The sequence below is a fragment of the Euleptes europaea genome, chromosome 1 (assembly GCF_029931775.1).
Source record: "Euleptes europaea isolate rEulEur1 chromosome 1, rEulEur1.hap1, whole genome shotgun sequence".
Lineage (NCBI taxonomy): Eukaryota > Metazoa > Chordata > Lepidosauria > Squamata > Sphaerodactylidae > Euleptes > Euleptes europaea.
In genome coordinates, this window is record NC_079312.1 from 177,959,968 (window position 1) to 178,104,146 (window position 144,179).

The window sequence follows — 144,179 nt, forward strand, 5'->3', positions numbered from 1 at the left end:
GACCTACCGTGAGGCCCTCTGGGGAGGGAGACGAATGTCACGGCTCCGTTGCTCATTCAGAGGGGATGCAGGGAGACTAAGGATGCTTTCACACATGCTGAATCATGCACTTTCAATCCACTTTCAGGGCACTTTAACGATTGCTCACAAGTGGATTTTGCTGTTTCACACAGTAAAATCCAGCTGCAAAGCGCATTGAAAGTGGATTGGAAGTTTATTATTCAACATGTGTGAAAGCGCCTGTGGGGATCCAATCTGGGGCTGTTAATTACTCCTGTTACGTCACAGACGGTTGTCCATATGCAAGGAGCTGACTTGCCAACCGGCAGACCCCGGAGGCTTCCCTTAGGCCTCCCAGAACCCCCGCCGGAGCCCAGGGTGGGATCAGCCATTCTCACGCTCACAGGAGGCTGACTGTCATCATGTCAGCCTGTGCTCTTTCTTCTTCAGCCAGCATGGTGTAGTGGTTAAGAGCGGTGGTTTGGAGTGGCGGACGCTGATCTGGAGAACCTGGTTTGATTCCCCGCTCCTCCACATGAGTGACGGAGGCTAATCTGATGAATCGGGTTGGTTTCCCCACTCCTCCACATGAAACCAGCTAGGTGGGCTAGTCACAGTTCTCTCAGCCCCACCTACCTCACAGGGTGTCTGTTGTGGGGAAGGAAAGGGAAGGCGATTGTAAGCCAGTTGGATTCTTCTTTAAGAGGTAGAGAAATTTAGCATATCAAAACCAACTCATCTTCCTCCCCCCTCTGAGCTCTAGCCTTGGGGCTGAGCAGCTCTTGGTGAGACGCGGCGGCTGTGTCACCCCCCTTCTGGCTCTTGGCACTGCCCCCATTTGCCGACTTCCTCCCTCTTTTATAGCCTCCCTCACTGCCCTCTTCCAACCAGCTCTTCTCCATCCAGTCATGCTGCTGTCCGACTCTGCCTGGGCACCCCAGCCTCTCGGGCCGAAGCCTGGCTGCCGTTCCTCAGCTGTCAGTCCAGGCGGAGCTTAGTTCTCTGCGGTGGCAGTCTCGAAGGTGCTGCTGGACTGGAATCTGGCTGTTCTGTGGCAACCAACGCGGATACCCTCCTGAAACTGTTGGGATTCAGAAATTGTTTGCAGAGAGCAGCCCTTTTCCTGAAATAACAGCATCTCCGCCAAAACCACTGGTGGTTTCTACATGCCGAGTAGAAACCACTGCTATTCTTGGTACCCGTAAGGGATAAGAATTTGTTCTTTCCCTAGATATTCACAGTTTCATGGCGGTTACCCCGGCTGGAGTAAAATTATTTTATTTTATTTGTGTGCATTGATAAGTTGAACTGCTCAGGACGGGGTGGGCTTTTCAAGGGCAGTTTTGGGATGTTGTGTTTGGTTTTCTTGTTGCAGGGTCTAGGATTGAGACTAGGAAAGGAGATTTTGAGAATCCTGGAACTATGGGATGAAGTATGCCTGGATAGGTTAGGGGGAACTGGGAACACAAGGGAGCAGAGGAGGCGGGGGTGAGGTCACTGCCTCAATCAGTTAAAAACCTCGCTAAGACTTAATATGATTTCCTGGGACCTCTTCACACATTACTTTATTAAGGCTGAGACCTAAAATTATAGTGAATGAATGCGAGAACTTAAGGAAAGCCCTGCTGGATCAGACCGAGGCCCATCAAGGCCAGCACTCTGTTCACACAGTGGCCAACCAGGTGCCTCTAGGAAGCCCACAAACTAGACGACTGCAGCAGCACCATCCTGCCTGTGTTCCACAGCAATCTAATTTAATAGGCATGCTCCTCTGATACTGGAGAGAATAGCTATGCATCATGACTAGTAGCCATTATGACTAGTAGCCATGGATAGCCCCATACTCCATAAGAAAAGCCCTGCTGGATCCGACCAAGGCCCATCAAGTCCAGCAGTTTGTTCACATAGTAGCCAACCAGGTGTCTCCAGGAAGCCCACAAGACAACTGCAGCAGCATTATTATGGAGAGAATAGGTATGCATCATGACCTGTATTCATTTGCAGTAGTAGCCGCGGCTAGCCCTCCGTGAGCACGTCCACTCCCCTCCTCAAGCCTTCCAAGTTGGCAGCCATCACCACATCCTGGGGCAGGGAGTTCCACAAGTTAACCATGCATCGTGTGAAGAAACTCTTCCTTTTATCTGTTTTGAATCTCTTGCCCTCCATCTTCAGCAGGTGACCCCCACTCTCTATACCATGCATAATTTTAAAGACCTGTATCAAATAGGCATGTATCATATAATGAGAGAGATCCAGGCTTGGCTGCTGCATTTATTTGGGGCAAACCCCTCCATGGTGGGCTGAACGGACTCATACTCTAGCCTGCTTTCCCCTGCTCTTGTGTACACGCGGCTCTAATTCTTTCCCACCCTTTCCTAGATCTTCTGTCAACTGGTAACAACAAAAAAGCTTGAGCTGCTATCCAAATTTAGTATCACAATTCACAGCCACTATGACCAAAAACATACACACGTTTACCATAACATATATCACAAACTATAGGCTCCAAAACACAAATACTTCCATGTATTAGCACGGCATACACCAATGATATCACACGTAGTCAGTTTCACAATTCCAATTAAAGAATCTTGCTCATACAGAGTCAATAGATATTGACTGTATGAGCTGGATTCTTTAATTTGAATTGTGAAACTGACTACGTGTGCTATTATTACAGTGTATGCCGGGCTAATACATGGAAATATTTATGTTTTGGAGCCTGTAGTTTGTGATATATGTTATGGTAGACGTGTGTATGTTTTTGGTCATAGTGGCTGTGAATTGTGATACTAAACTAATAACTACGGGCAATGACAGCTGATTGAGTTCCTAGTCACAATGCCAAAGGCAGAGGGTAGGGGCATCTTGACCACCCTGGCAAGGGATCTGGGCTCATCTCCCCCCTTCCCCTGGCTTGCATCCAGAACGTACTGTTGGGCTGGGGTCTTCAACCTTGTTGAGCCAGCTGCCGATTTTGGGAAAAGGTAGTGTTTGTTGCAACATAAGAAAGGCCCTGCTGGGTCAGACCAAGGTCCATCAAGTTCACCGGTCTGTTCACACAGGGGCCAACCAGGTGCCTCTAGGAAGCCCACAAACAAGACGACTGCAGCAGCATTGTCCTGCCTGCGCTCCACAGCACCTAATATTATAGGCATGCTCCTCTGATCCTGGAGAGAATAGGTATGCATCATGACTAGTATCCATTTGGACTAGTAGCCATGGATACCCCTCTCCTCCATGAACATGTCCACTCCCCTCTTCAAGCCTTCCAAGTTGGCAGCCATCACCACATCCTGGGGTAGGGAGTTCCACAATTTAACTATGCATTGTGGGAAGAAATGCTTCCTTTTATCAGTTTTGAATCTCTCACCCGCAGGCTTCAGCAGATTACCCTGCGTTCTGGTATTATGAGGGAGGGAGAAAAGCTTCTTCCTGTCCACTCTCTCCATACCATGCATAATTTCATAGACCTCTGTCTCCCCTTAACCGCCTTCTTTCTAAGCTAAACAGCCCTAAGCGTTTTAATCGCTCCTCGAAGGGTAGTTGCTCTAGCCCCCCTGATCATTTTGGTTGCTTTTTTCTGCACCTTCTCAAGCTCTGCAATATCCTTTTTTAGGAGGTGTGGTGGTGACCAGAACTGTGCACAGTATTCCAAGCGTGGTCTCGCCGTAGATTTGTACAAGGGAAGTATGATAGCAGCAGTTTTATTTTCTATTCCTTGTCTAATTGCGGTCAGCATGGAATTTGCCTTTTTCACAGCAGCTGCACGCAGCGTCGTCTTCATCGCAACAAAAATGGCTGCCATCAAGACCAGACACTGGGTCCAGTCGCCAAACTTTGGGGGGTTCCACAAAGTATTAGGCTCTTCAAAGCCAGGTTGGAGGCATCTGCTTCCGAATTAGCTCTTCTTGCAGGCACAAAGGTGTCGGACTTTTGTGATCCACCTCCTATTCCAAGGACCAGGCTGAAAGTTACGATCGGCTTCTCACTTTGGGGAAGAATCAAGCGGACATCAGGAAACACTTTGGCTGGTGCCCGCAGAAACCATGTTGGGGATCACTGCTGCAGGGTGTCCACAAAGGGCCACCAAAACCATTGGGCCATTGGAGCACGTTCCCGGTGACGAAAACGGGAGATGCTGGTGCTGTTTCAGTGTAGCGAAAAAGAACATGAGGAATGTCATGAATATAGCGTGTGAGTATCTGAAGAAGTGAGCTGTGGCTCACGAAAGCTCATACCCTACCAGAAATTTTGTTAGTCTTTAAGGTGCCACTGGACTCTTGAGCACATGGAGCTGCCTTTGACTGAATCAGACCCTTGGTCCATCAGAGTCAGTATTGTCTACTTGGACTGGCAGCTGCTCTCCAGGGCCTCAGGCATGTGTCTTTCACATCACCTACTTGCCTGGTCCCTTTAACTCAGGGGTGGGGAACGTCAGGCCCGGGGGCCGTTTAAGGCCCGCGAAATCATTTGGTCCGGCCCTTCATGGGTCCTGGCAGATCTCTCGCTCAGAAGGATCTAAGACTGGCGATCGACCCCCCTCCCGCGGACAGGAATAGCCTCTATTCAAGTTTGTTTTGCCGAGAAAAGGAACCCTTTCCCCCCTTGCAGAAGAGTCATTAGCTATGGAGCTGCTAGGACTGCCCAAGAAACTGTGTTAACCCTTTCCCACCTGGGCCATGGAGAAACATATTCCCTCTGTACTACAAGAGGGCTGGGGGTGGAAGTGGCGACAATAGAGGGGCTATAGGGTGCAGGGCCAGAATGCATGGCGGGAGGGGAGGGGCGAGTTCTTAGCCAGCGTGTCCTCATTTCATCTCTGCAGGCGGAGGTAGCAGGAGCCGGCTGAAGAATCCGGCCCCGACCATTCAGAGCAGGAACAACTCCAGCGTGTGGATGGACGGCTACGCCCAGCTGGTGCAACAGACCGTCCTGTGTCACCAGGTGGGCGAGTGCACCCCCGGTTGGATGCCTGCTTGCTTGCCTGTGCCGGGGGGGGGCAGTCATCTGGGCAGCTGCCCGCTTGGGGCTTGGTCAGCTAATTTTTAAGTTGATAATTTCGTATGGCCCACGAATGATGTTATAAATATCCAAATGGCCCTTGGCGGAAAAAAGGTTCCCCACCCCTGTTATAGATGGTCCCTAACATAAACTGACTGTAGGCATTTTTCATCTGCCACCAAATATGATTTTGATGGTAGCCAGCATTTAAAAAGTAATAATAATAATCTAGTCCCACTTAAAGCCAGTTAACAGGTCAGGATCCATGTGTGATCTTGGGGTGGTTTCCTTCCATTTGGACAAATGTACAATCACGTTTCAAACTTATTTATTTTTTTAAAAAAACCTTCATCCTCTACTCTTTTTTTTATTTTAAATATGGTTTAGAAAAAAATATCCCCGACAAGAAGATAATCTCCCCCACCCTTCGCGGGAATGCCTTCTCCCTCCCCCAATCGGTGTGAAATAGCAGAACTCACTGGTAAACGGCTGGCAAATTTGTACAGCAGCAAAGTGACCTCTTTCTCTCTCTTTCTTTCTTTTTTTTTGAATGTTTTTTAAAATATATATATATATATATAATATTTTGCTTCTATCAATAATATCTACAATATTGAATGAAAATAAGCCCAAGGCGGAGACTCGAGGTTTTCCTTTGCCCCCGTTCCCTTTCCTCGAAAATTAAACACTTAAGATTTTGGATTTTATTTTCTTCTTTCAACACTCAGATGAGGAAAAAGAATTTTTTTTCCGTCCCCCCCCGCTTTTGTTGTTGTTGTTTTTTCTCGGAAAGAAAAGATGGCGACAAAGAGATTTACAAGATGGGTTTTGGCATTTGCCCTTCCAAGGAAGGGATGGCTTCTCTGACGGTGCTGCAGCTGGTATTCTCAATCAGGTTTGCCCACGGAAAATGCAGAGTATGCCCCCACCCCTGCCTGCTAATACACCCGCCTGCTAATAAGCCCTTCAGCCTTGGTTTTATTTAGATGGGGGGGGGGGGAGCCAAGGCTGCAGGGAGTCCTGGGTGATTTGGCTCCACAGCCCGGGACTAATGTCCTGGCTTGGGATGCCCCCCCGGCTGTCTTGCCCCCGTTCGGTTTTAACCACTAGGCCCTGCTCCCTTCTGAGTACAAGCGCCAGATGCGGGAAGAGTTCTTTTGTGGCCTCTATTCTTGCAGGCCTCAGCGCCGGGACTTTGCACAGCGTCCCAGGGCTTTGGCTTTGCCGAAGCTTATTCTTGACCGGGATGAAGCCTCCATTTTAATAGAATCATAGAGTTGGAAGGGACCACCAAGGTCATCTAGTCCAACCCCCTGCACAATGCAGGACATTCACAACTACCTCCCCCCCACACCCCCAGTGACCCCTACTTTATGCCCAGAAGATGCCCAAGATGCCCTCCCTCTCCTCATCTGCTTAAGGTTATAGAATCAGCATTGCTGACAGATGGCCATCTTGCCTCTGCTTCACAACCTCCAGGAAAGGAGAGCTCACCACCTCCCGAGGAAGCCTGTTTCACTGAGGAACCGCTCCAACAGTTAGAAAGTTCTTTCTACTCCGTTTTCCTCTCAGCTCCCTGTGAGAGCCAGAGGTACACAGGAATGCGGGTTCTTTCTGACTGGCACCTCTTGCTAGGTTGTGTTGATTTAGCGATGGGAAAAGAACAGGGATAATTCGTGGAAGGCAGGGGCGGGATGCATTTTCATTAGGCACAAAATTCAACTGTTTTCTTTCTCTCTCTTCTACGCCGTCGAGGGATAATTCTTAAAATAGTAGGGCTTTAAAGGAGAGCTGTTGTGATGTGGGGAACCGTGGACAGGGAAGACCTGAGTGCAAATTTTTGCTCAGTCTTGCTGGCAGCTGTTTCCTTCAGGGGAACGGATCTCTGTGGCCTGGAGATCCAACTGTAATTCTGGGAGATCTCTAGTCCGCCTGAAGGATGACAACCCTAAAATACCACCGCTGCCACCAAGTTACATTTTGGATTTTCCCTGATGATGGGCGTTTCTGAGGCTGAGCTGCTTAGATTTTCAGCTCATATATTATAGGTAGGGTTGCCAACCTCCAGTTGGTGGTGGGTGGCAGTCTCCTGGGATTTAGGGTTGCCAGCTCAGGGTTGGGAAATATCTGGAGGCTTATGGGGCACAGCCTGAGGAAGGCGGGGTTTGAGGAGGGGAGGGACTTCAATGCTACAGAGTCCAATTCCCAAAGCAGCCATTGTCTCTAGGTGGGATGATCTTGCTTGGCTGGAAATCAGTTGTAATAGCAGGAGATCTCCAGCTACTACCTGGTAGTTGGCAACCCTAAGCTTGGAGCAGAGGCTGGAAAATGTTCTGTTGGACATCACCACCTCCTAGGGTTGCCAGGTCTCCCCTCTCCTCTGGCGGGAGGTTTTTGGGGTAGAGGTGAGGGAAAGATCACCTCTGGGATTACAATGGACCGCCAGGAGAGAGAGATCAGCTCACCTGGAGAAAATGGCCACTTTGGAAGATGGACCCTATGGCATTATACCCCATTGAAGTGCTCTCCCCACCCTCTTCAGGCTCCACCCCCAAAATCTCCAGGTAGTCCCCAGCCTGGAGCAGGCAAACCAAATTATGGGGCGATGGAGGGAGGGAGTGGGGAGAAAATTGAGCAGGAGGTGGTGAGTGATGAAGAGACCCTGGGATGAATCTTCCTAAAAAAGTGATGGCCCCTTTCTGAGCCACTGAGCCCAGCCTGGAGTAACTGATCTCCCCAACAGCGCAAAAGAAAGGCATGGTGGGGGGAATAAATGAACTCCAGAATGGGGCTGAATATAAATCTACCTTATCAAATTGAGTTGATGACACCAAAGAAGTATTCTTAACTACTGGATTTCAGCCACTGGAAAACATAGTCTTCTGCAGTAGCCACCTTCACGTTCTCCTGTGTTTTCCCGTGTTCCCCAGTTGTCCTCTGGGCTAGAAACCGACTTCTTGGCTTCGGAAATGAAAGGCGAGAAATCCAGCTCATTTGCCGGATGCCAGATTCTGTGCAGAACTGTACAAACTGGACAGCTTCTCAGTGATAATTTAGGAACCTAACCGATTCTCTGGTAATTTAAGAAAGGTGTTGTTCCCCCCACCCCAGCCATAAACAAAAAGTGCCATTTTTATTTCCCCCATCCCCCGGCCCCAACATCCTCTCTTGCTCAGTGATATCTAGGAAGCTGGTTAAAATGACCAAGTACAGGAAGCATTTGGATTGTGAGCTCTTCAGGGGGCTTGGTGGATTGGGCCCTGCTCAGCCAGGAGCCCATTTTGGGTCCCTATTTCCGGACAACTGCCTGAAAAAGCCAAATTTTGTCACTGAGACCAGACCCTAATTCCAGTCCTTTGGTATCTGCGGGGCTCTGCGGGGCTTTAATCGCTCAGTCGCTCGGCAATGAACTCAGTCCGTTCTCTCTCCTGATAGGAAATCCTCCTTTCCCTGGCAAACCTTGGTATAAAATACAAGCTACAGCAAGCAATGATTTTTTTTTAAAAAACAAACAAATTTGCCCCAGACCGAAATTCCATCGGGGAGGGGGGTAAGGGGAAAAGAGGGTTTTTGATAACAGGCATGCGTATGGTCAGAAGGTCCGTTAATACATCTGTCAGTTGGTATCATATATATATTTTTAGGATAATAGATGTCTAGATTATTCCTCTTTTTTTTCTTTTCTTTTTTCTTTTTTCCCCCCGGTGCAAATATAGTTCCTTTTTTTAAACTTTGGAAGAAAAGAAAACAAACAAACAAACAAACGAAAAGAGGTCCCCAGAAACAAATCAAAGCAACCCCCAAATGGGGGATCCTTGTGGGTTCGGTGGCTGTGTTTTGTGTCCCAAGAGAAACAAAGAACAGACTAGAGAAATGGGTGGTTTTTCCTGTACACCCTCCAGGACTCAGCCCCATCCCCGTCACGGGTGACTCTGAAGAAAACTGTTATCTTGCCCTCCCCCTCCGTGGTATGCTCTATTGCTTTCGTGGCATTGTCTTGGTTCGCCCGAGCCAACCTGGTCCGTTTCCACCCCCTGCGAGAGGGGGAATTAAAAAATACTCCGGAGGCAAGAGGAGAAAGCTCCCGTCTCCTGCTTGCTTTTCCTTCCTGACTCATCACTCAGCTAGTCCTCAGCTCCAAGGAGAACCTTGGACACCCCAGGTGTGCACAAAGTCATTTTCGACCGCTCGTCGCACGGCGGAGTTGTGTTAAAGGGACGTTTCCATGCTGTGGAGTGGGCTAACCGGACTGGACGAGGAGGTAGGTGTCTTGCTGACATCGGTGCTCAGGTAGATGCCACTGTCGATGGCATTGTTGTTCTTGTTGGGGGACTGCGGGGGGCTGGCTCGGAAGCACCGTCTCGGGGGGGCCTCGCTCTCCTCCACGTCCGTGTCGTCGATGAGGGGGATGTTGTGGATGTAGTCGTTGATCAGGAACTCGGGCGTCGTCATGAAGTTATGGATGGAGGTCTTCGTGTCTGGCTTCTCCAGCCCTTCGTAAAGGGAGCTACGGAACGCTTTCACTACGCGGATCTGCAGGGGAGGCCGAGAGGAAGAAGAGAGGGAATGAGAGCTGATTCAGGGTTGCGGGGTCGTTGCCGAGCCAGGGTTGGGGGGCTGCTAGCTGTTCCTCCTCTGCCATCCTGGTTCACTCAAGACTGGGGAGTTGGGAGAGGACTCCGGTGGTCCTACCACCCAACTTTCCCTCACTGTAGCCCGCTAGATATAAGGCACTGCAGGCCAGATGTTGCAAGTGGCTCTCAAGGGATCAAATATCTCCCATCCGTTAGCTCCCAGCCCCGATAATTAAAGGAGCATCTATATTATCTTCATAACTGGGTTTATACTACTTTAACTGTCATGGCTTCCCCTAAAGCAGTGGTTCCCAACCTTTTTTTGACCAGGGACCACTAGGACTTTTTTGTTCGGTGCAGGGACCCCAAGGTTCAAAATAAAAATTCTGAGAATTTGAAAATAAACTTTAATCATAACTTTTAGTTAAACATTAAACTTAGAATAATACTTGAATATATATTTTTATAATAGAGAACTTTTAATTGAAAATATTAATTTATTATGGGTTTATAACTTTGTTTCATGGACCTTAATTTAGTTCTCGCGGACCCCTGGGGGTCCATGGACCCCCAGTTGGGAACCAGTGCCCTAAAGGATCCTGGGAAACATAGCATGGTGGGGTTGCTCGGTATTCTCTCAGAGGTGTAGTTCCCCCCTTAAAGTACCACAGTTCCCAAAACCCCCTGGGCGGAATGAGTATTAAATCAGTATAAATCTACAGTGTCCCCCTAAAGAGCTTTTAATGGGGCTGATAGGGGTTGTTCCATACAGATCTTTCACGCTACCCCTAAATTATGTTCCTATAAACTCCCCAAGGCGAACATATGCCATTTATGTATGGGAGATTTCGCCTTGGATTTGCCGCTCTCTAGATGCGCGTTTTTCCCATCCGAATTCTCGGAATTCAAGAATAAGCCCCCAAGGCAGCATTTTGAGCATTCAGATGGGGAAAATGCACATTTAGAGAAGGGCAAATCCAAGACAAAACCTCCCATGCATAAATGGCCTATATAGAACCTTTCAAACTCAGGCCAGCGAAACGGCTAAATGTGTTCTTCGTATTTCCCCTGTCCTGATCAGAGTTTCCTGTGCAGTCAGCACATCGCCGTTCCCTGTTGGGTACGGCATTCTAAACCCAAAGATTCTCCCAAACTTTGGGAATAGGGTAGCCAACTCCAGCTTGGGAAATTCCTGGAGATTTAGGGGTGGACCTCAGTAGGCGTCCACTCTTCAAAGCAACCCTTTTCTCCAGGGGAACTGGAGATCACTTGTAATTCTGGGGGATCTCCAGGCCCCAGCTCGAGACAGGCAACCCCTACTTGGGAAGCAACTCTGCGCTGAGAGTCGGCCCTCCTTATCTATTCTTTTAACCACTGTGCTTGGTGAGAGGAACAGTTTATCCTTTCTTTTCCGTGGCCTGACTTGGGATGCTCTGAAGGATTCCTGGTGGGCTCTGATGGTGGGAGGGGAGGGGGGCTGAAGCAGCCCTCCCCCGCTACAAAGAAGAAAAAACAAGAAAGAGGAATAAAGAAGAGGAATCAATGGGCAGGAAGAAAGGGGTGAACGGGTCGAAGGAGGATGAGGGCTGGCGTGGATGGTGGGGAAAGTCTGGTGTTTCTGCAGAGGCTGTGGGGAGTGGAAATGAGTTTAATTGAAAGAAAAGGAGAGAATGGCAGAGAGGTGTTCCCCCCGCCCCCAGTTTGAAGGCTTATTTCCTCTGTAAGAAAGACCCTGAGCTTTGGATTGTTTTTTTTTTTTTTTAAAACCTGGACTCCTTTTTTTTGCATTCCCGTCGTGCTTTTCGACTGTTTTCTCTCCCACCCATCTTGCTGAGCTCTGGGGCTGATTAATAGGAATTTACGCCGGCATTTTAAATTCAGTTGGGTTTCTCCGAATCGACTCACTGCTTCGAGTGGGATAGGAGCTCACTCCCTGCATGGTGTCTAAGGAGCAGCCGCCATTTCCCTGGCTTCAAGACAAAGTTCAAAATCTTTGCAGCCTGCTGCTTTATTCAATTAAGATTTGGGGGAGATTAGCTCAGAAGAAACAAGCTGTGTTTTAGCTGCCACTCTAGTCTCAATCCGTTCCTGCAATGCTTTGTGGGTACAAATCCCAGGACACCTTGCTCCTAGCCTTTGTGGCTAACCATTTCTGGTGGATTTTGACGTGGAAGAAGGAGTGGTTAAAATCACACTTCTTCTTTTAGAGTAGGGCCTTTTATGCAGGGCCGTTTCCCCGCGGTCACCGCCGCCAACTGCTTCGGGGCTTCCTTTTGATTATGCATGCCTTTTCCGCCAGTCAGAGGGCACCTCGCTTTCCCGCACATTTTACCTATGTTTTCCCGATGCTGTTTTAGCAAGAATCTGAAAAATGCGGGGAAAACACGCGGGGAGAGCGAGGTGGCCCCTGACGGGCGGAAAAGGCGTGCATAATCAAAAGGAAGCCCCGAAGCAGTCGGCGGGGGAGACCGCGGGGAAACGGCCCTGCATAAAAGGCCTAGTTCAACTTGGCCAGTGCCCAGAAAGTTGGTGATGGACAGGAGAGATAATGTGGACCAGACAGCATGCTCAGTGCACAAAAGAGGGATCGAGGAGCAAGTTCCCCCAAGCAGTTGCATGCATTCGAAGCACTTATGCCTTATCATGCTTTGGAAGGGGGGGCACAGAGATCAGAGTTCAGCTTCTTTATCAAAGAAGGAGGGTGCGAAAAAGATCACCTTGAGAGGAAGGCTTAAGAAAGAGAGTGAACACAGAAAACTCAGACCTGGGGATCCCCTGGGAGTTACAGCTTATCTCCAGACTACAGAGATCAGTTCCCCTGGAGTTGGCAACCCTACCGCTACTGATCTCTATTAGCAGGGTTGCCAACCTCCAGGTAATAGCTGGAGATCTCCTGCTATTACAACTGATCTCCAGCTGATAGAGATCAGATCACCTGAAGAAAATGGCCGCTTTGGCAATTGGACTCTATGGCACTGAAGTCCCTCCCCTCTCCAAACCACGCCCTCCTCAGGCTCCGCCCCAAAAACCTCCTGCCGGTGGTGAAGAGGGACCTGGCAACCCTATCTATCGGCTGGAGATCAGTTGTAATAGCAGGAGATCCCCAGCTAGTACCTGGAGGTTGGCAACCTTACCTACCGCTGGGGCTCCTTCTGTCTGAGGTTCAGGCAGCCAGCTGCTGGCAATGGCTACCAATCACCACACATGGGGTGTGGGCTGTCCCTTGCTTGGCCATTTAAAGCGGCGGGAAAGTTTCCCCGGCTCCTCCATTGAAAACAGTAGTGATGTTCACAATAGAGATTCTGAATACAGCCACATCACTATTGCTTTTCTAAGGAGGAGAATCGGATGGAGGCGACCTCTTTGGGACCCCATAAAATCGGACCCCCCTGACCCAATCTTCACCAAACTTGGGGGTTCTTGCAAGGAGAGTCCCTTGCAGCCACACTGCAAATGTGGGGGCTCTAGCTGCCAAAATGCCCCCCTAGAAGCAGCGGAAAGCCGTTCCCGAAAAAGCCAGATTTTTATCCGGCTTTTTCGGGAACAGCAAATTTGGCTTTCCCATCCTGCCCAGCTTGAGGGACTTGGCAACCAAACCCGAAATTTACCAAAAAAAAAATTCCCCTGGTATTTTTTCCGTTCGGGTTTCCTGAATGCACAGCCTTAATGGAAACCAGTCAATAATAAATACCTAAAAACTGTTCTTTCTCCTGTCCTCTCATAGGGTTGCCATCTCCAGGTTGGAAAATTCCTGGAGATTTGGGGGTGGAGCCTGGTGAAGGGGGAGTTTGGGGGGCTCAGCAGGGTATAATGCTGCAGAGTCTGCCCTCCAAAGCAGCCATTTTCTCACCCCCCCCCCCCGGTTTTTGTAGTCCAGAGATCAGTTGTAATTCCAGGTGATCAGTAGTCCTCATTGGGAGGTTGGTGACCCCAATTATAAGGGGGGGGACATACCTTTATTAGCCAAGCAGCCAGTGGAGGGGGGGGGAACAGTCATGTTAATGAGAATCCTATGAGTTGGGCAAGCCTGAATTAAATGGGCGTTTTTACATTACAAAAATGCTGGAAACGTTAGAGCAGCATTTCTCAACTTTTTTAGAAGAAGAGTTGGTTTTTATATGCCGACTTTCTCTACCACTTAAGGCAGAATCAAACCGGCTTACAATCACCTTTCCTTCCCCTCCCACAACAGACACCCTGTGAGATAGGTGGGGCTGGGAGAGCTCTTAATAGAACTGTGACTTGCCCAAGGTCACCCAGCTGGCTTCATGTGTAGGAGTGGGGAAACAAATCCAGTTCACCAGATTAGCCTCCGCCGCTCATGTGGAGGAGTGGGGAATCAAACCCTGTTCTCCAGATAAGAATCCATTGCTCCAAACCACCGCTCTTAACCACTACACCATGCTGGCTCCCTTGCGGAACCCTTGAAATAATATTAATGTCTCAGGGAACCCCTACATATTATTTACATCTGATTTACATATGGTTAGCCTATTCACCATTATTTCTCGTGGAACCCCTAGTGATTTTTCGTGGAACCCCCGGGTTCTTGGGTACCCTGGTTGAGAAACGCTGCGTTTGAGGATTTTGACCCAATTTTGAATGGGGAAGTCAATGAAAACAAACCCCATATTTTAAAAGCACATGCGTATCCGTATCCACTTCTATATTATATTTACTTGATTCTCAACCACCCGCCCACCCCTAAAGGAAGCTGTCGGTACTCCCGACTTAATTCTCAACCAAGCTGTGGCCCCAATATGAAGAGCTGGGCTCGGGACAGGGAGAAGCGTGCGATGCAGCGCATACGGGAAAGCAAGCTGATGGAGTGCGTTGCAGCCGCTGGCACAAATAGCCAAAAGCCCCACAGAGAGTATGCAAGATGCAGGTGGTGGAAGCAGAGATGCGGGGAGCACGGGGGGGGGGAGGGTGCAGAGAGGTTGCTTTTCATGCTGCAAGAAAGTTGAATCGGGAAGCCCTGAACTGTGACTTCGGAAAAGCCAGAACGCCACAAACAGCGAGGGGAAGACGCCTCTGGTCACAGCCTCAGGGAAGGAAGAGAGAGAGAGAGAGAGAGAGAGAGAGAGACCCATGCATTTGTTGCAACAGTACAGTAAACTTTCGAGTATTGCGGCCCATCCTTGCAATTTCGGGGAGGAGACGAGGGAAGAGGAGGGGAATGATTTCATGCCGGGCCAATGATGCCTCCGTCCATGCCTGGCACGCCTTGCCTCCTGACCAAAAGCAGGTGATAAGACACAGAAAAGAAAGAAGATGAGCCAGCAGGTGGGAAAGCCTTAATTCTTGGGGAGGGAACCTCGTGGCACATTGGTGGTGGTTCTCAGATCCCTGTTCCTACAGTGGAAATGCATTATCCGATGGCTAAGAGCACATGCTTCTGAGATGTCCATATTACAAAATATCTCCAGCCAGTGTTAGTTGGATTTCTTGATGAATCTGATGCGGCTAAAGTGGAATATCTGTTGTCTGATAGAAACCCCTGGGTATCCGGACAAGTTGCTAAATTCTGTCTTGGGACATGTGAGACACGGGGAAACGATACTAAAGCTGATGCAGAGTTTTAAACCCATTTGACTAGCCCAAATGTTCATGTGGGTAATTTTTGTTGTTGTTGTTGCATTGAACTCTTGTTGTTTTGATGATGTTTTGACTTTGTAATACTGATCAAGGGCCGCAATAAATTATACTACAGTTATCTGGTGGCTATGTGTACTGACAGCTTAGGAAAGGTTGCAGATCCGGGAATGGAACTGCTGGTTTGCCTCCTACACTACAGACTTAAACCAGTTGAATCACCATTCACTCTCTGCAGAGAATGGTACAATTCTCTGCACCCTCACCGACTCCAGTTCTCAGAAGAAGAAGAGTTGGTTTTTATACACCGACTTTCTCTACCACTTAAGGGAGAATCAAACCGGCTTGCAATCTCCTTCCCTTCCCCTCCCCACAACAGACACCCGGTGAGGTAGGTGGGGCTGAGAGAGTTCGGAGAGAACCCTAACTACCCCTGATGTATGCTTTTTCGTTCTCTGTTTGGCTTAAGTTCCTCCGCATGAAGCCAGCTGGGTGACCTTGGGCTAGTCACAGCTCTCTTAGCGCTCTCTCAGCCCCACCTACCTCACAGCTGCCTCCTAGGAACGGCATGTGATGTCCAAAGTCTCCATGAGTAAGTGGAAAGCAGCCATGATGGGGTGAAGGGTGGAGGGTGAATAGGAGTTAAGGAAGGAAGATGGGGGGAGGGAGGGGAGCACTTGGACTCGATTATTATTCTGTGTTTTTTTTTTTAATTAAAGGAAACGCTCTATGAAATTCCCGGCTGGCAATGAGGTGCTTCCGTCCATGATATCTTGGCAACTGCAAAGGGAAGAGAATAGGGAGGGAAAGTTTGTAGAGAAGAGATGTGTGGGCAAAGGGCTAAGGCAGGGGTCATTTCAGGCTGCAGCGGGAAAAACAATTTTCAAACAAGTCTGGTGAACTGGGGGGGGGGGGCAGCAGCTGTACCGATGAGAGTTTGTGAACTGTGTCTTTTATAAATCTTGCTCAGTGTTTGTGTATATGGGAAGGTCTTGTGTATGAGAACCTCCCTGGGGACCTGGGAGCTCCCCCCCCCACAGCACCTACAACAGACCATACCCAGATATGCCTTGTGATCTGGGTGAGGCCAGGGTTGCCAGGCCGTGCCTAGCATCCTGCAGAAGCTTTGGGAATTGGCACGCGGGAGGCATGCGATCGCCCCTGTGATGCCGCTTCTGAGAAAACCTGGACGTGACACAGCAGGGAGCTCTAGGAATCGGCGGAAACGGGATGGTTTCGCCATCAAGTTTCCAGCTGTTCCTAGAGCTACTTGCTGTCACTTCTGGGTTTTCAACGGCCGTGTTGTGGCAGCGCGGACACACTGACGTAGCTACTGTGTGGGAGGGCTCTTGACATAGCTGGGGGTCTTGGCAACCCTAGTGAAGACCTATGTTCTCATCCAAGGCTCCATCCACACATCACCGGATGTGTGCTATCACGGCACTATCAAAATAATTTGCAACTAGATTGGGTCGACCACAATGGAAAATCTAGTTCCACATGCCCGCTATAGTGCAACAGTAGTGCGATATTCAAGTACATGTGGACGTTGCCCAGGTCTCCTAGTCTTGGCACCATTACTAGGGCTGCCAAGTCCTACCTGGCTACCAGTGGGAGCTTCTTCGTCTTGGTTTGGGAGAGCTATTCGTGCATGCGCTCATGTGCGCGTGTGCTGCGATATCATCACTCCCGGTTTTACCCCGTAAGTGCCAGCATCGCGTGGGAGCCTCTAGCAATTTCCTCCAAAAACTCTATGGAAACCATTGCCACCCGCCCTCGGCTGGCCCATTTCTGGCCGCCGGCCAGCTGAGGGGCGGCAGGCAGCCGCCATCATCTGGCAGTTGGGAACCCTAATTACATTCGAACGAGCCCATCGTGTTTTGCCAGCAATCGGCGTTCTGCGTCCAAGCACTGCCCCCTCCCATTTTCTACATATTCTGCACATTGACTCCCCAATTGATCTCTGCTGGCCCATATGGAGCAGAACTAATCAGCAGGGACAACACCAAAGCCATAGCTCTAACCCAGCAAAAGGAAGTACTGCTTGTTTGAGGCACTTCCTATCACAGAATCATAGAGTCGGAAGGGGCCATAGAGGCCATCTAGTCCAACCCCCTGTTCAACGCAGGATCAGCCTAGAGCATCCCTGACGAGTGCTCGTCCTGCCTCCGCTTAAAGACTGCCAGAGAGCGGGAGCTCACCTCCCTAGGCAGCCCATTCCACTGTCCTACCCTGTGCTGCCAACAAGAACTGCTCCCTGCCCTCCTCTAAGTGACAGCCCTTCAAATACTTAAGGCCCATAAGACTTAAGACTAAGAGGGGATATGATAACTATCTTCAAGTACTTGAAGGGCTGTCATATGGAGGATGGTGCCGAGTTGTTTTCTGTTGCCCCAGAAGGTCGGACCAGAACCAACGGGTTGAAATTAAATCAGAAGAGTTTCTGTCTAGACATTAGGAAGAACTTTCTCACAGTTCGAGCGGTTCCTCAGTGGAACAGGCTTCCTCGGGAGGTGGTGAGCTCTCCTTCCCTGGAGGTTTCAAAGCAGAGGCTAGATGGCCATCTGTCAGCAATGCCGATTCTATGAACTTGGGCAGTTCATGGGAGGGAGGGCATCTTGGACATCCTCTGGGCAGTGGGGGTGTGGGGGGAGGTAGTTGTGAGTTTCCTGCCTAGTGCAGGGGGTTGGACTAGATGACCCTGGTGGTCCCTTCCAACTCTATGAGTCTATGATTCTCTATTAATGGGGGTAGGGGTGTTATTTGCATTTTCTGCCTTGCACCCCAACAATGTTTCGGGTTGTTCCTGTTTTCATTCTGCGAGCCTGAAATGACAAGCCTCCCGGCTGGGAAAATTTTAGGGTGAAGAAAACCCATTTGACATCCACAATATGGTTCCTAAAAACCAAAAACCAAAAAAACCCAAAAAAGGAAATATAATCGTCATAGAAACAAAAAGGAAACGGAACAAAAGACACGGTGTGTCCGAGATGCAAGAGGTGGGGGAAAAGATAAAAAGCTATTAATGGATTTCAGTATCTCAAGGAGCGACAGCAGCTGACTGGAAGGGAGGAAGAGAGTTTAATATAAAGGCGGCATTTAAAAAGAAAGAGAGAGAGAGAGAGAGAGAAACAACTGCTAAAATTGTAGCAAAGATTACAAGGCCATACTCGAAGGTTTACATTGTAGGGTATGCGCCCCCCCCCCCGCATTGAAAAGCAAGACTAGAGCACGTCATACCCAAAGGCACCATGAGTATACCACACCACGTCAAGACGCCGGCATGACCACCAGCACGGCTTTGATTGATGGGCAACAAACCCCCCCCCCAAAATCCAGGTGGTCCAGAATACCCGGGACTTGGTGGCCGGAGAGGAGGGAACGGGCAGCTTGCAGACAGCTTACCTCTTCGGACCTTTCGCTGTCGGGTGGAAAATGAGAAATAAAGACGAGTTGGGGTGGGTTTTTTTTAAATTGGTTTCCAAGAGAGATTGTGGGGGGGGGGAGCTGACATGGTTTCTGAGGAGGGTAAGTGGGTCAGGAACCGGAGGGGGCCGAGGAGGATAAAAGTCGCCGGGGGGGAACCGCTTCCTTTTCAGCGAATAATGGAGGGGCTGGTCCCTGGCGTCCCCGTGGGCACTTTTCACGAGGCATTTCCTTTGCCTCTCTTTCTTCCCTGCTATGCCCTTCTCCACGGAAGTCCCTTCCTCCTCTGGGCCCCTCCATCCCAGTCCTTTCCCACACACATCCTTTTAACACTTGAGCAGGATCTCTTCTGCTGTCTCCTTCCCCTTCCCCATCGGCTGCCTTCATTAAACATTTAAACCAGTTTCAGTCCTGATTCACTACCACCTGTGCCAACTGAGGAAAGACGACAGGCTATTTCTCTGCGCTGCAAGCTAAGATTTGCTTTATGCACTAGGCATTGCTTCTCCCAGAGAATTCTTGGGACTAGAGTTTGGGGTAGGGTTGCCAGGACCCTCTTCGCCACCGGTGGGAGGTTTTGGGGGTAGAGCCTGAGGAGGGCAGGGTTTGGGGAAGGGAGGGGCTTCAATGCCATAGAGTCCGAGTGCCAAAGCAGCCATTTTCTCCAGGTGAATTGACCTCTATCAGCTGGAGATGAGTTGTAATAGCAGATCTCCAGCTACTACCTGGAGGTTGGAAACCCTAAGCTTGGAGCAGAGGCTGGAAAATGTTCTGTTGGACATCACCACCTCCTAGGGGTTGCCAGGTTCCCCCTCTCCTCCGGCGGGAGGTTTTTGGGGCAGAGGTGAGGGAAAGATCACAGGCGCGGCCGCGCCGACGAGATCGCGTCACTTCCGGTTTACACCCCAAAGTGCCGCATCTCAAGGGGCCTTTACCACTCAAACTGGGAGTCTGAATGGTAAAAGGCCCATTGCGACGTGGTGCTTCTGAGTGTAAATGGGAATTGGCGTGGCAGGCAGGCATGCAGCTGGTCGGCAGGCAGCCAGGTGGATTGGCGGGGGTTTGCCCGCCACCACCTGGCACTGGGCAACCCTACCACCTCCCCCCACCACCACTCATATGGTACTGCAATTCCCAGGGCTCTGCAAGAAAAAGGGCCTTAAACCAGTCTCAGTTTGTATTATAGATATGTTCCGAGTCGTCGTTTTATGCCAGCTGCCTTACAGAAGCCCTTCGCAGAACTTCAGCCTGGGTTCTTCCAGGACATTCAAGGAGTCCGTAAAATTGTTTCCACGCTGGTTTAAATGGGAAATGTAGGCAGCAGAGGACACCAGGACAGGCATGACGTTCTGCCGGCAGAAAGCCCACCAACGGCTACTGCTAAGCAACTTCCATTCATTTCAATCATTATTATTTATTTAGATTTTTAACCCGCCCTCAGTCCCCGGCCGATTGGGGGTGGTGCGGATGCTACGTCTGCTGGCCCGAGTCAGTCTTAACCAGGTATTGGAGATCCTGGGAATGAATCTGTCCAGCATGAAGTCGAGCTTAAAAAAAGAAAGGTAAAGGTCCCCTGTGCAAGCACCGGGTCATTCCTGACCCATGGGGTGACGTCACATCCCAACGTTTACTAGGCAGACTTTTGTTTACGGGGTGGTTTGCCAGTGCCTCCCCCAGTCGTCTTCCCTTTACCCCCAGAAAGCTGGGTCCTCATGTTACCGACCTCGGAAGGATGGAAGGCTGAGTCGACATTTGAAGCGGCTACCTGAAACCAACTTCCGTTGGGATCAAACTCAGGTTGTGAGCAGAGCTTGGACTGCAATTCTGCAGCTTACCACTCTGCGCCACGGGGCTCTTAACGCTTAGCAACTTTGAATTCCCATGTTGTGGACTGACTGATCATAAAAATAGCTGTCCCCTCATTCCTGGATTTCTATAAATTTAACCCAGGCCAGCCATGCGTTGACCCTTATCACGGCCAGCAGCGGACGACTCTGGATTTAGCTCAAAAATATTGGATTTGGTCCTGTCAGACAACTTTTCTGGCCTGTCCTGGAAACTCAAGGCTTCCTCTGTACCCTTCCCCCTACCACCCATCGCCGACATGCAACACGGAGTGACACACGCCAAACACCACAATAAACACCAACCACCACCGAGATGTGCGGCTACGCCGTAGAAACAAGCCTGGATTCCCAGCTGGTTCTGGCGCCCCGTCGCTTCAGCGCCTGGGACTGAAAGGTGCGCGCCCATGGTTCCCACCCCACCCCACCAGCTGGGGATCAGACTCTAGTCCATTCAAAACCAGCAGCCATTGACAGAGAAGGTGAAAGAGGAGAGCAAACCAAGAAGAGGTGCCGGTGGCTAAAGAAGGAGGGGGGGGCGAAGCGCGGAAACTATGGCTTTATAGAAGTCGCACATCCGGCGTGACTGAGACCGGACAGAGAGAGAGGGGGGAAAAAACTGAAATAAATCATATTGCAACGGTGATTGCGGCAACGAGGGACCAAGGGAGGGGGGTGAAGTTGGGGTGGACAGAAGAGAAGGGAGGGGATACTGGAGGAGGGCAAAAATAGGATGGGGGTATTTCTTTTCTTTTCTTTTGTTATTTTTTTTTTTTAAATCACAAGCAGTAAGAGGAAATCAAGACTCACTCCCGGCACCAGCGCTGGCATTTGCGGCGGAGAGAATTACGTGAGTGGGGGTAGAAATATTGGTTACATCGTGCAGTTGGCTGAGGACGGAAGAGCGGCGTCGGACAGCCCCCTGAAAGGAGCCGCTTCTCTTGAAGGTGCTAACTACCTCCATCTGCAGGAGAGAAAATGAGATAGAAAATTTGGATGGCAGCGGCTGCGGCGGCTGCGGCGGAACAGCGTGTGCCAGCCGGAATGGGCCATGCTGGGGGTTCCCGCCTCCTGCCACAGGCTATGAAGCATTAGGTGCCAAAGGCCAGCTGGTGGGCGCGGGCACCGCACGGGCGTTCTTTTATGGAAAGAGCAAATTGCACCAGCAGAAGATCGAGGCGACCGGTCACGCCCAAAGGCTCCGTTTCGAAAGGGCTTACGGGATTCAAACCGGTGGCACACCGTACCCAAAATTGCCAGGGACAAATCCAGTGAGACCAAAGGAGTGACCGTGAACCAGCCTGGTCAGAGTACTATGTGAGGCATGACTGCCATTGCTACCACATGTCACAAAGACCAGAATTATGACTCCGGGGGGTAGGGGAATGATAAAAATGAAATTTCATGGACCATAGCTTGTCAACTGCTGTTACCTGGCGCAAGCAGCAAGGCCTAAGACAAGAGGATGTCTGAAAACATTTTTACATTCAAATCACTATATCTACTTGACAGCAATTTTTACATTCAAATCACTATAGCTAGTTGACAGCGATACAAATCTGTGTAAAAGCCAGTTTCTTCCCAGGTTTCTGACACAATGGTCCAGCGTGGCCCAAATCAGAATCCAAGCTAGACGAGGAAATGGGGCTTGTGCGGAGGGCGATTCTGGGATTCAAGAGCCGCCGGGAGCAGATTTAGCCCGCTGTGAGGGTATCCCCAAGCGTACCCTTATCCTTGGTCTTTTATAAGTCATGACCGTTCATGTAATCCCATGGAGAAAAGCAAAACAATGCTCTTGAGGACACTCTTGTGGGGAGGGCAAAAACCTCCTCTCCAACCCTGACCCTGGATGTCTTGGCCCTCTTTGACAGGGGCACTGCAGGAGATACACACTGTCTGAACACACAAACACAGGGTTACCGTTTGCCTGGTGTGTGTGTTAAGTGCTGTCAAGCCGCTTCCGACTCACGGCGACCCTACGAATCGGTGTCCTCCAAAACATCCTATCTTTAACAGCCTTGCTCAGGTCTTGCAAACGGAGGGCCGTGGCTTCCTTTATAGACTCGATCCATCTCTTGTTGGGTCTTCGTCTTTTCCTGCTGCCTTCCACTTTTCCTAGCATGACTGCCTTTTCCAGTGATTCTTGTCTTCTCATAACGTGATCAAAATACGACAACCTCAGTTTAGTCATTTTAGCTTCTAGGGTCAGTTCAGGCTTGATTTGATCTACAACCCACTGTTTTGTTTTGTTTTGCCTGGTGGCAGCAAGCATCTCCCTCCAATGCTCTTAGTCCCTGACTCTGATAATTTGAGGAGTGGGAGGGGAAAAAGGGGTTTTTTCATAGAAATTGGGAGAATTCCTTAAGTGTCACCGAGAAGCGAAGTCCCGACAGTCTTTGGAACTTTCCTAGAGCAAAGCCAGGAAGTGACATCGAATTCCCCCCAAACTCCACCCTCCCTATGGACCACCCTCAATATCTCCCAGCATTTGCTGGACTGGGACTGGAAAGCCTACACACATGCAGGCACGCACGTGAATGTGAACATGTGCACACATGAACAGAGTCTTTGCATTTAACTGTTCCTCCATTCATGGCCTACATTTAAGACAACGACGGACATTTTTCTTTGCCCGTTTTGGACAAGGGTAGCCCAGGCTAGTCTGATCTCATCAGATCTCAGAAGCCAAGCAGGGTCGACCCTGGCTAGTATTTGGGTGGGGGACCCCCAAGGAATATGCAGAGGCAGGCAATGGCAAACCACCTCTGTTGGCCTCTGCCCTGACTTGGATGGCCCAGGCTAGCCTGATCTTGTCAGATCTCAGAAGCTAAGCAGGATCGGCCTTGGTTTGCACATGGATGGGAGACCACCAAGGAAGTTCAGGGTCGCTGCGCAGAGGCAGGCAATGGCAAACCACCTCTGAAACATCCCTTGCCTTGAAAATGCTACGAGGTTGCCAGAAGTCGGCTGCGACCTGACAGCACTTTCCACTGCTACCAACAACCATCCCCGTGCTTTAAATCTTACACCTGTGGAGTATTTCACTCACAACCCAGGCTCACTATTTCCAAATTGCAGTTTCACATGCACATGGCTGCCACTAGCACTGACCAGTGAGGACCCTAGGGTTGCCAGGTCCCTCTTTGCCATCGGTGAGAGGTTTTTGGGGCAGAGCCTAAGGAGGGCGGGGTTCAGGAAGGGGAGGGGCATCAATGCCATGGAGCCCAATTGCCAAAGCGGCCATTTTTTCTCCAGGTGAACTGATCTCTATCAGCTGGAGGTCAGTTGTAATAGCAGGAGATCTCCTGCTATGACCTGGAGGTTGGCAACTCTAGAGGACACCCAGGAAACAGAGGCTCGAGATGCAAATGTCCCAACTCAGATGCAGACTCACTGAAATGGCCTTTGCCAAGGCAATCATAGAGTTGGAAGGGGCCATCTAGTCCAACCCCCTGCTCAATGCAGGATCAGCCCACAGCATCCCTGACAAGTGTATAGAATCACAGAGTTGGAAGGGGCCATAGAGGCCATCTAGTCCAACCCCCTGCTTAATGCAGGATCAGCCCAGAGCATCCCTGACGAGTGTATAGAATCATAGAGTTGGAATGGGCCATAGAGGCCATCTAGTCCAACCCCCTGCTCATTGCAGGACATCTTTCTCTGTAATGGAGAATTTAACCTCGCTGATATTAAGGGTTGATGGGATCGGGGCTGGGGGGGATTATAGATTATAGATGCAGATGAAATGGAGGGAATAAGGTGATATTTGCTAGGCCACGGTCCAGTTTGAAGCTCTTGATCTCCTGCTGGTGCAAATGGGATGAGCAGCCGGAAGCAGGAGATTCTCCGTTTTGATGCCAGCAGGCTCCTTGGACCAGGCGCTCCAAACCTCGGGAAGCCCCCTGCTCCCCCTCCACCCCGCTATTAAAGGTTTTTTTTTGGAAGATGCTTCTGTTATGCAAGGTGTTACAAAGTGCTGGTTATCAGAGGGCGGTGGCCTTCTGCCCATCTCGAAGGAGCACAAATTGGTGTCGTGGGCAGGCAACGAAGGGGCGTTGCTTAAAATGTAAACAGCTACGGATTAAAGCCCGCAAGGAAGCCATGCTCCCATCCTGGAGTCCCTTTCCTCCTCATATGTGGGAGGAGGGAGGGAAAGTCAGCTAGACATTTGCTAATATGGAGGGGAGCCAGGATTCCTGGGTTCTGCCTGCATCTCTGACCCAGGAATGATGTTCACTGAACCAAAAAAGGGGGAAGAAACCCATCCTTAAAAAAAGAAAGCTGGGTACCCAAGGTTGGGTGGAGAAGGTAAAATGACACAATAAATATTTTTATTTTAAGGTGCTTATATCAGGGTTAAAAACATTAAAAATGATAAAACAAGGCACAATGGCAACTCATAAGGTTGGCAGACTTAAACCACACAGACCATACACGTTTCGGCCTTCAGGCCTTTATCAGTGGTCAAATAAAAACCCGTATAATGCATACACAAGCAATATACAAATGAATGACCATAAATAGATAACTTTATACAAGCCCAGGCATGTGTATAATGAATTAAAAATTAAAAATCCTGCTGGGTAGAATACCTGTAAGTTGTGGGGCTGTGCAAAAAAACAAAAACAAAACACAAATTGTTAAATTTCGGGTTTACTGGGCCTGATTTTTTTCAGGAAACCTGTAATAAGCCGAATATCCATACCGGTAAATATGGGTATTTGTCTTATTTCCGGGTTACCTGAAAAAATTCGGCCTGGCGGCGGGGTGTGTGTGTCATTTTTGGAGGCAGAGGCCCCAAATTCACAGCGTAGCTTGAAGGAACTCTTCTTGCATGACCCCCGAAGTTTGGTTAAGATTGGGTCAGGGGGTCCTATTTTCTGGGGTCCGGAAGGGGCTGCCCCCTCCATAGACAACGATTGCAAACTTCGCAATGGTTGTCTATGGAGGAGGGGGGTGACCCCTTCCAAAACTCATAAAATAGGACCCCCTGACCCAATCTTAACCAAACTTTAGGGTTCGTGCAAGGACAGTCCAGGCTACACTGTGAATTTGGGGCGTCTGCCTCCAAAAATGACCCCCCCCCCGCCAGGCCGAATTTTTTCAAGTAACTCCAAAAATGACCCCCACAGGACCCAGAATTGTCTATTTAGCTTCAGCTTTCTCCCCAGGTTTGTGCATTTGTTAAACCTGAACTGGAAGTTTACAGAAATGGCTAATTTTGGGTTTATTTTTTGTTCGGGTTTATCGATATGCACACACCTAGTAAGTTGTTCTACACTGGGCTGTATTGGTCTCTCAAACAGAGTGTGCATGCTAGTATCAACCTGGTAAAGCAGTGTTATAAAGTTATCTATCTATTTATGGTCATACATTTGTATATTGCTTGTGTTTGCATTATATGGGTTTTTATTTGACCACTGATGAAGGCCTGTAGGCCAAAATGCATCTGGTCAGTGTGGTTTATCAATCTTACGAGTTGCCATTGGGCCTGGTTTTATCATTTTTTAATGTCTTTAACCCTGACATAAGCGCCTTAAAATAAAAATACTTGTCTATTATATAATTTTACCTTCTCCACACAGCCTTGGGTACCCAGAGACAGGAATGGTGTTGTTATTAAGTTGGAAAAAGGAAAGTGGAGGGTGGCGGGGGGGGGGGGCATCTGGACCATTGATCTTCTTTTACTGTGGGTAGATCAGAATCTTTCAATAGGAGGGAGCAGAGGCGGATCTACTGTGAAACTAATGAAGCTTCAGCTTCAGGGCCCCTAATCCCGGAGGGGCCCCCAAAGCAACTTTTTTTTAAATGAGTGAATTTCTCAACAAAATCGATGGAGCTTTTTAGCGATAGAATCATAAGCCAATGGGTTGAAGTGCTTAATATTGACCTTAGAATATGCTCTAAAACCCATTTCATACAGCCTCAAAATGTCCCTGTAATTGCCAGAAGCTACTCATAGCCTACATTTTGGCAGCTGGATCCTCAAATCCTTCGTTGGTTATGGCTTAATAGTTAGATAGTTTTATTTCATCACTGTATGGCCCATTTTCAAGGACTCCACCACACCACCCTGTTTGCTGCCATTAGGGCCTCAAGGTCTTTGCAACGGCAGCAAGGCTCTTTGGACCTTGTTGGACGTTGCCCTACTGTTGCTGGTTGCAAAGAGGCCCCCATAACAGTTCAAGCTTCAGGGCCCCAGAAATGTAGGTCCGCCAATGGGAGGGAGGGCTGGACACTGGCGTGGGAGAGGGATCGGGAGGTGGGACTTTTGGGTCGCCTTCCCAGCTGCGCCCGGGCAGCCAGAAGAGCTTTTTTCCCCCATCCACGAAGCCAGCCACTTTGACACGCAACATGCCCGTCGGTCATCTCCCGTCATGCTCCAGGCCTGGGTACATCTGAGATCAAAGAAAATTAACTCTTAAGGCAAGAACCTCCCCACCCACCCACCCTGGTCCAACATTGACTGGCTAAAGGAAAAGAAAAATTGCAAGGCATACATCCCTCCCTCCCCCTCTGTAAGGTGGTTTGAGAAAGTGGGAAAGAAGGGGTCGGGGAAGGAAAGGGCTGCGATCCGAAAGCATGTTAGAAAAACACAGAAGCCGGACGTGGGCGTCTCAGAACCGTGTCTCTGACACATGCCCAGTTCAGGGTGCTTTGCACGGAAACGCTGTCATGGCTGGAGGTGGAACAACCTGCCCAGGGGAGAGCTCCTCTCGCTTATTGTATCCCCACCACAATCAGGGACCTTCGCCTTATTTCATGGGTGTCGTTTTGCCTGCAGCACCAATGTGATACAGAGAGGACCATCTGCATCGCCTACCGCGACTTCCCAGCAGGCAAAGAGCCGGAATGGGACAACGAGAATGATATTGTGATAGATTTGACCTGCATTGCCGTGGTGGGGATCGAGGACCCAGTGCGGCCAGAGGTAACTAGATGTTGCATTTTTAAAAAAAATTGTATTCTTCTTCCAGAGCCAGCGTGGTGGAGCGGTTAAGAGCGGTGGACTCTAATCTGGAGAACCCTCCTTAGAGAAGCGTTGCAAACATCACAATATTTCTCTATGGAGGAGGAGGGCGACCCCTCCCGAACCCCATAACATCGGACCCCCTGACCCAATCTTAACCAAACTTTGGGGGTCATGCAAGGAGAGTCCCTTCAAGCTGTGCTGCATATTTGGGGGCTTTACTTCAAAAAATGACCCCGGGGCCAAATGTTTTTGGGAAATCCAAAAATAAGCCGAATGCCTATATTTACCGGTATGGCTTATTTCAGGATAAAAAGGTAAAGGTCCCCTGTGCAAGCACCGGGTCATTCCTGACCCATGGGGTGATGTCACATCCCGACATTTACTAGGCAGACTTTTGTTTACGGGGTGGTTTGCCAGTGCCTTCCCCAAAAATCTTCCCTTTACCCCCAGCAAGCTGGGTACTCATTTTACCGACCTCGGACGGATGGAAGGCTGAGTCAACCTTTAGCCGGCGACCTGAAACCGACTTCCGTCGGGATCGAACTCAGGTCATGAGCAGAGCTTTGGACTGCAGTACTGCAGCTTACTGCTCTGCACCATGGGGCTCTTTACCTGGAAAAAAAATCAGGCCCAATAAACCCGAAAATCACCAAATTTTATTTTTGCACACCCCTGCGACAGACACATTAAGTGGCTGGGGACAAATCACCCCTGTTCCCCATCTGCCACATAGGAATCAGAATGACCCCATGTGATGAATAAGGATTCCTGCTATAGAAATACTGGCTACTGCTACTGCCATTCCAGCCACAGATCTACAGTCCCTTCTCTCGGCATTCCCGAGACGTCCCCATCCCTTTTCTGCTTCTAGAGGCTCGTGCGTTTGAGCACTACACGCATTTGCTCTTTCTCCCGCAAGATTTCCATGGAGGAGTGACACGTCTAGGTTGGCATTAGGGCTGTGGCTCAGTGGTAGAGCACCTGCTTGGCAGGCAGAAGGTCCCAGGTTCAATCCCCGGCATCTTCAGTTAAAGGGACTAGGCAAGTAACTGACGTGAAATTTGCTGAGACCCTGGAGAGCCGCTGCCAGACAGTCTACTCAGACAATACTGACTTTGATGGACCAAGGGTCTGATTCAGTAGAAGGCAGCTTCATGTGTTCAAATACACTGACCACTATCAAAGCTCTTGTGAGGAACCATTCACCAACCTTCCTTTTATCTGCCTCCCATCTTCAGCTATATTTACAAGGGAGGGGCTGTGGCTCAGTGGTAGAGCTTCTGCTCGGCATGCAGAAGGTCCCAGGTTCAATCCTTGGCATTTCCAGTTAAAGGGACTAGGCAAGCAGGTAATGTAAAAGACCTCTGCCTGAGACCCTGGAGAGCTGCTACCAGTCTGAGTAGACAATACTGACTTTGATGGACCAAGGGTCTGATTCAGTGTAAGGCAACTTCATGGGTTTGTGTGTTCAGGGGTCTCTCTCTCTCTCTCTTTCTCTCTCTCCCCCAGGCATGAACACTGGGGTGAAACCACCATGTGCTGGGACAAGGTAAGAGATAGATGAGGCATCTACTCCTCGAGTTGCTGCTAAAGCAAAGGAAAGGTTGGGTGGGAAGGGGATGGGAGCATTCTTGGGAGGAATCAGATGCTAACAGTCTCTTCCCCTTTGGGCTCGTACCTGGGTCTGGATGCGATTCAGGCCCCGGAACCACAGGATCTGGCCACGGCGCAACTCCCGCTCAGCATGGTCAATTTCCTCCTCGTCCTCCGCCATCTCCTCATCAGTGATTTCGTCCTTGCCAGGACCGTGGCCCGCCTCCTTCAAGCACTTGAGATGGCTAGTAGGGATGCTGGCGATGACCTGTCGGAAGGAGCACATTTCCGTTCCGCATCCCCAAATCACCTTATGTGGCTTCTTCCCCACAGGGTCCCAAATGTTTAAATTCCTCTCTTCCTAAGTGGCTTTTCACTGTAAGAAACAGCACCAGGGTTCAAATACATGTGTGTGTGTGTGTTAAGTACCATCAAGTCACTTCCAACTCATGGTGACCCTATGGATTAATGTCCTCCAAAATATCCTATCTTTAACAGCCTTGCTCAGGTCTTGCAAACTGAGGGCCCTGGCTTCCTTTATAGAGTCGATCCATCTCTTATTGGGCCTTCCTCTTTTCCTGCTGCCTTCCACTTTTCCTAGCATGAGTCTCTTTTCCAGTGACTCTTGACTTCTCATAATGTGACCAAAATACGACAGCCTCAGTTTAGTCATTTTAGCTTCTAGGGTCAGTTCAGGCTTGATTTGATCTAGAACCCACTGATTTGTTTTTTTGGCGGTACACGGTATCCGTAACACCCTCCTCCAACACTGCATTTCAAAGGAATCTACTTTCTTCCTATCAGCTTTCTTCATTGTCCAGCTTTCACACCCATACATAATAATAGGGAATACGATGACATGAATTAACTTGATCTTGGTGGCCAGGGACACATCCTTACACTTAAAGAATCTTTTCTAGTTCCTTCATGGCTGCCCTTCCCAGCCTCAACCTCCTTCTGATTTCTTGGCTGCAGTCTCCCTTTTGGTTGATGATGGAGCCAAGGAACAGAAAGCCTCGAACGATTTCAGGGTCCTCATTGTTAGATACATGGGCAACAATAATGTGCTGGCTCAATCTAGCTTGCCACCTGAGGACAGCCATTGCTCCCATGTCCCCCTTACCCCCCCTCCACATCATGTCCACTTCTGCCCCAAAATTGGAGCAGGTAAATCCTCCTGGCTAATCTAGGCACATATCTAGGTCTCCCCCCGCAGCATATCTTTCCCAATTAGAACTTATCAATCATAGGAAAGCTTTCACCCTGGCTAGGTGCCCGGTCTTACCATCGGCGATGTAGGAGGGAAGATATAAGAAGGTCCCTATAGCAGAAAGACTTTGCCCTTGGGGGTCAGGGGATATAGAAACTTCAGTACATGTCTCGATCCGCTGTTCGTTCTACCGACAAGTCTGCACAAGGGCTCTTTCCCCTTTGCTTAACACTTTCCCTGATCAACCGGACGAGTTTCTGGCTAAGAAGCCCCTAACTGATGAAAAATCACAGTTTACACTCTTGACTGCTAAATGTTGCACTGCAGCTATTAAAATATGTCGTCCCCAGTCAGGATAAGAGTAGCAGAAATACTTTATTACTAAAAATATTAAGGGGGTCACACCAGGTTATACGATGTCTATATAAATTTTATTCATACATGTAATATGTAATTTTTAGGCGTAGATTATTTGTAGTAGTAGCAGTAGTAGCTGTTGTGGTTTTCTTACTATTTGTTGTGGCTGTTGTTGTTTTATCTGCTGGTCAGTGATCGTATTCATAAATTATAATCCTCCTTGCTCTCTCCCCCAGCTGCCTTTGAAAACAGGACCACTTCCAAAACTCTCAATGCTATCCTCTTAGTCAAAACTGCTACAACTTTGCTTTGATTTTTTTAAGTAAGGAAGCTGAGACTCTCAGAAGCTGTATTTTGTATGCAATTTTTTATTTTGCACAGAGCAAACATAGCCCTGGGTATCACCTGCTTCATAGTATCAAAGAGTTGGAAGGAACTGTCAGGGTCATCTAGTCCAACCCCCTGCACAAGGCAGGAAATTCACAACTACCTCCCACCACACCCCCAGTGACCCCTACTCCATGCCCAGAAGATGCCCAAGATGCCCCCACTCTCATGATCTGCTTAAGGTCATAGAATCAGCATTGCTGACAAATGGCCATCTAGCCTCTGCTTTAAAATCTCCAGGGAAGGAGGGCTCACCACCTCCCGAGGAAGCCTGATCCACTGAGGAACCGCTCTGTTAGAAAATTCTTCCTAATGTCTAGATGGAAACTTTTTTGATTTAATTTCAACCCGTCTGACCTTCTGGGGCAACAGAAAACAACTCGGCACCATCCTCTTTATGACAGCCCTTCAAGTACTTGAAGATGGTTATCATATCACCTCTCAGTCTTCAGGCTAAACATACCCAGCTCCTTCAACCTTTCCTCATCGGACTTGTAGTCTCCAGACCCCTCACCATCTTCGTTGCCCTCCTCTGGACACGTTCCAGCTTGTCTACATCTTTCTTAAATTGCGGTGCCCAAAACTAAACGCAGTACTCTAGGTGAGGTCTAACCAGAGCAGAGCAATGCGATACCATCACTTTGCGTGATCTTGAAGCTATATTTCAGAGGGCAGAGGATTAGTACTGGAAAATAAATCCCTGGGTTGAATTCTGGAGAGCTTTTTCCCCAATTAAGTCCCGGGTCGGAGCAGACAAAAAAGTCAGAAGGAGGGTTTTCTTACCTGTCCCCAGACGAGTTCCCCAACGCCCACAAAGAGACACCAGAGCCATTGTTGGGCATTCAGCGGGGAACAGCTGAACGGCTTCCCCCCAAACTGCACAATGACTATCTGCGAGGAAAGGGAAATAGAGAGGGTGAGAAAAACACAATGGAGTTAATGTGCCTGTGAGCTGGCCGCCAAACCTTTACCAGAGGAGGCTTAGCGATAACCAAGTTCAGGATGGGGAAAAATCAGGAACAGGCACAGAGCAAGAGGCAGAGACACCGACAAGGAAGGCAAGAGAAATTAAGGACCTTCAGCAAATTCAAGGAAAGAGTGACAGATGTTGCAGGGCAAGTAGAACCACAGCTACACCAGCAGATCTTCTCTGCAAGGGCCAATGGAAACGGGACCAGAGGAATCACAACGTGTCCAAACTGTGCCTCGTCCCTGCCCCACAACTGAAACAAAGCTTAAGCACCTGCAACTGAATGTCTTATGTCTTATGTCTGACACCTCTGCCTTAGACTGTAATCTTCTTGGGGCACGGGCCTATCTTTTTTGCTCCCGTTTCTGTGCACTGCAGGAATGAGCCCGCATACACCCTAGCACCTCGTTTTATGCCAAAAGGGACCTTTTTCGCCATTCACCCAGATTCAGATGTATTAATACGGCAAAGCCATTGAAATATTCGTATCAATTACAAGACAGTATTAAAAGATTCAGTATCTAAAACTATGGGATATATAAATTGAACAAATTACTGTTAGCTAAAAACCTCAGATTAATATAACATTTTCCGTTTTAGGCTAGATTGCCAAGCCCCCGCTTTTGTCTGATGGGCCTTGTATATTGCAGCACAGAATTTAGCTACTTGTTTCATCGTCTGGGCAGACCCTTCCCATAGGAGATTCCTCAAAGCTGTCCTTTGTGAGATTAAGGAGAGGGGAGATTAAGATTAAATCTTGGTTCCTCGTAGAAAGAGCATCTGAAGAAAACGTGCGCAATAGACTCGACTTCACCCGACTTACAGGGGCATCCCCATTCTGATTGTGATAACCTCTTGAATCTGGCTTCTAGAATCGCCGAAGGAAGGGCAGAACTTCTGGCTAACAAAAAAGCCCTTCGTTGTTTCTTTCTTTCCAGGAATGACAGGTATTCTGCTGACGCTAACACATATCTATTGCTGATTGGGGCCATTCACCCAGATACCCATCCTTTAGTGTCCACGCATTCACCCTTCCAACTCCACCCAGGTTTGCACACCTGTATGCTCTAGCCCGTACCTGTATTCCAAAGGTGCCCAGCACGATGGTGCAAAAGATGGGGTTGCCGAAAATGCCGTCGAAGACATTGCGCTCGCCGTGGATTTTGCGGGCGTTGATCTCGTTGAAGAGCTGCATCATGACAAAGGTGTTGAAGATGATGGTGTAGTGCTCCGAGGACGGGGAGTGAAGGGGGGCGTTGCGGCCGCTGTCGATGTCGAAGAAAACCTCGCCTGCGAACGGGGGAAGGCAGCACATCATGCGACAGATACCAGACTCACCTAGAGTATTGTGTACAGTTTTGGGCACTACAATTTAAGGAGGATGTAGACAAGCTGGAACGTGTCCAGAGGAGGGCAACAAAGATGGTGAAGGGTCTGGAGACAAAGTCCTATGAGGAAAGGTTGAAGGAGCTGGGTATGTTTTAGCCTGAATAGGAGAAGACTGAGAGGGGATATGATAACCATCTTCAAGTACTTGAAGGGCTGTCATAGAGAGGAGGGTGCCAAGTTGTTTTCTGTTGCCCCAGAAGGTCGGACCAGAACCCACAGGTTGAAATTAAATCAAAAGAGTTTCCGCTAGCCATTAGAAGGAATCTTCTAACAGTTGGCTTCTCAGTGGAACAGGCTTCCTCGGGAGGTGGTGAGCTCTCCTTCCCTGAAGGTTTTTAAGCAGAGGCTAGATGGCCATCTGTCAGCAATGCTGATTCTATGACTGTAGGCAGATCATAAGAGGGAGGGCACCTTGGCCATCTTTTGGGCATGGAGTAGGGGTTACTGGGTGTGTGTGTGGGGGAGGTAGTTGTGAGTTTCCTGCATTGTGCAGAGGAGTTGGACTAGATGACCCTGGTGGTCCCTTCCAACTCTATGATTCTATGATGGGCCCAGCCCACCCTCCAATCCCAGACCAGCACCATAAGAACCCACCCACAAAGAGAAGGGTGAAGATGATGGTGAGCTGGTACACGGCGTGGCCCAAAATGTTCTTCATCATGGTGCGGGAGATGAGGGGCTTGTTGCGTCCGTACGGCTTGCGTAGGAGAAGGGCCTCCGTAGGGGGCTCTGTGGCGAGGGCCAGGGAAGCAAAGGTATCCATGATCAGGTTCACCCACAGCATTTGCACTGCCTTGAGCGGGGAATCCTGGAAGAGAAGGTTCAGATGAAGAGGCATCGTTACAAGACGTCTGGGCTGTCAAGTCGCAATCATACAACAGACTCGTACAAATCTATGGTGAGCCCACATTTGGAATCCTGTGTACAGTTGTGGTCACCACACCTAAAAAAGGATACTGCAGAGCTTGAGAAGATGCAGAAAAGAGCAACCACAATGATCAGTGGGGCTAGAGCAACTTGCCCTATGAGGAGCGGTTAAAACGCTTAGGGCTGTTTAGCTTGGAAAGAAGGTGGTTAAGGGGAGACATGATAGAAGTCTATAAATGTACAAAGTTAATCACTATAGATACACAAAGCTGATCACTACCAACTTGGAACTAATTTACCCTTTAAAAAAAAATAGATGTTGACTTTCCCATTGGGGTTTGAGGCATGCTGAATGGGCCTTGTGCATGATCTGATATGCTTCAAGGATCAAAGTCACATTAATACATGAAGCTGCCAGACCCTCGGTCCACCAAAGTCAGTATTGTCTACTCAGACTGGCAGCGGCTCTCCAGGGTCTCAGGCAGGGGTCTTTCCCATCACCTACTTGCCCGGTCCCTTTAACTGGAGATGCCAGCGATTGAACCTGGGATCTCCTGCATGCCAATCAGATGCTCTACCGCTGAGCCACAGCAGATGTCCTGCATTTATTCTACAGCACTGCGATTCTCAAATGTGAAAAGACTTGTTCATCCACGCCTGTAAAAACTGAATGAGAGGGGCCCAGGAATCATGAAAGTGAATGTACAGTGGCTTTCACGCTTGCCTTTACAGACAAACCTGGAACTTGCTTTATTCCAGACAAATTCCGTAAATATAAGCTTTCCATGCTTAAGATTCTAGTCGGAGTAAAAGTGATATGGGGTTAGACACTGGTTCCCAACCGGGGGTCCGTGGACACCCAGGGGTCCGCGAGAACTAAATTAAGGTCCACGAAACAAAGTTATAAACCCATAATAAATTAATATTTTCAATTAAAAGTTCTCTATTATAAAATATATATTCAAATATTATTCTAAGTTTAATGTTTAACTAACAGTTATGATTAAAGTTTATTTTCAAATTCTCGGAATTTTTATTTTGAACCTTGGTGTCCCTGCACCGAACAAAAAAGTCCTAGTGGTCCCTGGTCAAAAAAGGGTTGGGAACCACTGGGCTAGACAGACGAATGGTCTGAGTCTGTAGAAGGCAGCCTTTCCGTTCAATTTATTTTTCAAAGGCTCTTCGGGATACATCAACTTGATGTTCACGCATTGTGTTCTCTCCCCACTCCCTGCTACTCAGTCCAAAGAGTGTACTTCCAAAGTGGTTTGCAGCCATTAAAATACAATAGAAATGTCTATCAAAATTTTTTTAACTTTAAAAGGAAACGCCAGGGAGAAGGTTCTCTTGATCCAGGCGCACAGGGAAGGTCATGATCTGACCACTCCTGTTGACTTCAACGAGTATGTCAGCCTCACCCACTCCCTTCCCCGCGCAAGGATAGAATTAGGACACGAGGATAGAATTAGGACGCAGGGGCCAAGTTTTTAACAAGCGGCAGGTCATCTAAACGGTGAGGCAAACTGTCTAACAAAAGGAGTCCTAGGAATCTTATTTTCAGGGAGAGTTCAAGGTTTTTTGTGTTGCCCCAAACAAATGGCTGCCAGCTCCGGGTTGGGAAATTCCTGAGAATTTGGGGGTAGAGCCTGGGGAGGGCAGAATTTGGGACGGAAGAGGAAGAAGAGTTGGTTTTAAAATGCCGACTCTCTCTACCACTCAAGGCAGAATCAAACTGGCTTACAACCGCCTGTTATGGTTTTCAATGTATTTCTTCACCTGCTTCACCTTGCCTTCCTCTCCTCACAAGACACCGTGTGAGATAGGTGGGGCTGAGAGAGCTCTTAATAGAACTGTGTCTAGCCCAAGGTCACCCAGAGGGCTTCCTGCATAAGAGTGGAGAGAAACCAACCCCGTTCACCGGATTAGAGTTTGCTGCTCCTAACCGCTACACCATGCTGTCTGTCTGGGAGGGGAAGGACTTCTGTGGGGTATAATGCAAAGCATCCATTTTCTTCAGGGGAACTGATCTCTGTAGTATGGAGAACAGTTGTAATTATGGGAGATCTTCAGATCCTACTGGGAGGTTGGCAACGCTAATGTACCCCCAACTCCACCTGGGCCCAGGACAGGAGGAGTTAGCGGTAGCCTCTTGTGGTTAGGGTTGTCGACCTCCAGGTGGTACCTGGATATCATGAGAGGGAGGGCATCTTGGCCATCTTCTGGGCATGGAGTAGGGGGTCACTAGGGGTGTGGGAGGGAGGTAGTTGTGAATTTCCTGCATTGTGCAGAGGGTTGGACTAGATGACCCTGGTGGTCCCTTCCAATTCTATGATTCTATGATCTCTCGCTTTTATAGTTGATCTGGAGACCAAGATCAGTTCGCTTGGAGAAAATGGCTGCTTTGGAGGGTGGACTCTATGGCATTATACCCTGCTGAACTCCCTCGCCTCCCCAAATTCCACCATCCCCAGGCTCGACCCACAAAATCTCCAGGTATTTCCGAAATGAGAGGTGGCAAGCATACCTGTTGGACATGAGCAGCCGCCCCAATTATTTATTTTACAAAATGTATATCTCACCTTCCTGCCCTCACAAGGGCCACCAAGGTAGCTAGCCAATTAAAACATGCACAATAAAATCACATTTGAAAATCATGAAAATCACCCCCACAAAAAAAACATTCATTAAAACAATTTATCCCAGAGCTAATACAAAACTAAACAACAACTGAAAATATTTGGAGAGCACTGCCAGGTTTTTGTTTTAAAGAAAGAATGGGTCTGCTCTAGGTTATTGTTTCTATCCCACATATTGTGTTTCTAGGCTTGCAAACCCCAAGGCGAGGCCTGGAGATCTCCCAGAATTACAACTGCTCTCCAGACTACAGAGATCGATTCTAGGGTTGCCAGCTCCGGGTTGGGAAATACATGGAGATTTTGGGGGTGGAAACTGAGGAAGGTATGGTTTGCGGGGAGAGGATAATGCCATAGAGTCCACCTTCCAAAGCAGCCGTTCTCTCCAGGTGAACTTATCTTTGTCACCTGGAGATCAGTTGTAATCCAAGGAGATCTCCAGCCACTGTCTGGAGGTTGGCAACCCTAATCAGTTCCCCTGGAGGAAATGGCAGCTTTGTAGGGTGGACTATATGGAATCACATCCCTGCTGAGATCCTTCCCTTCTAGAAACTCTGCCCTTTCCAGGTTCCACCCCCAGTTCTCCAGGGATTTCCCAAACCAGAGCTGGCAACCCTTCGTGCAGCAGGCATTCTGCCCCATCCTTCTCTCATGCAGCAAAGGTTAAAATGTCCAGCTGTGCCACTCAGATTCAGGGCGAGATTTGCAGCTTTCTGTACTCCTATCCACAACAGGACTAAGTTGGGAGGGGGTGTGGCTCCGTGGTAGAGCATCTGCTTGGCATGCAGAAGGTCCCAGGTTCAATCCCCGGCATCTCCAGTTAAAAGGACCAGGCAGTAGGTGATGGGAAAGACCTCTGCCTGAGACCCTGGAGAGCCGCTGCCAGTCTGAGTAGGAAATACTGACTCTGATGGACCCAAGAGTCTGATTCAGTATAAGGCAGCTTCATATGTTCATATAAGTAGTAGGACGAAGCAGGACTAAGTAGTAGGAAACCATTAATCAGTCCCTGGAGCTCTGTTTTCTTGCACTACTGGGACGGGATCCCCAGTTGTTCCCCCCCTAGTGATTCCTCACAGGCACCCAGCTTGTTACACCCATTTAAACTACATTAAGTGCAGTCGAATGAATGCAGTTTCCTAATCAAATATTTCAGACCAACTGCATTCGGCTACTGGAAATACTTTTAGAGCTATTTATGAAGCCCATAAAATTAAGCCAATTTGCTTTTTAAAAAAGTATAATCTAAGGCAAATAAACAAGCGAAATCAGACCCAAATAAATTTGGAGCAGTGGGAAAAAAATTCCAGACCGTTGCACTAACATTTTCCAATTCAAAATCTCCTGGAAAACCCTCATTACCATCTGCCCCCAAACTGGCTCTGAGGCACGTCCTGTTGAAAATAACTAAAAAAAAAAAAAAATCTTCACTCTTTTCACAGTCTCCCAGGGAATATGCATAAAATAATGGTAGCTGTCTACCTGTGTTAGGCTTGCCAACCTCCAGGTGGGGCCTGCAGATCTCCTGGAATTACTACTGATCTCCAAATGACCACAATCAGTTCCCCCAGTGGAAATGGCTACTATGGAGGTTGGACTCTATGTCATTATACCATGTGGAAGCCCTTCCCCTTTAGAAACCCGCCCCCCCGCCCCCAAATCTCCAGGAATTTCTCAATCTGGAGTTGGCAACCCTAACCTATGTATACCCATTTAGTCCCTCTGCTCCACACACATGCCCATTTTCCTGTCATATATTTATGCTTCTTTCCTAGGGTTGCCAACCTCCAGGTGGTGGCTGGAGATCTCCTGCTATTACAATTGATCTCCAGCCGATAGAGATCAGTTCACCTGGAGAAAATGGCCTCTTTGGAAGGTGGATTCTATGGCATTAAACCCCACTGAAGACCTTCCCCTCCTCAAAACTGGTCTTCCCCAGACTCTAGCCCCCAAATCTCCAGGTATTTCCCAACAGGGAGCTGGCATCCCTATTCTTTCCACATGTCCAGGTCTTGAGACACATTGCCAGGTCCCCTCTGGCCACCGGCAGATAGGGTTGCCAAGATCTCCTGCTATTATAACTGCTACTATGGTGGCTGGAGATCTCCTGCTATTACAATTGATCTGATAGAGATCAGTTCACCTGGAGAAACATGGCCGCTTTGGCAACTGGGCTCTATGGCATTGAAGTCCCTCCCCTCCCTAAATCCCACCCACCTGAGGGTCCGCCCCGAAACCTCCTGCCGGTGGAGAAGAGGGACCTGGCAACTAGGGCTGCCAACCTCCAGGTGGTATATAAAAAAGAATATTTGTGCTGAAAGGATTATAGCAAAAAGGAACAGCACGGTGGCCAAAGAATAGAATATCAATGAGCATGCAACAAAACCATGAATATATAATACCAACATGTATTGAATGAGCACAACCCTACATATCTTCATCCAATAATGAATAAGCAAACTTTGATAGTGCGAAGAAACAAAGGAACAATGTCCAAGAAGGGACACAAAGGTCACTCAGCTGGCTTCATGCGTAGGAGTGGGGAATCACACCCAGTTCTCCAGATCAGACTCCACCGCTCCAACCCACCGCTCTTCACTAGGGTTGCCAACCTCCAGGCACTAGCTGGAGATCTCCCACTATTACAACTGCTCTCCAGCTGATAGGGGTCACCTCACCTGGAGAAAATGGCCACTTTGGCCATTGGACTCTATGGCACTGAAGTCCCTCCCCTCCCCAAACCCCGCCCACCTGAGGCTCCGCCCCAAAACCTCCCGCTGGTGGCGAAGAGGGACCCGGCAACCCTACCTGTGACGAAGCCCCTTACCTGTGTGATGCAGGCACCGGTGAAGGCAACTATGACTGCCACCACGTTGACCGTGAGCTGGAATTGCAGGAATTTGGAGATGCTGTCATACACGTTGCGGCCCCACATCACCGCCTTGACGATGCTGGAGAAATTGTCGTCTGTCAGGATGATGTCAGAGGCTTCCTTCGCCACGTCAGTGCCTGCTAGGCCCTGGTGGGACGGGGGGAGGTAATAGCAGAAAAACATAGTGGGCGCTTTTTGGACAAAGAACCCGCATCCTTCTCTTTTCCCTAATTGCTGGGGCAGCCATGTCTCTCGGGAATCAGCACCTTCAACAGCCATTCAGCCCCATTTATAGGTCCTTTATGCATGGGTATTTTCACTCATGTTCACCCCACCCCGGTCTGAATCGGTTGTTCCTTGGAGTTAGAATCATAGAATCATAGAGTTGGAAGGGACCACCAGGGTCATCTAGTACAACCCCCTGCACAATGCAGGAAATTGACAACTACCTCCCCTCACATGCCCAGTGACCCCAACCCTCCCCCCGCCATGCAGGATACCACAATCAAAGCACTCCCGATTGATGGCCATCTAGTCTTTGCTTAAAGACCTCCAAAGGCGGGGATGCCACCACCCTCCGAGGCAGAAGTTCATTCCACCGTTGAACAGCCCTCACCATCAGAAAGTTCTTCCTAATGTTTAGGTGGAATCGCTTTTCTATTAGTTTAAATCCATTACTCCGCGTCCTAGTCTCTGGAGCAACAGAGCACAAGCTAGTTCCCTCATCAACATGACAACCCTTCAAATATTTAAACATGGCTATCATGTCTCCCCTCAACCTCCTCTTCTCCAAACTAAACAAACCCAACTCCCTAAGTCTCTCCTCATAGGGCATGGATTCCAGACCTTTGACCATTCTGGTCACCCTCCTCTGGACACGCTCCAACTTGTCAACATCCTTCTTAAATTGTGGAGCCCAAAACCGGACACAGTATTCCAAAATACTGTTATGCACAAGTTTTCCATCCATTAGAAATGACCTCATGCCCAGTCCTCGCAAATCACGGGTCTTCCTGTTATAACCCGATTTTTCAGAGATCAGCCTGGGTGAAATCACAATGCATAAGCTAAAGCATGGGACAGTGTATGTGTGTGTGTGTGTGTTTGTGTGTGAGAGACGTTTTTCTCACAGTAAGCAGTACAGCCAATTACAAAGCTGCATTTCAAGGGGCGGGGACTCAAATGCTTCCTGATTTGAGCTTGGTCAACTTTGCTGGTGCCTAGCAATTTTTAGATTCGCAAAAGAAAAGTGTGGGTCGAGAGAGCGTCGAACCCCAGGTAAAATTCCCATACATAAACAACCACAGTCTTCGGCCCCACTCAGCTGTTAAGATCAGTGGGGAGAACCTGTGGGGATGCAGCCTAAACTGAAAGATTAAAAGTTTAGTTCTACTGGCCATCTGATCCTAAATGTTATGTCCTTCCCCTCCACTTACAGTTGCCAGCCAGTGACTGGCAACTTACGGGAGCCTGGGGGGAGGGGACACGTTGAGGTGCTTTCAACATGACGACATTACGTCACTTTTGGGAAAAACCCAAGGAATTGCTGTAATGGCGTCATGTCACTTCTGGGTTCTCTCTGGAAGTGACATAACCCCATTGCGCTGACAATGGCCATTTGTGCATGGGAGTTTTACCTGAGGTTCGTTGCTGGCTGGACCCACGCTTTCCAGTTGGGAATCTCTACACCAGCAGCCTCCAAGCTCAAATCAAGCCCCACCCCTTTAAATGCTGCTTTGTAATTGGCTTACTTCACAGTGCTCACTGTGAGAGAAGATCCCCCCAAACCAATTGCCGCATAAAAAGCATTTTAAGAACAACAACCCCCAAAACACGGAGCAATCTGAAAGGAGCGGGGTGGGAGAAACCCAAGCCTCAGTTTTAAAAAGCCTTTCTTCTGCTCGGAAAGAGCTCCCAGGAAGCAGGAAGCAGGAAGTATTTCAATCCCTGCCTCTGGACATGCTGCTTTGTAACTGGCTGTGAGAGAAACCAAGCTTGTGTGCCCAGCTCTTTTCCTTATGCATGGGGATTTCACCCGGGCTTTGCTCAGGGAAGATGGGAGAGTTAGGGTAACAGAGGAATGGGAAGACCCGGACATTGTGAGGGCTGGTAGTGAGGTCATCTCTAAGGGACAGAACTCATGCATAACTCCAAGGAACAACAGAGACAGACCGGGGGCGAACGTGAGTGAAAGTACCCATGCATAAATGATCAATGATTTAATTTTCTCTCTCTCCTGCCTGCTGCACGAGTGGCAGTGGGCAATGGGAGCTGGGGGTGGAAAATCTCCCACCTCCACTGGGAAAATGGTAAGCCTATTGGGGATGTAAAATACATGCAACTCTGGTTATGAGTTCTCTCTCACAGGTCATCATGGCCACAGGAATTACAGAAAGGGAGTCCATGAGCCGCAAACTGCACTGTAGACAATTGGCTGAGCTAGGCAGTAGACAGATATCATAAATACAGAAAGATGGGGTCAATCTGAAAGTGAGCACTCACTGCATTCAGTTCAAATGTACCTATTCTTCTCCAACAGAAGCTGGCTGAGGACAGTGCTGATTGGCTAGCAACCATGCTGTCTCAGCTCCCAAATTCTCTTAACCCTCAAAAAAGTTTCTGTTTTTCTTTAATTAATAAGACAACAAATATAGATACAGATTGATCCACACAGTACTTCTTTTTTTAAAAACAAAAAGCAGAACAGCCATCCTGATTCATGGTAAATTGGAGGCAAGACTGACAGGTGACCCTCTGTTCAGTTTGCTGGTATATACACCTGTCAATTCAAGTGCAAAGCAAATTAGGAGGAAATCAGAATATGCACTCTCCTGGATTGAATAGAGATCTGGGATTCCTGTCTCATTACCAACATAGATTTCTCCATGCTTACTACCCCTCTGCATATCACATCTAACCCAATCATATCTGCTAATGTCATTTACGTGCTTTTGACATTTACATGCTATTGCCATTGGGTGTCTGAATTCACTCTTCTCTAGTTAAGGACAGATGGACTCACATTCTAGCTGTATCTGAAGAAGTTGAGCTGTGACTCACGAAAGCTCATACCTTGCCGGAAATTTTGTTAGTCTTTAAGATGCTACTGGACTTGCTCTTTTCTACTGCTAGGAGGAAATCACAAGGGCTACCTTGTGACATTTCTTGTTTATATTATATCTGTCTTCACCTAAATTCCTGGGAAGTGGATTTCCAGATCTAGCTCATGCATTGTTATCATGCCCTTCTGCCAAGGGCTCTGAGTGGGGTACATGGACACGCATGACACATGAAGCTGCTTTATACTGAATCAGACCATTGGTCCATCAAGGTCAGTATGGTCTACTCAGACTGGCAGTGACTCTCCAGGGTCTCAGGCAGAGGTCTTTCACATCACCTGCTTGCCTAGTCCCTTTAACTGGAGATGCCGGGGATTGAACCTGGGACCTTCTGCATTCCAAGCAGATGCTCTAACACTGAGCCACAGCCCCTCTCCAAACGATTCTACCTTCCCCATTTTATCCTCACAACACCCTGTGAGGTAGGTAAGACAGAGAGAGGCTAGCCCAAGTTTATCCAGCAAGCTTCACAGCAGAGCAAAGATTTAAACCTGGGTCTTCCAGACCCAGTTCCACAACACCACAGGGCTTGGCTGTGGAAATTAAGGTAGGGATTTGATTCCCATCCCTTACCATGGCAAAGCCCACATCAGCTTTCTTGAGGGCCGGTCCATCATTCGTCCCATCACCAGTGACCGCAACCACCTGACGCTGTTCTCCAATAGTGCTGTCAATAATACCTTTAAAGACAAGAATGCAGGTGAGCCAATACATTTAAGGAAATGATTACAGGTTCACTGTCTCCTTCTATGACCCCATGGAGATAGATTCCCTCCTCCTTTCCCAATGGTTCACTCAAACGTAGTTTGCCATGACATCTGAATCAGGGAAGCCTTTATGAATGTTTTCCATTTCCAATGATGATTTGGTGGGTTTACAAACCAGGGTTGGTGGCGGATTTGGTTAGCGCAAAGCTCAGCATGTAGAGAAATTAAAAATAAAAATAAATTTGGGAGAGGAATTTGTCATTATGTATAGATAAGCAGGGGATGGGGAATAGTACAGTAAAATAGGATCTTGTTGGATCTTGGAAGCTAAGCAGGGTCGATACTTGGAAGGGAAGACCACCAAGGAAGACTTTGCAGAGGAAGACAATGGCAAAATACCTCTGCTTAATTACTTGCCTAGAAAACCCTACGGGGTTGCCATAAGTCGGCTGTGACTTGATATCACTTTATACACACATAGGGGCCGTTTCCTCACTAAGTTTTGGCAACATCTAAGGAAACTTTTTTTCCCCTCGTGTCTGCACTATTTCCCCTTTGTTCGGTATTGGAAACGTTTTGCAATCGTTTAATGTCTGTGTTATCAGCAAACACTTATACGGCTATGCTCCCTTTTTTGCAGATTCTAGGACGACTTCCTCCAAGGAGCAGACATGTTTAAGACAGTTTTCATTTCTCCGCCCCCTCCATTGAACAAACCCACTGAGTTGCCTCCCGTCCCCCCATCCCAATTCCCCTCCCCATCATTCGCAGGAGGAAGGAAAGAGGCAGCATGTGGACAAAAACTTTGCTGCCAAACCTAGTAGATTGACAATGAGGAACTTCTGTGGTAAGTTATTGGTGCAGAAAGGTCCATAGATAAGCCGCCCTTCCTATCTAGCAATCCTTTTCTGGGAATGAACTCCAGAGAACCCAGGAATCCTGGCTCTCTCCCTGCCCCAAACTTCTGCTTTCCTCTGCATTTCCTGTGGGCAACGCCCCCCAGCCATCTCTTACCTTTCACCAAGGTGTGTTTGTCAGTGGGAGAAGAGCGAGCCAGAACCCGCAGTTTGGGCCAAATTTTATCAAGGCGTTCTTGTTCAATCTGCAGTGTAGGAAGACAGAGAGAAGGGGAAAAATTACAGGGTGGGAAAAGGTCATGGGCTTCCCCTATGTGGCATCTCTCCAAGCTGTGAGAGGGAAGGGGCTGCAGTGATTAAAGCACGAATTCTTTGATAACTGCATGGCTTTATCATCCCTCTTGGAGCTCCAATATCAGCTCCAATACGATGCTTCCCGCTGGAAGCAGCTCACATGTTGAGCCGCCAAGTGGCAAGAAATCAAGAGATGCCACTCTGACCTGATGTCCCAGGCTGGCCAGATCTCATCAGATCTCGGAAACTAAGCAGGGATGGTACTTGGATGGGAGACCACCGAGGAAGACCAGAGTTGCGACACAGAGGCCGGCACTTGCGGTCTGCGATACGAGGGCCTTTGGACAAGCTGCTGGATCAGGAAAGCCACTCTTTGGAACCCCCCAACCCCAGAACCCTGGGTGAGTGAAAAACAAAGAGAAGTCCAGCAAGCAACAATGATTTCCCGATGTAAATTAAGCCTCCAAGCCTCACTTCGATACTTGAAGAGTGGTGACTTATGAACTGAGGATATCACTCGATACTTGAAGAGTGGTGACTTGTATGTATGAACTGAGGATATCACTTGATACTTGAAGAGTGGTGACTTGTATGTATGAACCGAGGATATCACTCGATATTTAGAGTGGTGACTTGTATGTATGAACTGAAGATATCACTCGATATTTGAAGAGTGGTGACTTGTATGTATGAACTGAGGATATCACTTGATACTTGAAGAGTGGTGACTTGTATGTATGAACCGAGGATATCACTTGATACTTGAAGAATGGTGACTTGTATGTATGAACCGAGGATATCACTTGATACTTGAAGAGTGGTGACTTGTATGTATGAACCGAGGATATCACTCGATATTTAGAGTGGTGACTTGTATGTATGAACTGAGGATATCACTTGATACTTGAAGAGTGGTGACTTGTATGTATGAACCGAGGATATCACTCGATACTTAAAGAGTGGTGACTTGTATGTATGAACTGAAGATATCACTCGATATTTGAAGAGTGGTGACTTGTATGTATGAACTGAGGATATCACTTGATACTTGAAGAGTGCTGACTTGTATGTATGAACTGAGGATATCACTTGATACTTGAAGAGTGGTGACTTGTATGTATGAACTGAGGATATCACTTGATACTTGAAGAGTGGTGACTTGTATGTATGAACCGAGGATATCACTCGATATTTAGAGTGGTGACTTGTATGTATGAACTGAAGATATCACTCGATATTTGAAGAGTGGTGACTTGTATGTATGAACCGAGGATATCACTTGATACTTGAAGAATGGTGACTTGTATGTATGAACCGAGGATATCACTTGATACTTGAAGAGTGGTGACTTGTATGTATGAACCGAGGATATCACTCGATATTTAGAGTGGTGACTTGTATGTATGAACTGAGGATATCACTTGATACTTGAAGAGTGGTGACTTGTATGTATGAACCGAGGATATCACTCGATACTTAAAGAGTGGTGACTTGTATGTATGAACTGAAGATATCACTCGATATTTGAAGAGTGGTGACTTGTATGTATGAACTGAGGATATCACTTGATACTTGAAGAGTGCTGACTTGTATGTATGAACTGAGGATATCACTTGATACTTGAAGAGTGGTGACTTGTATGTATGAACTGAGGATATCACTTGATACTTGAAGAGTGGTGACTTGTATGTTTGAACCGAGGATATCACTTGATACTTGAAGAGTGGTGACTTGTATGTATGAACTGAGGATCTCGATCTGTGGTATCTGATCTGGGTGTGGCTCATTCACACATGCAAGCCGCCGTTTGATGACTGGGCCACTTTGTGCCTGTCCGAACGAGTCTTGAGACTTTCACTGCTCTGGGTTCTGCATGCGAGTGATGGAGAAAAAGAACCAAAGCTATCAACAAGAGCAGAGCTCCAGGTCTGCGAAATGGGGACATTTGGACAAACTGTTGGAGCAGGAAAGCCGCTCTTCGGAACCCCCCACCCCCAGAATCCTGGGCGAAGCCCCATCCAGAGAGTTCAAACGCTCAATCGAGTACCTCTCCCTTTTCATTGCGGATCCGCCGGTTGAACTCCTTCCCCTCCAGGCACAAGAAATCTTCTCCAGGCTGGATGATGCCACATTTGGCAGCAATGGCCCGGGCGGTGTTGATATTGTCCCCTGTCACCATGCGGACAGTGATGCCAGCACGCTGGCATTTGCGGATGGCTTCTGGCACCTGCGAGAAGGAGACAGAAGGCTCATTGAACGGGCGTCGTTCTATGGCGCTGCGTGCTTGGCACAATCTCCACCCCCAAAGGACAATTCTGCAACCTGGTGCTGAATTAGATTGGAATTCTCAGGAACTGGGCTGGCGTCAGCATACCCTCAGTTGGGGCAGCTGCCAAGGACTTCCGGCAGGGCCTGCTGCCGCCCACCTCTGTGACATTCCCTTTCCCGGCCAGCCCCCTCACGAGTGCTTTGCCCACCCATGTGTCCAGCCGCACACACTGCCCGGTGCCATCAGGGCGAGGACTGTGGACAGTGCAGATGGCTGTGGGCATCGACAGAAGGAGGGCTTGTGATAGGGTTGCTAACCTCCAGGCACTAGCTGGAGATCTCCTGCTATTACAACTGGTCTCCAGCTGATAGAGATCAGTTCCTCTGGAGGAAATGGCCTCTTTGGCAATTGGACTCTATGGCATTGAAGTCCCTCCCCTTCCCAAACCCCGCCCTCCTCAGGCTCTGCCCCAAAAACCTCCCACCAGTGGTGAAGAGGAACCTGGCAACCCTAGCTTGTGAGCAGGGCAGGGGAAGGATGCTCAGGCAGGAAATGAGACACTAGGGTGAGTGATAGGTAGGGTTCCCAGCTCCGGGTTGGGAAATACCTAGAGATTTTGGGGGCTGAGCCTGAAGAGGGTGGGATTTGGGGAGGGGAGGGACTTCAATGCCATAGAGTCCAATGGCCAAAGTGGCCATTTTCTCCAGATGAATGGATCTCTATCAGCTGGAGATCAGTTGTAATAGCAGGAGATCTCCAGCTAATACCTGGAGGTTAAGCAACCCAAAAAAACACCTCTGGACCAATACCTGAGGTAAGGAAGAAAGTACAGAAGAAAGCCTACTAATACAGTTGAAAACAACATTTAGTGTAAACAGCAGCTACAAGCAAATAATTATACAGTACAGCAACAATCACTCCAAGGTGGAATTCTTCAGAAGGCTGAATAAACCGGGAGATGATCGTTTCAATGTCTTGAATTCTTCCTCAGTCCCGTTTAATCATTTCTGTCAGTAGTTTTCAATGTTAGCTTACATAGCTTCAATGTTTCTTATTTTCATATATAATTCCTTCATGGAAAATATAGCAACCATACATTCAAGAAGTTAATGATTCCTCATGGGATATCCAATTCTTATAGTTGCTAAAGACAAATTCACAGTTTCAACGTTCCAGCTCGGGATACAAGCTGTGGGATACAAACCCAACCTAGTAGGGTTGCCAGCACCAGGTTGGGAAATACCAGGACATTTTGGGGGTGGAGCCTGAGGAGGGCGGGTTTTGGAAAGGGGAGGGACTTCAATGCCATAGAGTCCAATTGCCAAAGTGGCCATGATCTCCAGATGAAATGATCTCTGTCGCCTGGAGATCAATTGTAATAGCAGGAGATCTCCAGCCACCACCTCGAGGTTGGCAACCCTAGTGAGTGGTAGGAAGGGGGCCCATGCGAACCCTCTGCCAGTCCCTCCCCCAAATCTGGAACCTGCCCTGCTCAGGGGTTTTCTGTTTCCAACACACACTTCCCCTCATTTGTAGTCATCATGCTTTCGAAAATGTCATCCAGTGTACAGAGTTGGAGCCAGTGACAACTCAAGAAGTTTAAATATTTAAGAGCAGTCATAGCTGGCCTTTCCGCTGTACAAAACGAGCCTTCAAGGTGACTAACAACCTAAATCGGTAAAACAAGACAATCTTTAATAAAACAAAAAGACACCGAACAGGGTAAAATGTAATTGCAGCGAGCAAATTGACCCGGGAGCAGGCACCAAAAACAATTTGCAGCAGCAAAATACGTCCATAAAGCATGGCCCCGCTGAGAAAACAGACAATACGCTCCTGAAAACCAAGAAAGAAGCCAATAAAAAAGACGAAATAAGATTAAGGGATAAAACCGTTAAAGGCCTTCTGGAACAAGATACCATAGATATCAGCTGATTCTGGGAGGCCTGAAGCAAGGGGGCGCGATGCTCTTGCTGGGGCAGGCAGTGCCATAAAACTGGGAACAGTAATGGAAAAGACCTTGTTCCATATGCCAGCCAACCTAGCCATTGGAAGAATAATCAAACTTGCTAGCAAGCTTAGGGAGGATGGGGCTATCCATAGCTAGTAGTTGAAATGAATACCAGTCATGGTGCAGACCTATTCTCTCCAGGATCAGAGGAGCATGCCTATTATGTTAGATGTGTGAAACACAGGAAGGACAATGCTGCTGCAGTCATCTTGCTTGTGCGCTTCCTAGAGGCACCTGGTTGGCCACTGTGAGAACAGACGGCTGGACTTGATGGGTCCTGGTCTGATCCAGCAGGGCTTTCCTTGTGTTCTTATGGAGGATGGGACTATCCATGGCTACTAGTCATGGCTACTAGTCATGGCTACTAGTCATGATGCATGGCTGTTCTCTCCAGGATCAGAGGAGCAGGCCTATTATATTAGGTGTTGTGGAACGCAGGCAGGATAATACTGCTGCAGTTGTCTTGTTTGTGGGCTTCCTAGAGGCACCTGGTTAGCCACTGTGGGAACAGACTGCTGGACTTGATGGGCCTTGGTCTGATCCATCATGGCTTTTCTTATGTTCTTATCTTCATGCCTACTCTTATGTTCTTATGCCTACTCTTATGTTCTTATCGTCATGCCTACTCTCTCCAGGATCAGAGGAGCATGCCTATTATCTTAGGTGCAATGGAACACAGGCAGGGTAATGCTGCTGCAGTTGTCTTGATTGTGGGCTTTTTTTGGGGGGGGGAGTGGAGCCTGAGGAGGGTGGGGTTTGGGGACGGGAGGGACTTCAATGCCATAGACTCCAATGGCCAAAGTGGCCATTTTCACCGGGGGAACTGATCTCTATCGGTTGTTGTAATAGCAGATCTCTAGCTAGTACCTGGAGGTTATTGCTGTATTCCGTATGGAAAAATACTGAAATAATAAACAAAATTACAAATAAACCTTATTTCCTTTTACTGTATGTTGTATATACTTCATACAAACTCACAATCATATGACTTCTCACATACATAGTGGAAGAAAAAAAGGAGGGGAATAAAACCCAACCTAAAAAACCCAACTTACTGCTTTACTAGGTTGATACCTGCACACATAGTATTTGAGAGACTTATACTAACCAGTATTACAACAAGAACCTATTATAGCCATACTATCTCAGGTTCATATTCCTGCTCATCTTCTAATGTGATTTATGCCATCACATGCCAGCAATGCCCTTCCACAATCTACATTGGACAAACAGGTCAGTCTCTTAGACAAAGATTAAATGGACATAAGTCTGACATCAGAAACCACAATATTCAAAAACCAGTGGGTGAACATTTCAACCTTCCAGGACATTCTGTTGCAGATTTAAGAGTAGCAGTTCTCTTACAAAGGAATTTTAAAGGGAGATTGGAAAGAGAAACTGCTGAATTACAGTTGATATTCAAACTAAAGTCAATGCATTTACCTGGGCTGAATAAAGACCTTGCATTCATGGCCCATTACCAATGCTGATTTCTCCACACCCATCTCTTCCCTGGACATCACAGACTCTTTTGCATATCACACCTAATCCAATCAAGCCTGCTATTCACATTTACATACTGTTCCTCTACTTAAAGACCGATGTGATTCACATTCTAGCTGTATCTGAAGAAGTGAGCTGTGGCTCACGAAAGCTCATACCCTACCAGAAAATATTTTTGTTAGTCTTTAAGGTGCTACTGGACTCTTGCCCTTTTTGACTACTATTATACCAGATGTTTGAGTAATTGGGTATAGAATTTACAACATGTACACATGCCTGGTTGGGTTTGAACTATTTGTATTTGTATCCATTAATGTATTTCTATAAATGTGTGCAGGTTTAACAAAGGGTTTTAATTAACCACTGATGAAGGCCCCATAGGCTGAAACGCGTTTGGTATGTGGTTACAGTTATCAACCTCAGGAAATGCCATTGTGCTATTTTAATGCTTTTAAATAATTTTAACTTTTATATAGCGCTTCTAATAAATTATACTTTCAGTATTTATACAAAGACTTATATATATTTTCTTTTCACCCAACCTTGGGTACCCAGCTTCTCACATACATACAGATTTACAATTTTGAATACATAGGCATAATTAGCCCTTGCAGTTTTTTCAAGTCTGGCATCATTGCCAATTTTTCTATGAGCATTACTTGCCCTCACAATCTATACTGTGCCATGTGCCATGCCAACTTTATTTCCCGGGATTGGGTAAAGTTTCAATGATCTTTATCAAGGCATCAACTGAAATTGAGGCAACAGCCTTCCCTTGCCGGTCACGATTGAAAAGTGCCGGGATTTATTTTATTTATTTGTAAATTTTGTTTATTATTTCGGTATTTTTCCATACGGAATACAGCAGTACCTGGAAGTTGGCAACCCTACCCAGCGGGCTTCAGGTTTACCAGATCAGAGTCCGTCACTCCTGTGTAGGAGTGGGGAAACCAACCCGGTTCTCCAGATTAGAGTCCACCACTCTTAACCACTTCACCACGCTGGCTCTGGAAGAAGGATACAATTTTTTTTTTTAATGCAACATCTAGTTACCTCTGGCCGCACTGGGTCCTCGATCCCCACCACGGCAATGCAGGTCAAATCTATCACAATATCATTCTCGTTGTCCCATTCCGGCTCTTTGCCTGCTGGGAAGTCGCGGTAGGCGATGCAGATGGTCCTCAGCCCGTCACACGCCATGGGCTCGATCACTTTCTTCACCATCTCGTCTCGGTCCCGAGGCCGGAAGCTACGCAGCTCCCCATTGCTATTTAAAATGTTTGTGCACCTGGAACGGCAGAGAGGCACATGTTAGTACATGAACACATGAAGCGGCCTTCTACCGAATCAGTCCCTCGGTCCATCAAAGTCAGTATTGTCTGCTCAGACCGGCAGCGGCTCTCCAGGGACTCAGGCGGAGGTCTTTCACATCACCTACTTGCCTGGTCCCTTTAACTGGAGATGCTGGGAATTGAACCTGGGACCTTCTGCATGCCAAGCAGATGCTCTATAAACTGAGCCGCCGGTAAATGAAAATGGCCCAGAAGCAAGTCAAGGGGAGCGGCGGCTGCAGAGCTACGAGTCGGCGCTACAAGGTCAGCTATGTGTATAAAGTGTCTTGGTTTTGAACTAATTTTTGAGCTCATTTACTTGTGGGCTGTGTCTGTACTATTGTCTTGATCTTGGTTGAATACTACATAGCAGTTGTTTTCACATGGACTGGATGTTTATAATTACTTTCGTGATATTTGTTAGTAATCAGTTTTCTGGACTCAGACCATAAAACCAATTTGAAGTTCTGAAAGTTAGAAACACTACAGAACAATCAATTTGAAGGGTGGAGGAAGGAGACCAGAATATAATGTAAAGCAGATGAGGAAAGGTTGAAGGAGCTGGGCGTGTTTAGCCTGAAGGGAAGACTGAGAGGTCATATGAGAACCATCTTCAAGTACTTGAAGGGCTGTCATAGAGAGGAGGGTGCCGAGTTGTTTTCTGTGTTTCCAGAAGGTTGGACCAGAACCAGTGAGTTGAAATTAGATCAAAAGAGTTTCCATCTAGACATTAGGAAGAATTTTCTAACAGAGCGGTTCCTCAGTGGAACGGGCTTCCTCGGGAGGTGGTGGGCTCTCCTTCCCTGGAGGTTTTTAAAAAGAGGCTAGATGGCCATCTGTCATCAATGCTGATTCTCTGACCATAGGCAGATCATGAGAGGGAGGGCATCTTGGCCATCTTCTGGGCATGGAGTAGGGGTCACTGGGGGTGTGGGGGGGAGGTAGTTATGAATTTCCTGCACTGTGCAGGGGGTTGGACTAGATGACCCTGGTGGTACCTTCCAACCCTATGATTCTATTCTATTTCTATGAAAACAGTTGTGAATGAAATGGCACAAAAATCCGCTAGCAACCGGCAGCAAAAACAGTTTACAGAGGCTGTGTGAAAGGGCCCATAAAGAAGAAAAAGAAGAAGAGTTGGCTTTTGTATGCCAACTTTCTCTACCACTTAAGGAAGAACCAAACCATGTTACAATCACCTTCCCCTCCCCACAACAGACACCCTATGAGGTAGGTGGGGCTGAGAGAGCTCTAAGAGAGCTGTGACTAGCCCAAGGTCACCCAGCTGGCTTCATGTGTAGGAGTGGGGAAACAAATCCGGTTCACCAGATCAGCATCCGCCGCTGATCCAAACCACCGTTCTTGACCACTACACCATGCAGTTTTGCAAGTTAGGTCTCGCTTGCAAGTTTTGCGAGCGAGACCTGCCTAATTCCGGGGCTGGGGGAGCCCGTCACCCCCATTTCACGAGGAGGAAGGCAGACTCACTTTTTAAGGACGATTTCGGAGGCACCTTTGCTGAAGAGGCGGTAGCCGCCGTCAGGCATGCAAGTGACGGTGCTCATGGACTTGCGGACCGAATTGAAGGTGTAGACCTTGTAGAGCTTCTCCTCGGGGATCTGCTCCCGCACCGCCTGGTAGTCCCGCCGCAGGTTGACCACAAAGCCCAGCAGTGCGCACTCCGTCTTGTTGCCGACCTGGCGTGGCAGGCCCCCTTCCTTCTCTGGAGGCTGAAGGAAACGAAAGCAGAATCAAGGTAGACCCCTTTCTCTGAGTCTCCCAACTCCATCCATGTCTGTAGCTAGAATGAGAACGGTAAAGTCACACATGAACACACGAAGCTGCCTTATTATGAATCAGACCCTTGGTCCATCAAGTATAGTATTTGCTACTTAGCCTGGCGGCGGCTCTCCAGGGTCTCAGTCTGAGGTCTTTCACATCACCTGCTAACTGATCCTTTTAACTGGAGATGTCGAGGATTCAACCTCTGCATGCCAAGCAGGTGCTCTACCACTGAGCTGGAGTCTCAGGTCAAGGTCTTTCCTATCACCTACTACCTGGTCCTTTTTACTGGAGATGCTGGGGACTAAACCTGGGACCTTCTGCATGTCAAGTAAATGCTCTACTACTGAGCAAGGGTCTCAGGTCAAGGTATTTTGTATCACCTGGTCCTTTTAACTGGAGATGCTGGGGACTGAACCTGGGACCTTCTGCATGCCAAGCAGATGCTCTACCACTGAGCTGGAGTCTCAAGTCAAGGTCTTTCCTATCTCCTACTGCCTGGTCCTTTAAACAGGAGATGCCGAGGATTGAACCTAGGACCTTCTGCATGCCAAGCAGATGGTCTACTACTAAGCCGGGGTCTCAGGTCAAGGTCTTTCCTATCACCTACTACCTGGTTCTTTTATGTGAAGGAGCGGAGAATCAGACCTGGTTTGCCAGATTAGAGTCCGCTGCTCTTAACCACTACACCATGCTGCCTCTGGCCAACAGACTGCTGGGAAAGTAAGCTGCAGGAAGAGGCAGGAAAGGGGTTTAGCACCTCCCACCTGCCCTTACTGCTCTTCAAATCAGACTCCCCACCCTTCTTTATATTGTGTAGGGGGCAGACCTACGCTTAAAGAGATGGCTGACATCATGTCTAGTTGGCTCCCTACCCCAAAGACAGAAATAGCACGAATACACCCCTAACAGTGAGATCATAAGCAGAGTTTCAGCTTTCTAAATGCTCTGAAGCAAATGGGCTTAGGAAGGTATGACTTTGCTTAGCACTGTAGCGCAAATGGGCTGCAAACTGTCCCCCAAATCATGACCTGGATAACAAACCCTTGCACAAATTGATGGCGAGACCACGCTTGAGTCTTCCGGTCCACACCCCTTCCTGTGACTTCTCTGTCTATACAACATGCTGCTTACAGGTGTGTTGTGTACAAATTCTGCTCACCAGTCTTGCCTTTACCTGTCCCTACTTCTCCTCTTGGGCCTACAGGTCTCCTCTTAGTAGGGTTGCCAGCTCTGGGTTGGGAAATACCTGGAGATTTTGGGGGTGGAGCCTAAGGAGGGAGGGGTTTGGGGAGGGACTTCAATGCCGTAGAGTCCAATTGCCAAAGCATCAATTTTCTCCAGGGGAACCGATCGCTATCAGCTGGAGATCCACTGCAATAGCAGGAGATCTCCAGCTAATACCTGGAGGTTGGTAATCAAAAAGTGGCTACTAGTGCTTAAATAGGAAGTGTGGATTCAAAAAGCAAAGCACAAGTAAAAGCACACCAATATGAGGCAATTAAATATCACAACTGGATTATGCTGATAGAAAATATTCTGAGGAAACATCCTCAAAAGGACAACCACAGTCGACTGCGGTTGTCCTTTTGAGGTTGTTTCCTCAGAATATTTTCTATCAATATATTTTCTATCAGCATAATCCAGTTGTAATACCTGGAGGTTGGCAACCCAACCTCTTAGTTCCATCTGCCATGATTCTTTCCTAACCCACCTGATCTTCCTTGATTGCTTGACTTCACTTATCTCTAGTTTCCATTTGCCTCTCGGCCCACAGTCCTTGTTTTACCAGACACCTTGGCTCGCCATCCCTTGCATGAAGAAGAGGCCTCAGCCGGTCACCCAACTGTATAACACAAGAGTCCTTTCAATACCCCCTCCCTACCTGACTCTGAGACCCTTATCCATGTGAACGGCTTCCATACTGGCCATAACTAGACAAGGAATAGAGAATAAAATTGCTACTATCATACTGCCCTTGTACAAATCTATGGTGATACCAGACTTGGAATACTGTGTACCATGTACAGTTCTGGTCACCACATCTAAAAAAGGATATTGCAGAGCTTGAGAAGGTGCAGAAAAAAGCAACCAAAATGATCAGGGGGGCTAGAGTAACTACCCTTCGAGGAGTGATTAAAACACTTAGGGCTGTTTAGCTTAGAAAGAAGGTGGTTAAGGGGAGACAGAGGTCTATGAAATTATGCATGGTATGGAGAGAGTGGACAGGGAGAAGCTTTTCTCCCTCTCTCATAATACCAGGATGCGGGGTCATCTGCTGAAGCTGGAGGGTGAGAGATTCAAAACAGAGAAAAGGAATTATTTCTTCACATAACGCATAGTTAAACTGTGGAACTCCCTGCCCCAGGATGTGGTGATGGCCGCCAACTTTGGAAGGCTTTACGAGGGGAGTGGACATGTTCATGGAGGAGAGGGCTATCTATGACTACTAGTCAAAATGGATACTAGTCATGATGCATACCTATTCTCTCCAGGATCAGAGGAGCATGCCTATTATATGAGGTGCTGTGGAACACAGGCAGGATAATGGTGCTGCAGTTGTCATGTTTGCCGACTTCCTAGAGACACCTGGTTGGCCACTGTATGAACAGACTGCTGGACTTGATGGGCCGTGGTCTAAGCCAGCAGGGCCATTCTTATGGAGGATGGGGCTATCCATGGCTATTAGTAAAAATGGATACTAGTCATGATGCATACCTATTCTCTCCAGGATCAGAGGACCATGCCTATTATATTAGTTGCCGCGGAACACAGGTAGGACAATGCTGCTGCACGCAGTTGTCTTGTTTGTGGGCTTCCTAGAGGCACCTGGTTGGCCACCATGTGAACAGACTGCTGGACTTGATGGACCTTGGTCTGATCCAGCAGGGCCTTTCTTATGTTCTTATGTTCTAACTAGAGTGGATTGACACCTATGGCCACTCCTCCACAAGCTTTCCGGGTCCCATTCTTTTAAGCCCCTTCCTACTCCAGTTGCTGTTCAAGCTCATGTCCCCTCTAGCCTGAGGACTCAATGGCATGGAGGACCAATCGCTACCCTGAGCGCCAACACTTACTAGTATCTTGGTGGTATAGGCACTGTTGATGGCGATGGCATGCACCAGCATGTCTAGCGTCTTGGGGGTCAGGTTGCTGGGGTCGGGGGTCTCCTTGTAATGAGTATCGCCCATGTAGCACTGCACGACGGTCATGCGGTTGGTGGTGAGGGTGCCGGTCTTGTCGGAGCAGATGGCTGTGGCGTTGCCCATGGTCTCGCAGGCATCCAGGTGGCGAACCAGGTTGTTATCCTTCATCATTTTCTGCAGTCAAAGAATGAGGTTTAAGAGGTGTTTTTTTAAAAAAGTAAATGTTTATTAAAAAATTTCAATAACATACATACAAACAAGCATCTTCCATTCACATACATGCAATGTAAAAACATCTTTCAGGGTGTTCATTTTAAGTTAATCGCTCAGGTCTTACTGGTCCATTTATCTGATCAAAATTCTACTTAAACCCTTTATCAATATTCCCACTATTTTCTAGTCTATCTATCAAAACCATACTAATACTTAATGCTTAATACCTTCCAAACTGTCTATCAAAGCAATAGTAATACTAAATATTTGATACAGTTCTTACCCTACTATACTTCACTTTTATACCTCCTTTACTGGTGCAGAGTGGGAAGCTGCAGTACTGCAGTCAAAAGCTCTGCTCATGACCTGAGTTCGATCCCGACGGAAGTCGGTTTCAGGTAGCCGGCTCAAGGTTGACTCAGCCTTCCATCCTTCCGAGGTCGGTAAAACGAGCACCCAGCTTGCTGGGGGTAAAGGGAAGACGACTAGGGAAGGCACTGGCAAACCACCCCATAAAACCCAGTCTGCCTAGTAAACGTCGGGATGTGACGTCACCCCATGGGTCAGGAATGACCCGGTGCACAGGGGATCTTTACCTTTTTGCTGCTTTAGATTAGACTAGCACATGAATACAATATTTCTACTACTTTAATCTTATTATTATTTTTATGTTTGTTATAATGCTTCCCCCTTTTTCACTAAACTCTTCTTTTTTGCTTTATATACTAGAAATAAACTGCCCATTTCTTCTGAAATTCTTCCATTGTTCTGCCTTTCACCAGGTTGGATAATTTAGCCATCGCCACATATTCTGCCAGTTTGTCTTGCCATTTCTGAAGGAGGTTTAAGAGTTTGTGGGTAAATCACCAGATATCTCCCTTTGGCTGCAGCCAGCGGATACTGTGCTAAGGACAGAATGGACGTTGGACACAGCTTGAAAGGGCCCTGTTGGCCTTTTATAGGTAAAGGTAAAGGTCCCCTGTGCAAGCACCGGGTCATTCCTGACCCATGGGGTGACGTCACATCCTGACGTTTACTAGGCAGACTTTGTTTACGGGGTGGTTTGCCAGTGCCTTCCCCAGTCATCTTCCCTTTACCCCCAGCAAGCTGGGGACTCATTTTACCGACCTCGGAAGGACGGAAGGCTGAGCCGACCTTGAGCCGGCTACTTGAAACCGACTTCCATCGGGATCGAACTCAGGTCGTGAGCAGAGCTTGGACTGCAGTACTGCAGCTTACCACACTGCGCCATGGGGCTCCTTGGCCTTTTATGTGTGTGTGTGTGAAGTGCCGTCAAGTCGCAGCCGCCTTATGGCAACCCCTTTTGGGGTTTTCATGGCAAGAGACTAACACAGGTGGTTTGCCAGTGCCTTCCTCTGCACAGAAACCCTGGTATTCCATGGTGGTCTCCCATCCAAATACTAACCAGGTCTGACCCTGCTTAGCTTCTGAGATCTGACGAGATCAGGCTAGCCTGGGCCATCCAGGTCAGGGCTGGCCTTTTATACACACTACAAAATATACCACTTACGCTACAATACAAAAAAGTAATAAAAACAAGTAGCATATCATATCAAGATAAGGCGTTAGCAAAGGAGACCTTATTGACAAGTATCTAAATATATCATTGAATTATAATAAACTTATTATTCACACTACAGACTGCACTTCATCAGGTGAAGTAAGGAAGACATATATACCGCATCAGCCTAAGGAACGAAGAATTAAAAGAAAGGAGGAGGCCACATTATGAGAAAAGAGTCACTGGAAAAGACAATCATGCTAAGAAAAGTCAAAGGCAGTAGGGAAAGAGGAAGACCCAACATGAGATGGATTGACTCTATAAAGGAAGCTACGGCCCTCCGTTTGCAGGACCAGAGCAAGGCTGTGACGTTAGGACATTTTGGAGGGCATTGATTCATAGGGTTGCCAAGTCAGAAGTGACTTGATGACAAGAAGAGGAGAAGAAGAGTTGTTTTTTATATGCCAACTTTCTCTACCTTTTAAGGAGACTCAAACCGACTTATAATCGCCTTCCCTTCCCCACAAAAGACACCTTGTGAGGTAGGTGGGGCTGAGAGAATTCAGAGAGAACTGTGACTAGCCCAAGGTCACCCAGCTGGTTTCATGTGTAGGAGTGGGGAAACCAACCCGGTTCTCCCGATTATAGTCTGCCACTCATGTGTAGGAGTGGGGAAACCAACCCGGTTCTCCAGATTTGTGTCCACCGCTTATGTGTAGGAGTGGGGAAACCAACCCGGTTCTCCAGATTAGAGTCCACCACGCATGTGGAGAAGTGAGGGATCCAACCCAGTTCTCCAGATTAGAGTCCGCCGCTCATGTGGAGGAGTGGGAGATCCAACCTAGTTCTCCAGATTAGAGTCCGCCGCTCATGTGGAGGAGTGGGAGATCCAACCTAGTTCTCCAGATTAGAGTCTGCCGCTCATGTGGAGGAGTGGGGGATCCAACCCGGTTCTCCCAATTAGAGTCCACCGCTCTTAACCATTACACCACATTGGCTCTCAAACACAGGAGGTGAATAAGGAAGACAAGTAGATATTGGGTCAAGGTGAATCCTCAAAACTCCAGTCTTGCCAGCTGCTGCAGGATCTTGTTATTTTACTATTTTATTGTGACCCCTTGCCTGGGAGAGAAAAAACAACCCAGCCCAACCCAACTGAGTCTGGTTGTCGGCTTCTTACCAACCTGTGATCTTCTTACCTATCCTGTCTTACTAACCATCGTATTCCATCGTATTCCCTGATACTATGTATGGGTGTAAAAGCTGGACATTGAAGAAAGTAGACTCCTTTGAAATGTGGTGTTGGAGGAGAGGATTATGGATACCGTGGACGGCCAAAGAACAAATCGGTGGGTTATAGATCAAATCAAGCCTGAACTGACCCGAGAAGCTGAAATGACTAAACTGAGGCTATCGTATTTTGGTCACATTATGAGAAGACAAGAGTCACTGGAAAAGACCATCATGCTAGGAAAAGTTGAGGGCAGCAGGAAAAGAGGAAGACCCAGCAAGAGATGGATTAATTCTATAGAGGAAGCCACGGCCCTCAGTTTGCAAAATCTGAGCAAGGCCATCAAAGACAGGACATTCTGGAGGACTTTGATTCATAAGGTCGCCATGAGTCGGAAGCAACTTGACTGCACTTAACACACACTTACTAACCTGAGCATCAAAAGAGGAAAGAGATCGAAGGAGAGAATTTACGAAGAGCCCTTAGAGAAGACAGCAGTACTTTTTCTGCCAACCTGCTTGTTTCAGAATGTCGTCTCTATTGGGAAGGGTATCAATCTGTCAGCCGTGTCGGGCAAAGAAAGTTTCATCCTCACCTTCACGGAGTAGGCTAAGGAGATGGTGACAGCCAACGGCAGTCCTTCGGGTACTGCCACCACCAGGACGGTGACGCCGATGATGAAGAACTTGACAAAATATTGCACGTAGACGGGTGTACACTCCGTTGCCCACGTCTTTCCATCGATAACAAAAGTCTGGATGACGAAGTACAGGACCAGGATGATAACGGTGATGGCCGACATCACCAGGCCTGGGAGAAGCGGGAAGAGGAGAAGAAGAAGAAAAAGAAGCAGGAGGAGAAGAATAATAGAATCATAGAGTTGGAAGGGACCACCAGGGTCATCTAGTCCAACCCCCTGCACAGAGGAAAGGGGAGGGGCGGTGGCTCAGTGGTAGAGCATCTGCTTGGCAAGCAGAAGGTCCCAAGTTCAGTCCCCGGCATCTCCAGTTAAAGGGACCAGGCAAGTAAGTGATGTGAAAGACTCTGCCTGAGACCCTGGAGAGCCGCTGCCAGTCTGAGTAGACAATACTGAATTTGATGGACCAGGGGTCTGATTCAGTATAAGGCAGCTTCATGTGTTCATGTGTGTGAAATTCACAACTAACTCCCCCCCCACACCCCTAGCAACACAATGGCCAGAAGATGGCAAAAACAAAACCCTCCAGGATCCCTGGCCAATCTGGCCCGGAGGAAAATCCCTTCCTGACCCCAAAGTGGCAATCGGCACTACCCTGGTCATGTGAGAAAGGGCCACGAGAGCCAAACACTGACGCAACCCTTCCTGCCCTCCCTCTCATGATCCGCCTAAGTTCACGTGATTGAGCCTTGCTGACAGATGGCCATCTAGCATTCAATCCTGGCTGTGCTCTGTGCCCTTCTCTTCCTGGATCTGGGTCAACCCTCTGTTCCCCCTTCCAGAGTCCCACCCCCCTCCCACCCCACTCCGATCCCGTTGTGCTCTCACACATACCTGCTTTCCCGATTTGCACGGCCAGCTTGGTGAGCTTCCCCTGCAGAACAGATTTCTCTTTTTTGGGCACGCTGGCTTTCTTCTTCTCCCGCTCTTCCATCTCGCCGCCCTCGGCACTTTTCAGGGGTTGCATCTCCATGGCGACTGCCCCGTCCTGTTTTTTGGCTGCACAGACAAGGAGCAGAGAAGGGGGTCACCCAGAGTGGAACGTTCCTGTCTCACTGGTACCCAGATCACTGGCCCTCCTCTTGTGTCTTCAAACAGCAGCACCCCAAACACACACACCGAGAAATTAAGCAGACAAAGTTTCCCCCCCTTGGCTTATCATCACCCTCTTAATTTGTCCACAACAGACTGGTATTAAAAGCACACAGGAAGCAGGTCTTGAGAAAGTCTAGATTCGATTCCAGGAGTCCAACAAAATTTTCGGGGTATGAGCTTTTGAGAGTGAAAGCCCCCTTTCGTCAGATACATTATGGTATGTATGCAGCGGGAAGCTGCATCTCTTAACAAAGAAGAAGAAGAAGAAGAAGAAGAAGAAGAAAAAGAAGAAGAAAAAGAAAAAGAAAAAGAAGAAGAGGAGGAGTTGGTTTTTATATGCCAACTTTCTCTGCCACTTAAGGGAGAATCAAACCGGCTTACAATTACCTTCCCTTCCCCTCCCCACAACAGACACTATGTGAAATAGATGGGGCTGAGAGAGATGTGACTAGCCCAAGGTCACCCAGCTGGCTTCATGTGGAGGAGTGGGGAAACAAATCCAGTTCACCAGATTAACCTCCGCTGCTCATGTGGAGGAGTGGGGAATCGAACCCGGTTCTCCAGATCAGACTCCACCACTCCAAACCGCCGTTCTTAACCACTACACCATGCTGGCTTTCTTCTTAAGGAAGAATCAAACCAGCTTACAGTCACCTTCCCTTCCCCTCCCCACAACGGACACCCTGGGAGGTAGGTGGGGCTGAGAGAGCTCTAAGAGAGCTGTGACTAGCCCAAGGTCATCCAGCTGGCTTCCTGCGGAGGACAGGGGAATCAAACCCCGGTTCTCCGCATCAGAGTCCACCGCTCCAAACCACCGTCCTTAACCACTACACCAAGCTGGTTCCTTAGGAACTTTGACTTTCGAAGGATCATACCCCAAAAATCTTGTTGATCTCTAAGGTACTACTGGACTCAAATCTAGCTGTTCACTTGCAGACCGACATGGCTACCCTCTGAAATGATCTTCAGAGAAAAGGTGGCATTCTGCCCCGGTGGCTCTCTTTGCCCTTTCTGTAACAATCTCATGCCATCTTGTAACTGCTTCTTTGGGATATTTCCTGGCTCGAAATTGGTTTGTGGGGCTGTTTTCCTAGTCTTTAATGTGTCCGGTGGAGAGAAGCTGATGGATAACAAGCATTTAGGCACACTGGCCTTTTATGCATGGCTGTGTCCCTCGTGGTCACCCCTCTGACGACTTCGGGTCTTTGGATTATGCGTTTCTGACTGCCAGAGGTCGCCTCGCTCTCCCCCTGCGTTTCCCCCGCATTTCCCCGTGTTTTCAGGGACCTGTTTTATCTCGAATTTGAAAACGCGGGCAAAACGCGGGGGAGACGCAGGGGGAGAGCGAGGCGACCTCTGGCAGTCAGAACGGCATGCATAATCCAAAAAAGGAGCCGAACTCGTCGGAGGGGTGACTGTGAGGGAAACAGCCATGCATAAAGGGCCACTGAGTGTCCCCCAACTTTCTCTTATGGAAATTCACACACACACCAATATCCAACAACACACTTTTTTCTCACATGGAAATATCTCCTAGGTACAGATAACAGGAGGGAGGGAAGGTGGCATGATAGAGCCTGACGTCATCAGATTTCGAAAGCTCAGCAGGGTTGGTACTTGGATGGGGGACCACCAAGGAAGACTCTGCAGAGGAAGGCAATGGGAGACACCCCCCTCTGCTTCTCACTTGCCTTGAAAGCCCCTTGCTGGGGTCGCCATAAGTTGGAAGCTAAGCAGGATCACTACTTGGAAGGGAGACCACCAAAGAAGGCTCTGCAGAGGAAAGCAATGGGAAACCACCTCTGCTTCTCACTTGCCACGAGAGCCCTTTGATCGGGTAGCCATAAGTCAGCTGCCACTTGATGGCACTTTGCACACACATAGACAGGAGAACACGTCTGTACTACAGACTTGACTCAAATTCGAACCTGGGTCTTCCAGATCCTAGTCCGACACTCTAACCACTACACCACACTGGATAGGATACAAACAACGGGAACAGACACGTCCAGAATCGACAGTAACCCCAACTGAAGATGGTTTTAAAGAGAAGGCACATGATATATGGGTTGTTGTTGTTTTTTGAGGGGAGGTATCCTGGAATTTTACCTTTGTTCTGATTATTCTCCACCGCCCCATCCTGCTGCTTCCCTACAACAGAAGAAGGGAACGACAAACACAGGACGCTTGAGAACAGACGACACAGCACCAGCACGGCACACGCACGATGGAAAACATGGGTCTTGAGAAGCAGGGGCAATCCTGGCCAGAAAGCTTCAGATGGACTCATCTGCACCCCGAGACTCTCTGGGGCTGAGGAAAGACATTGCCGGGGGCTCTTTGGTCTGCCCCGGCCAACGGTCTCATGTTCCGGTCTGCAACCACGCTCTGCAGGTAGCCAGCTGAGACCGACGGGGGAAGACAGTATAGGATGCCAAATGTCTTGTTATTCCAACATTGGAGGAGGAGGAAGAGGAAGAAGAAGAGGAAGGAAAGGAAGGAGAGGAAGAAGAGGAAGAAGAAGAAGAGGAAGAAGAAGAGGAAGAAGAAGAGTTGGTTTTTACATGCCAACTTTCTCTACCACTTAAGGGGGACTCAACCCGGCTTACAATCACCTTCCCTTCCCCTCCCCACAACAGACACCGTGTGAGGTACAGGTGGGGCTGAGAGAGCTGTAACTTGCCCAAGGTCACCCAGCTGGCTTCGCGTGCAGGAGTGGGGAAACAAATCCAGTTCACCAGATTAGCCTCCACAGCTCATGTGGAGGAGCGGGGAATGAAACCTGGTTCTCCAGATCAGCGTCTACCGCACAACTAATGATACAGAAATAGCCAAACAGTCCAAGAAGTTCAATAATAAACTACCAACCCTTGCAATATAATTCTTCAAGTGAACTTGTTGTAGAGACAAGGTGGTGGCCAGCTTCACAAAACCATCCAACAGCACACAATAAATAATTCACGTTTTGTTTGTGTTAATGTGAATTGTTGCGTATGTGCTAATGTGAATTATTGTGTGCTGTTGGATGGTTTTGTGCAGCTGACCACCACTTTGTGTCTACAACAGCTTCACTTGAAGAATTATATTGCAAGAGTTGGTAGTTTATTACTGAACTTCTTGGACTGTTTGGCTATTCTTGTATCATTAGTTGTGTATGTTACTAATCTAATGTTGGAATAACGAGACATTTGGCATCCAATACTGTCTTTATCACACGTACATTTAGTATAGAGGTGTTTCTTTACATTTACCGATGGGGGAAGGGCATCACGTCAATTATGGCGAGAAAGACTGTTCTAGATGCCTTCCAGATCGGCACAGGCGAGGCGGAGGCAGAGTGCAGATGTGCACAGCTGGGGTGAAATGAAGCATGCGCACAGAGATGAAGGTTGCATGTTGGGTTCACAGGATGACGGCATGAACCAAAAGTAGGTCCTTTCCTGCACAAGAGTGGTCTTCCATCCATGGGTTAGCACCTCCAGATAGGGTTGCCAGGTCCCTCTTCGCCACTGGCGGGAGGTTTTTGGGGTGGAGCCTGAGGTGGGCGGGGTTTGGGGAGGGACTTCAATGCCATAGAGTCCAATTGCCAAAGCAGCCATTTTCTCCAGGTGAACGGATCTCTATCGGCTGGAGATCAGTTATAATAGCGGGAGATCTCCAGCTAGTACCTGGAGGTTGGCAGCTCCTATCCCTTGCTCCCTTAGAGTTGCCACCTCCAGTGTGGGAAATACCTGAAGATTTGGGGGCACTACTAAAGAGGGCAGAGTTTAAGGAAGAGAGGGGATATATGGTTGCCAACCTCCAGCTGGGGCCTGGAGATGTCCTGAAATGATGGCTGATCTCCAGATTCTCCCCTGGAGAAAAACAGCAGCTTCAGCGGGTGGACTGTATTGAATCATATCCCCACTGATCTCCCTCCCCAAACCCCGCACTCCCGCACTCCCCAGGATCCACCCCCCAAATCTCTACGAGTTCCTCAACCTGGAGTTCGGCTGGAGATCAGTTGTAATAGCAGGAGATCTCCAGCTAGTACCTGGAGGTTGGCAACCCTAGCTGTTCCCCAACCTGGAGTTGGGGAACCCCTGATGTAGGGGCTGTAGGTGGGGTTGCCAGGTCCCTCTTCGCCACTGGTGGGAGGTTTTTCGGAAAGAGCCTGAGGAGGGCGGATTTTGGGGAGGGGAGGCACTTAAATGCCATAGAGTCCAATTGCCAAAGCGGCTCTTTTCTCCAGGGGAACCAATCTCTGTTGGCTGAAGATCAGTTGTAATAGTAGGAGATCTCCAGCTAGTACCTGGAGGTTGGCAACCCTAGCTGTAGGGCACATTCTGGGCACCCTGGCAAGACACACTGCAGAGCCAGTGTTGGCATAGGAAGGTTTAGGAAGGTAAAGGGAGTCCATGCACGGCGACTTTTAAGTCCGCTCTAAATGGTCCAAACAGTATGTTTAGCACAAGAAAATAAATAGTGCTGATTAATAAATGGCGATTATTATTCCCAGCCCCTAAATGATGTGAGTTAATCACTAATTGGCCTGTGAGCTCAGCTCACTATTGACTGTCAAGAGCGTCACAAGGGAAGATTTACTGAACGACAGACGGCTGATGGAACGGAGTCAAGGTGTATTGACCAGAGTCAATTTGTCAGCCTGTCATGCCCTCAGACAGTGAATGAGCGAGCATTCCTTCTTCTGCCTGATGCTGGTTACCGGCTATGATGTAAAGGCCATATCCATTAACAGTAAGCAAACTGGGGCATGTCCAACATAACCATGCCAGGAAGAAGAGGAAAGTGCCGTCCATCTAGGGTTGCCAACCTCCAGGTACTAGCTGGAGATCGCCTGCTATTACAACTGATCGCCAGCCAATAGGGATCAGCACCTCTGAGACTGGAGAGAGTAGGTATGCATCATGACTAGAATCCATTTGGACCAGTAGCCATGGATAGTCCCACCCTCCATAATAACATAAGGAAAGCCCTGCTGGATCAGACCAAGGCCCATCGAGTCCAGCAGCCTGTTCACACAGTGGCCAACCAGGTGCCTCTAGGAAGTCCACAAGCAAGATGACTGCAGCAGCATTATCCTGCCTGTCTTCCACAGCACCTAATATAATAGGCATGCTCCTCTGATCCTGGAGAGAATAAGCATGAACATCAGCAAAGCCCTGCTGGATCAGACCAAGGCCCATCGAGTCCAGCAGCCTGTTCACACAGTGGCCAACCAGGTGCCTCTAGGAAGTCCACAAGCAAGATGACTGCAGCAGCATTGTCCTGCCTGTGTCCCACATCACCTAACATAATAGACCTGCTCTTCTGATCCTGGAGAGAATAGGTATGCATCATGACTAGTATTCCACGCTCAGAACTCAATTCCCAGGCAAATGGGGACTGATTCAGATAGAAGGATAACGGACACAAAGATAATGTAATTTACAGCAAGGTCCTCTGTCTGCTGGCAAAGACTCGTAGTTGGCCACAGAGAGAAATTCTGTTCAGCCTCCCTTGAAATTATCTGTTAATTCGGATGTTTATGGATGGATGAAAGAAAACTTATAAAAGTGAACTGTGTCTGCAGATAATTTCCGTTGTGGTGTTGAGTCAGTATCAATTTGTCACTAGTGGGTTAGTTATGCTACTGGGCGAAAGTCCATTGCCGATTACTGCATTCTGATGTCCATTGACAATCAGTCAGATATAGGATGTGATCGATGCCCACGGATAATGAGGGAATAGGTTCTGCCGTAGGCCTAAAGTTCATTGAAACTATCTGAGTTCAATATAGAGCCAAGTCCATAGTTATGGCCATTTTTGCATGGTAATTAGCAGCGCATTCCAGGCTTAATTACCCCGCATATTTTTTTTTAATTTTGCACGCTGAACCGTCATTCCGGAAGTGACTGTGAAGCCGGCACATACCTGCTTCACATTACTAAAGAGCCCATTTAACGCGACCTTTGGTGTTTGCTGCAAAGAATCCCCCTCAAGGAACAATGCAAAACAACAGAGGCGCGTTAGCTATGCATACGCTAATGGCTATGCAAAAAGGAACAAAGGAGCAGGCGAGTGGGGGTGTGTGGGACTTCTCCTTTTGCGTCGGGACCATGAAAAGGCATTTTTAAAGTCACATTTTTAAAAAGAGCTTTGAGCGAGCATCAAAATTGACCATGCAAAAATGGCCAAAGAGTTAGTTATGATGCTGGGTCAAAAATAATCTGCATTAAGCCAGTCAGAAATGGCTTACTTTTAATTACAATAAGTGAGGATGCTGGGTCCGTGTGAAGTTAATTTGGTACCAGAAATACTATGGCATGAATGGATAAACAGTGAATGGATAAACAAATTAAATGAGTAAGCAATTATGGCAGAACTAACATCATTCATACACAATAGGTCAACTTCTGAATTTAATGAAAAATGGAATATGTTTTTTAATTACATAGATAAGAAGAAGAAGAGTTGGTTTTTATATACTGACTTTCTCTACCGCTTAAGGGAGACTCAAACCGGCTTACAATCACCTTCCCTTCCCCTCCCCACAACAGACACCCTGTAAGGTAGGTGGGGCTGAGAGAGCTCTAAGAGGGCTGTGACTAGCCCAAGGTGACCCAGCTGGCTTCATGTGGAGGAGCGGGGAAACCAACTTGGTTCACCAGATTAGGGTGCATTGCTCATGTAGAGGAGCGGGGAATCAAACCTGGCTCTCCAGATCAGACTCCACTGCTCCAAACCACCGCTCTTAACCACTACACCATGCTGGCTCTTCTTCAATTCAAGAAATAGAAGACAAAATGACAAATGTTTACGAATAGCAAATGTACAAGATATGAAAATATAATGATGATATAATTAAATGATAAGGAGAAGTCAAAGAATAGAAGAAGAAGAAGAAGAAAGAAGAAAGAAGAAGAAGAAGAGTTGGTTTTTATATGCCGACTTTCTCTTCCACTTAAGGCAGAATCAAACCGGCTTACAATCACCTTCCCTTCCCCTCCCCACAACAGACCCCCTGTGAGGCAGGTGGGGCTCAGAGAGCTCTAAGAGAGCTGTGACTAGCCCAAGGTCACCCAGCTGGCTTCATGTGGAGGAGCGGGGAATCAAACCTGGTTCTCCAAATTAGTGTCCTCCACTCCAAAGCGAAGTATAATTTTAAGTAAGATCCAATACAATGTGATGATCTCGTTGAACGTGTTTTTATGTTCAACAAGAGTATTTGTAATCTTGGGGAAAAAATAAAATAATAATTTTTTAAAAAAGAAATACTGTGGCATTGAACATTTTTCATTGGCAGTGTTAAATGACTGAAAAAGTTGGGCCATTGTGGGATCAGCGTGAACCACCTTTGACAGCAATTCAATTTGGAATGACTGTGATGAACAATACAGATTCAGCTGTTGACAGCATAACTGAAAGAGCCAACGGAAGATGTTCCAGGTCAATATTATACAGGGTTGCCAACTCTGGGTCAATATTCCAGGTCAACATTATATAGGGTTGCCAACTCTAGGGAAATACCTAGAGATTTTGAGGGCGGAGCCTGGGGTGGGTGGGGCTTGGTTAGGGTACGGGACCTCAACTGGGTACAATTAGGGTTTGCCAACCTCCAGGTACTGCAAAGTTAGGAAATTAGCACAGGAGCGAAACTGTGTATAACAAAATGCAAAAATATCAAGCTGGTTTCTTCAAGGAGTAAAGTCTACTTTAATGTCACCTCCCCTTTCTACTTTGACTTCACTCCTTGAAGAAACCAGCTTGATATTGCTTTGTGCATATTTTTGGAAGAAATGTACTAGGACATGCTATGAACTATGGATATTGATGGATTGATTATAGATTTTTGCAATGAATGATGTCATGTTGGTAGCTCACAAATAGATATTTTTGTACTTTGTTATACACAGTTTCGCTCCTGTGCTAATTTCCTAACTTTGCAGTATCAGTACAGCGGTGTCTATTTTTTCCACAACCTCCAGGTACTAGCTGGAGATCTGCTATTACAACTGATCTCCAGCCGGCAGAGATCAGTTCACCTGGAGAAAAGGGCCGCTTTGGCCATTGGACGCTATGGCATTGAAGTCCCTCCCCTCGCCAAACCCTGCCCTCCTCAGACTCCGCCCCCAAAGCCTCCCGCTAGTGGCAAAGAGGGACCTGGCAACCCTAGGTATAATACCGCGAAGTCTGCTTTCTAAAGCAGCCACTTTCTCCAGGGGAACCGATTTCCGTGGTCTGGAGATCAGTTGTAACTCCGGGAGATCTCCAGGCCTCACCTGGAGACTGGCAACCCTAATATTACATACCATAGTTCCAGTTAATTTTAATGCTAAAGATGACGTAGATTCACTGTGGTTAGAGGGCAAAATGGCTATTGAGTTTGATTGGATGAATTCATGGTTGTTGTTTTTTGTCAACACAGATTGGTTGATATTTCAGGTTTCGGTCAGCACTTCGAAAGTGAGTCATCTCTCGACAGGGTCAGACTGTCACAGACATCTTGTCAGTAAACAATGGTACCAGAGCAACCATCGCTGACAGTTAATGTTAGTGACATTTTTGGTTCAATGTCCATTGGGAATGATGGATTTAGGTAAATGCCCCTTGACCACTTAGCAGAGATGCTAATAATATCCATCGATCAGGGGTCAATTAGTGGTAAACTGAGGGCTTTTATGCAGGGACGTTTACCCTGCGGTCACCCCCGCCGACCGCTTCGGAGCTTCCTTTTGATTATGCATGCCTTTTCCCCTTGTCACAAGAAGAAGAAGAAGAAGAAGAAGAAGGAGGAGGAGGAGGAGGAGGAGGAGGAGGAGGAGGAGGAGGAGGAGGAGGAGGAGGAGTTGGTTTTTATATGCCAAATTTCTCTACCACTTAAGGAAGACTCAAACCGGCTTACAATCACCTTCCCTTCCCCTCCCCACAACAGGCACCCTGTGAGGTAGGTGGGGCTGAGAGAGTGTAACTAGCCCAAGGTCACCCAGTTGGCTTCATGTGGAGGAGTGGGGAATCAAACCCGGTTCTCCAGATCAGAATCCACCGCTCCAAACCACCACTCTTAACCACTACACCATGCTGGCTCATGAACACATGCTGGTTTATGAACATGCACTGGCTCATGAACACATGCGGGCTCATGAATACATGCTGGCTCATGAACACATGAAGCTGCCTTATACTGAATCAGATCCTTGGTTCATCAAAGTCAGTATTGTCTACTCAGACCGGCAGCGGCTCTCCAGGGTCTCAGGCAGGGGTTTTTCACATCACCTACTTGCCTAGTCCCTTTAACTGGAGATGGCCAAGGATTGAACCTAGAACCTTCTGTATGCCAAGCAGATGCTCTACCACTGAGCCACGGCTCTCCCCGTGCATTTTGCCCACATTTTCCAGATTCTGGCTAAAACCGCATCTGGAAAACACGGGCAGAATGCATGGCGAGAGCGAGGTGACCTCTGACGGATGGAAAAGGCATGCATTATCAAAAGGAAGCCCCAAAGCAGTTGGAAGGGGGTGATCACAGGGAAACGTCCCTGCATAAAAGGCCATAATTGTCAGTCAAGACCATTTTGGGCACAGCCATTCTGAGTGATGTAGAATTGAGCTAATTATTGGGAGGCAACAGAAAAAGGAAATTTGGAGGCCTTGTGATGTTTTTTTTCTTTGAAAAACTCTTTTATTTGCTGTGAGTGAGTGGGGATTCAGTACTTGTGTGTCTCTATGTGTGTTTTACAGCTTAAGCTTGAAGTGGGGTGAGGGTGGTTTATTGCTTGAAATCCCATTGTACCAAAGACCCGACCATGAGCAATCAAACGCCACCGGCCCGGTGAGTCATCCCCTGATCCCTTTTTTCAAAAGTGATGAGCTGTGATTCTCCACGTCGAGTCAAACCTCAGCCATGCTGAGTCAAGAGAGTCGGTGGAAATCAATTATGCTGGGGTGCCCTTTAGATGCGCTCCCAGCTGCATGTGAGAGTCGCTGATCTATGAACAGCTCTTGTGCAGCTGGGAGGACGCTCAACCGTGAGGACAGGGGTCTTTCCGACATAAGGGCACCCCCGCTTTAGGAGCAGTGCGGATTCCATGGGAATGATCCCTGTAATGGACCACGTTTGGTTGCTTTGCTGAAATGTTTTTCATAAGAACATCAAGAAAGCCCTACTGGATCAGACCAAGGCCCATCAAGTCCAGCAAGGCCCATCAAGTCCAGTTGTCCACACGGTGGCCAACCAGGTGCCTTTAGGAAGCCTACAAGCAAGATGACTGCAGCAGCATTGTCCTGCCTGTGTTCCAATACAATAGGCATGCTCCTCTGATCCTGGAGAAAATAGGTGTGCATCATGACTAGTATCCATTTGGACTAGTAGCCGTGGATAGCCTCGTCCTCCATAAGAACACAAGGAAAGCCATGTTGGATCAGACCAAGGCCCATCAAGTCCAGCAGTCCATTCAGTGGCCAACCAGGTGCCTCTGGGAAGCCCACAAGCAAGACGACTGAGTTCCACAGCACCTAGGATAATAGGCATGCTCCTCAGATACTGGAGAGAATAGGTCTGCATCATGACTAGTATCCATTTTGATGAGTAGAGATGGACAGCCCTCTCCTCCATGAACATGCCCTCTCCCCTCTTAAAGCCTTCCAAGTTGGCAGCCATCACTCCATCCTGGGGCAGGGAGTTCAACAATTTAACTATGTGTTGTGTGAAGAAATAATTCCTTTTCTCTGTTTTGAATCTCTCACCCTCCAGCTTCAGCAGATGACCCCATGATCTAGTATTATGAGAGAGGGAGAGAAGCTTCTCCCTGTCCACTCTCTCCGTACCATGCATAATTTATAGACCTCTATCACGTCTACCCTTAACCGCCTTCTTTCTAAGCTAAGCAGCCCTAAGCGTTTCAACTGCTCCTCATAGAGCAGTTGCTCTAGCCCTCTGATCATTTCGGTTGCTCTTCTCTGCACCTTCTCAAGTTCTGCAATATGCTTTTTTAGGTGTGGTGACCAGAACTGTGCACAGTATTTCAAGTGTGGTCTCACCATAGATTTGTACAAAGGCAGTATGATAGCAGCAGTTTTATTCTCTATTCCTTGTCTAGTTATGGCCAGTATGGAAGCCGTTCACATGGATAAGGGTCTCAGAGTCAGCTAGGGAGGGGGTATTGAAAGGACCCTCGTGTTATACAGTTGGGTGACCGGCTGAGGCCTCTTCCTCCTACAAGGGATGGCGAGCCAAGGTGTCTGGTAAAACAAGGACTGTGGGCTGAGAGGCAAATGGAAACCAGAGATAAGTGAAGTCAAGCAATCAAGGAAGGTCAGGTGGGTTAGGAAAGAATCATGGCAGATTGAACGAAGAGGTTGGGTTGCCAACCTCCAGGTATTAGCTGGAGATCTCCTGCTGTTACAGTGGCTCTCCAGCTGATAGCGATTGGTTCCCCTGGAGAAAATGGACGCATTGGCAATTGGACTCTACGGCATTGAAATCCCTCCCCTCCCCAAACACCGCCCTCCTCAGGCTCCACCCCCAAAATCTCCAGGCATTTCCCAACCCGGAGCTGGCAACCCTACTAAGAGGAGACTTGTAGGCCCAAGAGGAGAAGTAGGGACAGGTAAAGGCAAGACTGGCGAGCAGAATTTGTACGCAACACACCTGTAAGCAGCATGTTGTATAAACAGAGAAGTCTATACAGGAAGACTCAAGATCTAGTTACCGTAAGATGTATTGGGGTGAGGTGAAGGGCTAATTTATCTACTTGTGCCCGGGAGATTCAGAGGAGCTGTGCTTCCAGGGATAAATACCAGTTCATCTCCTAGAAGGTTCAAGGTTTCCATTTGACTTACACTGCTGGTTCTGGTGCACTATGAGTCCCCCAACCCCAAACAACTACTCAAAGGTCATTTATGCATGGGTACTTTCACTCACGTTGACCCCCAGTCTGTGTCGGTTGTTCCTTGGAGTTACGCATGACTTTTCCATCCATTAGAGATGACCTCGCTGCCGGCCCTCACAAATCCCGGGAGTTCCCTTCCCTCTGTTAACCCGATTCTTCCCTCTCCCCTGAGCGCATCCCAGGTGAAATCCCTGTGCATAAGGCAAAGTGCGGGACACGCAAGCATGGTTTCTATCACAGAAAGCATGCACCCAAATACAAAGCAGTGTGTAAAGAGGCAGGGATTCAAATGCTTCCTCCTTCCTCGGAGCTCATTCTGAGCAGAAGAAAGGCTTTTTAAAACCAAAGCTTGGATTTCTCCCCCCCCATTTCAGATTACTCCATTTTTTTCCTTAAAATGCTTTTTTATGCAGCAATTGGTTTTTTTGGGGGGGGATTTTCTGTCACAGTAAGCTTTACAAAGCAAGCCAATTACAAAGCAGCATTTAAAGGGGCAGGGACTTGATTTAAGCTTGGAGACTGCTGGTGCAGAGATTCCCAACATGAAAGGGTGGGTCCAGCAGGAAGACTGACAGACAAATTTCAAAAGAAATGGAAGCTTAATTATGATTATGCAAACCTGAATGTGTAATGTAGAAATATAGACTCAAAGTAGAGGATAGAAGATGTTAGATGAACTGAAAATAAAAGGGGGAAATAGGCAGTATCATAGCTAAGCTAAAGTAGAAATGTAAAGCATAATTAAGTATAGTAATGCTTGATATCGTTCATAATTTTATAATTATAAAGAATTGGTTAATTAGAAGATTGGAAGAATTACTTTAAAAAAAACCCAGGATGTTTATATAATATAAGTAATTTAGAGTAGCTGACCAGGCAGTTAAACTTATTGTACGGTTCAAATGAGCCTGTTAGAAAAGGCAAGTAATGACTGACTTCCCTGAAGGAAGGTTAAGACTGCATGTAAGTGTATGTGTTTGTGAATGTAACTGTTAAAAATCTCCAATTATAGGTAGGTAGGTAGCTAGATAGCTAGACAGACAGACAGACGGACAGACAGATGGACAGACGGATATAAAGGAAAGTGTGGGTCCAGCAATCAACCAACCTAGCAATATGGTAACACAGAGTCCAGACATACTAGTCTCAGCACCAATGTCAATGAGTTGTTAAAGTGTGAGGCTATATTTTAAGACTGGGAAGGGCATCCATGAAGGAGCTAGAAAAGATTTTGAAGTGTAAGGATGTGTCACTGGCCACCAAGACTAGATTAATTCATGCCATCGTATTCCCTATTACTATGTATGGGTGTGAAAGCTGGACAGTGAAGAAAGCTGATAGGAAGAAAATAGATTCCTTTGAAATGTGGTGTTGGAGGAGAGTGTGACGGATACCGTGGACTGCCAAAAAAACAAATCAGTGGGTTATAGATCAAATCACGCCTGAACTGACCCTAGAAGCTAAAATGACTAAACTGAGGCTATCGTATTTTGGTCATGAGACGACAAGAGTCCCTGGAAAAGACAGTCACGCTAGGAAAAGTTGAGGGCAGAAGGAAAAGAGGAAGACCCAACAAGAGATGGACTGACTCAATAAAGGAAGCCACAGCCCGCAATTTGCAAGTTCTGAGCAAGGCTGTCAAAGATAGGACATTTTGGAGGACTTTCATTCATAGGGTCGCCATGAGTCGGAAGCGACTTGACGGCACTTAACACACACACACATATTTTAAGAATCGAATTAGGGTACAGATGGGGCTGGTTTACATCTTGCTATGGGAGTGAAGCAGGAAGGGTCAACTGTTTGGAGCCACAGCTGCTGAACATGGTGGTACATCGAATGTATTTCACGACCATGGGGACAATAATCGGCGGTGAACCACTGTCAGCCTGATTTTGGGTTGACCTAATGTGATTGCGAAGACCACAGGCGAAAGCTGGCCGGTTTTGAAAACACCGTTATGGGGGAGACAGGCCTGAGGCTGACCATGGCCCCCTGCATGGGCAAACAAAATGGCCGACGTAAGCATGAAGACTGAGAAGCGTTACGAAGGATACTGGCGTGAGCTAAGCAGCTGCTTACCTAGGCCAGAAGGAAACCCTTACCTTTCTTATCTTTCTTCTCTTCCTCTTCCCCTCCAGCACCCAGCAAAGTGAAGATAATCCCAGTCTGCGAGTTGACGCCAACAGCTGAGACGACCATCCGCCCAGACCCTTCCATGACATGGGTGCCTGAGAAACAAAGAGAGATCCAATAAGGCATCAGGTGCAATCATCATCATCTTCTTCTTCTTCTTCTTCCTCCTCCTCCTCCCCCCTCCCCGAGGCTAGATGTTTTGAAAGCCTTCAGAACCAACCGTGACCTGGGTGACCCAGGCTAGCCCCATCTCATCAGACCCTCCAGAAGCTATTCAGGGCCAGTCCTGGTTACTATTTGGATGGGAGACACCTAAGGAAGTCCAGGGCTGCTATGCAGAGGCAGGTCAACCAGCTTTGTTTGTCTCTGCCCTGACCTGGATGGCCCAGGCTTGCCCTATCTTGTCAGATCCTGGAAGCAAAGAAGGGTCGGCCCTGGTTAGTACTTGGATGGGAGACCACCAAGGAAGTCCAGGGCTGCTACGTAGAGGCAGGCCACGGCAAACCACCTCAGTTTGTCTCTTGCCTTAACCGGGATGGTCCAAGCTCGCCCTATCTTGTCAGATCCTGGAAGCTAAGTAGGGTTGGCCCTGGTTAGTATTTGGATGGGAGACCACCAAGGAAGTCCAGGTCGCACTTCGCAGAGGCAGGGAATGGCAGTCCATCCCTGTTTGTCTCTTGCCTCGGAAACCCTCCAGGGTCACCATAAGTTGGCTGCGACTTGACAGCACGTTCCACCATTGCCACAGGGCCAAGCATGCAGTAACTTAACCGGCTCAAGGATCCTTCCAGCTTTTTTTTTTTTTTCCTGCAGTGGCCCGATTTCCCGTGCGCCTCTCACCTGACAGAAGCATGGGATCCTTGTCTACAGACTTGCGCACGTGATCCGATTCCCCCGTCAAGGAGCTCTCGTCGATCTTGAGGTCGTTCCCCTGGATGAGCACCCCATCCGCCGGAAGCAGGTCACCTGGGGAAAGAAACACGCCAATGGACTCACCGCGAGACCAGACCGAACCTGCTAGATCAGGGGTCCCCAACCTTTTTGAGCCTGTGGGCCACTTTGGAATTCTGACACAGTGTGGTCACTGACACAGAGGAGAAGACTGAGAGGGGATAGGATAACCATGTTCAAGTACTTGAAGGGCTGTCATATAGAAGAGGGTGCCGAGTTGTTTTCTGTTGCTCAAGAAGGTCGGACCAGAACCAACGGGTTGGAATTACATCAAAAGAGTTTCCGACTAGTCATTAGGAAGAACTTTCTAACAGTTAGAGCGGTTCCTCAGTGAAACAGGCTTCCTCGGGAGGTGGTGAGCTCTCCTTCCCTGGAGGTTTTTAAGAAGAGGTTAGATGGCCATCTGTCAGCAATGCTGATTCTGTGACCTTAGGCAGATGATGAGAGGGAGGGCATCTTGGCCATCTTCTGGTCACTAGGGGTGTGGAGGGGGGGAGGTAGTTGTGAATTTCATGCATTGTGCAGGGGGGTTGGACTTGATGGCCCTGGTGGTCCCTTCCAACTCTATGATTCTATGTGGTGGGCACAGCCACCAAATGGCTGCCGCAGGAGGCAGTAGGGTTGCCAGGTCCCTCTTCATCACTGGTGGGAGGTCTTTGGGGCGGAGCCTGAGGAGGGCGGGGTTTGGGGAGGGACTTCAGTGCCACAGAGTCCAATTGCCAAAGCGGCTCTTTTTCTCCAGGGGAACTGATCTCTATCAGCTGGAGATCGGTTGTAATAGCAGGAGGTCTCCAGCTAGTACCTGGAGGCTGGCAACCCTAGGAGGCGGGGCCACCACAAAACGGCTGCCGCAGCTTGCCTTCAGACACAAAGCGAGCCCAGTTCTCCAGATCTGAATCCACCACTCCAAACCACTGCTCTAAACCACTACACCACGCTGGCTCTCTGGAATGGAGGTCTCTGAGTCCTTTTATCTCAGGTCAGAAGGTGGGAGGAGCAGGGTACCGTTGCATCCTTTACAGGCATTCTTTACACCCTCCCACCTTCCGACTGAGATAAAAGGACTCTGAGATCTCCATTCCTGCTCGTGTATGACGAAGGGAGCTTTGACTTGCGAAAGCCTACGCTCTGAAAATCATGTCACTTGGATCTAGCTGTTTTACTGAAGGCCAACATGGCTACGCTCTGAGACTACGGTTATGCATGGGTACTTTCACACACGTTCGCCCCTGGTCTGTCTCGGTTCTTCCTTGGAGTTATGCATGAGTTTTCCCTCCATTAGAGATGACCTCGCTGCCAGCCCTCACAAATCCCGGGACCTTCCTGTTCCTCTGTTAACCCGAATCTTCCCTCTCCTTTGATCTCATCCCGGGTGAAATCCTCATGTATAAGGCATAGCGCAGGACACAGAAGATTGGTTTCTCTCACAGCCAGTTACAAAGCAGCACGTCCAGAGGCGGGGATTCAAATGCTTCCTGCTTCCTGGGGGCTCTTTCTGAGCAGAAGAAAAGTTTTTAAAACCGAGACTTGGACCCCCCCTTCTTTTCAGATTGCTCCATTTTTCTTTTATGTTCTTAAAATGCTTTTTTATGCGGCAATTGGGGGTTTTTTTGGGGGGGGAAGGAACTTTTCTCTCACTACAGCCAATTACAAAGCAGCATTTCAAGGGGCGAGGATTCCAATACTTCCTGATTTGAGCTTGGAGACTGCTGGTGCATAGACTCCCAACAGGAAAATGTGGGTCCAGAGAGCAACGAACCTCAGGTAAAACTCCCATGCGTAAACGACCTAAGATCTCCATCCCCACTTGTGTAGATCTTCATTCCTACTCGCGTCTAGCAAAGGGAGCTTTGGCTCGAGAAAGCTTATGCTCCGACAATCTTGTGGGTCTCTGAGATGCTCCTGGACTCGAATCTAGCTGTTCTATTGAAGGCCAGCATGGCTACCCTCTGAGGCTATCTTCGACAGGGGGACGCTAATAAACCCACCCGGCCTAAGCGATCGCCCTTTCCCCTCGCCCTCTTACCATATTTGACTTGGGCGATATCCCCCACAACCAGTTCAGCCACAGGGATCTGGACTTGCTGCCCATTGCGGATCACGGCGAACTTCTGCTCCTGCTCGATGCGGCTCTGCAGACCCCGGAACTGCTTCTCTTTGCTCCAGTCGTTGAAAGCCGTGACCAACACCACGCAGATCACCGAGAGCAGGATGGCCGCGCCCTCGATCCATCCGGCTTCTGACTCACCCTCATCTTCTGCTCCGGATGATACATTTCCACAGGCTAGGGAATGGGAGGGAAAGAAGGTGAGGGGGATCTCCTACCCTGGTGGCTGCATCTTCCTTTTAAAATTTTATTTTATTTTATAAAATTGGGGATACAGAAGAAAGAAAGGGAGGGAAGGGGGAAAGTAAAATAAAACATACTTCATCCTACGAGCCTTAACAAAGTTTATGCTTAAAAGGAAAAATAAAAGTACTATTAGGCCATTTTGCATGGTCAGGTTTGCTGCTTGCTCAGAGCTCTTTTTAAAAATGCGACTTTAAAAATGTCTTTTTACAGTCCCGACGCAAAAGGAGAAGTTCCACTCCCTCCACTCGCCTGCTCCTTTGTTCCTGTTTGCATAGCCATTAGCGTATGCATAGCTAACTCGCCTCTGTTGTTTTGTATTGTTCCTTGAGGGGGATTCTTTGCAGCAAACACCAAAGGTCGTGTTAAATGGGCTCTTTAGTAATGTGAAGCAGGTATGTGCCGGCTTCGCAGTCACTTCCAGAATGATGGTTCAGTGTGCAAAATTCAAAAAAATATGCGGGGCAATTAAGCCTGGAATGTGCTGCTAATTACCATGCAAAAATGGCCTTAGAGGTTTTGTCCTTGACCCTACAACATCTTAAAGCTCTATCAAATATCTAAACATAGCAAAACATAGCTACTCTTTATGTATCCCTACAAATTCTCTGCTAAATTACTTTCTAGTTTTTTTAGATGGTTTATAAGCTGTCTGAATAATAATCATAAAAAGGCTGCCATTGCGATTTCCGACTGTCAGAAGTCGCCTCGCTCCCCCCTGCATTTCCCTGCGTTTTCTTCGCATTTTCAGAGACCTGTTTTAACTCGAATTTGAAAACGCGGGCAAAATGCGGGGAAAGACAGGAGGAGAGCGAGGCAACCTCTGAGGGTCGGAAATCGCGTGCATAATCCAAAACAAAGACCAGAAGTCAATGGAGGGGTGACCGCGAGGGAAACAGCCATGCATAAAATGCCTATGACTTCCACAAGCAGAAACAGGTATTTCGATACAGTGGGATTGTATCTTACTGGGAGACCCCACTTCCGCAACGGCCTTTACCCAGGGCAACTGCCAATGTCCGCGCGGCAGCTCACCTTCGCTCTCCTCGCCTGGCGGGGCATAAAAAGACAGGCCCAGGGAGATGATGGCGGCAATTTCGAGAATGATCAGCGTCACGTCCTGGAGCGCCTCCCAGACTAACTGCAGGAAGGTCTTGGGCTTCTTGGGGGGGATGAAGTTCTGTCCGTAGATCTGCCTTCTCTTTTCCAGGTCGGTTAGATTGTCTGAGAGCCCTGGGTGGTAGAAAAGGGTGGGGGGCAGAAGAGAGACCGGATGACAATGAGCATTGCAGCAACATAAGAAACCAGCTGGCTTAAAATGGGAAACTGTGGTCATTTATGCATGGGAGTTTTACAAGAGCCCCATGGCGCGGAGTGGTAAGCTGCAGTCAAAAGCTCTGCTCAAGACCTGAGTTCGATCTCGACGGGAGTCAGGTTCAGGTAGCCGGCTCAAGGTCGACTCAGCCTTCCATCTTTCCGAGGACGGTAAAACGAGTACCCAGCTTTCTGGGGGTAAAGGGAAGATGACTGGGGAAGGCACTGGCAAACCACCCTGTAAACATAGTCTGCCTAGTAAATGTTGGGATGTGATGTCACCCCATGGGTCAGGAATGACCCGGTGCTTGCACAGGGGACTACCTTTACCAATGCTCACTTGTCCCATACTTTTCTGTTGTGAATGCTAATAATGCTATGCGCCAGCACAATCACCAGCTCGAGTCCCGAAGCGTCAGTTTCAGACCCTTGAAAACGCTGCTTAGTAATTGGCTGTAGTGCTTACTGTGAGAACATCGTCCAGTTCCCCTCTCCCCCCTCCATGGAAACCCAAGTGCTGTGTTAAAAAGCATTTCACAAAAAGGAGCTCTTTTAAAGGAACAGAATGAGGGGGGGGGGCCCAAACATCGGTTTAAAACCCATTTTTTGGAGACAAGTCTACTCAGAAAGAACTCCGGCTGGGAGACAAACAAATCAAGAAGCATTTAAGTCCCAGGGGGATTATACTGTTAGCAAAAATTTTTAATTATGAACAAAAGAGAGTGAAGGGGAAGTCAATTATGCTTTGTTATTTCTTAGATTAGAAATTTTTATAGATTCAATTTTATATTGTTAAGTATTAATGGAAAATGATTTATGATGTATAAAATGAGAAAACAATAAAAATTTTATTAAAAAAAGAAGCATTTAAGTCCCCACCCACTTGAAATGTTGCTTTGTAATTGGCTGTAGTGCTTACAGTATTAAAAAGTAAAAAAAAAAAAAACCCAACTCCCCGGTCCTGTGCTTTGGCTTATGCATGGATAGCCCCATCCTCCATAATAACATAAGAAAGGCCCTGCTGGATCAGACCAGGGCCCATCAATTCCAGCAGTCTGTTCACACAGGGGCCGACCAGGGGCCTCTAGGAAGCCCCCAAACAAGACGACTGCAGCAGCACCATCCTCCCTGTGTTCCACAGCACCTAAAATAATAGGCATGCTCCTCGTATCCTGGAGAGAATAGGCATGCACGATGACTAGTTGGCAGATATTCCGCCATAGGTATTCCCTGGAAACTTGATAGCAGTACCTGAACTATTGTTATGCAAGAAATTTAGTCTCTGAACTAGCTTGCCTCTGTATTCCAGACACATTTCAAAGGCTTGGTCCCTGGGGAGAGGGAGGATGCTCCCGCACCAGGCCCGGATCCCTCCGCTCCTTTGAGATGAAAGGACCCCAGGGTAGCGCTGCCGACATCCTCTCTTCCTTCGCTTGCCTCGGACTACGGGAGAGTAGGCAGGGGGGCTTTGTTCAATATTGAAAATGTCAGGCGTCAGCTGGCATCACACAACGCAGGGAGCGTTGTCAAATCCCCCACTGCCGATCACAGCCAAGGCCAGCACGGCACAGCCAGGGGTTCAAACCCCCAGATTGCCAGGGAAGCTTGCTGGATAACCATGGCCCCGTGGCTAACCTACCTCACAGGGTTGTTGTGAGGGTACAATGGGGAAGAGAAAGCTCCTGGACACTGTCCTGAGCTTTTTGGAGTAAGGGCGGGATAAGGAGGAATGAGACAGACTGATAACAGTCATCCCTTACAGTTGTTCTCCAGCATTTTGAGCTGTAGTGATTAAGAGCAGTGGATTCTAATCCGGAGAACCGGGTTTGATTCCCCGGTCCTCCACATGAGCGGTGGACTCTGATCTGGAGAAGCGGGTTCGATTCCCTGCTTCTCCATATGAGTGGTGGACTCTGATCTGGAGAAGCGGGTTCGATTCCCACTACTCCACATGAGTGGCGGACTCTAATCTGGAGAACCAGGTTTGATTCCCCGCTCCTTCACGAGTGGTGGACTAATCTGGAGAACTGGGTCAGTTTCCCCACTCCTCCACATGAAGCCAGCTGGGTGACCTCGGGCTAGTCACAGCTCTCTTACTCTCTCTGCTCCATCAACCTCACAGGGTGTCTGCTGTGGGGGGAGGAAGGGAAGATTGTAAACCGATTTGATTCTCCTTAAAGGCAGAGAAAATTGGGTTATAAAAACCTCCTCCTTCTTCTTCCTGCCTTCCTGACAAACTTTTGAAATTAATATTGATTGAAAAGACAGTGTAAAATAACCTCAAGAGAGGACACAGATTGGTCAGAATATCAAATGTGATAAATAATCCTTACTCTGGATTATTTTGTGGTAGCCCCATTTTTCGTTCACTCTCCAAAGCAGCCATTTCCTCCGTGGAAACTGATCTCTTGTGATTGTAGGTGATCCCCAGGCCCCACCTGGAGGTTGGCAACTCTACACGTGGGGAACTGGTCTCTTGTGACTGCAGTAGATCCCCAGGCCTAGGGTTGCCAGGTCCCTCAACACCACCGGCGGGAGGTTTTTGGGGCGGAGGCTGAGGAGGACGGGGTTTGGGGAGGAAAGGGGCTTCAATGCCATAGAGTCCAATTGCCAAAGCGGCCATTTTCTCCAGGTGAACTGATCTCTGTTGGCTGGAGATCAGTTGAAATAGCAGGAGATCTCCAGCTACTTCCTGGAGGTTGGAAGGAAAATCAATATAACTTTTGTAATTTGAAATATATATAGAGCCTTGTGCTGTTTTTTCTTGCTAACTACCTGGAGGTTGGCAACCCTACCCAGGTCGCACCTGGAGGTTGGCAACCCTACACGTGGGTCTTTTATTGGTCTTTTACAGGTCTTTTACTGGTGCAGAAGACGACGTTTCTGCACAGGGCTGTTTTTCTCACCCCTGCGGGAGAAGCAGCAGCCCCTGTCGAAATCTCCACTTCCAGCAAAGGCACAGCCTCTCTGCCATCTGTTGGTTTCGGGCCGTCCTCTGCTCTTGGTTCCCTGATCTGTTACCAGCAATCCTTCTCATCCCTGGCAGGGAACGCTCAGAAGGTCCCTGTGCCAAAACGCAGTACAGGCAGGCAGAACTCCAGGCCCCGCCAGGACAATCCTCCCCGGAGAGCAGCACGACAATTTGGCTGACGTTGTCTCAGCCTAATGCATCGCTCTAATCCACTATCTCTCCCCGGGCATGCCACATTATCAACAAATGCCTCCCCGCCTGGAGCTGCGAGTTAAAAATTTAGGATGTGAAAACGGCCCTGCAACTGGATGTAGGTATATTGGTGACGTAAAGTGTTCAAGGCACAGATCTCAGGCGTGCGTTCCCTGAGATCCTCGTGCCGACTCCCTAATGTTAAGAAGAAGAAGAAGAAGAAGAAGAAGAAGAAGAAGAAGAAGAAGAAGAAGAGAATCATAGAGTTGGAAGGGACCACCAGGGTCATCTAGTCCAACCCCCTGCACGATGCAGGAAATTCACAACCACCTCCCCCCCACACACCCAGTGACCCCTACTCCATGCCCACAAGATGGCCAAGATGCCCTCCCTCTCATCATCTGCCTAAGGTCACAGAATCAGCATTGCTGACAGATGGCCATCTAGCCTCTTCTTAAAAACCACTGGGGAACGTGAGCTTACCACCTCCCGAGGAAGCCTGTTCCACTGAGGAACCGCTCTAATTGTCAGGAAATCCTTCCTAATGTATAGATGGAAACTCTTTTGATTTAATTTCCACCCGTTGGTTCTGGTCAGAAGAAGAAGAAGAGTTGGTTTTTATATGCCGACTTTCTCTACCGCTTAAGGGAGAATCAAACCAGCTTACAATCACCTTCCCTTCCCCTCCCACAACAGACACCCTGTGAGATAGGTGGGGCTGAGAGAGCTGTGACTAGCCCAAGGTCACCCCGCTGGCTTCATGTGGAGGAGTGGGGAAATAAAGCCAGTTCACCTGATTAGCCTCAGCTGCTCATGTGGAGGAGTGGGGAATCGAACCCGGTTCTCCAGGTCAGAGTCCACGGCTCCAAACTACCCCTCTTAACCACTGCACTGCACCACGCTGGCTCTCATGGTTAGGGTCGCTTCTTGTTTCCTACCACTTTTTAAGGGGCAGGGGGAGAAATCTGGGGCCTGGGATGTTATCCTCGGGGCTCAGTAAGCAGTGTAAAACATTTATCCTCCACTGGCTGTCAGAAGCTATTGCAAGGGGGCAGCCAGAGTTGCTGAAAATCTCTGATCCCCCTCTCATTTGTAGTTGGCCCCCTTGGGACCGTGTGTCCCCTGTGAAAAAATATGGGCTACACTGTGCTACTTGTCCTCAGTTTCCCCAAGTGTGGCTCCTTTTCTCACATTCTGGAAACAGGGCATGGAGCAAGAGCCCTGACTATTGGTTTGGGGTAGGGTTGCCAGGTCCCTCTTTGCCACCGGCGGGAGGTTTTTGGGGGAGAGCCTGAGGAGGGCGGGGTTTGGGGAGGGGAGGGGCTTCAATGCCATAAAGCCCAGTTGCCAAAGCGGCCATTTTTCTCCAGGGGAACTGATCTCTATCAGCTGGAGGTCAGTCGTAATAGCAGGTCTCCTGCTACTACCTGGAGGTTGGCAACCCTAGCAAAGGTAGGGGCACAGTAGGGTTGCCAGCTCCGGGATGGGAAATACCTGGAAATTTTGGGGCGGAGCCCGTGAAGGGTGGGGTTTAGGGAGGGGAGGGACTTAAACGCCATAGATTCCAATTGCCACAGCGGCCCTTTTCTCCAGGTGAGCTGATCTCTCTCGGCTGGAGATCAGTTGTAATAGCAGGAGATATCCAGCGAATACCTGGCATTTGGCAACCCTACCCTACCTGGAGATGAGTTGCAATCCCAGGAGATCTCCAGCCACCACCTGGGGGTTGGCAACCCTATTGGCACCTGTCCCTTTCCCTTCCACCCCTGAGCCAGTCCTCCTCCCGTCCTCCTTTCCAGCCGCAGTCGCCTGCTGCCCTCCGCGCTTGCCTGATCTCCCCCCTCCCTTCTCTCTCTCTCTGTGACAGGAAAGGCACCCGCACCTCCCTGCAGCAGACAGCCGGCCCCGGCTGCTGCTGCTGCTGCGGCTGCGGCAACCTCAAGGACGCTTCAAGGGGAAAGCAGCCAAGGGGGAGAGGGAGGCAGGTGAGCAGCTGGAGCGGCCTGCCCTGGATCCCTTGCAGCCCGACAGGAAAGTCCAAGCAGGGGCCTGCCCAGGAGATCAGAGGATGCCCGTGGGCTCGAGCATTTCCCTCTCAGCAATACGATGAGGGTGGAGGGAGGCTAAACAGAAGCACACCAAGGCTCAGGTTGCCAACCTCCAGGTGGGGCCTGGAGAGCTCCTGGAGTTCCAAGTGATGTCCGGACAGCAGAGATGAGCTGCCTTGGAGGATGTGGCTGAATCCTGGCTGAAACAGGGGGTAAAGGAGGCTAAAGCGACCGTGCGTTTTCACCCATAGAATCATAGTAGAATCATAGAGTTGGAAGGGACCACAAGGGTTATCTAGTCCAACCCCCCGCACAAAGCAGGGAATTCACAACTACCTCCCCCCACACACACCCCAGAGACCCCTACTCCAGGCCCAGAAGATGCCCAAGATGCCCTCCCTCTCATCATCTGCCTAAGGTCACAGAATCAGCACTGCTGACAGATGGCCATCTAGCTTCTGCTTCAAAACCTCCAGGGGAGGAGAGCTCACCACCTCCCGAGGAAGCCTGTTCCATTGAGGAACCGCTCTAACTGTTAGAAAATTCCTGCTAATGTCTAGATGGAAATTCATTTGATTTAATGTCAACCTGTTGGTTCTGGTCCGACGTTCTGGGGCAACAGAAAACAACTGGGCACCCTCCTCTATATGACAGCCTTTCAAGTACTTGAAGATGGTTATCTGATCCCCTCTCAGTCTTCTCCTCTCCAGGCTAAACATGCCCAGCTCCTTCAACCTTTCCTCATAGGACTTGGTCTCCAGACCCCTCACCATCTTTGTTGCCCTCTATGGCATTATAAGCTGCTGGGGTCTTTGGCTAACAATCATAGAATCATAGAGTTGGAAGGAACAAGGGTCATCTACAGCGTTGCCAGGTCCCTCTTTGCCACTGGCGGGAGGTTTTTGGGGCAGAGCCTGAGGAAGGCGGGGTTGGGAGAGGGGAGGGGCTTCAACGCCGTAGAGTCCCACGGCCAAAGCAGCCATTTTCTCCGGGGGGAACGGATCTCTAACGGCTGGAGATCAGTTGTAATAGCAGGAGATCTCCAGCTACTATCTGGAGGTTGGCAACCCTACTGTGGAATAAACCATCGGCTTCCAGGCCCGAGTTCATCAAAGAGAGACGTTGAGGCTGCAGGCAGAGCTTTGCTCTGGCCCCTGTTAGATCCTCTGTGTCTTTAAACGTTCACATTTGAAGGCTCTGATGTTAAAAAAAAAAACCACCCGGACTCCTGCCGCTTCATCGTCTGTTGCGTTCCGGCTCTGTGCCAAGCAGCTCAAGGAACAGAGAGGAGAAGGGAGGAGGGGATCGTATTCTAAAGTTAGGACATGAGTTCACAGAGGAAAGTGGGGGAAGGCAACCTGGTCGCTAGAGCCGCGGCCGCTTGGAAGAACAAGCCCTGGGCTGCATAATTAGAGTTGCCAACCTCTATTTTCTCCCTTGTTTAAGCCAATTGCTAGCATATTTATATTAATTATTATTTGTTAATTAGCATTATGTACTAATTTATGATATAGTGGTCCCTGAAGAAGGCATTAATTGCTGAAACAGAAAGATCACCGGGCTTCTGTTGAGAACAACTGCACTACTGAATTGCTACTCTCAAGAAGCATATCTGTGGAAGAAAGGGAGGTTGGCACCCCCTTTCATGGACTTACCTATAATACTGCTATTTGTTTGTAACAAGGCATAGTCCTCTCTTTGGTGTTACTTTTAAGGCAATAATCAACAATACATGTTTTTGCCTATATACTATCAGTGGTGGATATGTTATTAAATACCACTACTTTATAATCATTGTGTCTAGCTTGTGAAGTGCTGTTTCTAGTTTGCTGAACCTCCAGGGGGTGGCAGCTGGAGTAGGGTTGCCAACCTCCAGTACAGTTTCTGTTGGAACGTTGCTTGTGTTAGTTTTATTTTTACATGGGAGCCTACGTGCTAATTGATGCTATAACTTAGTTAATTTCAGCATAAGCGAGTTTGTTTGTACAGCTTAACCTCCCGGTACTAGCTGGAGATCTCCTGCTGTTACAACTGATCTTCAGCCGACAGAGATCAGTTCCCCTGGAGAAAAATGGCCGCTTTGGCCATTGGACTCTATGGCATTGAAGTCCGGGTGAGTTGATGTGAATTTCAAATCAGAAGGAAATAGTAGAAAACTGAATAGTGGAAAATAATAGAAAACTGAAGAGCGTAGAGGAAGCTGAAGAATGAAGAGCAGACAGGTATTTGGTATAGCCCCGTTTCACAACTCCTTCTTCAGTACCAGGGTTGCTAGGTCCCTCTTCGCCACCGGAGGGAGGTTTTTGGGGCGGAGCCTGAGGGGGGTGGGGATTGGGAAGGGGAAGGACTTCAATGCCATAGAGTCCAATGGCCGAAGCGGCCATTTTCTCCAGGCGAACTGATCTCTATCGGCTGGAGAGCAGTTGTAATAGGAGGCGATCCCCAGCTAGTGCCTGGGCAAGCCTACTCAGTACCGTTTACATTTTTAACCCCAGGGATGTACATTAACAGTCTTCCTGGAAGCAGCGAATAATCGATGTCCAGCTAGTACCTGGAGGTTGGCAAGCCTGCCTATAGTGACAAGACATCCCCCCCCCGAGATGTCCTCCACCAGCACTGCCCACTAATCACCAGGATTTTTTCAAGCAGGAGTTGTGGCAACCCTAGACCTGAGTCGCTGCTGCGTCAATAAAGGGAAAGGCCAGCCTGGCCCTCTGGTCACGCCACCGGAGTGACCGTGTGAGGTGGCAGACAAGGAAGGTGCTGCAGAGGCTCATCTGGCTCCCAGACGAGGCTGGCATCCCTCCTGGGCCAGGGCCGGCGGCAACTGGATCTTAGCTCGGCTCCTGCAGCATTACCGCAGGGGCTTGGCTTGGAGCCGGCTGCTTCCAGCCTGGCCCGGGAGGTGACCAGCATGCCGTGTTTAAAAAGGTAAAGTTCCCCTGGGCAAGCACCGGGTCATTCCTGACCCCCTGGGGTGACGTCACATCCCGACGTTTACCAGGCAGACTTTGTTTGCGGGGTGGTTTGCCAGTGCCTTCAATCCCCAGTCGTCTCCCCTTTACCCCCGGCAAGCTGGGTGCTCATTTTACCGACCTCGGAAGGATGGAAGGCTGAGTCGACCTCAAGCCGGCGACCGGAAACTGACTCCTGTCGGGATCGAACTCAGGTCGTGAGCAGAGCTTGGACTGCAGCACTGCAGCTTATCACTCTGTGCCACGGGGGTGCCGGGTTTAGGCTGAGAAAATACAGTCAGCCGTCCTTGGCTGAGTGGGGTGGGGTGGGGTGTGTTTGCTCTACTCAAACCCTCTGGAGTGCAAAACAAGAGCCAGGATTCAGTCGAGTGACGTGTTTCCAAGCATATCTCGCGCCCCTTCTCATGATATAGAGAGGATGTCATTCTAGCCAGCGTGGTGTAGTGGTTAAGAGCGGTGGTTTGGAGTGGCGGAGTCTGATCTGGAGAACCGGGTTTGATTCTCCACTCCTCCATATGAGGGGCAGACTCTAATCTAGTGAACTGGGTTGGTTTCCCAACTCCTACACATGAAGCCAGCATTGTGCATGGGGTTGTACTAGATGACCCTGGTGGTCCCTTCCAACTCTATGATTCTATGATTCTATGACCTTGGGCTACTCACAGCTTTCTTAGAGATCTCTCAGCCCCACCTACCTCCCAGGGTGTCTGTGTGGGGAGGGGAAGGGAAGGTGATTGTAAGCCGGTTTGAGTCTCCCTTAAGTGGTAGAGAAAGTCGGCATATAAAAACCAACTCTTCTTCTTCTTCTAGTTCCATTGCAAAAAGAGTGCCGGTATGCAAATGAGCATTTAGGAGTAACTTGATTATAACTTTCAGCGTTATCTTCAAAGTGGCCTTGGAAGAGCAACCAGGGGCCGGTTGGGATGAGAAACGGTATTGCATAGCCCAATCTCATCAGATCTCGGAAGCTAAGCTGGGTCGGTCCTCGGATGGGAGACCACCAAGGAAGACTTTGCAGAGGAAGGCGAGGGCAAACCACCCCTGCTTGAAAACCCTATGGGGACCCCATAAGTCGGCTGTGGCTTGAATGCGGAAAGGGTTCTGGAGCAAGCGGAGGCAGGCATGAACACATGAACACACACGAAGCTGCCTTCTACTGAATCACACCCTCGGTCCATCAAAGTCAGTATTGTCTACTCAGACCGGCAGCGGCTCTCCAGGGTCTCAGGCAGGGGTCTTTCCCATCACCTACTTGCCTGGTCCCTTTAACTGGAGATGCCGGGGATTGAACCTGGGACCTTCTGCATGCCAAGCAGATGCTCTGCCATTGAGTTGGACTCTCAGGTCAAAGCCTTTCCTATCTCCTACTACCTGGTCCTTTTAACTGGAGACGCTGAGGATTGAAACTGGGATGTTCTGCACACCAAGCAGGTGCTCTACCTCTGGAGGTTGGGAACCCTACTGGGGAGGGAGCCCGGTGGGATATAATTCACATGAAGCTGCCTTCTACTGAATCAGACCCTTGGTCCATCAAAGTCAGTATTACCTACTCAGACCTGCAGCAGCTCTCCAGGGTCTCAGGCAGAGGCCTTTCACATCACCTACTTGCCTGGTCCCTTTAACTGGAGATGCCAGGGATTGCTGGGTTGGCAACACTGCAGGGGTGGTTTGGCTCAGACTCGGACTGCAGCGCCATTGTCCTTGTCTCTGTGGGCTGTGTCCAAGCCAGGCAGGCCCTGCCAGCAGTGAAAGGACCTCTTGACTCAACTTGCTTCTGGCTGCCAGTGTAGGATTGCCAGGTCCCTCATGGCCACTGGCGAGGGATTGGGGATAGGGTTGCCAGATCCAGGTTGGGAAACTCCTGGAGATTTGGGGATGGAGCCTGGGGAGGACAGAGACCTCAATGAGGTACAATGCCATGGAGCCCCACCCTCCGAAGCACCCATTTTCTCCAGGGGAACTGACACCTCTTGTCTGGAGATGAGCTGTAATTCCGGAGAATCCCCAGGTCCCACCTGGAGGTTCGCATCTTTATACCTGTGGTCTTTCAGGGTAGCAGCTCACCAGGGACTTTCCCAGTAAATTGAAGGGCCAGCCTGTTGTTAGATCCTACTACCTTCAAAAGAGGAGTGTAATTAGGGTTGCCAACTTCCAGGTACTAGCTGAAGATCTCCCGCTATTACAACCGATCTCCAGCCGATAGAGATTAGATTTCCTGGAGAAAGCGGCCGCTTTGGGAATTGGACTCTATGGCATTGAAGTCCCTCCCCTCCCCAATCCCACCCTCCTCAGGCTCCACCCCAAAAACCTCCCACCAGTGGCGAAGAGGGACCTGGGAACCCTAAGTGTAATCCATCTTTCAGATAGGGTCGCCTACCTCCAGGTTCTCCCAGAATGACAGCTCCTCTCCAGATGCTAGAGATCAGTTCTCCTGGAGAAAACGGCTGCTTTGGCAAGGGGGCTTTCTGGCACTATACCCTGAGGTCCCTCTGCAAACCCCAGCCACTAACCTCAAATCTCCAGGAATTTTCCAACCCACAGTTGGCAAGCCTGCTTTCAGAGCTCATGAATTTTTTTAAATGGCCTAAGGTATGTGGTGTAGTGGTTAAGAGCGGTGGTTTGGAGTGGTGGACTCTGATCTGGAGAACCGGGTTTGATTCCCCACTTTTCCACATGAGAAGAAGAAGAGTGGGTTTTTATATGCCGACTTTCTCCACCACTTAAGGGAGACTCAAACCAGCTTACAATCACCTTCTGTTCCCCTCCCCACAACAGACACCCTGTGAGGTGGGTGGAGCTGAGAGAATGCGACTTGCCCAAGGTCACCCAGCGGGCTTCATGTGTAGGAGTGGGGAATCAAACCCAGTTCTCCAGATTAGCCTCCACCGCTCCATACCACCGCTCTTAACCACTACACCACGTTGGCGGAGGCTAATCTGTTGAACTGGATTTGTTTCCCCACGCCTACACGTGAGGCCAGCTGGGTGACCTCAGGCTAGTCACAGTTCTTTCCAAACTCTCTCAGCCTCACCAACCTCAGGGGGTGTCTGTTGTGGGGAGGGGAAGGGAAGGTGATTGTAAGCCGGTTTGATTCTTCCTTAAGTGGAAGAAAAAGTTCTTCTTCTACGTGTTTCTCACACCCTGCAATGGTCTCCAAACCAGAAGATTCCCACTTTCTGCTGCAGCAGGCCAAGCGAGAGCAGATGAGAAATGAATGAGTCAAGGGACATGCTGCTGAAATCCATTTATAGGGGTCTGAGTGGGAAAATGTTGGCAGCCTTCCTCTTTGCAGCATCCTTAGCCAGGGATTCTTGCTCTGCTCCTGGGCCTTCGCTGGACAGATGTGGAGTCACTGATGCTTTCCTAATTTATACTAAGTCTGACTGCTGATTAGGGTTGCCAACCTCCAGGTGGTAACGGGAGAGCTTTTGGGATTGCAACCGCTCGCCAGGTGACAGAGATCAGTTCCTGGGGGGGAAAATGCTTTGGAGGGTGAAATCTGTGGCGCTGTACCTAGGGTTGCCAACCTCGAGGTGGTGGCTGGAGATCCGTTCTCGAATTCAAGATAAAACAGGTCCCTGAAAAGACGGGCAAAGTGCGGGGGAACGCAGGGGAAGAACGAGGCGACCTCTGACGGCTGGAAATGGCATGCATAATCCGAACAAATACCTGAAGTCATCAGAGGGGTGACGGCGAGGGAAACAGCCATGCATAAATGACACATGAACACATGAAGCCGCCTTCTACTGAATCAGTCCCTTGGTCCATCTAAGTCAGTATTGTCTACTCAGACCGGCAGAGGCACTCCAGGGTCTCAGGCAGAGGTCTTTCACATCACCTACTTGCCTCGTCCCTTTAACTGGAGACGCCGGGGATTGAACCTGGGACCTTCTGCATGCCAAGCAGATGCTCTGTCACTGAGCCATGGCCCCTCCCCTAAGATCTTAGAAGGGGGTCTAACTCTGCTTAGGACTGCATCCAAATATTTCATTTGTGACACAGAAATGGTACCAGAGGGGCACGGTCTCTCCTCTCCTAGGGCCGCATTTTGTCTCACATAGGAAATGGACCAGAGTGTATTATAAAAGGCAGAAGTAGGGAAATTGTGTTATCAGCAATTACGGCTATTATGAATGGTCTCTGAACTTTGCTTGATTGCATTTGAATCTGACATAATTACATCTATTCTTGTGCTTCCAGCATTTCACGACCCCTTGACCCTGCTGTTTACCATTTTTCCTTGGTCATAACTTCATAACCTCTTCCCGGTGAAAACTTGTCTCATGCATCTGACAAGTCCACCAAAGCTTGTGCTAGAATGAAAACTGGTCCAGAGGAGGGCGACGAACATGGTGAGGGGTCTGGAGACCAAGTCCTATGAGGAAAGGTGGAAGGAGCTGGGTATGTTTAGCCTGAAGAGGAGAAGACTGAGAGGGGATGTGATAACCATCTTCAAGTACATGAAAGGCTGTCATATAGAGGATGGTGCCGAGTTGTTTTCTGTTGCCCCAGAAGGTTGGACTAGAACCAACAGGTTGAAATTAAATCTAAAGAGTTTCCATCTAGACATTAGGAAGAAATTTCTAACAATTAGAGCGGTTCCTCAGTGGAACAAGCTACCCCGGGAGGTGGTAAGGTCTCCTTCCCTGGAGGTTTTTAAGAAGAGGCTAGATGGCCATCTGTCAGCAATGCTGATTCTATAACCTTAAGCAGATGATGAGAGGGAATGCATTTTGGCCATCTTCTGGGCATGTAGTGGGGGTCACTGGGGGTGTGGGGGGGAGGTAGTTGTGAATTTCCTGCATTGTGCAGGCTAGAGCAACTGTCCTATGAGGAGCGGTTAAGACGCTCAGGGCTGTTTAGCTTGGAAAGAAGGCGGCTGAAGGGAGACATGATAGAGGTCTATAAAATTATGCATGGTTTGGAGAGAGTGGACAGGGAGAAGCATAATACTACAACATGGGGTCATCTGCTAAAGCTGGAGGGTGAGAGATTCAAAACAGATAAAAGGAAGTATTTTTTCACACAACGCATAGTTAAATTGTGGAACTCCCTGCCCCAGGATGTGGTGATGACTGCCAGCTTGGAGGGCTTTAAGAGGGTAGTGGACATATTCATGGAGGAGAGGGGTATTCATGGCTGTTAGTTAGAATGGATATTAGTCATGCTGCATACCTATTCTCTCTAGTATCAGAGGAGCATGCCTGTTATCTTGGGTGTTGTGGAACACGGGCAGGATGGTGCTACTGCGGTCGTCTTGTTTGGGGGCTTCCTGGAGGCACCTGGTTGGCCACTGTGTGAACAGACTGCTGGACTTGATGGGCCTTGGTCTGATCCAGCAGGGCCTTTCTTATGTTCTTATGTTCTTATGATTTGTATACCTATTTTATATACCTATATACCCGGGGTCGTGTAAAAATTTCTCGGGCGAAAAGGGGTCGCAAGTGGAAAAAGTTTAAGATGCCCTGGTCTAGAGCAAAGCTTCTTAAACTAACTGAATATGGGGATCGCAAAATTTTTTGCAACAGTAAATGTTTTCTTTGGCCTTTTTTGCATGATCATTTTTAATGCTCGCTCAGAGCTCTTTTTAAAAATGCAACTTTAAAAATGCCTTTTCACGGTCCGGATGCAAAAGGAGAAGTTCCACCCCCTCCCACTTGCCTGCTCCTTTGTTCCTGTTTGCATAGCCATTAGCATATGCATAGCTAAGTCGCCTCTGTTGTTTTGCATTGTTCCTTGAGGGGGATTCTTCGTGCCAGTCACCAAAAATAACGTTAAATGGGCTCTTTAGTAATGCGAAGCAGGTATGTACCAGCTTCGCAGTCACTTTCGGAATCATGGTTCAGCATGCAAAATTAAAAAAAAATATGCGGGGCACTTCAGCCTGGAACACGCTGCTAATTACCATGCAGACATGGCCTTTATGATTTATTGTCAGTAAATGTTTGATTCGGAAAACATTTAAGAAGCCCTGCTCTAGGCACCATACTTCTGTTGATACAGCCCAAAATCGCATTTGCCTTTTTACACTGCTGACTCATGTTCAGTTTATGGGCTTCTAAGACCCCCTAGAGGCGACTTCTGAAGATCGGAAAATGCAAGCATAACCGGAGCAAAGCTCCGTAGCAGTCAAGGAAACAGCCAGCATGGTGTAGTGGTTAAGAGCGGTGGTTTGGAGCTTTGAAGCCAGCTGTGTGACCTTGGGCTAATCACAGCTCTCTCAGAACTCTCTCAGCCCCACCTACCTCACGGTGTGTCTGTTGTGGGGAGGGGAAGGGAAGGTGATTGTAAGCCAGTTTGAGTCTCCCTTAAGTGGTAGAGAAAGTCAGCATATAAAAACCAACTTTCCATCTTCTTCTTCTTCATGTATAGCCTAGAAGTTATGAGTGAGGGGAAAGGTCTGGACTGCATGACTGCTCTACCCAGACATCCACAAATGAGGTACCTTCGGTGGGGGAGGTCTTGAGTCTCCGGCAGAGCCCGTGGACATCCGTGTAGGTCTCTTGGACTTTCTGGAGCGCCTCGGGCCCCCGCAGCTCCATGAGGGAGCGCAGCTCCGACAGGGTGCACCCAAAGCCGCCCGCATGGTTCAGCTCTTGCCGCTGGTTTTTGGGGTAGAAATCCACCGAGCTGTTGGCCATGTCTCCCATGGCGGAGGCGAGCCGCAGCCAGGCTGTGCAGTGCCGGGCAGAGCTGACGAAGGGTTGTGTCGGGCTTTGTCAGCCTGGTAGACAGATGGTGAAATCTGGAGGGGAACATAAGAACATGAGAAAATCCATGCTGGATCAGACCAAGGCCCATCAAGTCCAGCAGTCTGTTCACACAGTGGCCAACCAGGTGCCTCCAGGAAGCCCACAAATAAGACAACTGCAGGAGCATCCTGCCTGCATTTCACAGCACCCAATAGAATAGGCACGCTCCTCTGATCCTGGAGAGAATAGGCATGTATCATGACTAGTATTCATTTGGACTAGCAGCCTTGGATAGCCTCATAGAATCATAGAATAGAATCATAGAATCATAGAGTTGGAAGGGACCACTAGGGTCATCTAGTCCAACCCCCTGCAAAATGCTGGAAATTCACAATGCAGGAAATTCACCTCACCCCCACACTCCCAGTGACACCCTACTCCTTGCCCAGAAGATGGCCAAGGTGCCCTCCCTTTCATGATCTTCCTAAGGTCATAGAATCAGCATTGCTGAGAGATGGCCATGTAGCCTCTGCTTAAAAACCTCCAGGGAAGGAGAGCTTACCACCTCCCGAGGAAGCCTGTTCCACTGAGGAACCGCTCTGTGAGAAAATTGTTCCATCCTCCATAAAAACATCTCTGCTGGATCAGACCAAGGCCCATCAAGTCCAGCAGCCTGTTCACACAATGGCCAACCAGGGGCCTCCAGGAAGCCCACAAGCAAGACGGCTGCAGCAGCATTGTCCTGTTTGTATTCCACGGCACCTAAGATAATAGACATCTCCTCTGATCCTGGAGAGAATAGGTATGGATCGTGACTAGCATTCATTTTGGCCAGTAGCCATGGATAGCCCTCTCCTCCATGAACATGTCCACTCCTCTCTTATAGCCTTCCAAGTTGGCAGCCATCACCATATCCTGGGGTAGGGAGTTCCACAATTTAAATACTTCCTTTTATCTGTTGAATCTCTCACCCTCCAGCTTCAGCAGATGACGCCCGCGTCCTGGTATTATGAGAGAGGGAGAAAAGCTTCTCCCTGTCCACTCTCTCCATACCGCGCAGAAGAAACGGGGAAGGCATAAACTTGGGGGTGGAAACCCCACTGGGGTGCTGCTGGTGCCCGGGGGCCTTGCCGTCCAGCTCGGCTTACCTGCTCAGTCCCAGAGGTGTCCTGCGTTCATTCTACACAGCCCCACGGGAAGGGGCCACCAGGTGTCGTAGAGGCCAGTAGGGGACCAAGCCATGGAAGAGGCAGAGAAGGAGTCCTCATCAGAGCCGGGCGTGATGGGTGTCCCCGCCGCATAGAGGGAACCTGTCCAAAAGGCGACAGGGGTGTCATGGATCATAAAGTGGGCAGACCGGGTACCACTCCCCTCCATTCTAGTAGACACTACCTCACTCTGTCCCTCTTTTACCAATTACAGAATCATAGAATCATAGAGTTGGAAGGGGCCATACAGGCCATCTAGTTCAACCCCCTACTTAATGCAGGATTGAACACATGAACACATGAAGCTGCCTTATACTGAACCAGACCCTTGGTCCATCAAAGTCAGTATTGTCTACTCAGACTGGCAGTGGTTCTCCAGGGTCTCAGGTAGAGGTCTTTCACATCACCTAGATCAGCCTAGAGCATCCCTGACAAGTGCTTGTCCAGCTGCTGCTTAAAGGCTGCCAGTGAGGGGGAGCTCACCACCTCCCTAGGTAGCCGATTCCACTGTCGAACAACTCTTACTGTAAAAAATTTTTTCCCTAATATCCAGCCGGTATCTTCCCCCCCGCAATTTATAGCCATTATTGCAAGTCCTTTCATCTGCTGCCAACAGGAACAGCTCCCTGCCCTTGAAGTGACAGCCCTTCCAGTACTTAAAGAGAGCAATCGTGTCCCCCCTCAACCTCCTCTTCCCCAGACGAAATGTTTCCAAGTCCCTCAGCTTTTCCTTTTCCTCCTCTGTACCCGCTCCATTCTGCTCACATCCTTTCCGAAGGGAGGCCTCCAGGACTGCACATGGGACTCCAGGTGCGGCCTGACCTATAAATCATTCCTTCCCAGTTCCAACACATACAGTCTTATGCATAAGAAGGCCCCCAAGCAGTTTTCAGAAACTTAATGCGATGGGGACAGCGGCAACACTGGAGTGCACAAGAGCTTCCAAAATCTGACCAGATCGGACTAGCCTGGGCCATCCAAGTCAAGATAAGAGACGAACAAAGGTGGTTTGCCATTGCCTGCCTCTGTGTAGCAACCCTGGACTTCCTCAGTGGTCTCCCATCCAAGTGCTAACCAGGGCCAACCCTGCTTAGCTTCCAAGATCTGATGAGGTCAGGCTAGCCTGGCCCATCCAGGTCAGAGATGAACAGAGGTGGTTTTGCCATTGCCTGCTTGTAAAGTAGGCGGGGCCGAGAGAGCTCTAAGAGAGCTGTGACTAGCCCAGGGTCACCCAGCTGGCTTCGTGTGTGGGAGTGGGGAAACCAATCCAGTTCGCCAGATTAGCCTCTGCCGCACATGTAGAAGAGAGGGGAATCAAACCCGGTTGTCCAGATCAGAGTCCAGTTGTGAAATTTCTGCATTGTGCAGGGGGTTGGACTAGATGACCCTGGTGGTCCCTTCCAACTCTATGATTCTAACATATGTCTATAATTGACTAAGTGAGATGAATGGTTTAATGATATTTATACACAGCATTATTAGTGTATTGACCCATACTGACTTTGTGCATTGTATCTTTAAGTATAGAGGTGTAATTTTTTGGTTTTTTATGTATAAGGTTAGGCAGGTAATACAGATCTGATGTGGAACACTGATCTGGTATTTTATTTTATTTTTTGCTGTCAAGTCACCATTGATTTTTGGCAACCCTTGGTGGTGTTTTCAAGGCAAGAGATGAAAAGAGGTGGTTTGCCATTGCCTGCCTCTGTGTCATGCCCCTGGTATTCCTTAGAGGTCTTCCATCCCAATACCAGCCAGGGTCAGGGCTGATATTGGGTTCCCATGATTCGCCAGCACATTTAAGCTAAAACCAAGGCTATGCACCCTCCATGGACCCCCAAACCAATTCCGCACCCGGGATAGGATATGCAAATGAAATAAATCCACATGCATTTGCTTCTTTTACATAATTTATTCCACCTCCGAGATCCTGAACATTTAAGGAAAGGAGGGGGTGGCAGTCAGTTAAATAAGAAAGAGGAACAGAGATGTGGGGTGGTGGAGGTTGGATGTGCTTGAGGAGTCAACAGGGAATAAGAACATAAGAAAGGCCGTGCTGGATCAGACCAAGGCCCATCGAGTCCTTCAGTCTGTTCACACAGGGGCCAACCAGGTGCCTCTAGGAAGCCCACAAGCAAGACAACTGCAGCAGCATTATTCTGCCTATATCCTGAGCCAGCTTGCTGGTTATAAGTATAAAATAAATATATTTCACAACACCTACTAGGCATGCTCCTCTGATATTGGAGAGAATAGGGATGCAGCATGACTAGTATCCATTTGGACTACCACGAATGACCCTGCTTATCTACTGAGATCTGACAAGATCAAGCTAGCCTGGGCCATCCAAGTTAAAGCAAGAGACCAACAGAGGTGGTTGGCCATTGCCTGCCTCTGCGTAGCAACCCTGGACTTTTTTGGTGGTCTCCCATCCAAGTACTAACCAGGGCCGACCCTGCTTAGCTTCCAGGCTCTGATGAGAGAGGGCTATTCATGGCTATTCAGGGTGCTACACCCCTTCTATGGTCTCTACCTATTTCTTTCAAACTGCAAATCCAAACCTTTCAGCCCGCCGTGGTCCAAGCATATCTGCTTCTGCCTCCTTTGGAAGTGAGAATTTTAATCATATATAAACCAGGGACCTTTCTGCCATCTGCCTGGTATTTGGCAGGGAGGCTCACACAAGGGAAAGGTACAATCTCTGAAAAGTTCATCGAAATTGGCTATAAAAACATGGAGGGAACAGCAGGAAGCGTGCTTCCCATTGAAGCTGGTGGGGAAAGTACAGAGAACAATGGTGAGGGGAAGGAATGAAATAAGAACATAAGGAAAGCCCTGCTGGATCAGACCAAGGCCCATCAAGTCCCACAGTCTGTTCACACAGGGGCCAACCAGGTGCCTCCAGGAAGCCTACAAAGTCAACTGCAGCAGCATTGTCCTGCCTGTGTTCCACAGCACTTAATATGGTAGGCATGCTCCCCTGAGACTACTAGTAGCCATGGATAGCCCTCTCCTCCATGAACATGTCCACTCCCCTCTTAAAGCCTTCCAAGTTGGCAGCCATCATCACATCCTGGGGCAGGGAGTTCCACAATTTAACTATGTATTATGTGAAGAAAAACTTCCTTTTATCTGTTTTGAATCTCTCACCCTCCGGCTTCAGCAGATGACCCCGTGTACTGGTATTATGAGAGGGAGAAAAGCTTCTCCCTGTCCACTCTCTCCATACCATGCATAATTTTATAGACCTCTATCATGTCTCTCCTTGAAAACAAAACAGAAGCACAAATAAATAAGTTTTCACACCTGCATCATTGCAATTTGAGCTATTTATTTACTTATTCAAAACATCAACTGCCTTTCTTCCTTACGAAGCTCAAGGGAGCTTACAAACATAGATAAAAACATAGAATAACATACATTAAAAACATAAAACCCAAGATTTAAAATCACAAGTCAGGGCTGTTGGTAAACTTAACCAAATGCATTCCTAAGTAAAACCATCTTCAACAGCCTCCTAAAGATTGACAGTGAGGGGTCCGGCCAGGCGCACCTCCCTAGGAAGTTGGCCTATAACTGCGGGGCTGCCACCGAAAAGGCCCTGTCTCACGTCCCCACTAAATGAGCTTCTTTGCTTGATGGGACAGTCAGGAGGGCCTCTCCCTGGGATCTTAATTCCTGGGCAGCTTCTAGGAATGGGAAAGGAGCTGTCCATGGTACTGAACTAGCAAATCCCTACCAACAACAAGATCCCTACCAACAACAAGACTTAATTTGCGGTCCTCACTCCTCGTTTACATAAATGTGAGGAAATATCCCAGACAGGCTGTGCTGTTCCTCCCCTTCCCCTGGAATTCGTGTAAAGCTGAAGAGTGTTTCACACACACACACACACACACACACACACACACACACACACACACCGCCATTTGTGATTCATCAGGACAACCTCTGTCTTTAACAAGATTCCCGAGGCAAGACCCCGGATCTACCTTTCACTCTCCTTTCCTTTGCCATCACACACATTTTATTTACTGCCAGTTGCCCTGACACAGAGCAAGAACATAAGAAAAGCCCTGCTGGATCAGACCCAGGCCCATCAAGTCCAGCAGTCTGTTCACACGGTGGCCAACCAGGTGCCTCCAGGAAGCCCACAAATAAGACAACCGCAGCAGCATCCTGCCTGCGTTTCACAGCACCCAACAGAATAGGCCTGCTCCTCTGATCCTGGAGAGAATAGGCACTCATCATGACTAGTATCCATTTTTACTAGTAGCCATGGATAGCCCTCTCCTCCTTGAACATGTCCACTCCCCTCTTCAAGCCTTCCAAGTTGGCAGCCATCTCCACCTCCTGGGGCAGGGAATTCCACAGTTTAACTATGCCTTGTGAGAAGAAATACTTCTTTTTATCTGTTTTGAATCTCTTGCCCTCCAGCTTCAGCAGATGACCCTGTGTTCTAATATTATGAGAGAAAAGCTTCTCCCTGTCCACTCTCTCCATACCATGCATAATTTTATAGACCTCTATCATGTCTACCCTTAACAGCCTTCGTTCCACGCTAAAGAGCCCTAAGTGTTTCAACCGCTCCTCATAGGGCAGTTGCTTTAGCCCCCCTGATCCTTTTGGTGGCTCTTTTCTGTACCTTCTCAAGCTCTGCAATATCCTTTTTCAGGCATGGTGACCAGAACGATCCTACCGTTTCCTCTAATACATTGTTCGTCAATGAGGGGGGAATCATCCTGGCCCCCTCTTCACTGAAGGGGTAAAGTCCAGGGCATGTTTTAGCACTTGATCTGGCCAGTCGCTAGTCATGATGGGCAGGGGTACCCGTCACACATGAACCAGACCCTTGAACCAGACCCATGAACCAGACCCTGCCGTCTACTGAACCAGACCCTTGGTCCATCAAAGTCAGTATTGTCCACTCAGACCAGCAGCAGCTCTCCAGGGTCTCAGGCAGGGGTCTTTCACATCACCTACCTGCCTAGTCCCTTTAACTGGAGATGCTGGGGATTGAACCTGGGACCTTCTGCATGCCAAGCAGATACTCTACCACTGAGCCACAGCCCCTCCCCTGTTTAAAGGACTTGTTTTTCCTCTTTGAACACACATGAAGCTGCCTTCTACTGCATCAGACCCCTGGTCCATCAAAGTCAGTATTGTCTACTCAGACCAGCAGCGGCTCTCCAGGATCCCAGGCAGAGGTCTTTCACATCACCTACCCACTGGAGATGCTGGGGATGGAACCTGGGACCTTCTTCATGCCAAGCAGATGCGCTGCCACTGAGCCACAGCCCCTCCCTCGTCATCTTCATTGGCTCGGACATTCCCACCCTGACCTACTCTGGCAGAGCAGCCTCGCCTCTGCTTTAGCAGAGGACACCCCCTCAACTCAGCAAGGTTCCGACGCAGCTGAAAGACTCCCCGCCTGTCCATTTCAGTTCAGCAAGATCTGCTGCGTGACGCTGTTCCTTTGAAGAGGATGAGCGGTCAGCGGTGGCATTGTGACCGGGAAGAGTTCTGAAGTGCTCTGAAGCCCCTCCAGGACTAACAGGCCCTTCCTGAAAGAAATTGCGTTTGAGAAAAATAGAACAACTTGCTTCAAGGGCTTCTAGAGTGCTGTGCGACGGATACTTTCCCACCCACCCACTTCTCCTTACCCATTAAAAACAACCTTAACTTGAGTCCAGTAGAACTTTAGAGACCAAGGAAGAAGAAGAAGAAGAAGAGTTAGTTTTTATATGCCGACTTTCTCTACCACTTAAGGGTACCTTCCAACTCTATGATTCTATTCTATGATTCTATGAGATGGCCATCTAGCCTCTGCTTAAAAACCTCCAGGGAAGGAGAGCTCACCACCTCCCGAGGAAGCCTGTTCCACTGAGGAACAGCTCAAACTGTCAGAAAGTTCTTCCTAATGCCTAGACAGAAACTCTTTTGATTTAATTTCAACCCGTTGGTTCTGGTCTGACCTTCTGGGGCAGCAGAAAACAACTCAGCACCCTCCAAGTACTTGAAGCCCTTCAAGTACTTGAAGATGGTTATCATATCACATCTCAGTCTTCTCCTCTCCAAGCTAAACATACCCAGCTCCTTCCACTTTTCCTCATAGGACTTGGTCTCCAGACTCCTCACCATCTTCGTTGCCCTCCTCTGGACATGTTCCAGCTTGTCTACATCTTTCTTAAACTGCGGCGGGATTTTAATTTGTTTTTATGTTGTGTTTTAGAATGTCCTGCTTTTAACATGGTGGTTCTCAACCTGGGGGTCGGGACCCCCAAGGGGGTCGCAAAGTGTTTTCTGGGGGGTCGCCGCCACTGTCCTGGGACAGCCCCCATCCCGGGCTGTCCAGGACTAACCCAGACGCCCTGTAACCCTGATCCATCCGCGAGGGCAGGGAAGACCCCAAGCAGAGAGGTGAGGAACTGGCCGACTGACAGCCAGAAGGAGCCGGGCTGCAGAGATGCAGTGCACACCAGTTGTAGCCCCGCTGCCCAGCTGAGAGGCGGGCGGGCCAGCCCTGGGCGCGGTCGCACCTGCGCCGGGCGGATGATGCTGCAGGATGTGTGGGAGGCCGAGGAAGCTCCCCTGGCTCGGCCAGTTCAGGTCTCGGAGGAGAAGAGGGCGGTCCCCCTTGAGGCCGCTACAGCCACGTTGTTTTTACTTTTAGCCGCACTCGGGTGGGGCGGGAGCTTCAGCCTGGAATCCAAGTGTGCATGTCTGTAGTGTGGCTTCGCTTTTCTGCCCTGAGTCATCAGTTCCACTCTGCCCTGAGTCATCAGTTCCACTCTGGCAAGGCCAAGGGGGAGAGAGTCGAGGTGCATGCGCAGTTCGGGATTTCCCCCTCGAGCGCGCAGGTTCAGTGAGTTGCAGAAGGAGCGGTGACTGGCGGAGGGGAGAAAAAGGCACGAAAGGTCCGAGCGGGATAAGCGGCCCTCGGCTCTTTCCTGGCCCTTTGCTCTCGTGAGGTGATTAAACGGAGCTCCTCTTTGAGGGATAACTGCAGTTCTGTGCACAAGCAGTGTCCCAGTCACAAGAGAGGGGGTTTCCTCGCGAGAGCCCCGGCCTGCTTGGAAGAGTTTTTGGGAAGAGAAGGGAGGACAAGGAACGCAGTGCATGCTCAGAGGCACTCTTTCCTCCATGCCAGGAAAGGTTGCCGTGACACACAGTCACAGCCCCTGCGCAACAGGTGGTAGTACCGTTTGCTTGTTTGTTTTAAACTTTAAAATTTAAAGTAATTATATATATGGATACCCTGGACTGCCAAAAAAACAAATGTTTTCCTTTATCCTATTAAAAATGTCATTTATGCAAATTTATGCAAATGTGACGAGGGTCACAGGTTACTTGGCAATTGTAAAAGGGGGTTGCAACTCAAAAAAGGTTGAGAACCACTGTAACAGTTAGCTGCCTTGGGAGCCCTGATGGGGCAGGTGGGTGGGATATCAGTGTTGAAAATAAAATAATAAATGATAAATGAATAAGGAGCGGAACAGCACAGAGTATGGTGCTGGGCACAGAAATCAGCTTCCTGAGAAACTCAAAGCAAGTCTGTAGTCTTTATGGCTGTACAGATAAGCTTGACAGTGTGTGGGAAGAGCTGGTGACAGATTAGAAGATCCCCAGTAGTATTGAAACGGGGCTTCGTAATTCTTTGTTCCTTCCCATGACTAGAAATCAAACAAATGATTCAGCATTATGTAACTATGTAAATGTGTTCAATAGACACCAGTTGCAGAATTTTGCCTCTTAGCACATATCAGGCATTTCTAGGGTGCAAAATTTTGATTACAGGCTTTTCCACATTCTCATTGTCCTGGCTTGTAAGTTCCTGCTTCTTCAGGTTTTTTTTTTCCTGTTTCACGTGTATTTTCCAACCCCCTTGTGGTCGATTTGATATTGCATTGGTTTATGTCCAGTGTAAAAACCTGTAATTTAAACATGCAGGGAGATATGCTGGACATAAACCGATGTAATATCAAATCAACCACTAGAGGGAGCAAAACACATGTGGAACAGACACCCCTGCTCCAAGAAACAGAAATTTACAAGTGAGGAAAACTAGAATGTAGAAAAACCCTATATTAGCCAAGAGGGGTTGTTCAGTCATGCCAGCATTTATGGACTTCCTGCCTTCTATTGCGGTTGGTTGGTGCAGATACCAGCATGGACACTTGGATCTGTAAAGAAGACATTTGTAACTGCTGAGCTACTGGGTGTAGGCTTGCCAACCTCCAGGTAGTAGCTGGAGATCCCCCACTATCACAACTGATCTCCAGCCAACAGAGATCAGTTCCCCTGGAGAAAATTGCCGCTTTTGCAATTGACCTCTATGGCATTGAATTCCCCCCTCCCCAAATTCCTCCCTTCTCAGGCTCTGCCCCCAAAATCTCAAGTTATTTCCAAACCCGGAGTTGGCAGTTCTAACTGGGTGACATGCGCTTTAACCACTTCCGAATCTGTCCCAAAAAACTGGAAATGTGTTGCACTGTTGCTAAGAAACCGTACCAGGCTTCTCCTCAGATGAGGAGTTTGCAAAAGATTAGGGGTGGGGGGAGCAACTGGTCACTTGCCTGCATGCAAATTTCCCCATGACTTAGCACTGAGTCAAAGCTCAGGAATAATAGTCACAGAGCAAACGGCAATTAAATCAAACTTGCAAATTTCAAAAACCATTAACAGTCACATGAGAATTGCCTCCAAAAATATCCAGGTAGGGAAGGTTTTGTTAAAAATTTTTTTTAAAAAATGTTATACTCTCCAAATGGAAAACAGAGTACCAAATGCTACAGAGCTGTTTCAGCTTTTGTCTTTAAGTGCATGGATACAGCCAAGCTACAATTGGTTCCATGGAAGAAGAAGAACAACAGGAAGAACAGGAAGAAGAAGAGTTGGTTTTTATATGCCGACTTTCTCTGCCACTTAAGGAAGAATCAAACCGGCTTACAATCACCTTCCCTCCCCCTCCCCACAACAGACGCCCTGTGAGGTAGGTGGGGCTGAGAGAGCTGTGACTAGCCCAAGGTCACTCAGCTGGCTTTGTGTGTAGGAGGGGGGAAACAAATCCATTTCACCAGCCTAGAGTCCACCGCTCATGTGGAGAAGTGGGGAATCGAACCCAGTTCTCCAGCTTAGACTCCACCGCTTCAAACCACTGCTCTTAACCACTACACCATGCTGGCTCTCTATCATTTAACACACTAATTTCAGCAAGCCATTGTGTGGCTTGTGGTCTATCATTACGCATGCATGGTGTATCCATTTTTTTTTTTTGTCTCTTCACTGTTCCCCATATTTGTAAAGAAAAAATTGCATTTTCTGAATATATCATGTTTTTGTGCTGGCAGGCCATGCTCATTTTAGTTGCAATCTTCCCCATATAGACTGCCCCCCCCCAATCCAGTTCTCCAGATTAGAGTCTGCCGCTCATGCAGAGGAGTGGGGAATCCAACCTGGTTCTCCTGGAGATTTGGGGGTGGAGCCTGGGAGGGCAGGGACGTCACTGGGGTGCAAGTGCCACAGAGTCCACCCCCAAAGCATCCATTTTCTCCAGGGGAACTGATCTCTGTAGTTTGGAGATGGGCAGTAATTCCACGGGATCCCAAGGTCCCACTTGGAGGCTGGCATCTCTAAAGCAAACGGCCATACAGCAGAGAAGAGAGTCTCAGCCTTAGAACTGGATCCCATGATGCAACTTAAGAAGGCCCCAACTTAAATGCCTGACTCACTCCAAATCCACGACCATCTCTAAAAGCACTTAAGAATTTTGCTCTAGTGACTTTTGAGAAGACGCCATAAATTAAATCAGAAAACAAGTGCACTCAATGGATTTGCTGTAGATATTTGCAGCTATTACTTCTTGAGTAGAAACACAAATCAGTTGTGCAACAGGGACTGTTGAAAGAGCCCATCCTTGGGGGAGGGGAGAGAAAGGGAGGATAGGGTTGCCAACTGCCTGGAGAAAAAATATATATCTGTGCCTATCCAGAAAGCTAAGCAGGGTAAGCCCTGGTTAGTACTTGGATGGGAGACCAACAAGGAAGTCCAGGGTTGCTGTGTAGAGGCAGGGAATGCCATACCACCTTTTGCCTTTACCTAGATGGCCCAGGCTAGCCCAATCTCACCCAATCTTGGAAGCTAAATAGGATCAAATAGTGTTTAGATGGGAGGCCACAAAGGAAGTCCAGAGTCACTACACAGAGGCAGGCCATGGCAAACCACCTCTGAACTTCTCTTGCCTTGAAAGCCCTACGGAGCCGTGACTTGATGGCACTTTCAACCACCGTATTCTCTCTTACTTAGCCACCGTGGTGCGGTGGTTAAGAGTGGTGGACTCTAATCTGGAGCACTGGGTTTGATTCCCCATTCCTCCTCATGAGCGGCGGACTCTAATCCGGTGAACTGAGTTCCCCACTCTTCCACAATGAAGCCTGCTGGGTGACCTCAGGCTAGTCACAGCTCTCTCCAAACTCTCTCAGCCCCACCTACCTCATGAGGTGTCTGTTGTGGGGAGAGGAAGGGAAGGAGATTGTAAGCCGGTGTGAGTCTCCCTTAAAAGCTAGAGAAAATCAGCATATAAAAATCAACTCTTCGTCTTCTGACGCTGAATTTCATTGTATTGCTTTCAGCCTCGTCTTCCCATAAAGCACGGCGGTTTTTCCTTTCACTCACCTCCTCTGCAGCGCTTGCCGTTCTTTCCCACTTTTCTGCCACCTGCAGAAATGCATCACCTGCCTTCGTCAGAGTCATTACAGAAAGAATGGGCGCTCCAACCGGGCACTCCTACAGAGCGCCACGTCTTTACCTTCCGTCAGCGAGTTACGGATCGCTGTTGTCACGCTGGTTCCAAAGGAAGGGATACCAAACACAGACGCCAAGCTGTTTCGCTGTTGGCATGCAAGGAAGCAGGTTTGCCCAATAGAAGGTATCAGCTTTCCTGTTTTTGTTTGTACCTCTCCACAGCCTGGCCCTGAGCAGTGAAATATGACGCTTTTCTACAGGTGATCCATCCGTTTTATGGCTGTGCCTCCTAACCCGTGTTCCGCTGGAGAACATATCATAAAATAACACCAGGATTTATGTGGGGAGGGGCTGTGGCTCAGTGGCAGAGCCTCTGCTTGGCATGCAGAAGGTCCCAGGTTCAATCCCCGGCATCTCCAGTTAAAGGGACTAGGCAAGTTGGTGATGTGAAAGACCTCCGTCTGAGACCATGCTGGTCTGAATAGACAATACTGACTTTCATGGACCAAGAGTCTGATTCAGTATAAGGCAGCTTCGTGTGTTCATGAACACTTTTTAAGCATTCAGAGTATTTACAGTGTCTTTTAACACAAGAGCATAAGAACATAAGGAAAGCCCTGCTGGATCAGACCAAGGTCCATCAAGTCCAGCAGTCTGTTCACACAGCGGCCAACCAGGTGCATCTGGGAAGCCCACAAACAAGACGGCTACAGCAACATTATCCTGCCTGCGTTCCACAGCACCCAACATAATGGGCATGCTCCTCTGAGGAATAGGGATGCATCATGGCTAGTATCCATTTGGACTAATAGCCACGGATAGCCCCATCCTCTGTAAGAACATAAGAAAGGCCCTGCTGGATCAGACCAAGGCCCATCAAGTCCAGCAGTCTGTTCACACAGGGGCCAACCAGGTGCCTCCAGGAAGCCCACAAGCAAGACGACTCCAGCAGCAGCATCCTGCCTGTGTTCCACAGCACCCAATATAATGGGCATGCTCCTCTGATCCTGGAGAGACTAGGGATGCATCATGAGTAGTATCCATTTGGACTAGTAGCCGTGGGTAGCTCCATCCTCCATAAGAACTCAAGAAAGACCCTGCTGGATCAGACTAAGGAGGGAGAGATGGGTGTGGATTTCTCCACACCCATCTCTCCCCTGGACATCACAGACTCTTCTGCATACCACACCTAATCCCATCATGCCTGCTATTCACATTTACATACGGTTATCATTTACATACTAATGCTTGTCTGAATTCACTCTCCTCTACTTAAAGACAGATGGATTCACATTCTAGCTGTATCTGAAGAAGTGAGCTGTGGCTCACGAAAGCTCATACCCTGCCAGAAAATATTTTTGTTAGTTTTTAAGGTGCTACTGGACTCTTGCTCTTTTCTATATACAATATATATGAAAGTCCCCTGTCTGTCACTCTCTCTCCAATGTTCTTGTTTTGTAGTGCAGTTTAGAGACTTTTTCAACTAGTTGTATTCTTGTGTGACCCCATAATCAGGAGGAAGAGGAAGACGGCCGTTTCCAGTTCTCCATCAGTCCCTCTTCATAGCCATTACGTATCTCGTATTATAAATTCCAATCCCTTCTTAGGAGAACTTGCAAAGGTTCCCAGCTGGATACAATAAAGCTTGCAAAGGTTCCAAGATGGATACCGTATTGTTTGCGTGTACAATTTTGTACTACTACCTGGAGGTTGGCAACCCTACATATCCACAACAGTGATCATTCCAGAGATCGGGTTTCTCCCGGCTCAGACTGTCCCTCCTGCCGGCCAAGATGTACCTGGGACCACTGGCTCAGCAAGCCCCAGGTGGAGGCAGAGGAGGTCCCCCCCCCCAACCTATCCCTGCCCCGCTGGGGCCTGACAATGCCCACAGTCCCCGGGAGTCCTGGCCATAATGAACTTCCGCCAGCGGGAAATGCTGTTCCTCGATGTTGATGAGTCTCGTTGATGAGTCTCGTTTCCTTGGCCACCTTCTCAGAAGCTTGTAAAAATAATTACGCCAACCTCGTGGTTGAAGGACTCCCGAGGGTCTAAATCACCTGCAGGGGTGGGGGTGGGGGAAGGATCTCGAGAAGATGGCTTTTTCTGAATTAAATGCCTCTACACAGGTACAGCAGGACTCTGATTGGACAGCCACTGGCCTGGAATCTCGCTAGGCCATCCTGCCAGACACCCCTGGGGCCTAGGGTTGCCAACAGGCCTGGAGAAAAATCCCAGAATTCTAGAGTTGGAAGAAGCCATAGAGGCCATCTAGTCCAATCCCATGCTTAGGGTTGCCAGCTCCAGGGTTGGGAATTACCTGGAGATTTTGGGAGCGGAGCATGAGGAGGGCAGGGTTTGGAGAGGGTTTGGAGAGGGCAGGGTTTGGAGAGACTTCAATGCCATAGAGTCCAATGGCCAAAGCGGCCATTTTTTCCAGGGGAACTGATATCTGTCGCCATTTGGACTAGTAGACATGGATAGCCCCGTCCTCCATAAGAACATAAGGAAAGCCCTGCTGGATCAGACCAAGGCCCATCAAGTCCAGCAGTCTGTTCACACAGTAGCCAACCAGGTGCCTCCAGGAAGCCCACAAACAAGATGACTGCAGCAGCATTTATCCTGCCTGCTTTCCAAAGCACCTCATATAATAGGCCTGCTCCTCTGATACTGGAGATTCCAGCACATACACCACCCCATTGAAAGAAACGGGCACAGTGCTCAGATGTGTTCTTGTAGCCCTTTATAACAATATGGGGGTTGCCCAGGGCACTCCTCCCGGCAGGTTTGCGCCTTTCGGCAGGGTTTCCCAAAGTAGGACACCTGGTTCCCCAGGGCCGTCTGAGATGCCCGGTATCTCCAGGGATCTGCTGCGAGCATCTGCAGAAACACAGAGGGCAGCCACAGAGGGGATGGGTGGAAGAATGAGATAGGGATGCCAGCCTCCAGGTAGGACCTGGGGATCCAATGGAATTATAGCCCATCTCCATACTACACAGATCCGTTTCTCTCTAGCAAATGGATGCTTTGGAAGGTGGACTCTGTGGCAATGTACCCCGAGGGTTGCCAGGTCCCTCTTCGCCACCTTTGGGAGGTTTTCGGGGGCAGAGCCTGAGGAGGGTTTGGGAGGGGAGGGACCTCGATGCCATAGAGTCCAATGGCCAAAGCGGCCCTTTTCTCCAGGTGATCTCTATCGGCTGGAGATAGCCGATCTCCATCGGCTGGTAATAGCAGGGGATCTCCAGCTAGTACCAGGAGGTTGGCGACCCTATGCATCCCGCTAAGGTCCCTGCCCATTCCAGGCTCCATTCCCAAATCTCCAGGAGTTTCCCAACTTGGAACTGGCAAACCTACCCCCCCCCCACCCCATGCTGGTGGCCGGGGGGGGGGAGGGGGTGTCTGGTAACCCTATGTCGAGATCAGTTGTAATATCAAGGGAGCGCCAAGCCTCACCTTGCAGTTGGCAAACCTAGTTGCCGACGACGCTGCCCCCTGGCATCGCAGAGAAACTGCCCCCTGTTCATGCCACCCATAGTGGGTAGGAGTTGTGGGCTGCTCCTGTAGCGTCATGCCTTTAGGGTTGCCACCTTCCAGAGACTGTACTCTCCGACCTTGAGATTTTGTATGATGACTGATCTATTGCATGGTATTTGTATTAGCTTGTTCTCTGTTGCTCCAGAGACTAGGACACGGAGTAATGGATTTAAACTAAGAGAAAAGCGATTCCACCTAAACATTCCACCTAAACTTTCTGACGGCGAGGGCTGTTCGATGGTGGAATGCGCTGCCTCGGAGGGTGGTGAAGTCCCCGTCTTTGGAAGTCTTTAAGCAGAGGCTGGATGGTCATCTGTCGGGAGTGCTTTGATTGTGGGATCCTGCATGGCGGGGGGAGAGTTGGGGTCACTGGGCATGTAAGGGGGAGGTAGTTGTGAATTTCCTGCATTGTGCAGGGGGTTGGACTAGATGACCCTGGTGGTCCCTTCCAACTCTATGATTCTATTTCATATAGATGGGAGATTTTGTATGCATAGTATTGGGTTGGTTTACGTCTAGCATTGTAGTTATAGTAAGAATACAGAGTGTAGGAATATCACCATTAAATACGCAACCTTGATATCGAAACTTGGTAAAGATTATAATAGGTTGTTTTTGCTAGAACACAAGCCCTGGAGGTTGGCAACCACAGAATTTCAGTCCAGGGAAGCCCTGGAGATTAGCAAACGCTCTTTTATCCAGGCAATTCCTGGAGGTTGGCAACAGAGAATTTTTTCTCCAGGCCAGCCCTGGAGGTTGGGAACTGAAAAAATCCCCCCTCAGGTTCATCCAGGAGGGTAGTAACCACAGAACTTGCAACTCTGATATTGAAATTTGATTTAGATTATAATAGGTTGTTTTTGCTAGAACAGCTTCCAGATTCTAGCTGGAGATCTTCTATTACAAATGATCTCCAGCCGATAGAGATCCTTTCCCCCAGAGAAAATAGCCGATTTGGCAATTGGACTCTATGGAGTTGAAGTCCCTCCCCTGCCCAAACCCCACCCTCCTCAGGCTCTGCCCAAAAAACGTCCCACCAGTGGTGAAGAGGGACCTGGCAACCTTACTCTTAGGCTTGCCATCTTCCTGGTGGAGCCTGGAGATCTCGCAGAATTACAACTGACCTCCGGACAACAGTGTTCAGTTCCCCTGGAGAAAAGGGCAACCTTGGAGGGTGAACTCTATGGCACCATACCCAGCTGAAGTTCCTCCTCTCCCCAAACCCTCCTCCCCTATCTCCAGGAATTTCCCTACCCAGAGTTGGAAACCCTAATGGACACGCTGGCCGGCATCTCTCCACGGCACTTAGTAGTTTGCTGAATCCTAGCAACTTTGACATTGGCTGCAATGCTTATTTATTTAAAAGATGCATTAGCACCGCGCTTCAAAATGGGAATGCTCAGAGCAGCTTGTGATAAAAGAAAAAATAAAAATAAAGAATACCTTGTAAAAAAACCCACTAAAACCAATAATAGGTCAGTAAAAGCAGAAGAATAAATGGCGGCATTAATAAAGGTGTCGATATAATCAATGAAACCTGGAAAATAAGAGCATGGTTCTGAATCAGATTATGGGTCCTTCTAGGCCAATCCTGTTTACTCCAAAGAGGCAATAACCCTTAAGGGTTCTCCAGAGTTACAGCAGGAGATCAAGGCGTTTCCACCCCCTGGAGGTCTACCACAATAGCTAGGGTTGCAAACCTCCAGGTGTTAGCTGGAGAGTTCTCGGGATTACAACTGATCTCCAGGAAACAGAGATCGTTTCATCTGGAGAAAATGGCCACTATGGAAGGAGGAGTACCCCATTAAAGTCCCTCCTCTCCCCTAATCCTGCGGTCCTCAGGCTCCACACCCCCAAAATTCAAGGTAATGCCCAGCCCAGAGCTGGCAACCCCATTAATGGAATGTCAGCAGTCTGAATAGCCCTGACAAGCCTATTCTTGTCGGATCTCAGCAGCTAAGGAGAATGAGCCACAGTTAATATGTTGATGGGAGACTGCCGAGGAAGACTGGGGTTGCTACGCAGAGGAAGGCAATGGCAAACCACCTCTGTTCCTCTCTTGCCTGAAAACCCCCATGGTCCTGGGTTCGCCATGAGTTCAGCACACAGTTATTATTAATAGGATGTCATTTGCCAGGTAATGTTATTCGGGAGGGGCTGTGGTTCAATGGTAGAGCATCTACTTGGCATGCAGAAGGTCCCAGGTTCAATCCCTGGCATCTACACTTAAAGGGACCAGGCAAGTAGGTGATGTGAGAGACCCCTGCCTGAGACCCTGGAGAGCTGCTGCTGGTCTGAGTAGACAATGCTGACTTTTATGGACCCAAGGGCCTGATTCAGTATAATCATGTGTTCATGTGCTATTGCAAGGGTTGCCAGGTCCCTTTTCACCACCAGCCGGAGGTTTTTGGGGCGGAGCCTGAGGAGGGCGGGGTTTGGGGAGGGATTTCAATGCCATAGAGTCCAATGGCCAAAGTGACCATCTTCTCCAGGGGAAACGATCTCTATCGGCTGGAGATCTGTCGTAATAGCAGGAGATCTCCAGCTAGTACCTGGAGGTTGGCAACTCTCGATATTGACTTCCATGACATTCCCAGCTATTTCGCCGGGCGTCGCTCCCCTGGCCTGTTGGCAACGCTGCCTTCTCCTGCCGTCTTCCCACCCCCATCCCCCAGACCCTTCTGAGACACCCCCTCCCACGGACTCCTCTCTACCCAATTAACAGCTCTGGAGCCAAGAAAGGTCCCCCCACCCTGTACATTGACTGCTTCAGCCGTCTGGGTGTCTGGCCAAGACAGTGGGAAGGGGCAAAGGAGGAATCAAGGCGCAGGCAACAGAAGCTCCTCTTCCCCGTTTAGGTCATCATCACTCAGGCCCTGAACGGTTCCAGGAGGTGCTGGGAAGGGCAACGCCAATGCCAGGCCCCCGCCTTAATGGAGCCATTAGCTGCTTGTTAGCCCGGCTGCAGATGGTTGGTGGAGGGCCAGAGAAGCTTAATGCATCGGCTCTGGTGCCCGGGAGAGGGTCCCTGAGGGCATGGCTAGCCGAGGGATGGCACCGGGAGGGAGGGAGATGACTTAGGCATTCCAGATCAGGCCAAGCTCCTGTAGGGTTGCCAGCCTTGGGGTGGCGGGGCGGAGATCTCCTGCAATTACTACCTAACTCCAGGAGAAGGAGAAGGAGGAGGAGGATAGGGTACTAGCTGGAGGTCTCCTGCTATTGCAATTGATCTCCAGCCGATACAGATCAGTTCCCCTGGAGAAAATGGCCGCTTTGGCCATTGGGCTCTATGACATTGAAGTCCCTCCCCTCCCAAACCCTGCCCTCCTTAGGCTCCGCCTCAAAATTCTCCCGCTGGTGGCAAAGAGGGACCTGGCAACCCTAGAAATGGAGGAGGAGGAGGAGGAGAAGCAGTAGCAGCAGAGTCAGAATCAGACTCAGATACATTTATTGCGGCATTGCGCCAATAAAAATTAAGATGCAGCAGCAGCAGAGTTGGTTTGTATATGCCAACTTTCTCAACCACTTAAGGCAGAATCGAACCGGCTTACAATCACCTTCCCTTCCCCTCCCCAAACCAGACACCCTGGGAGGCAGGTGGGGATGAGAGAGCTTGAAGAGAACTGTGACTAGCCCAAGGCAACCCAGCTGGCTTCATGTGAAGGACTGGGGAAACGAACCCGGTTCCCCAGATTAGAGTCCACCGCTCCTAACCACTACCCCAAGCTGGCTCTCTTCAGTTGCCCTGGAGAAAACGGCCTGCTTTGGAGGGTTGGCTCTTCTAGGGCATTATACCACATGGAGGTCCCTCCCTTTCCCAAACCCTGCCCTCCCCAGGCTCCACCTCCAAAATTTCGTGTTTGGCATAATTGATTCTCATTTTTCCAGTCCTGAACTGGGAAAAGGCAAGCCACTGTGTAGGACAGAGATGCCCAACTGTTAGGGTTGCCAACCTCCAGGTAGTAGCAGGAGATCTCCTGCTATTACAAATGGTCTCCTGCCGATAGCGATCAGATCACCTGGAGAAAATGGCCACTCCAGCAATTGGACTCTATGGCATTGAAGTCCCTCCCCTCCCCAAACCCCGCCCTCCTCTGGCTCCACCCCAGAAACCTCCCTCCGGCAGTGAAAAGGGACCTGGCAACCCGCCTCATCACTAAGGTTGCCAGGTCCCTCTTTGTCACCGGTGGGAGGTTTTGGGGTGGAGCCTGAGGAGGATGGGGTTTGAGGAGGGGAGGGACTTCAATGCCATAGAGTCCAATTGCCAAAGCAGCCATTTTCTCCAAGGGGAACTGATCTCTATCGGCTGGAGATCAGTCGTAATAGCAGGAGATCTCCAGCTAGTACCTGAAGGTTGGCAACCCTGTGCATCGCGGCCCGGAGCCCCAGAAGTGCCGGCTCCGGGGAGCTTCTCGTTGCCCCCCCCTCCGGTCTGTCTCTGAGACCCCGGTCCCAGCTCTCTCAACCCAAAGTGTCAGTGGAGCCAGATTCCTCCAAAGCCGGAGCTATTTTTACCGCCCGTTGCCAAGCGATGGGTGATGGAGCCGCCTGTTTCCAGCTCTGCCACGTTCCCCAGCTTGGCACGAACCCATCACAGCAAATGAGATTGGGGGTGGGGGGAAATAATGACTGGCAAATAATACAGCCCACGGATATTAAGAACATTAAGAACTGTTTGGCTGAATCTCACCAAGATCCACTGAGCCTCTCATTCTGTTTCTAAGAGCAGCCAGATGCATTCCTCTAGAAGAGTTCAGGCAGGGCACGGCCATGACAGGCACCTTCGATCTGGCCCCAGCATTTGGTTATGAGAGGTAAACTGCCTCTGAATACAGAGGCTCGGTTTTTGATCGATTGAGCCCTCCCCTGAAAAGAGAGCCAGCGTGGTGTAGTGGTCAAGAGCGGTGGTTTGGAGCGGTGGACTCTGATCTGGAGAACCGGGTTTGATTCCCCACTCCTCCACATGAGGCCAGCTGGGTGACCTTTGGGCTAGTCACACTCTCTCATCCCCACCTCCCTCCCAGGGTGTCAGGTGTGGGGAGGGGAAGGGAAGGTGATTGTAAGCTGGTTTGATTCTGCCTTAAGTGGGAGAGAAAGTCGGCATATAAAAAACAACTCTTCTTCTTCTTCTGAATCTGTATTAACAGCCATTGTAACATCCTTGGGTGTTAGGGTTGCCAGGTCCCTCTTCGCCACCGGCGGGAGGTTTTTGGGGTGGAGCCTGAGGAGCATGAGGTTTGGGGAGGGGGCATTTTCTCAAGAGGAACTGATCTCTATTGGCTGGAGATCAGTTGTAATAGCGGAAGATCTCCAGCTAGTACCTGGAGGTTGGCAACTCTATTCCTGAACATTCAGGTTCGGCCAGCCAAAGGAGTGAGACATTTACATGGGGCGTGATCTGCAATCTCACAGCCCACAAAAAGAAGAAGAACAGTTGGTTTTTATATGCCGATTTTCTCTAGCACTTAAGGGAGACTCAAACCGGCATACAATCACCTTCCCTTTCCCTCCCTGCACCAAACACCCTGTGGGGTAGGTGGGGCTGAGAGAGCTCAAAGAGAGCTGTGACTAGCCCAAGGTCACCCAGCTGGCTTTGTGGGGAGGAGTGGGGAAACAAATCCAGTTCACCAGATTAGCCCCCGCCGCTCACGTGGAGGAGTGGGGGATCAAACCTGGTTCTCTGGATCGGACTCCACCGCTCCAAACCACCGCTCTTAACCACTACACCACACTACATTCAAGTAGGTTTATGCATTCTCTGAGAAGCCATTTCCCCCCACTCTCAGTTGTCATCGATTCGATGGTGTGTGTGTGTGTGTGTTTACTGCAACGCAACTAACTCTCCAAATGCTTTAGTCTGCCAAAATGTTGATGCATTAGCCAAGTCGTGAGAATCGGGTTCCCAAGCAACCAAAAAGCTGTTTGGCCGAAAACACCTTGCTAGAGCTGGAATACATGCAAGGGCGCATTGTTCTTCCGATCTGAAGATTGCGCCGGAACAGTTCCTCCAATCATCATCATCGTTATTATTATCCCCCTTTCTGCCCCCATAGGGCAATCAAGGCGGCTAACAAATTAAAACATACAAATTAAAATCTCATCTTAAAAGCCATGAAAACCAACACACAAATGCATCATTAAAACATGTTTAAATCCACAGCTTAAAATAAGCACAAAAGATAAAAGCAACAGTTAAAACATTGAAAAGGAGGGATCTAGGGTTGCCAACCTCCAGGTACTAGCTGGAGATCTCCCGCTCTTACAAATGATCTCCAGGCGGCAGAGATCAGTTCACCTGGAGAAAATGGCCACTTTGGCAATTGGACTCTATGGCATCGAAGCCCTTCCCCTCTCCAAACCCTGCCCTCCTCAGGCTCTGCCCCAAAAACCTCCCGCTGGTGGCAAAGAGGGACCTGGCAACCCCACCTGGAGAATATGGCAGCTTTAGGAGGACTTTATGGCATTACACTCCACTGAAGTCCCTCCCCTCCTCAGGCTCCATCCCTAAATCTCCAGGTATTTCCCAACTCAGAGATGGCAACTTAAAGAGGCATTCCTCAGGCTTTCAATGCCTGAGGCCCAGAGTAAGCCTGGAGGCACATTTTACTCTTACACACACAAAAAAAAAGACAAAAAGGAAAAAGACTGAGTCATTCTTTCTAGATCACCTCCCTGAATAACAGGCAAGAATCCTATTTCCAGCTGCCCAACAGTGCCACTAATCATGCTTCCCAGTATCCTGCCCTCCCTTTTCATAGGGTTACCGACCTCCAGGTAGTAGCAGGAGTCCTCCCGCTATTATAGGGTTGCCAGGTCCCTCTTAGCCACCGGCGGGATATTTTTGGGGCGGAGCATGAGGAGGGTGGGGTTTGGGGAGGAGAGGGACTTCAATGCCATAGAGTCCAATTGTCAAAGCGGCCATTTTCTCTGGGTGAACTGATCTCTATTGTCTGGAGATCAGTTGTAATAGCAGATCTCCATCTAATACCTGGAGGTTGGCAACCCTAAGCTTTACAACTGATTTCCAGCCGATAAAGATCAGTTCACCTGGAGAAAATGGCTACTTTGGAAGGTGGACTCTATAGCATTGAAGTCCCTCCCCTCCCCAAACCCCGCCCTCCTCAGACTCCGCCCCCAAAAACCTCCCACTGGTGGAGAGGGGGGACCTGGCAACCCTACCTTTTTACCAGGACTCAGATATGGGACTATATCCTTTGATACTCAGGGATTCCCCCTCATCTGAAACTAGTGGGGGTTGGCTGTGACAGGTAGGGTTGCCAGGTCCCTCTTCGCCACCGGCAGGAGGATTTGGGGGGCACAGCCTGGGGAAGGTGGGGTTTGGGGAGGGGAGGGACCTCAATGCCGTAGAGTTCAATTGCCAAAGCGACCATTTTTCTCCAGGGGAACTGATCTTTATCAGCTGGAGATAAGTTGTAATAGCAGGAGATCTCCAGCTAGTACCTGGAGGTTGGCAACCCTAGTCACAGGGAATCCTGGAACATCCTTGGAATGATGTCACTGCCCATATATGGATAGAGAAGGGGTATGTGTGTCAATACTGTATCAGGGTCCCAGAAGCGCAAAGCAGTAACATTAGGGTTGCCAGCTCTATGTTGGGAAATACCTGGAGATTTTGGCATGGAGCTTGAGGAGTAGGGTTGCCAACCTCCTGGCAATTGGAGACAAATGCAAACAGCACGAAAGCTCAACTCAAGTATTCACTATAATGTATTCACTCGTAATATAACAAGAAATTATTAGCACAAATGATAAACAATGCACAAGTATGCTAATGTAAATGCAGTCGCTAAACAGTGATTCCTGAATAATGTCCATATACTGAAAGTAGAGAATGCGTCTTCCTCCTATACTTGCTGTGTGGCAGTCGAGACCGACTGAGCTCTTTTGTGCTAATAATTTCTTGCTATATTATAAGTGAATACATTATAGTGAATACTTGAGTTGAGCTTTCGTGCTGTTTGCATTTATCTCCAGTCTAATACGATTTGCAGCATATTGGTTTTGGTTTAACCTCCTGGTGGTGGCTGGAGATCTCCTGCTATTACGACTGATCTCCAACCGAAGGTCCCTCTTCGTCACCGGAGGGAGGTATTAGGGGAGGAGCCTGAGGAAGGCGGGGTTTGGGGAGGGGAGGAACTTCAATGCCATAGAGTCCAATGGCCCAAGCGGCCATTTCCTCCAGGGGAACTGATCTCTATTGGCTGGAGATTAGTGGCAATAGCAGGAGATCTCCTGTTACTACCTGGCAGTTGGCAACGGACCATCAAAATGCTATAACACTGCAGGAGTGAAAAATACGGCCCACACAGCTCTGTTTGGTTTCTCCATACAAGCAGGAGATATTCGGTGCATTACAGCCAGCTAATAACATTATAAAGTGGCCTGGTTTCCCTTGCAAACATGCAGCCCACAGTTAAATTAATTCGTTTATCACATTCACATCTTGCCTTGCTTCCGAGGAAGTCCAAGTGGCCCATATGGCCGTCTCGTGCAGTATCCCATCCCGGCAGTGACGGCGCTCAGACCTTCTTGCTTTTAGCAAAGTCACAATGGTAAGCACCTTCCGATCAACACAAAAGGACCGCCTTTCAAAAAGGAGCAAGGTGTAGGGTTTCCACCTCCAGGTGGGACCTGGAGATCTCTAGACTGGTCTCCAGTGACGGTTTGCCATACGGAAACAGCAGACACTATGGTATGCCATAGGTTCGAGGTGAAGTCCCTCTACAAATTCCACAGGAAACTCCAGAAATTTCCCTAGCAGGGCTTCAACCTCTACATGTCTCAGCTTCACTGCTAGAAGGGGAGAGTACGGTTGCCAACCTCCAGGGATGACAACGGATCTCCAGACAAAAAAGATCAGATCACCTGGAGATAGGGTTGCCAGCCTCCAGGTGGTAGCTGGAGATCTCCTGCTGTTACGACTGATCTCCAGCCAATAGAGATCAGTTCCCCTGGAGAAAATGTCCGCTTTGGCAATTGGACTCTGTGGCATTGAAGTCCTTCCCCTCCCCAAACCTCGCCCTCCAAAGGCTCCGCCCAAAAAACCTCCTGCCACTGGTGAAGAGGGACCTGGCAACCCTACCTAGAGAAAACGGCCGCTTTCGAAGATGGACTCTATGGCATTATATCCCACTGAAGTCCCTCTCCTCCCCAACCCCCATCCTCCTCAGGCCTCACCCCCCAAAAATCTCCAAGTATTTCCCAACTCAGAGTTGGCAACCCTAGAGGCCAGAGAAAACCCCATTGCACACCACAAAGATTCACAGACGGCCTGATCTATGGGGGGGGGGATAGCTATAGATTTTTTTTTTTTACATGCACATAATTATTTTTTTAACCTGTCTCTCCGAGGAATTCAGAGCAGCCTTTCCGCCTCACAACCAGCATGGGAAAAAAGTGGAGAGATCTGACAGTGAGCCCAACCACACGGCCGGGCAGAGATCCGAATCTGACATTCAAACCCAGGCATTAGAACAGTCTCTAAACGGCACCCTTTAAATGCACAACAGAAAGTAATGGACCTTACCCAAAGTCAAAAGTTCTGGCGAATGATTCACAGAGAACTTCAGAAGACGCTTCGGGTGAATTTCGAACTTGAACCAAAATACATAAATCCCCCGACAACTCAATCCAACCTGTACAGAGCTTTACAAATATGCAATTTCTGCCACCAGAATCGTTTATGCTAAGCACTGGAAATCAAGTACAACTCCTGACATTGTGGAATGGATCGTCACAAGATTCTCTGATTTTGCATTGACGGCCAAATCAACTCAACTGGTTGATATGAAACCAATAGACGAATTTGTGTTGAAATGGCAGCCTTTTTACGATTACTATTCAGGTGGCAAACAAAGAATTTAACAAAAAAACAATGATTTATTATATGATAATCTGAAGTGATAGATAAGATGTTTAAATGTTTAAGACAGTTGATAGAGTTAAGTCCAGGAGGTAAAATACTTCTCTTTTTTTTTTCTTTAGCGAATTCTAGATGCTGTAATGTTCAGGCGGAATGATAGAATTTACTGTAATACTTTTCCTTTCCAATCATAGAGTTGGAAAAGACCACCGGGGTCATCTAGTCCAACCCCCTATATAATGCAGGAATTTCACAACTACCTCCCCCCCCACACACACACACACCCAGTGACCCCTACTCCATGCCCACAAGATGAGCAAGATGCCCTCCCAAATATAAACCATGTTGAGGCTCGGAAGATGTAACACGTTATATTTTATTTCCCGTTCCCCTTCTTTTTCTTTTCTGTATCCCTTTTATATAAAAAACAACAACAGAAAGTAATGGACATCAAAGCTGATATTGTTAGAGCTATCCCCCTGGGATTAGAGCTGCCCCCCTCGCCCCGAGCCCTGCTTCGGCTTGGAAGGTGGGATAGAAATTTAAATAATAAATAAATAAATATATTTCTTGTTATGGAATTAATACAGCCTTGGAGTTTGTGCCATGAGATACCTGTTTCACGCATAAGTTTTGATGTGGATGCTTGGTAAATATTTCCACCCTTGCTTTCCATGTAAACCATGTAATTTCCCTAGCAGGGCTACAACCTCTACATGTCTCAGCTTCACCACTAGAGGAAGATAGTAGGATTGCCAGCGTGGTGTACTGGTTAAGAGCCAGCGTGGCGTAGTGGTTAAGAGCGGTGGTTTGGAGCGGTGGACTCTGATTTGGAGAACCGGGTTTGATTCCCCACTCCTCCACATGAGCGGTGGAGGCTAATCTGGGGAACTGGGTTGGTTTCCCCGCTCCTCCACGTGAAGCCAGTTGGGTGACCTTGGGCAAGTCATAGCTCTGTTAGAGCTCTCTCAGCCCCACCTACTTCTCAGGGTGTCTGTTGTGGGGAAGAGAAGGGAAGGGAAGGTGATTGTGAGCCGGTTTGATTCTTCCTTAAGTGGTAGAGAAAGTCGGCATATAAAAACCAACTCTTCTTCTAAAGTTCAGGTGCTGAATGAGAGCTTAGCAATATTTCCTGGAAAAACTATGGCTGCAGTCCCAAGTGGGGACCTAGTCAGAGCAGACCCCATTGAATCCACTGTCACTTGCTAACCTTAAAACACAATCTGGTTTCCTCCTTTGGCTACTGCCAAAGATCTTTGGATGAGCCAGGCGAGCCTGATTTCATCACATCTTGGAAGCTAAGCAGGGTCGGCCCTGGTTAGTACTTGGATGGGAGACCGTCATGGAAGCCCATGGTCGCTATGCAGAGGAAGGCAATGGCAAACCACCTCTGTTTGTCTTTCATCTTGAAAACCCTAAGGCAGGGTCGGGGAACCTTTTTTCTGCCAAGGGCCATTTGGATATTTATAACATCATTCGCGGGCCATACAAAATTATCAGCTTAATTAAAATTAACCTGCTATATTTGGTCAAACATTTAGCTAAGAGGCACGACCGGAGACGGCTCCAAGTGTCTGCCACGTAGTTTCTCCACGGCCCAGGTGGGAAAGGGTTAACACAGTTTCTTGGGTGGTCCTAGCAGCTCCACAGCTAACGACTCTTCTGCAAGGGGGGGAAAAGGTTCCTTTTCTCGGCGAAACAAACTCACATCCACCTTGAATAGGGGCTATTCCTGTTTGCGGGAGGGGGCGGATCGCCAGTCTTATATCCTTCTGAGCTAGAGATCTGCCAGGACCAGGACCCATGAAGGGCCAGAGCAAATGATTTCGCGGGCCTTATATGGCCCCCGGGCCTGACGTTCCCCACCCCTGCCCTAAGGAGTGGCCATAAGCCAAGGGCTACTTGACAGCACTTTGCACCGCTAAAGAACTTTGAGAACCTTGGCTGGAATTCCAGTTTTCAAATGCTCAGATAAACCTGTTTACAAAAAACAGGCCTTGTGCTTTTTTTTAAATTAGACCTCTTGTGGGAAAGGGAGGTGTATTTAGGGTTGCCAGGTGGGGCCCGGACATCTCCCACAATTGCAACTCATCACCAGAATACTGAGATACTGACGGCTTTGGAGGGTGGACCCTATGGGATTATACCCTATCCTCCTCAAATTCTACCGTCTTCAGGCTCCAACCCAGAGCTGGCAACCCCAGATTGGACCTGGGGTAGGGTTGCCAACCTCCGGGTACTAGCTGGAGATCTCCCGCTATTACAACTGATCTCCTGCCGATAGAGATCCGTCCACCTGGAGAAAATGGCAGCTTTGGCAACTGGACTCTATGGCATTTGAGCCCCGCCCCAAACCCAAACCCCTCAGGTTCCACCCCAAAATCTCTAGGCATTTCCCAACCTGGAGCTGGCAACCCTAACTCTGTGGCATTGCACTCCGCTGAGGTCTCCCCCCTCCCCAGGCTCCACACACCCCAGGCTCCACTCCCCAAATCTCTACGAATTTCGCAACCCAGACTTGGCGAACCTACATGTATTTCCCAGTAAGCTCTGAGTAAACGTTCATAGGTTCAGTCACAAAATAGTTTATTGCACGTTTTCATTATATTTCCTCCTAGGATATGTTCTCTGGTTAAAGAGATGTTTAAATATTGCAGAATTGCTTCAAATTGCTGTGTAGCTGCTTTCCAGCCGAGGGAGTTACAATGCCATCGTGTTTATTCTGTCATAGTTTATATTATCGCTATGGGATTGTCACCCACCGTTCCCAAAGCCCCCTCCTGCCGTCCGTTCCACTTTTGGTACTCCGTTCGCATTTGCACAACTGCTCAAACGCACGTTGCTGCGCTTTGGAAAAATGTAGAACCAAACCACCTGCCGTTGTGGAATGGTTGGAAGAATTTAACGTGTCGTAACATTGTGAGCCCCGTGGCGCAGAGGGGTAAGCTGCAGCACTGCAGTCCAAGCTCTGCTCACGACCTGAGTTCGATCCCGACAGAAGTGGGTTTCCGGTATCCGGCTCGAGGTTGACTCAGCCTTCCATCCTTCCGAGGTTGGCCAAACGAGTCCCCAGCTTGCTGGGGGTAAAGGGAAGACGACTGGGGAAGGCACTGGCAAACCACCCGGTCAACAAAGTCTGCCTAGTAAATGTCGAGATGTGATGTCACCCCATGGGTCAGGAATGACCCGGTGCACAGGGGACCTTGACCTTTTTTAACATTGTGATGCGCTGATAAATGGGGGAAAAAGATTTTATGGATCGTATTTTGAAATGACCGGTTTCCATACACTGTTTCTAATTTTCTTTTTTGCATGGATGCGCTAGGATTTTCAAACACTCAATGGTTTGACCCTCCAGCTGATAGAGATCAGTTCCCCTGGAGGAAATGGCCGCTTCGGCCATTGGACTCTATGGCATTGAATTCCCTCCCCTCCCCAAACCCCGCCCTCCTCAGGCTCTGACCCAAAAACCTCCCGCCGGTGGTGAAGAGGGACCTGGCAACTCTAACTTCCAAAGTCTTAGGCATACTCATGAGAAAGTGCTGTCCAAAGCAAACTCACCTAAAGTATAGCAGTGGTTCCAAAGAACCCCCTTAAGCAAAAAGCTTTAAAATGTTTATTTTAAAAGAGCAGCTCTTGGACTGTTGTCAAGGGAGCCGAATACATTTTTAAAAATGCTATTTGAGTATAGGACGGAGTCAGGATTGCCAAACTCCAGGCGGGGCCTGGAGATCTCCTTTAAATACAGCTGATCTCCAGATGACAGAGATCAGTTCCCCTGGAGAAAATTACTGGTTTGGAGGGGTAGGCGCCATCTCTGCTGAGCCCCCCGCCCGCCCGCCCCAAAACCCATCCTCCTCAGGCTCCAGAATTTTTCAACCAAGAGTTGGCAACCCTATGGAAGATTGGCCCTGTCCCAGAAGGGAACATCAACATTTGCTTCAACGTTTAAGGAAAGGCAGTATTGTACATGTTCCGAAATATATATTCCTTTGTGTTTTTGTACTTCACCACAGTGTGGTGTAGTGGTTAAGAGCGGTGGTTTGGAGCGGAGGACTCTGATCTGGAGAACCGGGCTTGATTCCCCCACTGCTCCACATGAGCGGCGGAGGCTAATCTGGTCAATTGGATTTGTTTCCCCACTCCTCCCCCCGAAGCCAGCTGGGTGACCTTGGGCTAGTCACAGCTCTCTTAGAGCTCTCTCCGCCCCACCCACCTCACAGGGTGTCTGTTGCGGGGAAGGCGATTGTAAGCCGGTTTGATTCTTCCTTAAGTGGGAGAGAAATTCGGCATATAAAAACTAACCTTCTTCCTTAAAAGGGGGGTAATATAGGGTCCCTCTTTGCTCCCGGTAGGAGGTTTTGGGGGCGGAGCCCGAGGAGGGCGAGGTTTGGGTAGAGGAGGGACTTCAATGCCATAGTGTCCAGTTGCCAAAGGGGCCATTTGCTCCAAGGGAACTGATCTCTATCGCTGCAGCTCAGTTGTATTAGCAACTGATCTCCAGCTACTACCTGGAGGTTGACAACCCCACCTAGTACCTGGAGGTTGGCCACCCTACCTAAACCCCACGCTCTCCAGCTCCAGCCTCAAAACCTCCAGGTAGTTTCCAACCCGGAGCTGGCAACCCTAACTACTTCCACACCTGGCTAAACGCCATAAAGCTGTTTCATCGGTCTTTACGTTATGAATTCCGCGCACCCCTCTCTGCTCTGTTCTGCTGCCGAGTCGGGGCCGCCTGATGGCCCTTTGATTGAAGCAGGGGTTGTTTGCCTACATAATGCATGAGCGGTAAGAGCAGAGCCCCCAATGTATTAAGCCGGGGTGGGGGAAGAGAAACTAAGGCCAGGCCTTAATGCACAGACCTCTGGCAAGCACCGGGCAAGCGGAGAAAGAGAGAGGTTTCATTAGCAGGAGAGGGTCTTGTCTGGAATGATGGATGGTGGAAGCCTGGATGAAAGGAAGGAGGAAAGAGTTTGGGGTGGGATGAGAATGCAGATGTCGGGGGACCGCAGAGCAGGAGCCTAAGCCGGGTTGCCAACCTCCAGGTAATCAGCCTAGATGCGAAGAGTTTAAACAAAGTGCAAAACTTTATTTTTTTATTTTTTGTTTTTATGATTTTTTTATTTTTATAACATAAAACAAAACAAATACAATAATAAAAAAACAAAAAACATCAATTATATAATCTGCTTAATACAATCAAAATTGCAGAATTCAAAATATCCTTTTGACCCACCACCCACCATAGAAAGTGACCCATCACCAGACTTCCCGAGAAGTGTCTAAACAGATTAAAGATTACATTATTGACAATAAGATTTAAAAAAAAGTTAAACTTATTTCTATAACTCATTAACTAAAATAGTAAAATCCATTTTTGCCAGTTTATCCCAATATGTGACGGCCTTCGCCCATGTTTTTTTTAATTCTTCCATATCTTTTCCATGTAGGAATTCTGTTAATTTGGCCATCCTCATATACATCCATAATTTCTCTCTCCAGTCACTAATTGAAGGTTTATTTACTTGCTTCCAAACTTTGGCAATTATAATTCTTGCAGCAGCAAAACTATATTGACAAATGACCCAATTATTTCTATCCATTTTTTCTTGAGGAATCCCCAATAAACAGAATGCAGGATTTCTTTTTACTCTCATATTAATCAAATTATTAGTTTCTCTTATTACTTTTTTCCAAATTTTTTTAATTTTTTTTTACATATCCACCATGCATGCATAAAGGTTCCTCTTTCATTTCCACATTTCCAGCATAGATCCATGTCTCCTTTTTTTCATTTTGCTTATCATCATGGGAGTTATATACCATCTATAAAACATTTTATATAAGTTCTCTCTAATTTCGTTGGTTATTGTAAATTTGAATTCTTTCTTCCATAAGTTTTCCCATGTTTCCAAATCAATATTATATCCTAACTCCTTCATCCATTTCACCATTACTAGTTTAATTCTTTCTTGTTCTAAATTTACTTCAGTTAATAACCTATATATCCTTCCTATCAATCCTTTATTTCCCTTTATTAGTATATTTTCTAGTTTGGATTTATTTTTATTAAATCCAACTTGCTTATCTTTGTTAAATGTATCTTTTAATTTATAATACATAAACCAATCTTTAATATTAAGTTCTTCTCTACTTCTTAAAACCCAATCTCCTTCCTTATAATCTATAATTTCTCTATATACATCCATATCTAAATTTAATTGTATCCCTCTCTTTATAAATGCTTATACTGGATTAATCCATCCCGGAGTTTTATTTTCCAAAAACTTTTTATATTTTTTCCAAGTTTGAAATAAACCAAATCTAATAATATGAATGTTAAAATCTTTGTTTACCTTTTCCTTATCATACCACAAATATGCATGCCATCCAAAACGTAAGTTAAAACCTTCTATTTCCAATATTTTGGGATTCTCTAACAAAATCCAGGTCTTTAACCAAACAAAACAAGATGCCTCATAATACATTCTCAAATCTGGTAACCCCAAACCTCCTGTTTCTTTTAGTTCAATTAAGTTATTATATGCTATTCTATGTCTTTCTTTGCCCCATAAAAATTTAAAATATATTTTTTCCAAATTTTAAATATTTCAGCCCCTTTTATAATTGGTAAGTTTTGAAACAAAAAAAGCATTTTAGGTAATACCATCATTTTAATTACCGAAATTCTACCCCATAATGATAGGGGTATTTTTTCCCAATTTTTTAAATCTATAACAATTTGTTGCCATAACTTAATATTATTGTTTTTGAATAAATTAAGGTTGTTTGAAGTTAACCAAATACCCAAATATTTTATTTTATGTTCAATAGAGAAGCCTGTCCTTTTTGATAATTCTTGCTGCTGCAGTCATATTTTTAACCAATATTTTAGTTTTAGTTTTATTTATTTTAAAACCTGCAAGTTTTCCATAAACCTCAACCGTTTTGTTCCAATTATCAATTTGACTAATAGGATTAGTCAAAAAACAAACTAAGTCATCAGCATAAGCTTTAACCTTAAAATGATTTCTCCCCAAACTTTATGATGCTACACACTTATACAAACCACAAAGTGATACAAATGAAAACAAGAACAAAGCCAATGTGTATAACATAGAAGAACAATCAAAAGTTCACTGTGAGCAGTCAAATACAAAGAATAAACAAGCTGTTTTGTATGACTTTATCTTAAATGTATGTTAAAATGTTAAAAATTATTTTTAAAAAAATAATTAATGTTTTAAAAATAATATTAAAAAATAATTTCATGATATTTAAGGGGGACTGAAGAAGGAATTTCATATAAGAAATCGAAACGGCCGTATCCCCATCGGTCTGCATCTTCACTACATGGCAACCTTCGTGGGACCATTGCTAATTGTGAACACGTACCTTACCAAGGACTATTGAATTTTACTTTTCAAAGGGCTCCTTTCCTTTGGATTGTACATGTGACTGCTTTGGATTGTTCTTCTATGTTATGCACATTGGTTTTGTTCTTGTTTTCATTTGTATCACCTTGTGGTTTGTATAAGCGTATAGCATCATAAAGTTTTGCACTTTGTTTAAACTCTTCGCATCTATGCTGATTTCCAAACCTAGGTACTAGCATAGAGGTGCCTTTTTCCCACAACCTCCAGGTAATAGCAGAAGATCTCCTGCTATTACAACTAATCTCCAGCCAATAGAGATCAGTTCACCTGGAGAAAATGGCCGTGTTGGCAATTGGACTCTATGGGATTGAAGTTCCTCCCCTCCCCAAACCCTGCCCTTAGGGTTGCCAGGTGCCCGCTGGTGGCGGGCAAACCCCCGACAATTTACCCCTCTGCCCGCCGACCACCTGAGGGTCGGCGGGCAAACGTGCCGGGGTGCCTACCGCGTGCGTCACTTCCGGTTTAGAACCAGAAGTTCCGCCTCGCAAGGGGCCTTATACCTCTTAGTTTAAGTGGTAAAGGGGTATCCAAGAACAGCCTCCTGCAGGAGGAAAGGACGGACCTGGCAACCCTACCCGCCCTCTTCAGGCTCCACCCAGAAAACCTCCCGCCGGTGGCGAGGAGGGACCTGGCAACCCTAAGCCTGTCAACTCTGGGTTGACAAATTCCTGGAGATGGTGGACCCAGGGAGGGACCTCAGCAGTGTATAATGCCATAGAGTTACGGTTGCCAACCTCCAGGTACTAGCTGGAGATGTCCTGCTATTACAACTGATCTCCAGCCGATCGAGATCCGTTCACCTGGAGAAAATGGCCGCTTTGGCCATTGGACTCTATGGCATTGAAGTCCCTCCCCCTCCCGGAACCCCGCCCTCCTCAGGCTCCGCCCCAGAAATCTCCAGGTATTTCCCAAAATGGACCTGCAACCATATACTGGACACTTGCTCTTTTCTACTGCTATTGACAGACTAACACGGCTACCCATTGTGTGATGGATAAAGAGATAAAGAGATGAGTTTTGTGCCACTCAGTTGCTCAAGATGTTTGAGGGATGGAAACTGATGGATAGGGTTGCCAACTTCTTCTGATAGCAGCCCGTTTTGGGAGCTCCAAACTTATCATAGGAATTGTACAATTAAGCCCTTATGGCTGTTGAAGCTACTTTTTGTAGTGAAAACGCTGGAATACTTCCGGAGCCGCGTTACCACCTTTATTTCCGTTGCCTGAAGAATTTGAAATTGACTAGAACGCAACTCCATGCCTTACATGAACTTTTGTATATTTATTATCAGCTTCTGCCACATTGTTTTTGCTATTTTCGCTTTGTAACCTCGTTGCTTAGCTTGTTTGCTTATGTTTGTTGCAATCATTGTATTACAGTGATAGCTTTGCTGTCTATATTAACTGCTATCTTCGTCTATTGCTTGTTTATTTTTGCCTACTACTGTCTTGTTTGATCAACTTCCAGGTACTAGCTGGAGATCTCCTGCTATTTCAACTGACATCCAGATGACCAAGATCAGTTCACCTGGAGAAAATGGCTGCTTTGGCAATTGGACTCTATGGCATTGAAGTCCCTCCCCAGACCCTGCCCTCCTCAGGCTCCACCCCCAAAACCTCCCGCCAGTAACGAAGAGGGACCTGACAACCCTACTAATGCCAAGGTGAGCTGCAACGAATTGGTAGGGTTGCCAACCTCCAGGTAGTAGCTGGAGATCTCCTGCTATTACAACTGATCTCCAGCCGATAGAGATCAGTCCCCCTGGAGAAAATGGCTGCTTTGGCAGTCGGACTCTGTGGCATTGAAGCCCCTCTCTTCCCCAAACTCCGCCCTCCTCAGGCTCCGCCCCAGAAATCTCCAGGTATTTCACAACCCAGAGCTGGCAACCCTAGATATAATTCTGCCAACGCTTCAGCCCCCAGCGAGCGTGACTGCCCACAACTCAGAGCTGATGGTGGATAATGGATAATTTGGAAGAGACAGGAAAAAAAGCTGCTTTTTTTCGCTCCAGGTGAACTATTCTCTATTGGCTGGAGATCAGTTGTAATAGCAGGAGATCTCCAGCTAGTACCTGGAGGTTGGCAACCGTAGGAATGTCCCATCCTGTCGATTGCATTGACTCACTCCGTGTCATCCGGCTCGAGTCCCGGTGAGACAGGCAGACCATAAATAACGTGAACAAATAAATTTCCCACTTTGCGTTCTGCGCCATCCCACATATAAGAGAAGCACAATAAAGGAAGCAAAATAAGAAACAACTGAATTTTCAGGTTGCAGAATCCGGTTCCTCTCGATGCAGAATGTGGAAGTGTGAGTGTGCGTGTGTGCTTTTAAGCATTCACAGTTATATGGGTGTATTGGAAGCTGCCCTCTATTTAAAAAGCCCAAGAGGGGAACGAAAATCTCTTTCCAAATATAACTTAATGAATCAGATCTCAAATATTGACAGGTTAGGTTGGATTTAATAACAGGGCCCCTCCAAATCTCTCCCAGAGTGTTGCCATTTACATAAAAGCTCCCCAGAAGAAGGGCAGCTAATGGGGATTTCTCTAGTCAAATAGGATCGGCGGCTTTCTGATATTCCTACAACCGTTTTCCATGTATAGTCACAGTTGGAAAGTCATAAGAACGGCCCTGCTGGATCAGACCAAGCTCCATCAAGTCCAGCAGTCTTTTCCCACAGGCGCCAACCAGGGGCCTCAAGGAAGCCCACAAACAAGACGGCTACAGCAACATTATCCTGCCTGCGTTCCACAGCACCCAACATAATGGGCATGCTCCTCTGAGACTGGAGAGGATAGGTATGTATCATGACCAGTATCCATTTTGACTAGTAGCCATGGATAGTCCTCTCCTCCATGAACATGTCCACTCTCCTCTTAAAGCCTTCCAAGTTGGCAGCCATCACCACATCCTGGGGCAGGGAGTTCCATCATTTAACTATGCGCTTGTGAAGAAATACTTCCTTTTATCTGTTTTGAATCTCTCGCCCTCCAGCTTCAGCAGATGACCCCGCGTTCTGGCATTATGAGAGAGGGAGAATAGCTTCTCCCTGTCCACTCTTTCCATACCATGCATAATTTGGTAGACCCCTATCATGTCTCCCCTTAACCGCCTTCTTTCCAAGCTAAGCAGCCGTAAGCGTTTTAACTATTCCTCATAGGGCAGTTGCTCTTTTCTGCACCTTTTCTCAAGCTCTGTCTTTAAGGGGCAGCTTATAAACCCTTCCCGTATTCTGTCTTGGCAAAGGATGGCACAGACCCACCTGCCCTAGCCACTGAGGGGTTAATGTCAAGATGGATGAAAACCCCTGTAGTCAGATGAACAGAAACCTGGGAGAGAATGAACAGATCCCTGGCTAGAAATAGGTTCCTTGTGCTAGAATGGAAATGAACTGCAGCTCGTATGTATTGACAGGTGTGCCGGGGCAGGGCGGGGTGGCAGCTGGTTCCACCTGTAGCCCGCAAATGTTTTAAGTCAATTTCTTCCCAGGTGAATTTTGAAAAGAGAAGAAATCACCCTGAGGAGGGGTCGGGGAAGGGCATAAGGAGGGCTTGGGAAATGGGGGGAATCCATGGGCGAAACGAGGTCCATCCATTTCCCAATCTTGCTAGCCCCCTACCATAACTCAGTGTTGGCATTATCTTGGCAAATGCTGGTTTGTGAGCAAAGCAGAGAGGGTGGCGTAATGGTTAGAGTACTGACCTAGCGAGCCGTCAAAGTAAGCAAGTGGTCGGAGCGCCTTTTGTATGAGGAGATACTAAAGAGCCTATGGCTTTTTCGTTTAGAAACAAGATGACTAAAGGGAGGCACAACAGAGGTTTTATACAAGTATGCATATGGTGGAGGAAGTGGAAACAGCACATGAACACATGAAGCTGCCTTATACTGAACCACACCCTTGGTCCGTCAAAGTCAGTATTGTCTACTCAGACCGGCAGTGGCTCTCCAGGGTCTCAGGCAGAGGTCTTTCACATCACCTACCTGCCTAGTCCCTTTAACTGGAGATGCCGGGGAATGAACTTGGGACCTTCTGCATGCCAAGCAGATGCTCTAACACTGAGCCATGGCCCCTCCCCTAGTCAGTCCAATAATCCTCTTTGCATGATGGAGGACGATGGCCCAGGCTAGCCCGAACTCAGAAGCTAAGCAGGATCAGCCCTGGTTAGTACTTGGATGGGAGAACACCAAGGAAGTCCTGGGTTGCTACGCAGAGGCAGGCAATGGCAAATCATCTCTGTTCACCTCTAGCCTGGAAAACCCTACAAGGTTGCCAAAAGTCCTCCGTGAACTTCGACAGCACTTGTCACCCATCACCACCGAGTCACAAACCCTCAACGCTGAGCCACTATCTGTCATCTTCTCGAGGGGGTGGAGGGTATTGGCTGCTCTGGGCGTAGAGATGGGGGGTGGAAGAGAAAAGGGACGGGGCGAGGCATCGAGAATGAAAGTGAGTGGGAAATACTTGAGCGGCTTACTTCATGCCGGGTTATGTAAGGGGAAACGAAAAAAGGTGTAGGTGGATGCTTAGAAGTTAACTGTAGAGAAGGCTACGCAGAAAAAAAAAATAAGGGTACGAACTACCTAGGAGGCATCAACCGTACCCTACCTCAATACTGGATCATTTACAGCACACTAACAATGAAGGAAGGGTCTCCCAGCAACTGGCAAATGGGTTTCAATGACTTGTGGAAAGGGAGCACAACAGAATCCCTACAGATTTGTAAGGAATGCCACACACCGCAGGATTTGACAGCAGAGAGAGGGTCCGGTACTATGGGAAGCCATATTAAAAATGGCTCCGAATCCAGGAGGAGGAGGAGGAGGAGGAGGAGGAAGAAGAAGAGTTGGTTTTTATATGCTGACTTTCTCTACCACTTAAGGAACACTTAAGTGTTCCTTTATATGGGAGACTTTCTCTACCACTTAATGCCGGCTTACAATCACCTTCCCTTCCCGTCCCCACAACAGACACCCTGTGAGATAGGTGGGCCTGAGAGAGCTCTAAGAGAACTGTGACTAGCCCAAGGTCACCCATCTGGCTTCATGTGTTGGGAGTGGGGAAACAAATCCACTTCACCAGATTAGCCTCCGCCGCTCATGTGGAGGGAGCGGGGAATCAAACCTGGTTCTCTAGATTAAAGTCTCCCGCTCGTGTGGAGGAGTGGGGAATCAAACCCGGTTCTCCAGAGCAGAGTCCACCGCTCCAAACCACCGCTCTTAACCACTATACCTTGCTGGCTCTCTCACGCTGGGGAGAGCGATCGAAGGGTAGGTGAAAGTGAGGCTGCTGATAGCCATCATAACCCCCCAAATAAAGGGTCCCTCTGGACCTCCTCTTCTCGCACAACGTGGGGAAGACCCCCAACATTGGGAAGAACTCCCACAAGATGCTTGATAAGAAGATGAAGGCCGCTGCAGTCCCTCAGGAGTAGTCTGACCCCCCCTACACACTGGGGGCTTTTGACCACTGTACCCCTTGAAGACCCTCAGTAAAAGTAAGGCAAGGGTCTTCATGACTGCGGAGGATTTCCCAAAAACGAACACAAACGATGACAGAAAGAAGGAAGCAGATATATATGGAAGCAACAGAGTTCAGGGCTACAACTTCCACCGGCGGTCCAAGAATCCTCTTTGCGTGATGGAGGACGAGAGAAGAAGAAGAGTTGGTTTTTATGTGCTGGTTTTCTCTATCTTTTAAGGAGAATCAAACCAGATTACAATCTCCTTCCCTTCCTCTCCCCACAACAGACACCTTGGCCATTTTTGCACGGTCAATTTTGATGCTCGCTCAAAGCTCTTTTAAAAAATGTGACTTTAAAAATGTCTTTTCACGGTCCTGACGCAAAAGGAGAAGTTTCACCCTCCCACTAGCCTGCTCCTTTGTTCCTGTTTGCGTAGCTATTAGCATATGCATAGCTAACGCGCCTCTGTTGTTTTGCATTGTTCCTTGAGGGGGATTCTTCACAGCAAACACCAAAGGTCGCTTTAAATGGGCTCTTTAGTAATGCAAAGCGGGTCTGCACAGGCTTCACAGTCACTTCTGGAATGACGGTTCAGCGTGCAATTTTTTTAAAAAAATATGCGGGGCAATTCAGCCTGGAACACGCTGCTAATTACCCTGCAAAAATGGCCCTTGTCAGGTCGGTGGGACTGAGAGAGTTCAGAGAGAACTGTGATTAGCCCAAGGTTGCCCAGCTGGCTTCATGTGGAGGAGTGGGGAATCAAACCCGGTTCTCCAGATTAGAGTCCACCGCTCATGTGGAGGAGTGGGGAATCGAATTTTTATCACTCACTGAGTAAAGAAGAAGAGGAGCTGGTTTTTATACGCCAATTTTCTCTACCTTTTAAGGAGAATCAATCTGGTTTACAATCTCCTTCCTTTCCACTCCCCTCAACAGACACCTTGTGAGGTAGCTGGGGCTGAGAGAGTTGAGAGAACTGTGACTAGCCCAAGGTGACCCAGCAGGCTTCATGTGCAGGAGCGGGGAAACCAATCCTGTTCTCCAGATTAGACTCCGCTGCTCATGTGGAGGAGTGGGGAATCAAACCCGGTTCTCCAGATTAGAGTCTGCTGCCCATGTGGAGGAGTGGGGAATCAAACCCGGTTCTCCAGATTAGAGTCCACCGCTCATGTGGAGGAGTGGGGAATCGAACCCAATTCTCCAGATTAGAGTCTGCTGCCCATGTGGAGGAGTGGGAATCAAATCCGGTTCTCCAGATTAGAGTCCACTGCTTTTAAACACTATACCATGCTGGCTCACACCCATTCCATCCACTTCATCTGTAGTGTGGAGGTAGCCGGTAAGATACCTCTCCCCCACTCCTGTGGGGTTGCCAACCAGGTGGGGCCCGCAAATCCCACAGAATTACTACTGATCTCCAGACTACAGAAGTCTGTTCCCCTGGAGGACACAGATGTATCAGAGGGTAGACTCTAAGGAAATTGGCTGAGCTCCTTCCCCTCCCTAAACTCTGCCCTCCCCAGGTACTGCCCCCAAATCCACATGGATTTGCCAAATTGGAGTTATAAGGGAAATGAACTTAATGAGTTAAGCCTCACTGGGGAGGGGCCTTGGCTCAGTGGCAGAGCCTCTTGCTTTGCATGCAGAAGGTCCCAGGTTCAATCCCCGGCATCTCCAGTTAAAAGGACCAGGCAGGAGGTGATGGGAAAGACCTCAGCCTGAGACCCTGGAGAGCTGCTGCCAATCTGAGTAGACAATACTGACTTTGAGGGACCCAGGGTCTGATTCAGTAGAAGGCAGCTTCATATGTGTTCATGTGTGGGAGATTGGCCTAGCCCGGGCAATCCAGGTGATACACCGCCCCAGGGTACATGATTTCCATTTGCGCGCATACAACATGACGCTGCAACATGTCTGTGCACTTTCCTTGTTGTGAGCGCACATGCTTTGTTGCTTAGACTCACATCCCATGACATTTAGAAGCCCACACCGAGTGGGAGAAAATCCTCAGAGCTGAAAATTTTGGCAGCAGGAATGCAGAAGGCTCGGGTTTTTGGATTGCGCCAATGTTCTCTTCAAACTGCACATCCCCCCCCCCACTGCCATTGTACATTTTGTGCCTCTTTGCCCATCAAAAATAACAGTTCGGCCTCCGTTGATGCAGAAACACCCCCCTTTGCAACGCAAGACCAACTTTTCAGTTTTTATCTGATTCTAACTTTCACTTGCTCCTGCTATTGGCATTTGTTGTGATCCCCCCCACACACACTATTTCTTTGCCAGTATTTAGACCCTGGTAGGGAAGGCTGCATGGTATAGCCTGATCTCCTCAGATCTCGGAAGGTAAGCAGGGGGAGAAGGAGAAGTAGAAGGAGGAGGAGGAGGAGGAGGGCTGTGGCTCAATGGTAGAGCATCTGCCTGACATGCAGAAGGTCCCAGGTTCAATCTCCAGCATCTCCAGTTAAAGGGACTAGGCAAGTAGGTGATGGGAAAGACCCCTGTCGGAGACCCTGGAGAGCTGCTGCCAGTCTGAGTAGACAATACTGACTTTGATGGACCAAGGGTCTGATTCAGTAGAAGGCAGATTCATGTGTTGAAGAAGAATAAGAAGAAGAGTTGGTTTTTATATGCTGACTTTCTCTACCACTTAAGGGAGAATCAAACTGGTTTACAATCACCTTCCTCTCCCTCTCTTAGAGTTCTAAGAGAGCTGTGACTAGCCCAAGGTCACCCGGCTGGCTTCATGGGTGGGAGCAGGGAAACAAATCCAGTTCACCAGATTAGCCTCCGCCGCTCATGTGGTGGAGTGGGGAATCAAACCCGGTCCTCCAGATCAGAGTCCACCGCTCCAAACCACCGCTCTTAACCGCTACGCCACACTGGCTCTCATAGGGGGTAGGGAGACCTTCAAGGAAGGCTCCGCAGAGGAAGATCACGGTGGGGAGCCGGGATAGCCTGTCTGTAGCAGTGGAAAAGAGCAAGAGTCCAGTGGTGCCTTAAAGAGTAACAACATTTCGGGCAATGTGGGAGCTTTCGTGAGTCACAGCTCACTTCTGCAGAGGAAGGCGATGGCAAACCACCTCTGCTTCTCACTTGCTTCTCACTTGCCTGGAAAGCCCCTTGCTGGGGTTGCCATAAGTCAGCTGTGACTTCACGGGACTTCACACACACACACATTTCGGCTCTCCTCTTCAACACTCTCTCATTACTCTCCCCTGCCTCCCCCTCAAATCCCTCCGTGGCCTCTAAAAGATGTGGCACCATAAAAAGATAAGAAGAGGCATAGTTCACCTAGTCGGGCATCATGCTTCCCACAACAACCAGCCAAACGCCTTCAGGAAACCCAGAACAAGAAGAAGAAGGGTTGGTTTTTATATGCCGACGCTCTCTACCACTTAAGGAAGAAACAAACCGGCTTACAATCGCCTTCCCTTACCCACAACAGACACCCTGTGAGGTTGGTGGGGCTGAGTCAGCTCTAAGAGAGCTGTGACTAGCCCAAGGTCATCCAGCTGGCTTCATGTGGAGGAAGAAGAAGAAGAGTTGGTTTTTACACGCCGACTTTCTCTACCACTTGGGGAAGAATCAAACCGGCTTACAATCACCTTCCTTTCCTCTCCCCACAACAGGCACCCAGTGAGGTAGGTGAGGCTGAGTTCAGAGAGAACTGTGACTAGCCCAAGGTCACCCAGCTGGCTTCATGTGGAGGAGTGATGAAACCAACCCGGTTCACCCAATTCGCCTCCGCCGCTCATATGGGGGAGTGGGGACTCAAACCCAGTTCTCCAGATCAGAGTCCACCTCTCCAAACCACTGCTCTTAACCACTACACCACGCTGGCTCTCAAAGAAGGGTTATTTGCCCCCAATAGCTGATATCCAGAGTTACACTGCCTCGGCAAATGGAGGTTCTATCATGGCCAACAGCTGTTTATAAAGCCCTGTTTCCCCCTGAATTTGCCTTATCCTTCTGAAGCCATCTAAACGCCTGAGAGACACCATAGCAGGGAATTCCACACTTTTTAAATCGACAGCTGACCAATTTTATCAGGTGACCCCAAGTTGCAGTATCAGGAGAGAGTCCCCCCCCCCCCGCCCAAATATCTCTCTGCAAGTGGTTCGTAGTCTGGTATAAAGCTTAATTTTCTTCTCCCCAAGTAAGGTTGCCAACCTCAGGTGGCACCTGGAGATCCCCTGCTAATACAGTTGATCTCCAGACGACCAAGATCCGTTCCCCTGGAGGAAATGGTTGCTTTGGAGGGTGGAATCTATGGCATTATTCACTGCTGAGGTCCCTCCCCTCCTCATACCCCCACCCTTCCCAGGGTCCACCCCAAAATCTCCATGAATCTCCCAAACCTAGGGTTGCCAGGTTCCTCTTCCGGAGGGTTTTTGGGGTGGAGCCTGAGGAGGGCAGGGTTTGGGGAGGTGAAGGACTTCAATGCCAGAGTCCAAGGGCCAAAGCAGCCGTTTTCTCCAGGTGAACTGATCTCTGTCAGCTGGAGATCAGTTGCAATAGCAGGAGGTCTCCAGCTAGTACTTGGAGGTTGGCATCCCTACACCCCTCACCATCTGCCCTCTAAATGGGGAAAAAAGAATTTTATTTGTTTGCCACCTTACATCATGCTGCACAATCCAAAGCCAACCCATAGGTAAATGTAGAACAGATGGCTAAAGGGGATGGGGAGAATTTTGGGTTTTCCCCCCAAATAAGGACAAGAGAAGGCCAAAGCTAATGGATGGTTTTGCCTTGCATTTGCCGCTCTCTAAAGGCACATTTCCCCCATCTGAATTCTCAAAACTATGCATGGGGGTTTATTGTTGAGTTCTGAGAATTCGAACGAAGCCAGTTTTGAGAATTCCAGTTTTTCAGTTTTGAGCATTCAAAACTCTGCATGGGGGGCTTCTTTTTCAGTTTTGAGAATTCGGACGAAGCCAGTTTTGAGATATTGTCGAAGGCTTTCACGGTCAGAGTTCATTGGTTCTTGTAGGTTATCCGGGCTGTGTAACCGTGGTCTTGGAATTTTCTTTCCCAGTTTTGAGAATTCCCATTTTTCAGTTTCCATGGGGGCTTCTTTAAGGCCATTTATGCACGGGAGGTTTTGCCTTGGATTTGCCACTCTCTAGATGCACACTTTCCCCCATCTGAATTCTCAAAACTCCAAAATCAGCCCCCGTGCAGAGTTTTGAGAATTCAGACAGGGAAAATGTGCATCTAGAGAGTGGCAAATCCAAGGCAAAACCTCCCATGCATAAATGGCCTTTTTCCGTTTTGAGGATTCGGATGGGGAAAATGGGCCTTTGGAGAGCGGCTAATCCAAGGCAAAACCTCCCGTGCATAAATGGCTGTGAGAATGCAAAACTCTGCATGGGGGGGGGGGGGTCTTCTTTTTGGCCATTAATTCACGGAAGGGTTTGCATTGGGTTTGCCACTCTATTGATGCACATTTTCCCCATCCGAATTCTCAAAACTCTGCATGGGGGCTTATTGTTGAGCTTCGAGACCATGGATGGGGGGAAAGTGCACCCGAAGAGTGGCAAAATCCAAGGCAAAACCTCCCATGCGTTCAATTTTGAGAATCTGGATGGGGAAAAGGCGCATTTAGACAGCGGCGAATCCAAGGCAAACCCTCCCCTGCGCAAACGGCCTAAGGATGCTCCCAGGATCTGGCTCTCCTGTTCCAGGTTTTGCCACCTGCTTCCCCCCTCTTGCCACGTGGGCCAAAGGCAGCCCCCCCCCGCCGCCGCCGAGGCCCTCCCCCTCCCTCCAGCCGGACCTCCCCCCTCCCCGCCCTGCCACTCAAGCCCGCTCGGCCAATCAGGGAGAGGGAAAGGCGGCTTCTCCCCCCCCCCAGCGGATCCCGCCCCCTCCCCTGCAGTCGCCTTGGAAAAAGCCCGAGCCCCGGAGCGCGCCTCCTTTCCCCATCCCGAGCAATGCGCCAAAGCCGGGCGCGGAAAGGGGGCGCGGGCGGGGGTCCTTGGCCAGCCGCGGGAGGGGGGGCGCCTCTCTCCGGAGAGGCCGCCCCAGCACGTTCCTCTCTCCTGCCCGGGGGCCCTTGGCATGGTGGAGCCTCCAGCTGCAGGGGCAGTCTACCCCAGTGCGCGGAGCGGGGGGAGGGAAGTGCCGCGGAGTGCCTTTTGGGCCCGATCCAGACCCGCGAAGCCACCCTGGGGCTGGGTCTTCCCGCCCACAGAGGCGCTGGCGCCGGCTTCGGCGGCCCGCCTCGCCTAAACCCTCTCCGCGCCCGTCCTCACGACCTTCAGGTACCCGATGAGGCCCCGCTGCTCCCTCTTTAAACCCCCCCCCAAATTCTCCCTCCTTGTAAATAGCTGCTCTATTTTCTCCTATTTCTTGACTCATTCATGCATTTTACCCTCTATTGTCCTGGTGTATACCGCTGTCTTATCTATTTATTTATCTGTCTAGGTTTCATACTCATCCATCCATCCATCCCTTCTTGGTTTCATGCTAATCTGAATGTATTTCTTCTCTATCCATCTATCCATCCTTTCTAGGTTTCATGCTAGATAGATACATAGATAAGGAACACCTATCTATCTAATCTATCCATCCAACCCTTCTTGGTTTCATGCTAATCTGAATGTATTTCTTCTCTATCCATCTATCCATCCTTTCTAGGTTTCATGCTAGATAGATACATAGATAAGGAACACCTATCTATCTAATCTATCCATCCAACCCTTCTTGGTTTCATGCTAATCTGAATGTATTTCTTCTCTATCCATCTATCCATCCTTTCTAGGTTTCATGCTAGATAGATACATAGATAAGGAACACCTGTCTATCTAATCTATCCATCCAACCCTTCTAGGTTTCATGCTAATCCGAATGTATTCCTTATCTAGCTATCCCTCAATCTATCCATCCTTTCTAAGTTTCATGCTAGATAGATAAGGAACACATTATCTATCTATCTACTTCTCTGGGGCCCAAGGCACTCAAAAAGCTTGAGGAGAGGAATGCCGAGAAATTCTTTTCACCTACACGTGTGGGGCATTCACACATTCCCCTTGCCCTCTTTCATCTCGAAGCAGGGCTGGGCGTAGGAACCCCCATCCGGCAGCAAAGGGGCGGCGTGGGGCCACCAGAGGCCGGGCAAACTCACCCCCCCCCAAGCCAAATCCTGCTCCCCGGTTGTATGCAGTTCTAGAACTGCAGTGGGTGTGGGTGGGTGGGAGATCCCTGTTGGGCTCGCGAGACGCCCCCGTCTGCCCACGCCCCCCTTTGCCGATCTTTTCAGGTACGTCACCGGCGCTCCCTCTTCCCCCCTCCCCCCCTTTCCCTGCGTGTGCGCGCATACACACACACACACGGTCAACCCAGGAATACGTCGCTGTCACCTTGAGATGCCGGCAGGCAGGCATTTTAAGGGGGAGAGAAAGCCGCATCCAGGCAAAAAAAAAAATGCAGTCGGGAAGAGGAGGAATAGATTTGGGGGGGATATTTCCAGCCCTAACCCCCCCATCTCTGCTTTTTGCCAGCCCCCTCTCCCTGCAAGCCTTTGAATTCTGCATCTACCAGACCTGCTAATCCCCCTCCCCTTGGGAAAAACCCCCCCGGGTGCAACCAAAGTCAGCATCTCTGGCTAAAAAAAAACCTTTGAGTACCAGGCATTCCTTTCTGCAGTAGCTGGACCACAAACCATCCCATCCGCACCCCCCATATTTCTGCATTACATATGACGGAGACTGTCCGGCTCCCCCCACCCCAAGGAAGGGGGTCTTTCTCCCCCATTAGGTGTTAAGAATTTTGGAGGGGGTGCTGACAAGATTTTCATCCGCCCCCCCATTGAGAAAAGCTCGCTAGGAGCAAGGTACTCACCAGGCCATGCTAGAAACCAGAAGAGACCGAGATTGGGGGGGTGTTTGGGTAGGGGGGGGAGGGAGGAAGTTAGGAGATCCGCTGCGGAGAGAGGAGCAGAGAGCTTGGGTCGGGATTGCAGGATCCTCTCTACCTCTGGCTCGGCCCGGATCCGGATGACAGGAGGGGAAAGGAGGGGGGAGCCTCTTTGGCCCAACGGGACCCCCCCCAGGAGGGGATCGGCGGGAAAGGGGGTAGGGCAAGGGTGGGGGGAAGCCGGTCGTCTACAGCCCCGGGGATGCTGCGGCTGGCATCTCAGCGGCTACATCCTGCAAAGGATTGAAGCGGGTTCGCCCAGTGCTGGTCGGGGCTGCAAATCTCAGCAGAGGGGGGGGGGGGATGGGGAGGCAGGGGAAGGAGGAAGGGAACCGATGAGGGGGGGGGATGCGAAAGGAGGGGGGAGAGCCAATCGCCAATCCCAGCCTCTTCTCTCGCCCCCCAATCGCACAGCGGGTCCGCCCTGACCCCTCCGCCCCCCCATGCCCCCCAATTCCAGAGACACCCCAGGGAGGTCTAGATGGAACTATCTCATGGTTGCTCCACCCCTCCCTCCCGTCCCGGAGATGGTACATTCCAAGCAGCCTCTCCATCACTGATGGAAGGGATGCAGGGATGGATGCAGGGATGGAAGGACCATGGGCTCGGCGGGGATGGTACCCAACTGTGCGGCCTCTGCAGCCATAGGCATGTAGGGGCAGCTGTGGCTCAGGCAGGCAGCGCCAGGGAGATGCGTTGGGGGGGGGGGCTTTGCACTGGTGGCATCCCTTCCAGAATTAGGAATGGAATTGGGGCACAACGGGGGGGGGGGGGTACGCATCCCAGGATTGAGAAGGACGCGAGAGGCAATTTATCATCGGTCCCCATTTCTCGAAAATGAGAGGTGCGTTTTTATTACTGATCACAGATTTCTTTTTTGTTTTAATTCAGAGGCGTTGGGGACTTTTATCTGCCTGCAGTCGACACCCCCCCCCCCATTTCAGAGAAGTTATCGTGTATATCTGCTGCAGGGGGGGGGGACCACCTTGTCTTGTAGCACCTCACAGATTTTTTGCGGCAGAAGTTTTCTTGGACTAGAACCCGGTTCATCAGGTGGACGAAATGTTACCTTGAGTTTGGAGCCGGTACAACAGGCTACACTGTGATTCCCTCCCCCTCTTCACACTTACATAACATTTTTTGAAGGTTATTCTCTCTGCAGCCCTTACAACACCCCTCTGAGGTTGATCGGTATTATTATTCTCAGACGGCAGATGACAGAATAACCCGAAGGCAACCTGGCTTATACAGAGCTGAAGGGATATTTCAACCAGGGGCTCATCAGCCGCTGGAACAGGCTTCCTCTGGAAGTGGTAAGCGCTCCTTCCCTGGAGGTTTTGAAGCAGAGGCTACATGGCCATCTGTCAGCAATGCTGATTCCATGACCATAGGCAGATCGTGAGAGGGAGGGCATCTTGGCCATCTTCTGGGCATGGAGTAGGGGTCATTGGGGATGTGGGGTGGGGAGGTAGTTGTGAATTTCCTGCATTGTGCAGGGGGTTGGACTAGATGACCCTGGTGGTCCCTTCCAACTCTATGATTCTAAGCTCTTAAACAGCTGCAATGTTTGAACCTGGAAGTTCTTGTAACCCAAACCCTTCTGGGTGGGTTCAGGGACCAGATGAGGTTATTCAGCATGGTGAGCCAGAGAGAGCCAGCATGGTGTAGCGGTTACAGTGTGGGACTAGGAACTGCTTAGGCCTGTGGATCATGGGAGCTCGAAGAGGTTAAAAGATCCAGTGATCTTCCCAGCTGAGTGGAGATCTAAGAAGGGATCTTCTAAGTTCATGCTGCAGATTCTCATGCTAGGCATTTCAAGGAGGGACCCAATTAGGACAGCCAGATGAGGGAGAGGGAGTCTTCTGTAACCCTTTCAGAGCTGTGTATGAGAGAGCTGGGGGCGGGTGCAGCCAAAGGCTTTTAGGTTTTGATTTACAATTCAGCTCAGAACTCAGTTAAGCACAATCAAGTCATTCATGCGTGGCAGTTTTACCTGAGGCTCATTCCTGGCTGGACCCACACTTTCCTGTTGGGAATCTCTGCACCAGCAGTCTCCAAACTCAAATCAAGCCCCACCCATTTAAATACTGCTTTGTAACTGGCTTACTTCGCAGTGCCTACTGTGAAAGAAACCCACCCCCCCCAAAAAACCCAATTGTCGCATAAAGCATTTTAACAACACAAAACAAAAACGAGCAATCTGAAAGAAAGGCGGTGGGGGGGAGAGAAATCCAAGCCTCGGTTTTAAAAAGTCTTTCCTTTGCTCAGAAAGCGCCCTGAGGAAGCAGGAAGCATTTGAATCCCCGCCTCTTTGCATGCTGCTTTGTGAGTAGCTGTGAGAGAAAGTCAGCTTCTGTGTCCAGTGCTTTGCCTTCTGCACGGAGATTTCAGCCAGGCTGAGCTCAGGCAAGAGGGAAGAGTTGAGTTAACAGAGGAATGGGAAGACCCAGACACTGTGAGGGCTGGTAATGAGGTCGTTTCTAGTAGACGAAAAACTTGTGCAGCACTCCAGGTAACAACCAAGTCAGACAGGGGGCAAACGTGACTCCAAGGACCCATGCATAAATGACCTCAGATCCTTTCTAGCAAGTCATTTCTAGCGTGTACAAATAGCGAAGAAGAAGAAGAGTTGGTTTTTCTATACCGACTTTCTCTACCACTTAAGGGAGAATCAAATCGGCTTAAAACCACCTTCCCTTCCCCTCCGCACAACAGACACCCTGTGAGGTAGGTGGGGCTGAGAGAGCTCGAAGAGGACTGGCTTAGTCCAAGGTCATCCAGCTGGCTTCTTGTGAAGGAGTGGGGAAACCAGCCCGGTTCACCAGATAATCGTCCACTTCTCATGTGGAGGAGTGGGGCATCAAACCCAGTTCTCCAGAATAGAGTCCACCGCTCCAAACCACTGCACCATGCTGGTTCTCTATTAGAAGGCCACTATTATGAACATAAGAAAAGCCCTGCTGGATCAGACCCAGGCCTATCAAGTCCAGCAGTCTGTTCACACAGGGGCCCACAAGGGGCCT

At 48.6% G+C, this 144,179-nt stretch overlaps 1 protein-coding gene across 5 annotated transcripts; it reads right to left on the bottom strand.

Annotated features, from left to right (window-relative positions):
- Positions 1–9,200: 9,200 nt before the first annotated feature.
- On the bottom strand, positions 9,201–96,239 carry ATP2B3 (ATPase plasma membrane Ca2+ transporting 3). Of its 5 annotated transcripts, none has more exons than XM_056850932.1 (22): positions 96,119–96,239; positions 94,724–95,023; positions 79,814–80,011; positions 78,455–78,712; positions 76,318–76,443; positions 75,447–75,572; positions 63,581–63,622; positions 61,211–61,375; positions 60,275–60,489; positions 56,645–56,887; positions 53,274–53,515; positions 51,508–51,742; positions 46,719–46,898; positions 44,535–44,622; positions 43,387–43,493; positions 39,650–39,841; positions 33,917–34,130; positions 33,012–33,223; positions 31,747–31,854; positions 29,095–29,277; positions 21,294–21,407; positions 9,201–9,537 (listed from the first exon to the last, which is right to left on the bottom strand). In XM_056850932.1, the coding sequence occupies exons 2-22, from the start codon at positions 94,926–94,928 to the stop codon at positions 9,214–9,216; spliced, it is 3,777 nt and encodes a 1,258-aa protein (XP_056706910.1). In that variant the 5' UTR covers positions 94,929–95,023; positions 96,119–96,239; the 3' UTR covers positions 9,201–9,213. The 5 variants fall into 5 exon arrangements, with proteins under 5 accessions (XP_056706910.1, XP_056706874.1, XP_056706884.1 ...); XM_056850916.1 differs by having other exon boundaries at positions 9,367–9,537; positions 21,254–21,407; XM_056850896.1 differs by lacking the exon at positions 21,294–21,407.
- Between the last annotated feature and the right edge of the window lie 47,940 nt (positions 96,240–144,179).

Bases quoted from the DNA above. Each gene is read 5' to 3' on its own strand.
- ATP2B3 (XM_056850932.1), bottom strand. From the start codon at position 94,928: ATGGGAGACATGGCCAACAGCTCGGTGGATTTCTACCCCAAAAACCAG. The intron at 63,623-75,446 runs GTAAGGGTTTCC...CTTCTGTTGTAG, and splicing joins AGAGAAGAAAGATAAGAAAG to GGAAGCAGCAGGATGGGGCG. The intron at 9,538-21,293 runs GTAATTCTCTCC...CCTCCCCTGCAG, and splicing joins ATATTTCTACCCCCACTCAC to ATCCGCGTAGTGAAAGCGTT.